Source organism: Ranitomeya imitator, chromosome 2 (assembly GCF_032444005.1).
Source record: "Ranitomeya imitator isolate aRanImi1 chromosome 2, aRanImi1.pri, whole genome shotgun sequence".
Lineage (NCBI taxonomy): Eukaryota > Metazoa > Chordata > Amphibia > Anura > Dendrobatidae > Ranitomeya > Ranitomeya imitator.
In genome coordinates, this window is record NC_091283.1 from 340,482,918 (window position 1) to 340,626,407 (window position 143,490).

The 143,490-nt window shown below is 44.4% G+C and overlaps 1 protein-coding gene across 1 annotated transcript; it reads left to right on the plus strand.

Annotated features, from left to right (window-relative positions):
* Positions 1-41,642: 41,642 nt before the first annotated feature.
* LOC138663673 (oocyte zinc finger protein XlCOF6-like) lies at positions 41,643-112,340 on the plus strand. The gene is made up of 7 exons (XM_069749960.1): positions 41,643-41,692; positions 74,501-74,650; positions 74,780-74,950; positions 75,030-75,156; positions 75,240-75,337; positions 75,536-75,626; positions 106,594-112,340. The coding sequence occupies exons 1-7, from the start codon at positions 41,666-41,668 to the stop codon at positions 108,024-108,026; spliced, it is 2,097 nt and encodes a 698-aa protein (XP_069606061.1). The 5' UTR covers positions 41,643-41,665; the 3' UTR covers positions 108,027-112,340.
* Positions 112,341-143,490: the final 31,150 nt, after the last annotated feature.

The window sequence follows — 143,490 nt, forward strand, 5'->3', positions numbered from 1 at the left end:
TTTAAAAATAAAACATGTAGAAAATGCACAGAATCATTCTATACTTACATCTCTGGACAGCAGATGAAGAAAAGTAGAAGAAGTCTGGTCTGATGTGTTGCCTGTAGATGCTGCAGCAGAAGTGACAAACAATCCAAACATTTTCTTTATATATGGGGGATGTTTTTATCACTGTTTTCACTGTCTAGACACTGTCTAGACACTTTTTTGTTTAATTTTATCTAACGACGCATGCGTCGCACAACGCACGCACGACGCACACACGCGACGCAAGTGCGTTGTCAATTGGTTTCAATGGGAAATTGTAACGCAATGACGACGCACGAGCGACGCAAGTGCGACGCATGCGTTTTTTAGACGCTACAAAAATGCAACATGTAGCGTCTCCGACGCCACCCAGGTGCGGTGAAACGACGCAACGCATGCATCCCCAATGATAAAGCAGCGTCGCATGACGCTAATGTGAACGTAGCCTTAAAGGGATCTTCCTTGCCTCCATGCATGACATCACCCTCCCCGAAAGGAAGGCAACATCACTGTAACAACCGGTTACCTGGGGTGTTACACAGACGTACTATTCCGTCCATGTGACCCGGGCCAATGTGAGCATGGACGCAATAGTACGTGTCAGCGATCGGCCGCGATTCTCACAGCTGAGACCCGGCACTAGATGCAAGGAGAGGTCACAGACGGCTCCCGGCAATTTAACCCCTGAAATACTACGATCGCAGCATTTTGGAAGCCGGTGCAGGGGCTGACAGCCCCTCTGCCTTTGCATCGGACACCCTGTGGCTTGCCAATCACTGCCATGGTAACCTGATGTTGTCATGACGACATCCGTGTTACCAGAGGTATGAAACTTCCTGGTTATGCGCAGTGCATGTCAGGAAGTCTCTCAGTGTCAGTGCACAGAAGCTGCAGTGCTGACAGCTTCTGTAGCATGCAGATCTGTATGCTATAGAAGCGATCAGCCTGAAAAAAATAATTATCCCATAGTGGGACAAAGTGTAAAAGTCAGAATAAAGTAAAAACATTTTTTAAAACAATTGAAAAAATATATAAAGAATAATAATAAAAAAAATCAATATTCTATCACTAAATAAATATTTGAATGAAAAAAATCTTAACAATAAAAGTGAACATATTTGGTATTGCCACATCCGTAATGACCCGACCTATAAATCTGTCCCACTAGTTATCCTCTTTAGTGAATCTTACGAGGGTGGTGCTGTTATGGACAGCAAGGAACACGCTGTCACTTTAAGAGACTGCACCCCCTTGTCTGGTGTGATGGAATGTTCTGCTTCTCCCCTGCAAGAGGCTGTGTGAATGAGCTGGACTGTGCAGAGGGTGGGGGTGGAGCCTGAACAGTATGTATGTGTGTGTGTGTGTGAGCTGAAGCGGCTGCTGAGAGAACTTTGTGTTGTTTTCTGCAAGAGAGGACCCACAGCCTGTAAAAGAGTGGACTTGTGAGATTTGACAGACTTTTCCGGGTGCAGCGAGAGTGGCTGTCCTGTGTGAGTTTGAGAAACCATGAAGATACAGAGAAAGGGATTTACAGTTTCCAGGAGCACCTCCAGGACCCAGAAGCAAGGAGAAGACCTCGTTTCACAGAGCTGGCAGCAAACCGTGTGCACCACAGTACTGGAATGTTGGGGGTCCCCCAGGACTGGATCTGAGTCCCCAACATCACCGTGAGTTTGTTCCTCTTTTGTGCACATGTCAGGGCCTAGTGTAGGCTTCAATAGTCAGAACATGGCAGCCATGAGGCCTGCTTAGCAAAGGCCAGGGAGGTTATATGTAGAGTAGCATCATTATTTGCTTATTGTTTGCATTTACTTGTGTGACGTATGTTGATTCTGTAACAGTTGGAGCACCGTGCTATTTTACGGACAAGCTAAAGAATATAACTCTTGTAAATTATGTTTTGCCACTGCCTACCCCTGTTTGCATCTTCCTCATCCACTTCATTCCTTGCATTCCAATAAATCTACCCTTTGTTGTTTGCACCTCATCTTGTGTACGGTAGTCGTCCTGCACCATGGTGGTCCCCCCGGCCATCGCTTCAAGTGGCGCTGTGAGCAGGGTACTGTCACCAAGATGGAGGCAGCAGACCACAACGGCAAAAATGCTAATGTTAATGGAGATGCTGTGGGCATTGGTGGAACCCCTGCGAGGACACTCCCTATGGGCACTATATTTAGAGTGCTACCAAAGTTTGACAGCAATAATATGCCATTGTCCGACTGGGTGTCCAGGCTGCAAAGCACCCTGAAGATTTATAACATCAGCCCAGACCTTGAAGTGGACATTGCTTTAACTGCCCTAGAGGGAGAAGCCCGTAGAAACGTCTGCCTACAACCAGAACTCACCCGCAGTACCTTGAAGGAGCTAGTGAAGTTCCTGGAAGAGATCTACGGTGAGAATGCTAGCGCCGGACACCTTTGTGACAAATTTTTCTCTAGGCTGCAGCGGGAAGAAGAAGGAATTTTTCAGTATGCAACAGCACTGCAAGAAGTGTTAGCGGAGGTGCAGAGAAAGGAGGCGGATGGATTTGGCGGCATGGGCTCTAAAGACCAGACACTCCGGGAGCAATTCATTCTGGGACTGCACAGGACATCCTTGAGGCGAGCACTGTCAGAACGGGATGGGCAGATCCTTCTCTTACGTTTCGTCAAATCCTGGCAGAAACGGTGGCCTGAAGTAAAGAAGAGAGCTACACATCTGGGGTGATGTGTGCCCAGGGCGCCAATACCAGAGGCGACCCAAACCATCAGGAGGTGCTAGTCCAGGTGGTGCAAGACTTGCAGCGGTCCCTTGTCAACATGCAAGAGAAACTTACCCAGATGGAACAAAGAACGGGGGAACCTTGCTAGAGACTGTCGGAACTATAATCAAAGCCGCCGTTAAACTACCAGGGAGGCGAGGAGAGCGGCCGCTCCATATCATAACGAACACTTGATTGCTGGGTGTCCCATCCTACGTACTGAATTCGAGTGAGTTCTAGTGGATTGCCTGATAGATACCGGGTCACAAGTGAAGACGATGCCAGAAATGTATTTCAAGCAGCATTTCCAGGCCAAGCCAGAAAAAGAAGTTAGAAACACGTGTGCACAACCGTATGAGGTGCACGGGTAGGTTCCCAAACCGTAATCAGCAAATAATACAAAACCCGGCACTCAACTTTGTGGTGTGAAGAAACGAAAGATTTATTATCCCAAATCAGAAAACGTTTCGGTCCCACAGCTGGACCTTCATCAGTAACGTTTACTGGGACAATGTATAGATTCAAGTGGCTATATGGCCTGCCCGGAGGTTGCTACCAATATAGTATTGGATATCCAGAAAGAAAAGTTACAGCCTATATGGGTGCTGTCATCGCGGCGTCCACCGCTGATTAGCGGATATCTGGATATCCAATACTATATTGGTAGCAACCTCCGGGCAGGCCATATAGCCACTTGAATCTATACATTGTCCCAGTAAACGTTACTGATGAAGGTCCAGCTGTGGGACCGAAACGTTTTCTGATTTGGGATAATAAATCTTTCGTATCTTCACACCACAAAGCCAGAAAAAGAGACATTGATCCGGTTGTTTGCTGCCAACCAACAACCGATCCTGGTCACAGGGGTCGTGTGGATGAATATTCGAATCTGTGGGCAAGAAGTGGGGAGAAAAGGGATCCTGCTAGTCCCTGAGCCTATCAAAGAAGATGTGCCTGTAGTACTGGGAATGAATATCCTACGTGAACTCGATCAGATTATGTTTACCAAAAGGGGACCTGGATATTGGAAGAAGGCTACTACACATAACCCTACTCAAGAAACCCTTCAACAACTGATCTGCATCTGTGGGACGCAGAAGAGTGTGCCATCCTATCAGACCGTAGGGGTCACCAGGGCTTCTGGTAAAGAACCTGTAGTCCTGCCTACCGAGCGAGAAACTATAGTATACCTTCCAGTGGGGACGCATTGCAGCCTTGACGGGTTGGAAGTGATTGTTCAGCCTGTGGTAGACGAAGGAGTGGACCAAGAAGTCATGATAGCTTGTACAATAGCCATGGTCCAGAGAGTACACGTCCCCATAAGAGCTTTGAATGTGGGCCCCGGGGAGGTCACCTTGCCACGAGGGACAGATCTGGGTGAAGTGGTGAGCCAGAAGGAGATGTCTTTATCGCCAAAAGGTGTGGGGTGGACCCTAGCGGTTGCTGCGGGGGCCAAAGAGACACCATCCCCAGAGTGGAGTGGATGGGTCACCCTTGATCAAATGGAAGTAAATGTCAAGGCTCTGGGCCCTGAGCATGTGCAAGCAATAGAAGCTATGCTGTGGGAAAATCAGGCCGTATGAAGCCATGAGATACCAACCGGAGAAGCTCGTCCAATTCGAGAACGATACCGGCAGATCCCGCCCAAGATGTATCAAGAGGTGAAAACATTACTGAGGCAAATGCTAGATTCAGGAGTGGTGCAGAGTAGTCAGAGCCCTTGGGCAGCCCCGGTGGTGCTCATCAAGAAAAAGGATGGGACCATCCGGTTTGTGTAGATTACAGGAAACTCAATGGCTGCACTGTTCGAGACTCGTATCCATTGCCCCGCATCGAGGAATCCTTGACAGCGTTAGGGAAAGCCAAGTACTTCTCCACCATGGACCTAGCAAGTGGATACTGGCAAGTAGCCGTGGCAGAGAAAGACAAAGAAAAAACCGCCTTCATCCTCCCTATGGGGCTGTTCGAGTTTAACCGGATGCCGTTCGGGCTCTCCAATGCTCCGGACACGTTTCAATGGCTGATGGAAAAGTGTTTGGGAGACTTAAATTTTGAGGCTACCCTGATCTATCTGGATGACATCATTGTGTTTTCGGCCTCATTCGAAGAACACCTTGCCCGGCTTGAACAGGTACTCGGAAGACTGCGATCATAACCTGAAGGTGAAGCCAAAGAAGTACCACCTTTTCAAGAGAGAGATCGAGTACCTGGGCCACATAGTGTCACAAGATGGAGTTCTACCCTCACCAGAAAAAGTGGCTGCCACCAGAAGTGGCCAGTCTCTCGAACAGTGAGAGAACTCCAGGCCTTTCTGGGGCTCGCCGGGTACTACCACCGGTTTGTTAAAGACTTTGCGAAGGTGGCGGGTCCTCTCAATGAGATGCTGTGGAGGACTGCTAGAGTACCGAAGACCCAGTACATCACTTGGGCCCAGAGACAAGATGAGGCCTTCCAGGCTATAAAGAATGCCCTTACCTCAACCCTGATTTTGGCCTATGCAGACTTCGATCAACCGTTCCTCTTATACACAGATGGTAGCCTTCATGGACTAGGTGCAGTACTTTCTCAGATACAGGATGGATATGAGAGAGTCATCGAGTATGCCAGCAGGTCCCTGCGAGACAGCGAAAGAAACCCTCACAATTACAACTCCTTCCGGTTAGAGCTCCTGGCCCTGGTGTGGGCCATGACAGAGAAGTTTGCAGGCTTCCTGACAGGGACCAAGATTCAAGTTCGAACAGACAATAATCCCCTGGCCCACCTTGAGAATGCTAAATTGGGGGCCTTAACCCCTTCATGACCTTGGGATTTTTCATTTTTCCGTGTTCGTTTTTCACTCCCCTCCTTCCCAGAGCCATAACTTTTTTATTTTTCCGTCAATTTGGCCATGTGAGGGCTTATTTTTTGCGGGACGAGTTGTACTTTTGAACGACATCATTGGTTTTAGCATGTCGTGTACTAGAAAACGGGAAAAAAATTCCAAGTGCGGTGAAATTGCAAAAAAAGTGCAATCCCACACTGGTTTTTTGTTTGGCTTTTTTGCTAGGTTCACTAAATGCTAAAACTGACCTGCCATTATGATTCTCCAGGTCAGTACGAGTTCATAGACACCTAACATGACTCGGTTATTTTTTATCTAAGTGGTGAAAAAAAATTCCAAACTTTGCTAAAAAAATAAATAAAAAATAATTGCGCCATTTTCTGATACTCGTAGCGTCTCCATTTTTCATGATCTGGGGTCGGTTGAGGGCTTATTTTTTGAGTGCCAAGCTGGCATTTTTAATGATAGCATTTTGGTGCAGATACGTTCTTTTGATCGCCCGTTAATGCAATGTCCCGGCGACCTAACAAAACGTAATTCTGGCGTTTCGAATTTTTTTCTCGCTACACCGTTTAGCGATCAGGTTAGTGCTTTTTTTTAATTGATAGATCGGGCGATTCTGATCGCGGCGATACCAAATATGTGTAGATTTGATTTTTTTTTTATTGATTAATTTTGATTGGGGCGAAAGGGGGGTGATTTAAACTTTTATATTTTTTTTATTTTTTTCACATTTTTTTTTACTTTTTTTTTTTTACTTTTGCCATGCTTCAATAGCCTCCATGGGCGGCTAGAAGCAGGCACAACACGATCGGCTCTGCTACATAGCAGCGATCTGCTGATCGCTGCTATGTAGCAGAAATGGAGGTGTGCTGTGAGCACCGACCACAGGGTGGCGCTCACAGCCACCGGTCATCAGTAACCATAGAGGTCTCTAGGACCTCTATGGTTACCATTCAGACGCATCGCCGACCCCCGATCATGTGACGGGGGTCGGCGATGACGTCATTTCCGGCCGCCTGGCCGGAAGCAGTAGTTAAATGCCGCTGTCTGCGTTTGACAGCGGCATTTAACTAGTTAACAAGTGCGGGCAGATCGCGATTCTGCCCGCGCCTATTACGGGCACATGTCAGCTGTTCAAAACAGCTGACATGTCCCGGCTTTGATGCGGGCTCACCGCGGAGCCCTGCATCAAAGCAGGGGATCTGACCTCGGACGTACTATCCCGTCCGAGGTCAGATAGGGGTTAAAACAAGGGTGGGTGGCTCGCCTAGCCAAATTTGACGTTACCATCCATTATCGCTCTGCTACCGAAAACGCAAATGCTGATGGGCTGTCAAGAGTGACTGTAGAGACTCCAATGGGGGATCTCAATGAGCAACTCGAAGAGGAGGAAACACCAGACTTTCGTAAGTTTAAGCCCCCAGTAGTTGCGGCCCAGTCAAGGAGGGAGGCCTGCGCATTACAATTTTTTCAAAGTGCAAAGTGCGATATGGCAGTATTACTTTGGTGCAAAGCAATCCTCATAGCAAATATACATATAGCCCTTAAAGCGACATACCACAAAATCAAACTGAAGTACCACGGGTGGGAGCACGAGAGGAAACTCCCAGGTTAGTGTACACACATAAATCATATACTTGTAATATAATTCATTCTTGACTACCCACACCCAAAAGGAGTGCATGAACCAAAACAAAGATCCATCGAACCAAAAAGAGTGATTAGAATGGAAAGGAATATAAGGGTGCTATCATGGGTTACGAAAAAAAAACACATTACTGGTAAGTAATATCTCTGTTTTTCAGTCACCAATGACGGCACCACAAGAGAATATCAGAGACTTATATTTTTAGAGAGGGACCACAGGTTATAGAACCCTTCTCCTGAATGTGAGGTCAGAGGAGGCAGACAGATCCAGCCTATAGTGTTTAAAGAAGGATGAAGAGGACCAAGTGGCAAATCAGGTCGAGGGAGACATCTGCTTTCTCCATCCAGGACAGCGCCACGGCTCTTTTAGAATGGGCTTTCAGACCATCAGGAATGGCCCTACATGCACTAACCCATCTTGCTATTGTTCGTATAAACACTTTAAGGCCCTTCCAAACCTCTTGAAATGATACAAACTTCAGGGTTCTGTCACCACTAGATATCACAGTAAGCACCTCCTAATAACTAGGGTGTGCAACTTTTCCTCCTTGTGGTTGCTGGGATTAGAACAAAAAGATGGCAATACTATTTCCTGAGCCCTGTGGAATTTTGTAGCCACCTTAGGAGGTAAGCTGGGTCTAACCTTAAAACCACCCTATCTTCTGTGACCTGAGTGTAAGGAGGGTCTGCTGACAAATCCTGTATGTCACTTATTCTGCAGGCTAATGTAAGTGCCACCAGCATTGAAGTATTTAAAGAGATTACTTTCTCTGAGATGAGAGCAATGGCTCAAAGGGTCTCTCCGTTAACACGGTTAATACTAAATTCAGATCCCATGGATGGATTCTACAGGACGGAACCGACCTGGCTCTATCACAGGCCTTACTAAATCAGGAAACCCATCTATTACCCACTAGGTCATAATTTTAAAGAGCCCCTAGGGCTGTAGGTCTTAGTGGTCACCGGCTTCCTGCTACAAAGCAGGGTAGAAACTAACCTAGCCAAGAACCCTTTTCTTCCTAAGACTGACCTCTCAAATTCCAGGCTGTTAAATCTGAGGATATATAAATGGACCCTGGGATAGAAGATCCTGATTCTTCGGAAGGACCGACAGATCTGATAGTGACATCATCCTTAGCCAGCAAAACCAAGGTCTCTTTGGCCAAAATGGGGCTATCAGAATAATTCTGGCTCTGTCTTTGCCGATCTTCCTCAAGACTGCTGAGAAGAGGCACACCGGGGGAAAGGTATAGAGTAGAACGGAGGTCCATACCATTCTGACGGCATCTACCATGTGAGGGTTGTCTGCTGGACTCAGAGAACAGAATTTCCTGACCTTCCTGTTGTCCTTTGAGGTGAAAAGATCTATCTGGGGCAGACCCCACATGTAAACAAACTGATTGAACACTGTATCCTTCAGGGAACATTCTCCCTGACTTAGCTGACCATGGTTTAGGAGGTCAGCCTTGACACGCTCTGACCCTCTGATATGCAGGGCCTATAATGAGAGATGTTGTTCTGCCACTAAAAACACCCACTCTGCAACCAACATTAACCGGGAACTAGTGCCCCCAGGGTGATTTATATAGGCCGCCATGGTCCGGTTGTCGAAGATCATTCTCACATGGTGTCCCTGCAGAAAAGGTAACAGTCCTTTTAATGCTTTTTCCACCGGGAGGAGCTACCCAGTTGTTCAAGAGTAACCTCTCCTGCTGTGACCAGGCCGCTTGTAGCCAGTGGACATCTGGGTGGGCTCCCCACCGCCAGTGACTGGCCTCCGTCGTGACTACTCTGGATATCTCATTCATCCAGGGAACTCCCCTGGGCATTGAATCGATCCCTAGCCACCACTGGAGAGAATGGATTACTGTCTCTGGAAGGATTAACTTGTCTTCCAATCTCCCCCGCAAGATTGCCTCGTTCTGCAATACTGAAGACTTCGCGTGTGGTACTGGGCCCATTTCACTGCTGGTATACAAGCCGTTAGAAATCCCAACAAGGACATTGCTCTTCTGAAGGACATTCTTGGATCTGCTGCAGCTGACGAGCTAAGGCTTTTGATGTTTCTTTCCTTTTCTTCCGGGAGGCGGCATTCCTGTCTTACTGTGTCTATTACTAGACCCAGAAAGACCAGTGACGTTACTGGTTCTAACCTGGATTTTTTCAAGTACAGGCAGGTGCCACCCCAGCCACTCTAACACCTCTCTGACCATTTTGATGCATTCCTGGCACGGGAGAAAGGAATCCCCCACAATCAGAAAATCGTCTAGATACGGTATGACCAATATGTTCTTGTCCCGAAGATGAACTATTGCTTCTGAAATTAGTTTAGTAAATATCCGGGGGGCTTTCGCTAGCCCAAAGTGAAGAGCCCTGTACTGGAAGTGTCTGATTTATGACTGAATCTGTTCTGCAACTGTGAAGAATCTGTGATGTTGTTGGTGAACATGTACATGGTAATAGGCATCCTTGATGTGAAGGACTGCCATGTAACAGCCTGGAAACAGGACCTTCACTGCTGTACTCACCGACTCCATCTTGAATGATGGGACTGCTAAGAACTTGTTTAATGCCTTTAAATTTATAATGAGCCTCATAGATGCATCTTTTTTTAATCAGAAATGGGGGGAGTAGAACGCCTTTTTTCTTTCCCCTAGGAAAATTTCTTCCAGTGCATTCTTCTCTCTAAGAGACAAGACCTCTTTTTCCAGCACTAGTTGTTTGTGTGAAGATGGTTGCTCTGGAGCCTCCAAATATATCTCGTGGGGTGGAGTGTGGAATTTTTATTTCAGGCCTTATCCTATCATGTGAAGGATCCAGGCACTAGAAGAAATTTTCTCCAAGGCCAGGAGGAAGAGAGACAGCCTACCCCCCACCTGGGAAACCAAGTCATTGGGAGGGCTTTTTGGTCTCCCAGGAGGGCTTTCCGAAGAAGAAACCTCTCCCTCCTTTAGGCCATCTCTCTGGTCTGTCCTGGTCCTTGAGTGGTTTCTTCTGGGAATAGCGATTCTTTGGAAAGGACCGCCAAAAGGATGGAAAGGGTGCTCTAGGGAAACCTTTCTTCCTATACCCTGCTTTCTCGAGGATCTCGTCTACGGCTGGACTGAACAGAAATTTTCCTTCAAAGGGAAGAGAAGAAAGCTTAATCTTTGCCTTAATATCTCCTGACCAACATTTTAACCAGACCGCTCTGTGATCTGCATTGGACAGTGCAGCCGAACTAGCTGCTAATCTCGCCGAATCTGCCGAGATGGTTGGGATAGATGCCAGGATGTCTACCTCAGTATTTACTGCTCTAACTGGTCCTCCAAGTTGTCCAGCCTTCAGGGACGTGGTCGTGCATTTGGCTGCGATGGCAGGTCTCATGGGCCTTGCTGAGGACTCCCAGGCTGCCTTAAGGAAGCTGTCAGTCTTCCTGTCCAATGGCTCTTTTAATTATCCCAAGTTCTCAAATGAGAGGTAAAATCTGCAAGAAATCTTGGATACTGCCACGTTCAACTTTGGGGCTTTATCCCACGAGGAGGATGCTTCCTCTTCAAAGGGGTACTTCCTTTTAAGGGAGGCCAAACCTTGGTCCTTTCTATCCGGTCTTTCCCACTCCCTTTTAATGAGATTCTGTACATGCTCGTTCACTGGGAAGATGTCAAAGGGACCAGGGATTCTCAGCCAGTCTCCCATGCAGGCACTTGCCCAGTCCCTGGCCTAGCGAGACTGCTGGGGCGTTTTCCTCCTTCTTTCATGAGGACGTGACGGGTGTCTTTTCTCTGGCTGCTGGGGCAACTCCTGTTGCTAATAATAATAATAATAATCTTTATATAGCGCTAACATATTCCGCAGCGCTTTACAGTTTTGCACACATTGTCCCCAATGGGGCTCACAATCTAGAATCCCTATCTTTGGAATGTGGGAGGAAACCGGAGTGCCCGGAGGAAACCCACGCAAACACAGAGAGAACATACAAACTCTTTGCAGATGTTGTCCTGGGTGGGATTTGAACCCAGGACCCCAGCGCTGCAAGGCTGCAGTGCTAACCACTGCGCCACCGTGCTGCTCCTACTGATGTGGTGGCTGTAGCTGCTCAAGCAATCACTGAGCTTCCATCCTGATGCCATCATCTACCTTCAGGCGGTCCCATATCATACTCACAAGGGACCGCAGATGGAGGAAGCCCTGCAGCCCCTACAGGTTAGACTCTGGTGCTGGCTCCCTGCTTTTATTTACCCAGCACACCGATGAGTCCGAGCAGCATAGCATGGAAGCACCACGCACCAGTACCCAGCACATACCTGCTCAGGGAGGACACCCCATGGGGACTTCCGATGTGCTACCGGTACCTGGTGACAGCCGCAGCAGACCCATGCCTGTCAAATCCTGACCGTCCCAGGCATCCTCTTCTATTGTCACCGCCGATTTTATTGAGGGTTTCCCATCAAGGACAGGAAACCAACTGATGTGGAGAGAGTAGCCTCCCTATTTATCTTGAAGGTTTCCTGTCCATGAAGGGTGGATCCCCTCTCTTGTGGTGCTGTCATGGGTGACTGAAAAATGACAGTACTGTGGGAGCATTATACAGTGCATGGTGGAATGGCGGTACTGTGGGAAGGTTATTCTGTGTGTGGGGGAATAGCAGTATTGTGGGAATATTATATTGTGAGGAGGGAATGACAATACTTTGAGAAGTTTACTGTATACTGTGTGTGGGGGAATGTCGTTGCCATATAAACATTATACTGTGTGTGGTGGGATGGTGGTACTGTGGGAATATTATGTTGAAGGGAGGGAATGGTGTTACTGTAAGAAGATTATACTGTGTGTGGTGGATTTGTGGTACTATGAGAATATTATACTGTTTGGGGGGATGATGGTACTGTGGGAACATTATACTGTGTGTGGGAGAATGGCGTTGCCATGTTAACATTATACTGTGAGTGATGGGATGATAGTACTGTGGGAATATTATACTACAGTATACGGAGGGAATGGTGGTACTGTAAGAAGATTATACTGTGTGTGGTGGATTTGTGGTACTATGAGAACATTATACTGTGTGGGGGGATGTTGGTACCATGGAAATATCATTTGTGTGAGATGTCAGCACTGTTTGAACATTATACTGTGTGAATGGCATCATACATACTGCATAAGGGAATTTAAAAAGGTGTGGCATAGAAAGCAGGAATTCTAAGCAATATGCGGCATTTGTACAAGAAGACTGACACCTGCCATCCAGGCGAGACCCTGAGGAATCAATGGGGAGAGGGAGAGTTTCAGCAAGGAAGAGTCTAGATGGTACCTTGATGATGCAGTTTCTTGATATAAAAGGCCACTACAATGATTGGCTGAGAGGTCATAAGTAGTGATGACCGAATATACTGGTTGCTCGGGTTTTCCCGAGCACGCTCGGAGGTCTCCAAGTATTTGTAACTGCTTGGAGATTTAGTTTTCATCGCCGCAGCTGAATGATTTACAGCTACTAGCCAGCTTGATTACATGTGGGGATTCCATAGCAACCAGGCAACCCCCGGCTCAAAAAAACCTTAAGAACCTATCTACAAACTGGAATCCCACTCAGGGAATTAACGGCCTTCGAAACAATATTAACCCAACATAAAAAGTCAAGAGGTGTCTTGGCTAAACTATACCAGATGCTCTTGACTAGCTCAATTCCTGCTAAACGGGCCTATATATCAATCTGGGAAAAAGAACAGGGTATTAAACTGCAAGATTGGGAGGTGGAACACATTTATAAAAATTCATATGGTTAATCTGGATGTGTGAGAGTTGAAGAAAACTCATAAGATTATTACTAATGGTACACCACCCCAGTGGCTCCACATCTATGGTATCCAACCCCCCCCCCCCCAAACTGTTGGAGGTGTTATAGAGAAATAAGAACGTTCCTACACATGTGGTGGTCATGCTATAAAATTCAGCCATTTTGGAAAAGCGTATTGAAAATTACATCTAAAATATATAAGCTTTCAAATCCTCCGCCACCGAAACTTATCTTTCTAAACTGGTCTAGTGATATCTCGCAGTCCAAATTTGAATCCCTCCTAATGTTCCTAATAGCTGTGGACAAATTACTCATTCCTTTACACTGTATATCCCAAAATTGTCCGACTTTATCAGATTGGATACATAAAGTCGACCAGCTATATTATATAGTGGAAATAATAGCTTACACACATTTCACAGAAGACAAATTCAAGGTAACCTGGGCTCCATGGAAATTATTCAGAGATAATGATGAATGCCTGAAGTTGATAGGTCAACAGTCAAACTCATAAAATAGGCGATGCGATGGTCTAAACTATACACAAAATAAATTAGGTCACTTTTTATCTAAGAATAATGGTCCACTTACACGTCTCATGAAACGGAAGGATTTTATCGCCGAAACCAACATCCCTGCTCCTCATGGAGGATTCCCTTACCCCCTCCTTTCTACCCCCCTTTCCTTTCTACCTTTCTTTATCTATTTTGTCTTCATATTTACATTTATATAAGTTTGATAGAATTGTATGTATAGATATGACGTCCTTCGCATGATGGTTATGTTAAGACATACCGTAGAGTTTCCAGAGAAGAAACCGTAATCCTCACCGAAGCGATGGCAATCACGCAACAGTTCATTCATTGTATTTGTTTAATTTATCCCACCATGGGACATGATTATCTGAAGGATGACTATGAAGGACTCTAATGCTTGGATACATACCTCTGTCTGTAACTTTGTAAAACAAAAGAAAAAGGTCACTAGAATAAAAGGAGTAAATTTGTCAGCAAGCAAAGAACAGGCAGGACTTGTGTCGGGGAGGAAACTGAGGCCAAGTTACCAGGCAATGGTAAAGTGTCCAAGGCAGGAGGTTGTGGCATGCCAGACCAGGAAGCAGAACCCAGGCGGCACCAGATAAGGCCCAGCCCAGGCTACGCCAGCCAAGGCCTGAGAACCAGACCTGTGCCAATCAACACCGGAGTCCATACTACTCAAGGCAACAGCCGACTCCCAGCCCTCACTACTTTAGGTACGAGAGACATCCACTGTTGGTCAAGCACTAAAGATCCGTGAGGAGATTCTGTTCGAGAATCAACGCCTGCAGTGAAGAGCGGGAGGCGCGAGTGATCTGGGCCATTGCTTCCAGCACTGATGTACGGTAAAGGGGATAGTCTGGGATAGTACAACAGTCAGGACAGGAGCAGGTTGAACTGAAGGCAGTTCAGTGAGCCTTAATAGACTTTGTCAGGAGGACATGTGGCCAGCGGGAAGAACCGGAGAGCTCAACTATGGCCTGTGTTCGCAGAAGCGGTAGTGTTGCGGCCTATATGTGTTGGGACCATCACCCTTGTCAGTAGCTAATTTAACATACGGTTAGAGGCTGCTATTACAGTTAGAGTGAGCCGGAGAATTCATTGTATTTATGATATTGTATATTTCACCTCGTAATCACCCTGTTTTGCATTTTACAGCTTTGGCAGTTTGTCTGATTTTTCTCTTTATATAGGTATATTTTGGCGTAAAATGTAAATTGTTCTTTTATTCTATTAACTACTGACAACATGTTTCTGAAGTTCAAGTTATTTATTTTCTGAAAATGAGAATTGGTCAAAACAACAAAAAATGCATTGCTTGCAGACCTCAAATAATGCAAAATACCCCAACAAGTTCATAATCATTTAGAAACAACAATACTAATGTTTTTAAACTCAGGAAGAGTTCAGAAATCAATATTTTGTGTAATAACGATGATTTTTAATCACAGCTTTCATGCGTCTTGGCATGCTTTCCACCAATCTTTCACACTGCTATTGGGTGACCTTATACCACTCCTTGGTCAAAAATGTAAGCAGTTCTTCTGTGTTTGATGGCTTGTGACTATCCATCTTCCTCTTGATTACATTCCAGAGGTTTTCCATGGAGTTCAGGTCTGGAGATTGGGCTGGCCATGACAGGGATTTGATGTGGTGGTCCTTCATCCACACCTTGATTGACCTAGCTTTGTGGCATGGCACATTGTCCTGCTGGAAACACCAGTCCTCAGAGTTGGAGAACATTGCCTGAGCAGAAGGAATCAACTGTTTTTCCAGGATAACCTTGTATGCGGCTTGATTCATACGTCCTTTGCAAAGATTAACCTGCCCAATTCCAGCTGTATATTAAGGGGGACACAGGGTATCTGGAATCCATTGTAATTAAGGCAGGAGGCGGGTGTAAGATTGTATACCTGAGAGGACCACGTGCCACGGTCACGGTAGAACCACGTGTAGGTCCCATACTTGATAAGAGTAAGAGTGGCATAATTTTGGGATAGTCTTGCTCCATTTTGTAAAGCTGGCACTTGGGATCTCTCAGGCTGCATAACTTGTATTCTGTGGATTGTGGCTGTTGTGGCCCATATTGTGTTGAGAAATAGAATCCTGTTATTCTTTGCCCAAGTTATAAAGAAAAGTTGGTTTAGTATTATATTGTGGTCAGAGTCGTTCATAGCAGCGCCATATTCCATTTTCGAACAACGACCGGCGTACCGGTCATTACATCATCATATCGCATATCAACCGGTTAACAGATAGGCCGAAAGATCTCTATACCAACGTAAGTGGAATGTTAGAAGTGAGCACACAATGACAGTGGTTTCTACAGTAGCGCATTCAGGCTTGTACAGTGGCGGAGGAATTGCTGCACCATGAGGTTGAGGATGTGAGCCATGCAAGGCATGTGTGTCAGGTTGCCCCGGTGTAGGACCGCCACCAGGTTTGCACTGTTATTGCACATGGCCTTCCCTGGCTCCAGGTACAGTGGAGATAGCCATTGCTCAAACTTTAAAAAAAAAAAATAGGAGGAAAAAGACAGCACTATAGGGTTTTATCCAAGGGAGGTAAAGCTGTTTAAATAAGGTTATACTAACCTGATTTAGTTGTGAATACACAACATTTCAATCACTTATACATCAAGCTGCTGCAGGTCCAACGGGTCTTCAGACAGGGAAAACACAGATAAGGAGGGTTTGTGGATAATCTGCGCTGCTGGTATCACATATAATAAATCCAAATCCAGACAGAAAGTACATGCGGTTATTCTTTATTTAGTCTACGCGTTTCTTAGTACTACAGACTTCTTCCTTAGGACAAGAAAAGCCGAGCTCACACCACAATGCAGTTACATTTATGGTGATAAAAGCTCAAATTTTGGAGCCAAATAGACACCTGATGGACACCTGATGTGTCAAAGTTCATCAAAGTTCATCAGGTAAAAAAAAAAGAGAGAAAAAAATATTCTTTAACCCCTTTCTGACATCGGATGTACTATCCCGTCGAGGTGGGGTGGGCCCCCATGACCATGGACGGGATAGTACGTCCAGCGCGATCGGCGGCGCTCACAGGGGGAGCGCCGCCGATCGCGGCCGGGTGTCAGCTGCCTATCGCAGCTGACATCCGGCACTATGTGCCAGGAGCGGTCACGGACCGCCCCTGGCACATTAACCCCTGGCACACCGCGATCAAAGATGATCGCGATGTGCCGGCGGTGCAGGGAAGCATCGCGCAGGGAGGGGGCTCCCTGCGGGCTTCCCTGAGCTCCACGCAGCAACGCGATGTAATCGCATTGCTGCGAGGGTCTTACCTCCCTCCCTGCCTGCTCGAGCCCCAGATCCAAGATGGCCGCGGATCCGGGTCCTGCAGGGAGGGAGGTGGCTTCACAGAGCCTGCTCAGAGCAGGCACTGTGAAGCAGCCTGCACTGCTCTCAGATCGGTGATCTGACAGAGTGCTGTGCAAACTGTCAGATCACCGATCTGTGATGTCCCCCCCTGGGACAAAGTAAAAAAGTAAAAAAAAATTATTTCAAATGTGTAAAAAAAAATAAAAAAAAATATTCCAAAATAATGAAAAAAAAAAAATATTATTCCCATAAATATATTTCTTTATCTAAATAAAAAAAACAAACAATAAAAGTACATATATTTAGTATCGCCGCGTCTGTATCGGCCCGACCTATAAAACTGGCCCACTAGTTAACCCCTTCAGTAAACACCGTAAGAAAAAAAAAAAAAAACGAGGCAAAAAACAACGCTTTATTATCATACCGCCGAACAAAAAGTGGAATAACACGCGATCAAAAAGACAGATATAAATAACCATGGTACCGCTGAAAGCGTCATCTTGTCCTGCAAAAAACGAGCCACCATACAGCATCATCAGCGAAAAAATAAAAAAGTTATAGTCCTGAGAATAAAGCGATGCAAAAATAATTATTTTTTCTATAAAATAGTTTTTATCGTATAAAAGCGCCAAAACATAAAAAAATGATATAAATGAGGTGTCGCTGTAATCGTACTGACCCGACGAATAAAACTGCTTTATCAATTTTACCAAACGCGGAACGGTATAAACGCCTCCCCCAAAAGAAATTCATGAATAGCTGGTTTTTGGTCATTCTGCCTCACAAAAATCGGAATAAAAAGCGATCAAAAAATGTCACGTGCCCAAAAATGTTACCAATAGAAACGTCAACTCGTCCCGCAAAAGACAAGACCTCACATGACTCTGTGGACCAAAATATGGAAAAATTATAGCTCTCAAAATGTGGTAACGCAAAAAATATTTTTTGCAATAAAAAGTGTCTTTCAGTGTGTGACGGCTGCCAATCATCAAAATCCGCTAAATAACCCGCTATAAAAGTAAATCAAACCCCCCTTCATCACCCCCTTAGTTAGGGAAAAATTAAAAAAATGTATTTATTTCCATTTTCCCATTAGGGTTAGGGCTAGGGTTAGGGCTAGGGCTAGGATTAGGGTTAGGGCTAGGGTTAGGGCTAGGGTTAGGGCTAGGGTTAGGGCTAGGGCTAGGGTTAGGGCTAGAGTTATGGCTACAGTTTGGGTTGGGGCTAAAGTTAGGGTTCGGGTTGGGGCTAAAGTTACAGTTAGGGTTTAGATTACATTTACAGTTGGGAATAGGGTTGGGATTAGGGTTAGGGGTGTGTCAGGGTTAGAGGTGTGGTTAGGGTTACCGTTGGGATTAGGGTTAGGGGTGTGCTTGGATTAGGGTTTCAGTTATAATTGTGGGGTTTCCACTGTTTAGGCACATCAGGGGCTCTCCAAACGCGACATGGCGTTCGATCTCAATTCCAGCCAATTCTGCGTTGAAAAAGTAAAACAGTGCTTCTTCCCTTCCGAGCTCTCCCGTGTGCCCAAACAGGGGTTTACCCCAACATATGGGGTATCAGCGTACTCAGGACAAATAGGACAACAACTTTTGGGGTCCAATTTCTCCTGTTACCCTTGGGAAAATACAAAACTGGCGGCTAATTATTGTGGGAAAAAAAAGGATTTTTTATTTTCACGGCTCTGCGTTATAAACTTCTGTGAAGCACTTGGTGGGTCAAAGTGCTCACCACACCTCTAGATAAGTTCCTTAGGGGGTCTACTTTCCAAAATGGTGTCACTTGTGGGGAGTTTCAATGTTTAGGCACATCAGTGGCTCTTCAAACGCAACATGGCGTCCCATCTCAATTCCTGTCAATTTTGCATTGAAAAGTCAAACGGCGCTCCTTCCCTTCCGAGCTCTCCCATCCGCCCAAACAGTGGTTTACCCCCACATATGGGCTATCAGCGTACTCAGGACAAATTGTACAACAACTTTTGGGGTCCAATTTCTTCTCTTACCCTTGGAAAAATAAAAAATTGGGGGCGAAAAGATAATTTTTGTGAAAAAATATGATTTTTTATTTTTACGGTTCTACATTATAAACTTCTGTGAAGCACTTGGTGGGTCAAAGTGCTCACCACACCTCTAGATTAGTTCCTTAGGGGGTCTACTTTCCAAAATGGTGTCACTTGTGGGGGGTTTCAATGTTTAGGCACATCAGGTGCTCTCCAAACGAAACATGGCGTCCCATCTCAATTCCAGTCAATTTTGCATTGAAAAGTCAAATGGCGCTCCTTCGCTTCCGAGCTCTGCCATGCGCCCAAACAGTGGTTTACCCCCACATGTGGGGTATTGGCGTACTCAGGACAAATTGTACAACAATGTTTGGGGTCCATTTTCTCCTGTTACCCTTGGTAAAATAAAACAAATTGGAGCTGAATTAAATTTTTTGTGAAAAAAAAGTTAAATGTTCATTTTTATTTAAACATTCAAAAAATTCCTGTGAAGTACCAGAAGGGTTAATAAACTTCTTGAATGTTGTTTTGAGCACCTTGAGGGGTGTAGTTTTTAGAATGGTGTCACACTTGGGTATTTTCTATCATGTAGACCCCTCAAAATGACTTCAAATGAGATGTGGTCCCTAAAAAAATGGTGTTGTAGAAATGAGAAATTGCTGGTCAACTTTTAACCCTTATAACTCCCTAACAAAAAAAAATTTTGGTTCCAAAATTGTGCTGATGTAAAGTAGACATGTGGGAAATGTTACTTATTAAGTATTTTGTGTGACATATCTCTGTGATGTAATTGCATAAAAATTCAAATTTGGAAAATTGCGAAATTTTCATAATTTTCGCCAAATTTCCGTTTTTTTTCACAAATAAACGCAGGTACTATCAAAGAATTTTTACCATTTTCATGAAGTATAATATGTCACGAGAAAACAATGTCAGAATCACTGGGATCCGTTGAAGAGTTCCAGAGTTATAACCTCATAAAGGGACAGTGGTCAGAATTGTAAAAATTAGCCCGGTCATTAACGTGCAAACCACCCTTGGGGGTAAAGGGGTTAAAAGTTGGTAGTACAGACTTATACTCTCATTTGTATTTATTTCTTACCGAAGAAGACACAAAGAAGAAAAAAGAAAAACAAATTTTATATGTATTTAACCACTTAACCCCCAAGGGTGGTTTTCACGTTAATGATCGGGCCAGTTTTTACAATGCTGACCACTGTTCCTTTATGAGGTTATAACTCTGGAACGCTTCAACGGATCCTAATGATTCTGACACTGTTTTCTCGGGACATATTGTACTTCATGATAGTAATAAAATTTCTTTGATATTACCTGTGTTAATTTGTGAAAAAACGGAAATTTGGCAAACATTTCACAATTTTCCAACTTTGAATTTTTATGCCCTTAAATCACAGATATACAGTACAGACCAAAAGTTTGGACACACCTTCTCATTTAAAGATTTTTCTGTATTTTCATGACTATGAAAATTGTAAATTCACACTGAAGGCATCAAAACTATGAATTAACACATGTGGAATTATGTACTTAACAAAAAAGTGTGAAACAACTGAAAATATATCTTATATTCTAGGTTCTTCAAAGTAGCCACCTTTTGCTTTGATGACTGCTTTGCACACTCTTGGCATTCTCTTTTTTTTTAACCATAAAATTTTTATTTTATTAAACATTTTAGAACAAAACAGGGTCTTACAAGCATTTAGTTTCTGTATAGAATGCATGAACAGTAAACGATATAAACAATATAGACGATATAAGGCCATCAATGACCTTAATTCTACAAAGACGTAAATGACAAAGACAAGACAATAAGGGGTAGAGGGAAGGGAGGAAAGAGAGAGGGGGAAAAAAAAAAAAAAGGGAAAAACCTCAGTTACATTGATTAATCAAATCCGAACTCAGTCGCACTACAGGTCGGATCCCGCTGCATAATAATCCCACGGGGACCATATAGCCTGGAAGCGCACCACCGAGTCATTTAGTAAGGCTGTAAGGTGTTCCATCCTTCTGACATCCATGATCCGTCCAAGGAGGATCTGAAGCGCAGGGGGACTCGGCTGTCTCCAAAGACACGCAATCAGGCATCTGGCCGCCGTAAGGATATGTTGCAATAATCTATTGGAAAGTTTGCCCATACCCGGCGCCCCGTGACCCAGGAGAAGCACTAGCGGGTTTAGTTCTATGTCTGCATGCAATACCTTATCTATGAGGGACTTAACCTGACCCCAAAAGGGCACAATTTTTGGGCATGACCAAAATATGTGGACAAGAGACCCAGTGCTTCCCCCACATCTCCAACAGGAGGGAGGGATACAGGGATTCAGTCCATGCAGAAACTCTGGAGTGTGATACCAGTGCATTAGTATCTTATAGATATTTTCTCTATAGAGAGTACACACTGATGATTTTGCGGCATTCCTCCAAATGACAGACCACTCTCGGGGAGAAATACGCCGCTCCAAGGCGGCCTCCCACTTGCGCATATATAGAAAAGATTCACCAGACCCATCCTGTGGATCCGATAAAATGTTGTAAATTTCTGAAATCAGACCCCTGGTGTTCACACCTCTCCTGCAAATTTTCTCGAAATCCGTGGGGATAGAAGCTCCCGCTTTACCATATAGGGAGTTAGCAAAATCTCTAATTTGTAGGTATTGAAAGAATTCCCTGTTGGAAATCGAGAAATGTTGCTTAAGATAATCAAAGGAGTGAATCTCCATGGTCTCCCCGTCTATAATGTCCGCAAATCTAAATAGGCCTGCTTTAAGCCAAGGGTGAACCATAGGAGATTCTAAACTGCCTGGGAGCTGTGGATGATAGATGAAGGACACCAGGGGGGAGCAAGGTGACATGAGGGCGAATCTCCGTGTGCAGGTGTTCCAAATGTCACGAGTGGACTGCATGGGGCCTAGAAGGGGTGGAAAGGACTTACATTGTGCTGGCGACCATAAAAGAGAGTTAGGGTGTATTGGGGCAAGCCATAATTTCTCTATTTCATTCCACCTGCTGTAGGCCCATAGGGACGTCCAGCAGGGGATTCTCCTCAGGTGTGTAGCCCAGTAGTATTTAAGAATATTTGGCACAGAAAGCCCTCCCCTGGTCTTATGAGCTGTGAGAACCTCCTTAGCCACTCTATGGCGCTTTTGTTGCCATATGAACCTAATAATAGCCGCCTGAAGGGACTTCAGTTCCGAGACCGGAACTCCAACTGGGAGGGTCTCAAAGGCGTAGATCAATCTGGGTAAAAGACTCATTTTTACCGCCGCTATCCGACCCATCCACGAGAGAGGAAGTGATTGCCATTTAGTTAGGCGGGCTTTTGATTCTTTAAAGAGGGAGGGGAAATTTAGTTTGTAGAGGGTCTCGTATGAGGACGTAATATTCACCCCCAAATATTTCACAGCATCCTGTTTCCACCTGAATTTAAAATTCAGGCGTAGATGGTCCCATACCTCAGGGGGGATGTTCAGCGGCATAGCCTCCGTTTTGCTGGAATTGATTTTATATCCAGATAGGTCCCCGTATCTCCTCAAAGCCCTCATGAGGTTCGGAAGGGACACGTGGAGATTAGTAAGCGTCAATAGAACATCATCCGCATATAGTGCGATCTTAAAAGATTTACTCCCAACCATCACCCCAGAGATATTGGGGTCCCGTCGTATGGACGCTGCCAGGGGCTCTATGCAAAGGGCAAACAGAAGAGGCGACAAAGGGCACCCCTGCCTGGTGCCATTCGATATAGTGAATGGTTTAGATGTACAGAGAGGAAGTTTTATGGCCGCTGTAGGGTGGTTATATAGGGATCTCAGCGCGGACAAAAATCCCCTAGAAATGCCAAAGACCCGCATCGTACTAAAAAGGAATGGCCAGGAGAGGCGATCGAAAGCCTTCTCGGCGTCGAGGCTCAGTACTAATGTTTGCAATTTCTTTCGGTTCGAGATGTCCACCAAGTCGACAACCCTCCTAGTGTTATCACCCCCCTGACGGCATGGAATAAAGCCCACTTGGTCTTTATGAATAATCGAGGGTAGCCATTTATTAAGTCTGGAGGCCAGCAGCCTGGTGAACACCTTCAAATCCGAATTCAAAAGGGCTATTGGCCTATAGTTTGCACAGTCCAAGGGGTCCCTAGGCGGCTTTGGAAGGAGGATGAGGTGGGAATGTAGCATTGTGGATGGGATTGGGTCGCCTTGCAAGAAGGAGTTAAATATCGAGGTCATGTGAGGAAGAAGTGTTTTGGCGAATGTCTTATAGTAAAAATACGTCAGACCATCAGGGCCAGGTGATTTTCCCATGGGTAGGGACTCCAAAACCTCCTCTACCTCTTCGGGGGATACTGCGCTATTTAAAGATTCAATCGCCTCACTAGGTAGTGAGGGGAGATCTAAGGTAGCAAGATAGTCTCCAATAGCCCCTGAACCCTGGGAACCATCAGCCGATGGGGGACCGAGATTGTACAGTTTTTTGTAGAAATTATAAAAAATGTCAGCTATGGCATCAGGGTGATAGTGCGTCACCCCTGCAGCGTCCCGTAAGGCCTGAGGACATGAAGCCGCGGAGCATTCCTTCAGCTGGCGTGCCAGGAGGGTATGTGCCTTATTGCCCCTTTCATAGAATTTCTGTCTAGAGAAAGTTAGCAGCTTCTCCGCCCCCGCCACCGCCAGATCTTTTAATTTTTCCCTTAGTCTGACCACCGCTTTCAAAGCGGCCAGAGAGGGAGATTCAGCGAGTTTCCTCTCATGAAGCTTTAATAGAGAAGTCAAATGTGCCCTCTGGACCCCTGCGGATCTCTTGGCCCTGGCGCCCTCCCTAATACAATGGCCCCTCATCACCGCCTTATGTGCTTCCCACAGAACTCCCAGGGAGGAGACCGAGCCCGTATTGAGCTGGAAGAATTCCTCCAGTTGCTTATGCAGTGAGGCCCTAACTTCCGGGTCCTTGAGTAGAGATTCATTTAAGCACCAGTGGCCAAATCTAGGTCGTGAGTGGGTTCCCTCAAGTTCCATGATCACAGGAGCATGATCTGACCAAGTAATGGAGCCCAGTTCCACCCCCCCCCCAGCCTCTTAAGAATAGCAGAGTTTACAAAGAAGTAATCGATCCTGGTATGGGTCCGGTGTGGGTGCGAAAAGAAGGTGAAGGACCTCTCTCCAGGGTGTGCCACCCTCCATGCGTCAAAGAGAGCCTCAGATCTTATAATCCTTATGTAATTGTCTATATTTGCCCCGTATTCACATGTAAAGCGCCATGGAAAAAATGGCGCTATAAAAATGTATAATGAAATGTATAATGATAATAATCCTCCGGAAGCCCAAAGACAGCTTCTTTACAGAGTCAGAGGGCTGCAACCCCCCGAGAGAGAGCCCGTCAAATGTTTCAGAGAATGGAAGATTGAAATCCCCACCCACTATCGTTGCCGCGCGGGGAAGCCCCCCCACTAGTGAGAATACCCCCCTCAAAAAGCGAATCTGTCCCTCATTCGGGGCATAAATGTTAGCGAGAATATGAGGAGAGCCCCCCACCTGTGCCTCTAGGATCACGTAATGTCCCTTAGGGTCAGAGTGATTTCCAGTGACTTGTATGGGGCAGTTTTTTGCAATCAGGATTGCAACCCCCCCCTTTTTTAGAATTCGTGCTTGCTAGGTATTGTTGGGGAAATAAGTGGGCGGCAAACTTAAATGAGCCTGTAGAGTCAAAGTGGGTCTCTTGGATAAAGGCCACATCTGCCCTAGTGGAGCGCAGCTCCTGTAACAGCAATTTCCTCTTGCGGGGAGAATTAAGACCCCGCACGTTAATAGATACAATACGTGTCATCTTAGTTGTATTGAGTGGAATGTAGTGCAGGTGTCGGGACCGTTACCTTTGAAGGTGTAGGTTAACATAGTGGTTATCTCAGCGCGGCTGGTCCACCAGATGAAGGCTGTCAAGGATCGAACCGAGGGTGAAAACGAAATTTGGATGGTTGGGTAGGATAAAAACAGCAGGGAAAAGGGAAGACATAGACACTCAGTTAGTAAATTACATATCCAAAAAGTGAAAAAACATAGAAGAACAATTGAGAACAATACCCGGGGTTTAATCCGGAGAGGGATCCCCTGAGGAAACCCACTCTTGGCTCGGAGGGCCAGAGTGGTAGAAATAGTAGGTCTCAATATCAATCCCAGGGAAGCCCTAGGATAGGTGGAAGTCTCCGAATCCGAGAGAGCCAGTCCATCACCAGCCAGCCGCCCCTCCAACGTGAAGAAAGGGGCAACTGAGAAGCAACCGAAGTGGCCCTGGTGGAGCCCCCACCACCCGCCTTCCCGGGTGACCTGCTTCAATTGTTTCAGTAAATGATGCGGCTCCAGACACACAGGGGTAGCACTGTATCCATCCCTCGGCGGGGTTTGGATGTCCCATTTCCAGCGTCGCAGGCCAAAAAGCAGAGGGGCCAATCAGAAAGGGGGACTTAGGGAAAAAGAGAGTACGCGGCCCGTTCTAAACAAGCCTAAACTAAGAGTCAAGTCAACGGGCACGGGGGGAAGACGGGGCGCAGCCACCCCTCCCCCCACCTCCCCCACGCGCCCCGCGCCTTCCTCTCCCCATCTTGGTCCACACCGGCGGAGGGGGAGCCCCAGGGACATGCAGGACCCATGGCGGAATGTCAACTGCGGGTCCTGGCTTTGGACATGATCAATTCTTTAGTAGTAAAGTCGTGAACACAGCATATAATATCTCGGGGTTGAGTAGACATGTTCTTAGGCTGTAGCGCCCTATGTGCTCTGTCCAACTTAGTTATATTGGTTGAAGGTGCACCCAGAATGTTATTAAAGATGTCCTGCAGGATCAGATCAGGAGATTCAGAGTCCTCTACCTCAGGCACTCCTCTCACACGAATGTTGCATCTGCGTCCTCTATTGTCCAAATCCTCTAAGTGGGACTGCATTTCCTCCATCACTTTTTGTTGTGAGGACACTAGCTGGTGAATGTCTGTCATGTGTTTTCTTGTGGAGTCATGTTCCTCTTCCAGGGCTTCTATCCTCCCATTTAAGTGTTGTAAATCTTGTCTTACATTGGCTATTTCTGCCCTGCATATGTCTTTGACCTCACTGATAAGGATCTTAAAGTCCTCTTTAGATGGTAGGGATGCCAGAATAGACTGCCAGTCTTGGGAGGGAGGGGGAGGCCCCCTGAAGCTGCCAACAGACTGTGAGTTAGGAGGATAGTTAACTGAAGAATGTGGATGATGAGAGGAGTAGTGTCCCTGATGGGGTTGGATATAGGCAGTGTCCTGTGTAATATTCCGTCCATGGGCCTCCTGATGTGAAGAGGAGCTGTTTGTTTGTGTGAGCTGATAAGACGGGTGTAGGAAGGGGGGCCCCACATCCCCCCTCCCCCTCACCTCGTGGCTGCTGTCAGCAGCGGTGCTGGTCTGGTCTCCATGAAGTTCAGCTCCTTCTGTGCACGGCTCTTACCCCCCCCCCCCCCCCCCCCCCCCCGATGTAGAGGGGGAGATCTCCTCCTCCTCCCCGCAGCCATCTGCCTCCTGAATGCTGTCCTGATGCAGAGTGTCACGCCGGGAAATCCCCTCCTCACCGACCTGCCTCTGTAAAGATGGTGCCTGAGTATCTCCCTGGACCTGTTCAAGGCCCAGGAAGGTGTCCAGAGCTGTCCGCTGCGCTGGCTGGTCCACCGCTGGTTGCTGTGTGTTTCTAGGTTTCCTGGGCCCCATGCTGACTGTGGAACCCGGTGATGCAGGGTGATATTATGCTATTTATAGCTGGAAGATGGCAGGAGCTCCCTCACCACACGTCTGCTCAGCTCGGCATCCGGACACGCCCCCCCCTTGGCATTCTCTTGATGAGCTTCAAGAGGTAGTCACCAGAAATGGTCTTCCAACAATCTTGAATGAGTTCCCAGAGATGCTTAGCACTTGTTGGCCCTTTTGCCTTCACTCTGTGGTCCAGCTCACCCCAAACCATCTCGATTGGGTTCAGGTCTGGTGACTGTGGAGACCAGGCCATCTGGCATAGCACACCATCACTCTCCTTCTTGGTCAAATAGCCCTTACACAGCCTGGAGGTGTGTTTGGGGTCATTGTACTGTTGAAAAATAAATGATGGTCCAACTAAACGCAAACCGGATGAAATAGCATGCTGCTGCAAGATGTTGTGGTAGCCATGCTGGTTCAGTATGCCTTCAATATTGAATAAATCCCCAACAGTGTCACCAGCAAAGCACCCCCACACCATCAAACCTCCTCCTCCATGCTTCACGGTGGGAACCAGGCATGTAGTCCATCCGTTCACCTTTTCTGCGTCACACAAAGACACGATGGTTGGAACCAAAAATCTCAAATTTGGACTCATCAGAGCAAAGCACAGATTTCCACTGGTCTAATGCCCATTCCTTGTGTTCTTTAGCCCAAACAAGTCTCTTCGGCTTGTTGCCTGTCCTTAGCAGTGGTTTCCTAGCAGCTATTTTACCATGAAGGCCTGCTGCACAATGTCTCATCTTAACAGTTGTTGTAGAGATGTGTCTGCTGCTAGAACTCTGTGTGGCATTGACCTGGTCTCTAACCTGAGCTGCTGTTAACCTGCAATTTCTGAGGCTGGTGACTCGGATAAACTTATCCTCAGAAGCAGAGATGACTCTTGGTCTTCCTTTCCTGCGGCGATCCTCATGTGAGCCAGTTTCTTTGTAGTGCTTGATGGTTTTTGCAACTGCACTTGGGGACACTTTCAAAGTTTTCCCATTTTTTCGGACTGACCGTCCTTAATTTCTTAAAGTAACGATGGCCACTCCTTTTTCTTTACTTAGCTGCTTTTTTCTTGCCATAATACAAATTCTAACAGTCTATTCAGTAGGACTATCAGCTGTGTATCCTCCAGACTTCTGCACAACACAACTGATGGTCCCAACCCCATTTATAAGGCAAGAAATCCCACTCATTAAACCTGACAGGGAACACCTATGAAGTGAAAACCATTTCCGGTGACTACCTCTTGAAGCTCATCAAGAGAATGCCAAGAGTCTGCAAAGCAGTCATCAAAGCAAATAAAGAACCTAGAATATAAGACATATTTTCAGTTGTTTCACTCTTTTTTGTTAAGTACATAATTCCACATGTGTTAATTCATAGTTTTGATGCCTTCAGTGTGAATGTACAATTTTCATAGTCATGAAAATACAGAAATATCTTCAAATGAGAAGGTGTGTCCAAACTTTTGGTCTGTACTGTATTTCACCCAAAATGCTTAATAAGTAACATTTCCCACATGTTTACTTTACATCAGCACAATTTTGGAACCAAATTTTTTTTGTTAGGGAGTTATAAGGGTTAAAAGTTGATCAGCAATTTCTCATTTTTACAACACCATTTTTTTAGGGACTACATCACATTTGAAGTAACTTTGAGGGGTCTATATGATAGAAAATACCCAAGTGTGACACCATTCTAAAAACTGCACCCCTCAAGGTGGTCAAAACCACATTCAAGAAATTTATTAACCCTTCAGGTGTTTCACAGGAATTTTTGGAATGTTTAAATAAAAATGAACATTTAACTTTTTTTTTTAATTTTTTTTATTTCAGTTCCAAATTGTTTTATTTTACCAAAGGTAACAGGAGAAATTGAATGCCAAAAGGTTTTGTACAATTTGTCCTGAGTACGCTGATACCCCATATGTTGGGGTAAACCACTGTTTGGGCGCATGGGAGAGCTCGGAAGGGAAGGAGCGCCGTTTGACTTTTCAATGCAAAATTGACTGGAATTGAGATAGGGCACCATGTCGCGTTTGGAGAGCCACTGATGTGCCTAAACATTGAAATCCCCCACAAGTGACACCATTTTGGAAAGTAGACCTCCTAAGGAACTTATCTAGATGTATGGTGAGCACTCTGACCCACAAAGTGCTTCACAGAAGTTTATAATGTACAGCCGTAAAAATAAAAAATAATATTTTTTCACAAAAATGATCTTTTCGCCCCCAATTTTTTATTTCCCAAGGGTAACAGAAGAAATTGGATATCAAAAGTTGTTGTGCAATTTGTCCTGAGTACACTGATACCCCATATGTGTGGGTAAACTACTGTTTGGGCGCATGGCAGAGCTCGGAAGGGAAGGAGCACTGTTTTACTTTTTCAGCGCAGAATTGGCTGGAATTGAGATCGAACGCCATGTCGCGTTTTGAAAGCCCCTGATGTGCCTAATCAGTGGAAACCCCCCAAAAGTGACACCATTTTGGAAAGTAGACCCCCTAAGGAACTTATCTAGATGTATTGTGAGAACTTTGAACCCCCAAGTGTTTCACTACAGTTTATAACGCAGAGCCATGAAAATAAAAATTATTATTTTTTTTTTACGCAAAAATTATTTTTAGCCCGCTGTTTTGTATTTTCCCAAGGGCAACAGGAGAAATTGGACCCCAAAAGTTGTTGTCCAATTTGTCCTGAGTATGCTGATACCCCTCATGTCGGGGGGGGAACCACCGTTTGGGCACATGGCAGAGCTCAAAAGGGAAAGTGCGCTGTTTGGAATGCAGACTTAGATGGATTGGTCTGTAGGCGTCATGTTGTATTTGCAGAGCCCCTGATGTACCTAAACAGTAGAAACCCCCCACAAGTGACCTCATACTGGAAACTAGACCCCCGAAGGAATTATCTTGATGTGTTGTGTGAACTTTGAACCCCCAAGTGTTTCACTACAGTTTATAACGCATAGCCGTGAAAATAAAAAATCCTTTTTTTTCAGCAAAAAATATTTTTTAGCCCCCAATTTTTTTCCCAAGGGTACCAAGAAAAATTGGACCCCAAAAGTTGTTGTACATTTTGTCCTAAGTACGCTGATACCCCATATGTTGGGGTAAACCCCTGTTTGGGCACACGGGAGAGCTCAGAAGGGAAGGACCACTGTTTTAGTTTTTCAACGCAGAATTGGCTGGAATTGAGATTGGATGCCATGTCACGTTTGAGAGCCCCTGATGTGCCTAAACAGTGGAAACCCCCAAATTCTAACTCCAACCCTAACCCAAACACACCCCTAACCCTAATCCCAACCCTAACCATAACCCTAACCACACCGCTAACCCAAACACGCCCCTAACCCTAATCCCAACCACACCCCTAACCCCAACACACCCCTAACCCCAACACACCCCTAACCCTAATCCCAACCCTAACCACACCCCTAACCTTGACATCCCTAACCCTAATCCCAACCGTAAATGTAATCCAAACCCTAACTTTAACTGTAGCCCCAACAATAACCCTAACTTTAGCCCCAACCCTAACTGTAGCCCTAACCCTAACTTTAGCCCCAACCCTAACCCTAACTTTAACCCTAAACCTAACTTTAGCCCCAACTCCAACCCTAACGCTAACCCTAATGGGAAAATGGAAATAAAAGAATTTTTTTTACTTTATTATTTTATTATTTTTCCCTAACTAAGGGGGTGATGAAGGGGGGTTTGATTTACTAATTATAGTGTTTTTTAGCGGATTTTTATGATTGGCAGCCGTCACACACTAAAAGACGCTTTTTATTGCAAAAAATAGTTTTTGCGTCTCCACATTTTGAGAGCTATAATTTTTCCATATTTTTGTCCACAGCATTATGTGTGGTGTTTGTTTTTGGCGGGACGAGTTGACGTTTGTTCTGCGTTTGGTAAAATTGATAAAGCAGTTTTATTCTTCGGGTTAGTATGATTGCAGACATACCTCATTTATATCATTTTTTTATGTTTTGGCGCTTTTATATAATAAAATCAATTTTGTATAAAAAATAATTATTTTTGCATCGCTTTATTCTGAGGATTATAACTTCTCTATTTTTTTGATAATGACGCTGTATGGCAGCTCGTTTTTTGCGGTACAAGATGCCTTTTTCAGTGGTACCATGTTTATTTAGATCTGTCTTTTTGATCGCGTTATTCCACTTTTTGTTCGGTGGTATGATTATAAAGCGTTGTTTTTTGCCTCGTTTTTTTGTACGGTGTTCACCGAAGGGGTTAACTAGTGGGACCGTTTTATAGGTCGGGTCGTTACGGATGCGGCAATACTAAAAATGTGTACTTTTATTGTTTGTTTTTTTTATTTAGATAAAGAAATGTGTTTATTGGAACATTTTTTTTTCTTTATTTAGGAATTTTTTTTGTTTTTACACATGTAAATATTTTTTTTAACTTTTTTACTTTGTCCCAGGGTGGGATATCATGCTATAGTGTCAGATCGCTGATCTGGCACTTTGCAAAGCACTGTGTCAGATCAGCGATCAGACAGGCAGTGCAGGAGGCTTGCAAGCCACCTCCCTGCAGGATCCAGAAGGAGCTCCACGGCCATTTTGGATCCGGGGCTTACAGGAAGGAGACACTCGGAATAACGCGATCATATTGTGTTGTTCCGAGGTTCTTAGGGAAGCACGCACGGAGCCCCCTCCCTGCACGATGCATCCCTATGCCGCCAAAACGCTGTGATCATGTTTGATCGCAGTGTTTCGGGGGTTAATGTGCCAGGAGCGGTCTGTGACCGCTCCTGGCACATAGTGCCGGATGTCAGCTGTAATAATCAGCCTATGACGTACTATCCCGTCCCTGGGAATTAAGTCGACAGGATAGTACGTCAGATGGCAGAAAGGGGTTAAAGGTAAAAATATATTAATGTGTAGATAAAATGGAGTTGAAGTAAGGACATGAAAACAGTGCTGGCTGTGTAATCACGTAGCAAGGTAATCTTACAGCTGGAAAGTCTCACTCTGCTGAACTCCACTGAACACGGCTTACACTGGAATATCCCCTTGATGTGAGTGAAAAAATATATAATAAAAATAAAAAATCCCTTGGAGAGGAAGAAAAAAACATAAGGAAAGAAAAAAAGAAAAAGTTTTGATATAGCGAAGATGCTTCATATACCAAAGGGCGTCAACAGAGAGACCCATTAACCCCTCTGTGACCTTAGACGTACTATCCCGTTGAGGTGCCCTGGGCCTATCTGACCCTGGACGGGATAGTACGTCATAGCGATCGGCAGCGCTCACGGGGGGAGCGCCGCCGATCGCGGCCGGATGTCAGCTGCTTATCGCAGCTGACATCCGGGACTATGTGCCAGGAGCGGTCACGGACCGCCCCCGGCACATTAACCCCCGGCACACCGCGATCAAAGATGATCGCGATGTGCCGGCGGTACAGGGAAGCACCGCGCAGGAAGGGGGCTCCCTGCGGGCTTCCCTGAGCCCCCCGCAGCAACGCGATGTGATCGCGTTGCTGCGAGGGTCTTACCTCCCTCCCTGCTTGTTCCAGGCCCGGATCCAAGATGGCCGCGGATCCGGGTCCTGCAGGGAGGGAGGTGGCTTCACAGAGTCTGCTCAGAGTGCTGTGCAAACTGTCAGATCACTGATCTGTGATGTCCCCCCCATGGGACAAAGTAAAAAAGTAAAAAAAAATTTTTCCAAATGTGTAAAAAAAAATTAAAAAAAATATTCCTACATAATGAAAAAAAATATATATATATTATTCCCATAAATACATTTCTTCATCTAAATAAAAAAACAAAAACAATAAAAGTGCACGTATTTAGTATCGCCGCGTCCGTAACGACCCGACCTATAAAACTGGCCCACTAGTTAACCCCTTCAGTAAACACCGTAAGAAAAAAAAAAAAAACAAGGCAAAAAACAACGCTTTATTATCATACCGCCGAACAAAAAGTGGAATAACACGCGATCAAAAAGACAGATATAAATAACCATGGAACCGCTGAAAATGTCATCTTGTCCCGCAAAAAACGAACTGCCATACAACAACATCAGCAAAAAAATAAAAAAGTTATAGTCCTGAGAATAAAGCGATGCAAAAAAAATTATTTTTTCTGTAAAATAGTTTTTATCATATAAAAGCGCCAAAACATAAAAAAATGATATAAATGAGGTGTCGCTGTAATCGTACTGAACCGAAGAATAAAACTCCATTATCAATTTTACCAAACGCGGAACGGTATAAACGCCTCCCCCAAAAGAAATTCATGAACAGCTGGTTTTTGGTCATTCTTCCTCACAAAAATCGGAATAAAAAGCGATCAAAAAATGTCACGTGCCCGAAAATGTTACCAATAAAAACGTCAACTCGTCCCGCAAAAAACAAGACCTCACATGACTCTGTGGACCAAAATATGGAAAAATTATAGCTCTCAAAATGTGGTAACGCAAAAAATATTTTTTGCAATAAAAAGCGTCTTTCAGTGTGTGACGGCTGCCAATCATAAAAATCCGCTAAAAAACTCGCTATAAAAGTAAATCAAACCCCCCTTCATCACCCCCTTAGTTAGAGAAAAATAAAAAAAATGTATTTATTTCCATTTTCCCATTAGGGCTAGGGTTAGGGCTAGGGTTAGGGCTAGGGTTAGGGTTAGGGCTAGAGTTAGGGCTAGGATTAAGGCTAGGGTTAGGGCTAGGTTAGGGCTAGGGTTAGGGCTAGGGTTAGGTCTAGGGTTAGGGCTAGGGTTGGGGCTACAGTTAGGGTTGGGGCTAAAGTTATGGTTAGGGTTTAGATTACATTTACAGTTGGGAATAGGGTTGGGATTAGGGTTAGGGGTGTGTCAGGGTTAGAGGTGTGGTTAGGGTTACCGTTGGAATTAGGGTTAGGGGTGTGTTTGGATTAGGGTTTCAGTTATAATTGGGGGGTTTCCACTGTTTAGGCACATCAGGGGCTCTCCAAACACGACATGGCGTCCGATCTCAATTCCAGCCAATTCTGCGTTGAAAAAGTAAAACAGTGCTCCTTCCCTTCCGAGCTCTCCCGTGTGCCCAAACAGGGGTTTACCCCAACATATGGGGTATCAGCGTACTCAGGATAAATGGGACAACAACTTTTGGGGTCCAATTTCTCCTGTTACCCTTGGGAAAATACAAAACTGGGGGCTAAAAAATAATTTTTGTGGGAAAACAAAAAGATTTTTTATTTTCACGGCTCTGCGTTATAAACTGTAGTGAAACACTTGGGGGTTCAAAGTTCTCGCAACACATCTAGATAAGTTTGTGGGGGGGGTCTAGTTTCCAATATGGGGTCACTTGTGGGGGGTTTCTACTGTTTAGGTACATTAGGGGCTCTGCAAACGCAATGTGACGCCTGCAGACCAATCCATCTAAGTCTGCATTCCAAATGATGCTCCTTCCCTTCCGAGCCCTCCCATGCACCCAAACGGTGGTTCCCCCCCACATATCTGGTATCAGCATACTCAGGACAAATTGGACAACAACATTTAGGGTCCAATTTCTCCTGCTACCCTTGGAAAAATACAAAACTGGGGGCTAAAATATAATTTTTGTGGAAAAAAATATTTTTTATTTGCACGGCTCTGCGTTATAAACTGTAGTGAAATACTTGGGGGTTCAAAGCTGTCACAACACATCTAGATGAGTTCCCTAGGGGGTCTACTTTCCAAAATGGTTTCACTTGTGGGGGGTTTCTACTGTTTAGGTACATTAGGGGCTCTGCGAACGCAATGTGACGCCTGCAGACCAATCCATCTAAGTCTGCATTCCAAATGGCGCTCCTTCCCTTCCGAGCCCTCCCATGCGCCCAAACGGTGGTTCCCCCCCACATATGGGGTATCAGCGTACTCAGGACAAATTGGACAACAACTTTTGGGGTCCAATTTCTCCTGTTACCCTAGGGAAAATACAAAACTGGGGGCTAAAAAATAATTTTTGTGGGAAAAAAATTGTTTTATTTTTATGGCTCTGCATTATAAACTTCTGTGAAGCCCTTGGTGGGTCAAAGTGCTCACCACACATCCAGATAAGTTCCTTAGGGGGTCTACTTTCCAAAATGTTGTCACTTGTGGGGGGTTTCAATGTTTAGGCACATCAGTGGCTCTCCAAATGCAACATGGCGTCCCATCTCAATTCCTGTCAATTTTGGCATGAAAAGTCAAACTGTGCTCCTTCCCTTCCGAGCTCTACCATGTGCCCAAACAGTGGTTTACCCCCACATATGGGGTATCAGCGTACTCAGGACAAATTGTACAACAACTTTTGAGGTCCAATTTCTTCTCTTTCCCTTGGAAAAATAAAAAATTGGGGGTAAAAATATAATTTTTGTGAAAAAATATGATTGTTTATTTTTACGGTTCTGCATTATAAACTTCTGTGAAGCACTTGGTGGGTCAAAGTGCTCACCACACCTCTAGATAAGTTCCTTAGGGGGTCTACTTTCCAAAATGGTGTCACTTGTGGGGGGTTTCAATGTTTAGGCACATCAGTGGCTCTCCAAACGCAACATGGAGTCCCATCTCAATTCCTGTCAATTTTGCATTGAAAAGTCAAACGGCGCTCCTTCCCTTCCGAGCTCTCCCATGCGCCCAAACAGTGGTTTACCGCCACATATGGGGTATCAGCGTACTCAGGACAAATTGGACAACAACTTATGGGGTCCAATTTCTTCTCTTACCCTTCGGAAAATAAAAAATTGGGGGCGAAAAGATAATTTTTGTGAAAAAATATGATTTTTTATTTTTACGGTTCTGCATTATAAACTTCTGTGAAGCACTTGGTGGGTCAAAGTGCTCACCACACCTCTAGATAAGTTCCTTAGGGGGTCTACTTTCCAAAATGGTGTCACTTGTGGGGGGTTTCAATGTTTAGGCACATCAGTGGCTCTCCAAACGAAACATGGTGTCCCATCTCAATTCCTGTCAATTTTGCATTGAAAAGTCAAATTGCCCTCCTTCGCTTCCAAGCTCTGTCATGCACCCAAACAGTGGTTTACCCCCACATATGGGGTATCGGCATACTCAGGACAAATTGTACAACAACTTTTGGGGTCCATTTTCTCCTGTTACCCTTGGTAAAATAAAACAAATTGGAGCTGAAGTAAATTGTTTGTGAAAAAAAGTTAAATGTTCATTTTTATTTAAACATTCCAAAAATTCCTATGAAACACCTGAAGGGTTAATAAACTTCTTGAATGTGGTTTTGAGCACCTTGAGGGGTGCAGTTTTTAGAATGGTGTCACACTTGGGTATTTTCTATCATATAGACCCCTCAAAATGACTTCAAATGAGATGTGGTCCCTAAAAAAAAATGGTGTTGTAAAAATGAGAAATTGCTGGTCAACTTTTAACCCTTATAACTCCCTAACAAAAAAAAATTTTGGTTCCAAAATTATGCTGATGTAAAGTAGACATGTGGGAAATGTTACTTATTAAGTATTTTTTGTGACATATCTCTGTGATTTAATTGCATAAAAATTCAAAGTTTGAAAATTGCTAAATTTTCAAAATTTTCGCCAAATTTCCATTTTTTTCACAAATGAACGCAGGTACTATCAAAGAAATTTTACCAATATCATGAACTACAATATGTCACAAGAAAACAATGTCAGAATCACCAGGATCCGTTGAAGCGTTCCAGAGTTATAACCTCATAAAGGGACAGTGGTCAGAATTGTAAAAATTGGCCTGGTCATTGACGTGCAAACCACCCTTGGGGGTAAAGGGGTTAAAGATCTGTGGGAGCAGTGAAGAGACAGGATATCCAGAGGTCTTATTTTGTTGGTATGTTATCATCATATTCTAGGGATATGTGCTAAAAGAGAAAGTGAAGATTAAAAAACAAGCAAACCATGAAACAATATGTTTAAAAGCAGCAAAGGGTATTAGCAGTTGCACATTACAAAGCACAACCAAAACTCATACTTTGAGAGCTGTACATTGTCTATTAGTATCTATTAGAGGTCTATAATATAAACAGTATGTTTAAAATGATTAATGATTTAAAAATTGTGTGGAAAGGAGAAAAAAAGATAAAATTTATCTAAAAATACGATCATTATAAAAACAGTTATAAAATATATGCTATATATATAAATATAAATATATATATATATACTTCTATCCTTCTATAAATAAACTACCAATGAAAAACATATACATATGCAAACACAAATACACACACAAACATATATACTTATATACATACATATATACACATACATACATATACGCATAGATACACATACATCTATTATGAAATATTTCCCATATTTTCTTCTGTTAAAAACAAGGTAATACTGGACTGACATAGGAGAAATGTTATAAACAATTTCCATATGTCCTCATAGGAATACATCTGTGATTTCATTGAGTCCATTAGGTTTAATGTATTTAGCTTGTATATCCAGAATATTTCCTTTCTCTTGAGTTGTTGTACACGATTCTGTGTTCCCACAGAGACGTGCTCAGTGGAACTAATATGCAGGGTCTATTGTCTCCATAAACCGTGAAGGAGAAAGCCTTTTCGTATGTTGGCTCTATGGAAATTAACCTTTTTGAGTAAGGGCTGTGTTGTATGGCCAAAAGACTGCTTGTTACAGGGACACTCAATCATATGAAGGACAAAATTAGTCATGGAGGTCAATGATTGAGAAATGCAAAACGATTCATTGGAGCTGTTGGAAATAACACAGGTACCACCATGACATATAGAATGACAACATAGGCAATCCTTGGTATTACATTTATAGATACCGCATGCTCGATGTTTGGAGTTCATCATGTTCAAATTATTTTTTAATCTACTGGGCGCTAGGATATTTTTAATACTCGGAGCGCTACCGAAGTTCAATGCTGGATTCCTGGGAAGATGTTTCCCTAGGACGGGACCATATTTCTTTATGGTGTATATTGAATGTGGTGACAAAATTGGACTCATATTTGACACATGACGTCTTGTTTTTGGTTATAAGTAAAGATTCCTGATCCCGCACCTTGACATTGATGAAAGCACGTTTTATTAATTTTGTTGGATATTTTTGGTTTTGGAATCTTTCTTTTAGGACATTAGAGTGGACATTGAAATCCAAATCTAATGGACAATTCTTCCTCATTCTCATAAATTGATTCTGAAGAATATCGTCTAACCACTTGGTGTAATGTCCACTCGTATATATTGTATATAACTGTTAGTATCCACTTTCTTAAAAATGTATGAGTACAGATGCGATTATCCAAAATGAAAATTGTATTGTCCAAAAAGTCAATGCTTTCAGTAGCAAAGGATAGTCCCCAATCATTGGTATTAATGTCCTGGATGAAGGACTGAATATCCCCCCTAGAATTATCTCATATAAAAAAAAAGGTCATCGATGAATCTTTTATAAATAACTATAATTTTTAAATTACTAAAATTATTATAAATAAATATTTCTTCACAAATCCCCATAAATAAATTTGCGTATGTGGGTGTGACCTTCCAACCCATTGAGGTCCCAAATCGCTGATGGTAGAATTCTCCTTGGAATGCAAAGAAATTATTATGCAAGTTAAAGGACGGGCGTTCATATAAAAAGTCTCTCTGATGTTCAGAAAGTATTAAATCCATATTCAGATATTTCTTGAAACACATAAGACCAATATCATGTTGTATATTCGAGTACAGTGAGGCCACGTCCAGTGTCATGAAAACATAAGTGGGTTTCCATTCAATATCCTGCAATATTTGAATTAATGAGAGGAATCCCTGAGATGACTTTCAATGTTAAGAACATGGATTTGCATAATTGTATCTGTGTTTTCTGATAGATTACTTGTAAGGGAACCAACACCTGAAATTATTGGTCTCCCAAGGGGATTATTAAAGTTTTTTATGGATATTGGGTAGGTGATAAAAAAGGGGGTTGATGGATTTTGAACGGATAGGAATCTCTTCTCAACTTGACTTAGTACACCCTTCAGAAATGCTTTGGTAATTAGAGCGTTATATTCCGGAATTGCTTTAGTAATGGAGTCAGAGGTTGTTTTAACATAATAATTGTTATCCGAGAGGCTTCGTAGCGCTTGCTTACAATAATTTTCACGGTTCTTTATAACAATACCACCAGCCTTATCAGCAGATCTTATTTCAAGAGTTTTGTTCTCACTTAATGACCGGAGGGCTTCCTTTCTCCTTTAGTCGGGTTATGTGTGTTTTTTATTTTGTTCCTCAGATTTTCCGTGATAGATTTAAATGTATTAAGGACTAGGACATTGAAAGTGTTAAGGTGATGACCTTTATTCTCTGTGGGATAAAAATTGGACTTCCCACATAGAACTATATGGTAACCAGTATTATCCTGTGGTATGGGAAGAGTGGATTTTGATTTTTCACTGTCAATAACAAAGTGTCGTTTCAGTGTTATTTTCCTAACAAATACTTGTAGGTGAAGAAAAAGGTCAAAATCTTTGGGGGGAAAAAAGGAGAGACCTTTAGAAAATGAGGATTCTACAGCTGTTAACTCATATTCTGATATATTATATATATTAGAAGGATGAACTATTTGTGGTTGGAAGAGCGTATAATTTTCCCTTTCTTTTTTTTCTCTTTCTTCCGCCCCTGGATCCCCTTTATGAATGATTTATTTGATCCTTTTTGGAAGAGAGTGCCTGGGGTAAAAAAGGAACCAGAACATTTGTTCCTACAGATGAATGTATATAGTAATCCTGTCATTCCCACCGGTTGAGGCTTGAGTAGAAACTATGTCGGGCGTGGTGTCATAAATGGAAAAAAGTTCATGGGAAAGTCCGTAAAATAAAGAGAAATTATGGTTCATGAAAAAAAATCAAAACACTTATATACATTAATTATATTAAAAAGTACCTAAGAATTAAGTCACATCACCTAAAAGAATGAATAAAATGTATGTGAAGTGAAAGAAAAGGTTTTTGCCATGAAATAAATCATTTATAAAAGGTTTTGTTTAGTTTTGTCAGTAGTTTCCTATATGGGATGTAAACTGGTGATCAGTAAGTTTCTGAAGTCACAGGTATAGTGGTGTAAAGCTGGGCACCACTAGTGAACTTGATGGATCAGCATCGGACTGAAATAATAGGATTATTGGAAAAGAATCAATTGAACCAGAAGATGAATATGTAACCCAATGGTTAATAAGTAATAGGAATGAATGTCAGCCTGGGGAGTTACATAGTGAAAAATGGAAATGCTGACAAAACAAGAATGTGATTGAATCTTGTATGTGACGGCTGTCTATATGAAGAGCGCGTGTTGGTTCCTGATCACGGCTATTCTGGTAACAGGAGACATAAACCCAGTGAGCATGTGTCGGGGTCAGGCTACTATGGTGGAAGCTGATAGATTGTGTAGTGAATGGGAGTGAGGGAAAATGAGGGAGGTGTTGTAGACGTGGTGAATAATGCGATACAAAGAGCGTCGGCTGATCACTCAGGCTACAGAACAGAGAATCCATTGGAGGAGCGCTCTGGATGCCAGAGACAATGAAAAAAACTGGGGAAACGAACTACACACACAGGAATTGGTGGCAGGCGTGTAGTATATTATACAACATATAGGGATATAAAAAGAGTAATTGCCCGATGAGATGTACAAACTATCTGTTATTATAGTAGAAATGTATTAAAACTGTATTATAAATAAGGGTGATAAAAAAATATGACAATGACATTTATGAATGTATTAGTAGTATGTTAAAAATATTAAAATAAGTAAGATCCCCAATGAATAGATCAATAAAATGTATGATGAATATGACAATAAAATGTTATAGTAAATAATACAATTTATTAAATCTAAAAGGTGCTCACAAAAATACATCTGTGATTCCAATGAGTCATTTGGAGTAAGGGTGTTTAGTTTATAAATCCAAAAGATTTTTTTTCGATTTAATTGTTCAATGCGATTCTGAACCTGTGGGGGAATCTCCTCTATGGGGAATATTTTCAGTTGTTTGAAATCTTTACTGTGTTTGATGGCGCAATGGCGTGAAAGCCCATGATTGAGAAAACCCTATAGAATATTGGAACGATGTGAGTTCAGCCTGTTGTGGAGGGGTTGGGTCGTCCTTCCCACATATAAATTCTGGCATTAGCATATAATCACATATATAACATAATTGGTGGAACATGACATGGGACTTTGGATCGGGAAAATGTCACCTGTAGAAATAAGGGTGAATTCAGAGAGACCATGGCAGATCGCGTGACAACATACATTTTTCAGATTTCATTTAATGATTTTATTCGGAGGACACGCCACTTCTAGCGAATCTTCCATCTTCTTTTTTATCTTTCTTGGTTCTAGGACATTTTTTAATGATGGAGCTCTATTCGAAATGTCAAAAAGGGATTGCTAGGTAATGTTTTTCACACTCCAGTTGTCTGACATGCTCATGATGCTCCTGCAGAGAACGTGAGTAACTCATATATCATCCAGGTAAACTACCACAAATCTACCCACCAGTGAGAAAAAAATATAATTTATGAAATTTTCAATGACTGCCGGAGCATTAATTGACCCGAATGGCATCACTAAATTTTCAATGTGACCCTCAGGTGTATTGAATGCGGTCTTCCATTCATCACCATGACGACTGGAGAGGTGGATAGCCGTATATGAGCCTTAGCCGGACTCTGGAAGGGGATAAATAATTAGATTTCGGCATTTTAGCTCCTGGTATGAAGTCGATAGCACAATCATACACCGCCATATAGTAGACGTCCGGTAACTGTTGATAATTCCCTCATGTGTGGGGTATATCTGTCTCCAGAGAAATCACACGTTACATTCCACACATAACACTGTGTAGAAAAGGCGGCGCGGGGTAATTGTGCCAGTAGTGAGGGGAAATAATGGCGGAAATGTGGAGGAGAAGTTTCCATGTAGCGTCTTCACTCCAGATATCATTCACTGAGGCCCCTGATCATGTGACCCCTGACTCCTCCCCTCCTGTGACCTCATCACAGGTCCTGTGCGCACAGAGCAGCCATATATGTGGTGTGCGGCTCTGCAGGTGGAGGTAAGTGGAGATTCCCCATTACTGAGCGCGGGGGACATTAACCCTCTCAGTACTGAGACTCCTTTGGGGTTTTTGTTGCCACTGTATAAGAATCATAAAGTTTTTGTTCTGTTTCCTGTAATAGATACATACAACCCAACTATGGGAGACAGGAAGTGAGGAAACTGATTGATCTTTCTTGGCCCCACACAGTGTAATGCCCCATTATGCCCCTATGCAATATATATATATATATATATATATATATATATATATATATATATATATATATATATATATACAAATCAAGTCCAACTAAAGAAAGAGAAATTACGGGTGGCACAGCTTGTCAACGGCACAAAATTTCAGCCAATGTAGACTGCGTGCTGATCTGACACTAAGAACCACAGCTATCGACCTCCTGACTCGGGTGCACTTCTTAATAGATAACCATATAGTCCACAATCAAGAAGAAATGAGGGCACTCACCACTCTTCACAGGATTCGAAACTTTATTAGCGTGATCTTCACATAAAAATCATAGCCGGAGCCTGCAGCGGCACAGCTCGTGTGAGCAGGGGAGCGCTTGGACCCTGCTCACACGAGCTGTGCCGCTGCAGGCTCCGGCTATGATTTTTATGTGAAGATCACGTTAATAAAGTTTCGAATCCTGTGAAGAGTGGTGAGTGCCCTCATTTCTTCTTGATTGTGGAATATATATATATACTGTATATATATAATATATATATATATATATATATATATATATAATAATGCCCCCCACACAGTATAATGTCCCCATTATCCCCCTGTGAGCAGGTGACCGGATACAACACACAAACGCAAGGCGGAAGTAACCAATATGTTTTTTTATTTCCCTGATAATGGGAATTGTGATCACTATGGCAACAGTGAATAATGCAAAACAGGGTGATTACGAGGTGAAGTATACAATATCCGATATACGATAAATTCTCCGGCAACTCACTGTAATAGCAGCCTCTAACCATATGTTACTTTAGCTACTGAAAAGAATGATTTTCCTGTTACATACTGTATGGTGGACAGCACTGTCTACTCTGCAAACACAGGCCATAGTGGTGTCGCTGCCTCTTCCCGTTAGGCCATAAGTCCTCCTAACAAAGTCTACCAAGGCTCGCTGGGCCGCCTTTACTTCAACCAGCTTTCACCTTGTCTGTTGTACTACCCTGGACCAACACCTGTACTGACGTCAGTGCTGGAAGCAATGGCCCGGCTCACTTGCACCTCCTGCTCTTTACTGCAGGCGTATACTACTGAGCGGAATCTCCTCACAGATTGGCACATTCGTCTCTTGTACCAGAAGTAATAAGAGCTGGGACTCTGCTCTTGCCTGGCGTAGTCTGGACTCTTTACCGGCGCAAGTCAGGTTCCCAGGCCTTGGCTGGCATAGTTTGGGACTCTGGGTTTCATCTGGTGCCGCCTGGGTTCTGCCTCCACAATAAGCTGGCTCTGGTACTTTACCATGGCCTGGTACCTCAGATTCTTCACTGGCACCCGTTTTTTTTGCTTGGCGTCAAATCTGTTCTGGCTTTGGAGCTATGGACTTTATAATAATAAGGCTGGGTTCACATTACATTTATATGGCACTTTAGACGGACTACGTTACACCGCGGCATAACGCGGTGTAACATAGTCCGTTAACTCCGCCATTAAGTCCTATGTCGACTGCAACGCTAGCGCACGCCCACAATGGGTGTTCCCTAGCAATGTGCCGTCATTGAGTGATGGACCCTGGGACGCAGGCTGCAGCGTTTCCAGGTCCGTCACTGCTAGCGCAGATAGAGCATCTGCTAGCTGTATCTGCGCTAGAGATATGATATATTGGCACCTACGTTAACAGAAGCTCATTAATGTATGTGTTGAATGGGCTGCAGTTAACGCAATGTGAACCTAGCCTAACAGTAAACTGTGTCACCAAGGTCACCTGACCTGGTGTACCATCTAGACTCTTTCTTCCTGAAACTCTCCCTCTTCCCATTGATTCCACAGGGTCCCATCTGGATGGCAGATGGCAGTCTTTTTGTACAAATGCCGCAAAGCTCTGAGGATTCGTTCTTATGACACACCATTTTACACTCCTTATGCAGTATATATGATGCCCCTCACACAGTATAACGTTTCTACAGTACTGGCATCTCTCACACAAGATATTTCCACACTATCGTTATACTCCCACACATAGTGTAATCTTCTCACAGTACTAAAGTTCCCTCCACACACAGTATAATCTTCTCACAGTACCAACATCCCAAAACACAGAATTATCTTCTCACAATACTGCCATTTTCTCCACACAGTATAATGTTTCCATAGCACCATCATCCCACCACACACAGTGTAAAGATCCCCCAGTACCACCATCACCCTACATAGTATAATGTTCCCACAATAGCAGCTTGCCATACACACAGGATAATGTTTCCACAGGACTGGCATCAGCCTCACACACAGTATAATGTTTCAACAGTAATGCCCCCCCCCCACTACATGCACAATATGGTACCGTCCACTCCACCAACAACCACACAGCTAATGAACGCCCTCCCCTTAGTAAAATCTTAGGGGGGGCACATGATAACACATCCACCATGTTAACATTATATATATGGGTTTGTATGGACAGTTTTGGTTCCCTTCAAAGGGTTAATTTATTGCCCTGGTAAGCTGTGCCACGCACGAGCAGGTTGTTGCTGGGCAAATATGTGTTTCTGCCAGATGTTCTTCCCGCAATTTTTATGGACTTTGATTGGTGGAAGACCCTGAGCGGGGGGGGGGATTTTTTCCTATATAACAGCTGTTTTGGGTGCGCTCAGCGCAGTTACCTCAAGCAACTTTTGAAGATAAGAAGATCAGAAGAGAACAGCGGATGGATGAGTTGATACAGCAGCTGCTCCAAGGGGCGGAGGATGAGGGCGGAGTAGAGTGGCTACGGAGCTGTTTGGCGAGTAATCCTGCTGTAAAACCTACCTCCGCTCCGGAGGCTTTATCAGCTCCAGCGCCGCAATCTCCGCTCTGTCCTTCAGTCCCGGGTGAGCCGCTACCCCCGCCGCCTCCTTGCCGCAGCTCAACCAGGAGTCGCCGACCCAGGAACTCTTATTCGCCGCCGCCATCATCGAGAGCTCCCGACCGGACGCCGGAGCCACGTAGCGGAAATAGAAGGTCCGCTCACCGGAAGTCCCGCAGCCCATCGCGGGAGCTCGGGGAAGCTCGTCGCATCCGGCCGGCGCCATCGATACCTCCTGCCGGAACCTCCGCTAGGTGTCGCTCTCCATTTCCTGAGGCACCGGTTGCCGATCATCCTGCGCAAGGTCCATCTAGCCACTGCGGCCATAAAAGAGCTGCTGTGGCCCAGGGAGCTCCAGCGACGACCTGCCGACAGTTTAGGAGTTCGCGTCCAAGGGAGGTGAGCGCAGCTGCCGCTGCAGCAGCATCTTGGAGATCGGGGTCACATGCGATGTATTCCCTTTGGGATTTCATCTGAGTCCCTCCGTCAAAGAACAAATTTGGAAAAAGGATTATGTTGACATTTTCTCCTTGTTACCTTCTGTTAAGGAACAGCAGCATAGATATGACAAAAAGGAGGAGTCTGAGGAAAGGAAAAAGGTCGCTAATAGTAAATCATTTAACAATTGGCTCCAAACATTTGCGATCTATGCTGCTGTCTTAGGGGAGAAACATCCCAACGTTTGTTCGGGCCTTTTCCAACACCTAGATGCAATTTTGGAAGCCTATAGAAATTTTGGAGGGATGGCATGGCTTCAGTACGATGAATCTTTTAGGCAGAAATTAGCTATGTATCCTAATTTAGCTTGGGGAAAGAAAGATATTGGTCTGTGGATAAATTTAATGTTGCCTCAGAGATTCACAACATCTCGGCAGAATGTGAATGCCCCTCTCAAGAAAGGTTTCTGCTTTGCTTTTAATGAGGGTAACTGTAAGTGGGCTCTTAATTGCCGCTTTCGGCATGAATGTTCCTTTTGTGGGGGCAGTCACCCAATGTCGAAATGTTACAGGAAACAATTTCAGTCTGGACAACAGGGGGCTATTAAAGAGCCAATGGCAAAAAGCGCAGACTCCAGTGAAGCTCCAAAACATGGTCCCATGGTTAGGGGTTTTTCCAAATCAGGAGATTAGTTCTCTATTATTTCAGGGGTCTAGTGATGGATTTTTTGTTCCTCACTTTAAAGGTGAGGGGTGTCAATTGGTTCGTAATTTGCCCTCTGCAGCGGAATATCCTTTAATTGTCAAAGAGAAACTTTTAAAAGAACTTGAGTTGGGTAGATTGGCTGGGCCATTTGATTCCCCTCCATTTAGAAACTTTAGGATCTCCCCTATTGGGGTGGTGCCTAAGAAAGAGTTGGGCTCATTTTGGTTAATACACCATTTGTCTTATCCGAAGGGAGCTTCCCTGAACGATGAAGTCAGCACAGATGTATGCTCAGTAAAATATTCTTCTTTTGATGAGGCCATTGAAATCCTTCAGAGGTTCGGTAGAAACGCTCTTATGTCAAAATCTGACATAAAGTCCGCTTTCAGACTATTACCGGTTAATCCCCTAGGTTTTAATTCTCTCGGTTTAGTTTTTGATAATAAATTCTTTTTTGACAAATGCCTCCCTATGGGGTTTTCATTGTCATGTTTTTATTTTGAATCATTTTCCTCATTTTTGCATTGGGTTGTCGAATTTTTCGTTGCTAGATGGGGAGTTTTACATTATTTAGATGACTTTTTATTCATTGGCCCTTTGGGATCAGACGCGTGTTCTTCTCTCCTATCTACTTTTTTGAAAATTTGCGATTATTTTGGGGTTCCGATCTCAGAGGAGAAAACGGTTTATCCCTGTTCTTCTTTAGAATTCCTCGGTATTCGCATTGACTCTGTCACAATGACGTGCTCTTTACCGGACGATAAAATTGCTAGGCTGCGTTCTTTAATTCATAGTTTTTTAACTAGGGATAAGGTTACTCTTAAAGAGCTTCAATCGTTGTTAGGAATGTTGAATTTTTGCCCTAAAAGTGATTCCTATGGGCCGGGTTTTCTCTAAGCGACTGTATGATCTTACAGCTGGTCACTCCTCTCCTCACGCTCATCTGCGTCTCAGCAAGGATACGAAGGATGATTTACAAATTTGGTGGCAGTTTCTTTTAGAATTTAATGGTAAGAACCTTTGGCAATCTCCCTTCGTATCCTCTGAGGAGCTGAGCTTATTGTATTTCACTAGCGAAACCCTCGGTATGGCTTTGTCATTTTCTTCCAATTGGGCTTTCGAGTCTTGGCCTCAATTTTGGATTGAAATTAATATTACTAAGAATTTAGCATTTTTGGATCTTTTCTCCATTTTTCTAGCTGTCAATTTTTGGAGTGTGCACTTAGCCAACAAGCGCATTGTTTTCCGGTCAGATAAGCAAGGCCTTGTTTTCATGATAAATACTCTCTCGTCTAAGAACCATTTCTGTGCAATAATTCTAAGGCAACTGATTCTTCTTTGTCTGAAATATAACATTTGGCTCAAGGCTGTTTTTTCTTTAAATGTCGAGAATGATGATGCACGGCTTATTTGTCACCGCCAGGCGTTTCAGTCCTTGGACCGATTGTCAGAATTGAACGAAGGAAGATCAATTTGTCCTATTCAGATATGGGAACTAATCCGAGTGTGATTCATTCGTTTGTGGAGAATTCTTTGGCACATAAAACATGGGCTGATTACTCGGCCGCATGGAATATGTGGGTCAGATTCTGTCATGTTAATAATTATTCTTATCAGGATGTGAATCCAGCTGTTGCCATATGTTTTGCTGAGCATTTAGTTAGAAACGGCCTATCCTTCTCAGCTCTCTCAAAAAGTCTTGCGGGCATTTCATTCTTTCTAAAAATCCTGGGTAGAAAAGGTTTATCAGAAATTTTTGTGGTGAAGCAATTTTTAAAAGGTTTTCGGAAAGCTACCTTTTTTCCTGACAAGCGTCGTCCTATTTCGGTGCCTTTACTAAAGGACATTTGCCTTTCTCTTACCTCGGTTTGTAATGACCTTTTTGAGGCGTCTCTGTTTTCCGCTGCATTTTCGTTCGCGTTTTTTGCAGCTTTCAGAGTGAGTGAAATTGTTTCTTCCAAAAAAGCTGCCCCGGCGGGTTTGTTTATAGAGGATGTTACGTGTGTCGGGAATCATCTGATACTATTTATCAGGAAATCTAAAACTGATCAATTGGGCAGAGGTTCATCGATAAAACTTAATGCCATTTCTGACTCGGTCATCTGTCCTCTTGCCAATGCTAAGAGGTGGTTGTCTGTTCGTCCTAGTTCCAGCGGCCCGTTCTTTTTACATAAGAATTTAGAGCCAGCGACGGTTTTTCAATTTAATTTCATTCTCAAGAAATCATTACATTATTTGGGTTTGGGAAACCTTAAAATCTCATCCCATTCGTTTCGGATTGGGGCAGCTACTGAGGCTGCTAGAATTGGTCTTAGTGAATCCCGCATAAAGAAAATTGGTAGATGGGAGTCGAACCGCTTTAAATTATACATTCGTCCTGAATTATTTGATTAATCTGTTATTCATCTTTTAGGTATTTTCACTATTTGGATCGTTGGACATTCCTTTGTGTATTGGGCTGAGAAGAGGGCATCCGTACGATGCTATACAGAGAATTTGTCCTTTGATAATTCCCTCATCCAGATTTTTTGGCATAGCAAGAGAGGGATGTTATGGCGGAACCTGATTTTTGAGTTTCGTAAGTTAGCTGAGAAGAGGCCTTATCCGAATTTAGTAATTATCCATCTTGGTGGTAACGATCTGGGTAAATTGAAAACTCTCGACCTCCTTTCTTGTATTAAAAGGGATTTGTGTTTGTTGAAAACAGAGTTTGTTAAAACTACATTCGTTTTTTCAGAGATTGTTCCTAGGCTAGTATGGTTCCAGAGGAGTTCCTCGTTCCTCGAGCGTATTAGGAAACGGGTTAATAGGAATGTGCAGAATTTTATGCCGTTAATTCATGGCTTTTCTTTCAGGTATGTTAACCTCGAAGACGAAGTCCCGGGATTGTATAGGCGGGACCTGGTTCATCTGTCTGATATTGGCCTGGACATCTTCAATTTAGATCTCCAGGCCGTTGTTGAGAATTGGCTGGGGCGTTTTGGGGGGGCCTCGCCTCTATGAGGCTTGGCGTTTGGGAATATCGCCCTGTTCTTGGGTGGATTTGGACTTTATATGGTGAAGTTTAGTCTGTATATGGAATTTTTACAAAAGGATGTATTGGTTATTCTTATCAAATTAAATTCTTGTTTGGTTACTCAAAAAATAAACGCCACGGCCAATTCTATTCCAAAGTAAATTCTGTGTTTGTGTCTTATTTTATTGAAAAAGGGTGGGGATTGTGTTACCATGAACGCCCTCCCCTTAGTAAAATCTTAGGGGGGCACATGATAACACAGCCACCATGTTAACATTATATATATGGGTTTGTATGGACAGTTTTGGTTCCCTTCAAAGGGTTAATTTATTGCCCTGGTAAGCTGTGCCACGCACGAGCAGGTTGTTGCTGGGCAAATATGTGTTTCTGCCAGATGTTCTTCCCGCAATTTTTATGGACTTTGATTGGTGGAAGACCCTGAGCGGGGGGGGGGGGATTTTTTCCTATATAACAGCTGTTTTGGGTGCGCTCAGCGCAGTTACCTCAAGCAACTTTTGAAGATCCCACCCGCCCTTCCCCTTTTTTCTGTATTCCCTTGATCTTGTCGTGCGTATATTTTTGTGGGAATATCGCCCTGTTCTTGGGTGGATTTGGACTTTATATGGTGAAGTTTAGTCTGTATATGGAATTTTTACAAAAGGATGTATTGGTTATTCTTATCAAATTAAATTCTTGTTTGGTTACTCAAAAAATAAACGCCACGGCCAATTCTATTCCAAAGTAAATTCTGTGTTTGTGTCTTATTTTATTGAAAAAGGGTGGGGATTGTGTTACCATGAATACTAACTTAGCCTCATTCTTGATGTAGATACTAATGAACCCAGGATCTATGCGATATTTACCATACGATAGTTGGATAGGCAGAAGTGTAGAAGGTAGTCCACTCGGTCGTTATGATGCCCATGAATTGAGAGGGCTCGTGAGGTTTGGTATTGGTCACCCTCTCCTTTCCATCATAACAATTTCAGAGATATCCACATTCCCATGACGGTGAATAGAATAGTGAATCATGGAGTCAAAAGCTCCTGATCCACCATTCATCCTTTGCCTGTGAGTCTGAGACTCCGTGCACTACAGGCACAATGACGTCACTACATCACACCTGTGATATGAAACCTCTACTCAACAGTGCACAGACTGGAGCAGCGCACCTCAGAAACCGGGTTGGGTGAGTAGTGTGTGTTTTTTTTTAAATATCAGGAATTGGGTGGGCTTAATATTAAGAGAAGAACTGTGAGTGTATGGCTGGTTGGGGCCATTATACTGAGTAAGGGGTTGTGGAGGACTGTAAATGTTTCCATACTGACTGGAGGTTCTTATTTTCTGTAGCAGGTTGTGATGGTCATCATACTGTGTGGGGGTCTGTGGAGGCCATCATACTGTATGGTAGACCTCATTCTGAGCTACATGGGCCCACAGGAGAACAAATTCCATGTGATGAATCAGATAGGGATAAATAAGTGAGAAATACAGACCTTTGGTCTATCTGATTGCAGACTTGAATTGATATGGTGTTGTGTCACAGGAGGGAGACATCAGATAGTAAATCCTGAAGGAAAGCAAAAATATAATGGCAGTGAGAATCTGGATTGCAGGCAGAGAGAATAGCGGAAACAAAAAGTAAGGACGAGGTTTTAGCTCCGGTTTGCTGGACTATTTGGCTTATAACAAAAGTCATGTACCGCCACATGTAAGCGGAAAGTTCCTGACTCTGCATAATGCAGAAGAAGCATTTTATAAAGTGATGAGCCTGCTATCTGATGTATATACTTCCCAATAAGTTCTTGTTAAGTAAAGGAAAGTTTATTTTTGAACTTTTGGTTTCCCTCATTCATCTCCATACCATCTGGCCCGGGTCTGCCAAGTGCAACAGCAGCATGCGATCTGCAGAGTCGGGAGATCCGCCAAATATATATATATATATATATATATATATATACAGTGAGTTAGGCAGGGAGGGGGATCATGTGTTCATGGTGACAAAGGAACTGTGCTGTATCACCCCCAGACAGGCTAGTCGAGCACCTCAACAAAGCTCTCAAATCCATGTTGAAGAAAGTAGTTTCTAAGGTTGGAAGGGATTGGGACATGTTGTTGCCCTACTTGATGTTAGCCATTCGGAAGGTACCGCAGGCTTCCACGGGATTTCACCCTTTGATCTACTGTATGACAGGCATTCTAGGGGTGTGCTGGACGTAGCCAAAGAGACGTGGGAGCAGGAACCTACACACCATAAGAGTATCATTGAGCATGTGGCCAACATGCAGGACCGAATTTCAGCGGTCATGCCTATAGTAAAGGAGCATTTGGTGGATGCTCAGGCAGCGTAGAGCCACATATATAACTAAAAGGCCACGGTCTGATCCTTTAACTTGGGAGATTAGCTGTTGGTTATGGTGCCCACTACCAAAAGCAAGCTTATGGGCAAGTGCCAAGGGCCATATGAAGTTCGGGAAAAAGTAGGCGAAGTAAACTACCGAGTTTACCAGCTGAAAAGAAAACCCAAACAGTTGTATCACGTTAATCTGTTGAAAGTGTGGAAGGAATGGTAGTGTATGCTTATGGAGGTGACTCCCGATATATCATTTGGGGGCCCCTGTATGATGACAAGTGTTCAACCTCACAAGTTTGAGGCAGGGAGGGGGATCATATGCGAGGGTTAATATGTATTCCGCAGGATGCAGACGGAGTCCTATTAGACCCGCTGGAGTGCCTTGTGTTGACAGCAGGACGCCTGTGAGTTACAAAGCAAAATAATAGAATTATGGACCTGGTCAAGCTTTGGAAAAGCCAATATGGGCTTTTATTTTTGAAAAGGACTACAGGAAGGTAGCGGGGCGGTTCGTCTCCTCCAGGCCGGGTCTTGCAAGTGGCATATGGCCACAGATTCCAGGTTAAAACCCCTACAGCAAGGGTTTGGGTGTGTCAGTTTTGGAGTTTGCAACTTGCAGAGCAGTTGGCTCTGCAGAAGCTCAGCCTGTGTGAGCTAACACAGAGCCAGCAGAGCAAACTCCTGGCACCCTGTAGCATGATACAGGGAGTGCCGTCGCCCATGGCACCCGGACTTCCACAGACTGTTTTGTTTCCCGGCTGAGGATGCTGTATGCTGTACACTGTGTGAGTGTGGACATTAAAACACATTTGCTGTGAACTTTTCCTATGGTCACTGTCTGTCACACTGAACCAACCCCGTTGCACTACAATATTTTTTTTCCTTTGGGGGGTCTAATTCCAGCTTTTGCTGTCAGACCTGTGATTTCTATCTACAACGCTGTGTATAGGATACTAGGGTATAATAAAGTTGTTATGGATGTAACTTAACTAACATTGTGCAGTGACTCTGTTTGCCATATAGTGACAGATTTTACTTGCTGCTAAAACTGTGATTTTTTTTTCACATGAAACTTCTTTTTCTTTTAATCATCTCTGAATAGTGTGATCATACAACATACAAGCCTCTGCTGGCTCCGGTGATGCACTGTACTACTGTATTTGCCGTGTATCATCACTGCCTGTCAGAGTAATACTAACGGCCCCGTACACATGAGATAAGTGTTGGCTGAACGGTCATTTGGCAGACGGCTATCTCTCCCGACTCCCCCATACACACAAATATTCCGACTTTCTTGTGGTCTGTATGAGAGAGTCGCCTCCAGACTCCTCTAGCGGAGGATTATCTACAGGAAGAACAAATTGATTAAGGTACCGTCACACTCAGCAACTTTACAACGAGAACGACAACGATCCGTGACGTTGCAGCATCCTGGATAGCGATCTCATTGTGTTTGGCACGCAGCAGCGATCTGGATCCCGCTGTGACATAGCTGGTCGGAGCTAGAAGTCCTGAACTTTATTTGGTCGTCAGGTCGGCGTATATTGTCGTATTTGACAGCAAAAGCAACGATGCCAGCAATGTTTTACATGGAGCTAACAACCAGCGAGAACGAGAAGTGAGTCGCCGTTACGTCACAGGATCGATCCTGCATCGTTCTGGTGTTGCCGTGTTTGACGTCTCTACAGCGACCTAAACAGCGACGCTGCAGCGATCGGCTCGTTGTCTATATTGCTGTGACGGTACCTTTAGGGCTCTTTTCCATTTGCGAGAAACACGTCTGTGTCTCGCATGTGAAAACCAAGCTGTGGCGCCGGCACTCAAGAGCGGAGCGTGCGGACGCATAGCGACACATGGAGCCGCACGCTCCGCTCCCAAGTGCCAGCGCCAGAGCTTGGTTTTCACATGCGAGACACGGACGTGTTTCTCGCAAATGGAAAAGAGCCCTTAGCCTCTGAAATTCAGGATGCTAGATCTTTCTCTGCCCTGACATCATCTGTCGGGAGGCCCCCAAATGCATTATATAGTTGACCAAACCCCCTGAAATCAGTGCCTTCATGTAACTTTAGTCTAATGTGTATGGGGCACTAATAGGTAACTTATTGGACACTTCCTCTGGCCCGGCCTAATAGCCCTTCGCACATTGCCACTGAAATAGCTGCGTAGAAAAAAGAATTTAAGTAAAAAGACAAAGAGATAAATACAACTTAATAACACCACATTATTACAACACATATAAAATGAAAACTAGAAAATATTAAAATCCACAATAGAAAAGATAAAAGAATTATAAATCCTATAAGTTAATATTGTAAGATCAGATCCTGTCTGTGGTTCAGACCATGTGGTATTCTTGTTTCGAGAGTGAAGATCCAGAAAGATTCTCTATTTAAAAGTTTTCTTCTGTGATGTCCACCTCTGTATGGCCTGTATACTTTCTCTATACCACAGAACACAAATCCAGATGTGTCACCCTTATGGACATACGAAAAATGTTTAGAGACCGGAGAAGAGGACAGAGCTGCAGGGTTAGCGGCATCAGACAGGTGTTGCCTAATTCTCGTTTTTAGAGGACATTTTGTGCATCCTACAAATTGTAATCTGCAAAGGGAGCATTCAATAAGATATACTACGTATGTAACATTGCAACTAATGAAAGCTTTAATATAATATTCCCTGAGGCAGGGCCGGACTGGTCATTGGGCACTTCTGACAAATGCCAGAAGGCCTGCGGCCAGTAGTGGGCCGCTCAATCCCTGCACGCTCTGCCACTGGGCCGACTCCTCCCCACCCCCCGCCAGCGCCGCCGCATTCAACTATACCGGCGTCTATGAGGCTGGTATAGTTGAATGCAATGATGGAGGAGAGAGCGTCAGCTGATGCTCCCTCTCCCATCATTCTCCGTTCTGCCTCTGAGGCCATGTTCACACCATCCTTTTTTTAATGCGGAATCGCCGCGATTTTCCCGCTGCGGGTCCGCAGCTGTTTTCCATGCAGGGTACATTACAATGTACCCTATGGAAAACAGGAACTGCTGTGCCCACATTGCGGAAAATCCCGAAAAAAGCCGCGCTGAATAGCTGCGGTAAAAAAGAAGTACCATGTCACTTCGTTTTGCGGAACTGCAGCGGTTCTGCACCCATAGACCTCCATTGTGAGGTCAAACTCGCAGTAAAACCCGCAGATGAAAAAAATATCTGCGGGTTTTCTGCGGTTTGTGGTGCAGAACCGCTGCAGTGTGGCTGCTCCCCTGTGCCCCAATCCCACCCCCCCCATGCTCCGATGCCACCCCCCATGCTCCGACGCCCCCCGTGCCCTCATCTCCCCCCCTTATACTTACCCGGCCTCCCGGTGTCCATCCGTCCGTCTTCTCCCTGGGCGCCGCCATCTTCCAAAATGGCGGGCGCATGCGCAGTGCGCCCGCCGAATCTGCCGGCCGGCAGATTCGTTCCAAAGTGCATTTTGATCACTGAGATATAATCTATCTCAGTGATCAAAATAAAAAAAATAGTAAATGACCCCCCCCCTTTGTCACCCCCATAGGTAGGGACAATAAAAAAATAAAGAATTTTTTTTTTTCCACTAAGGTTAGAATAGGGGTAGGGTTAGGGGTAGGGTTAGGGGTAGGTTTAGGGGTAGGGGTAGGGTTAGGGGTAGGGGTAGGGTTAGGGGAAGGGTTAGGGTATTTTCAGCCATTTTAACCCTAAAAACTTCCTAGAAAACACACAGACTCTGCATAGAAAACTGCATTAAAAAACGCACTAAAAAACGCATCAAAAAACGCACCAAAAACGCATAAAAAAAAGGACCTGCGTTTTCTGCCAAGAGCTGCGGTTTTTAGTCCTGAAAAAAAGGAGGGAAATCAGGAACGTGTGAACATAGCCTGACACTGCGGGTGCGCGATGACGTCATGTGACGTCATGTGCCGGACAGACTGCAGCCGCTGAGACCAGAGCCAGGAGCAGCGCGGGGCACGAGGGGAGGATTGTGTGTTTTTTTTTTAATATATCAATGAGTGATAACTGTATTGGGGGCGCTACATTACATTCTATGGGGGGGTGTATTATATTCTATGGGGGTTGTATTATATTCTATGGGGGGCTGTATTACATTCTATGGGGGGCTGTATTACATTCTATGGGGGGGCTGTATTACATTCTATGGGGGGTTGTGTTACGTTCTATGGGGGCTGTATTAAATTCTATGGGGGGCTGTATTACATACTATTGGGGGTTGTATTACATTCTATGGGGGAGCTGTATTACATTCTATGTTGGGCTGTATTACATTCTATGGGGTCTGTATTACATTCTTTGGGGGGCTGTATTACATTCTATGGGGGGTTGTATTATATTTTATGGGTGGCTGTATTATGTATTACATTCTATGGAGGGCTGTATTATATTCTATGGGGGGCTGTATTACATTCTATGGGGGGCTGTATTACATTCTATGGTGGGCTGTATTACATTCTATGACGGAGGATTGCATCATACTCTTTTATGGGGCTACATTATATTCTATGAGGAGGAAGGCTGTATTATATTCTATATTAAATGTATTCTATGTATTAAATTTATTATATTCTATGAGAGGTGATTGCATCATACTCTATGAGTGGGCTACATTATATTCTATGGGGAGTTGCATTATACTATATGAGGAGGGCTGCATTGTATTCTATGGAGGGGCTACATTATATTCTATGGGGGTGGAGCCGCATATTCATTACTGTAATGAGCGTTAACGGTGACCGCTCAGTACAGTGAGAAGCTGCGGCACCGGGAAGCAGGGACTGCACCAGGAGCAGGTGAGTATAACGGGGAGGGGGAGCACTGCGCTGCACGATATTCACCTGCTCCTCGTTCCGGGCGCCGCTCCGTCTTCATCGTCTTGTGCAGTGACGCTCAGGTCAGAGGGCGCGGTGACGTGGTTAGTGCGCACCCTCTGCCCGAACGTCAGTGCAGAAGACACTGAAGACGGAGCGGCACCGGAACGAAGTCAGGTGAATATTGAAGGTGCCTGAGTGACGGAGAGGTGAGTATGTGATTTTTTTTTTTTAATCGCAGCAACAGCAAATGGGGCAAGTGTCTGTATGGAGCAACTTATGAGGCAATAACGTTTGTGCAGCATTATATGCGGCAAGTGTCTGTATGGGGCCATAACGTTTATGCAGCACTATATGGGGCAAGTGTCTGTATGGGGCCATAACGTTTGTGCAGCACTATATGGGGCAAGTGTCTGTATGGGGCCATAACGTTTGTGCAGCACTGTATGGGGCCATAACATTTGTGCAGCACTATATGGGGCAAGTGTCTGCATGGGGCCATAACGTTTGTGCAGCACTATATGGGGCCATAACGTTTGTGCAGCGCTATATGGGGCAAGTGTCTGTATGGGGCAATAACATTTGTGCAGCACTGTATGGGGCAAGTGTCTGTATGGGGCCATAACGTTTGTGCAGCACTGTATGGGGCCATAACATTTGTGCAGCACTATATGAGGCAAATGTCTGTATGGAGCATCTTATGGGGCCATAACGTTTGTGCAGCACTATATGGGGCAAATGTCTGTATGGAGTATGTTAGGCTACGTTCACATTGGCGTTGCGCCGCCGTGCGTCGGCGACGCAACGCGCGACGCACGCTAAAACGCGCGCAAACGCGCGCGTTTTGCGACGCGTGCGTCGTTTTCCGACGAAAATCGGACGCACAGAAAATGCTACATGTAGCGTTTTCTTGCGTCCGACGCTAGCGTCGGAAACGACGCATGTGGCGAAAAACGCCACCAAAACGACGCACGCGTCCCCTATGTTAAACATAGGGGCGTGTCGCCGCTGCGTCGCCGCTGCGTCGCCGGCGCAACAGCGACGCACATTGGCGGAACGCCAATGTGAACGTAGCCTTATGGAGCCATAACGTTTGTGCAGCACTATATGGGGCAAATGTCTGTATGGAGTATGTTATGGAGCCATAACGTTTGTGCAGCACTATATGGGGCAAATATCTTTATGGAGCCTCTTATGGGGCCAAAATCAACATTTGTGCAGCATTATATTGGGCAAATGTGTCTATGGAGCATCTTATGGGGCCATTATTAACCTTTATGCAGGATTATATGGGGCATATTTTAATATGGAGCATCTTATGGGGCCATCATAAACTTTATGGAGCATTATATGGGGCTCCTGATTCAATATGGATATTCAAAAACACTTAACCTACTGATGTCTCAATTAATTTTACTTTTATTGGTATCTATTTTTACTTTTGGCATTTACCAGTAGCTGCTGCATTTCACATCCTAGGCTTATACTCGAGTCATTAAGTTTTCCCTGTTTTTTTGTGGCAAAATTAGAGGGGTCGGCTTATACTCGGGTCGGCTTATATTCGAGTATATACGGTATTAACACCAACCAGATGTCCCAAAAATATTCAATGAGGACAGAGAACTCAAATCAATATCAACACATCAGAACGAAAAAGTGGTTCTCATTTTATTGTAATGTTTGTGTATTTTCTTGTAATAAACGCTTATTTAAGGATTACACTCGTTTGTGGTTTATAGATACCAATTTTCGTTCTGATGTGAGTATATACGGTAGTATGAAATGATAAATCCCTGCGGCTCCAGCAGTGATTCTCCAGGGGACTCTGCTAGTCTTATCCCTGGGCTGCAGGGGTCCTGTGGCTCTGGGGGTCTCAGCACTGGACTGCAGGGGTCTTGTGGCTCCGGGGGTCTCCACCAGTCTTAGCACTGGGCTGCAGGGGTCTTGTGGCTTCAGCTTATATTATTGTTCTGTCCTCACTAGCTGAGGCAGGCTCATACGTAGCTATACAGTCAGCTAAACCGCTATACCGGGGTCCAATAAGGAGACTGTGGTTGATTCTGTGCTTTATTAAACGTAGTGGTATATTGATGCGGTGAAACTGTGAACAATGATATACATAGAATCAGTGCATGGCATAGAACAGATACATAATACACATGATATACATTATGCATAACATTTAGAAGGCTAGTGACTAAACTAGGAGTACGACTGGTTAAACTAAGCTAATATAGAGCAGAAATATCTATAGGAAGCATAAAGACATACCGGCAATGCAATCGCAAGGGGGATGAAGTGAAGCGTCTTTCCTTGAAGGCAAACCGAAGAAAGTGAAAGGAAAAATGGAGGGAAATGGAGGCTGAGCTACCATAATGCATTGCAAAGGAGGAGGAGAATCAGACATGAATAATACAAAAACAAGATTGAACTGCCAACATAACTCTGGCCGCTAGAGGGAGCCAAAGCATCACAGATGAATAAAGGCATGAATATATCAATATTGTATACTGAGGAAACTGCAATTATGCAAGCAAATAATCAGGGTAACAATATTAGATGGCGGAGACAGAACACTCCCCGTCTGGCATCAATGGATGTCACTACTCCTTTCTTCCGAAGGCAACAATAGGACCAGTTCAGATACCGGTCTGGAAAATGTCTTAGGTTCATTCCCTTTGGTCATCCTTAGCTCAACTTTGCGGACGTTGCCGTCCTTGCTCGGGAACGTTGCGGTAACTAGGCCAAGTGGCCACTGGTTCCGGTGAATCTGACAGTCTTTCACAAGAACAAGGTCACCTATGTTCAGATTAGGTTTAGTAGATTGCCACTTCGTCCGTGGCTGCAGGGTAGACAAATATTGTTTGCGCCACCTGTCCCAGAAAGTATTTACAAGACTTTGTACCTGTCTCCGTTGGCGCTTGTAGAGGTCCTTCGCGTCGAATCCTCCTGGAGGGGCACTGGACAGTCCTGTTTTCTGGGTAAGTAAAGTAGCTGGAGTCAATAACAAGGGCTCCTCAGGGTCCTTAGGAACTGGAACCAGGGGTCTTGCATTGATTATAGCTGCAGCTTCAGCCATGAAGGTGATTAGGCTTTCGTGGGTGAGCCTCGCTGCTCCTTCTGTAAATAGTCTTCCTTGGTGCTTGACCAGATTGTGGTAATGTTGTACGATTAGGTAGGCAACATGACATTTTCCAGGAAGTATAAGAGGGAATTTCTCCACAAACTCCATCTCAGCTTCTTTGAGTCGGCCTCCTACCCTCAGCAGGCCGCTGTTGTTGATGAATGGGTCGAGTTTTCTCAATACGCTGCTTGCTGGTATTGGAGCTTTGTTAGTAAGACATTGGATTTCTGCAAAGTAGGTTTCTCTTTGAACAGTGAGGATGATGTGATTTCTAGAGAACTCTAAGTCGGAGGTAACGTAGGTATTTTTACAAAGATGCCAACCTTTACATTTTTCTGTGCCACAAGTTCTGGTAGCCATGAATGAGCGAGCTATATGTGTCAGGCAGGTAATGGCTCGAGTAAGTGACTTCCAACTTGAGAATCTGTTGAACCTGCAAGATCCAAGCTGGATAACAGAGGTCATTGTATGTAGTGTAGACACCTGAGGGCGGATTTCAGCATCTGAGTCCTCTCCTACAAGTTCGAAGGTGTCTGGAAAACATTCCTCAATGTACAATAGTTTTGGTCCAGAGAGCCACGTTGTGCTTCGTAGTCGACTTGCGTCAACTGCTCTAGTTGCATGATCTGCGGGATTCTGGTCTGTGGGTATGTAATGCCACTGCTGTGGGTGAACTGATCTCCTGATTCGTAGCACTCTGTTATTGACATAAACGTAGAATCGCCTGGTTTCGTTGTGGATATATCCCAGGACTACTTTGCTGTCTGAGTAGAACTTGGCTTGTGTCAGGTCAATATCCATTTCGGATGCGATGAACTCCGCTAACTCAACGGCTAAGACTGCGGCACAAAGCTCTAACCTGGGTATAGTGTGCTCTGGTTGTGGTGCGAGTTTGGCCTTTCCCATGACGAAACCAATGTGGCACTGACATTTGGAGTCTACAGTTTTGAGGTAGGCAACAGCGGCAATTGCTTTGACAGAAGCATCTGCAAATACGTACAGTCTTTGGCTCTGTATCTCAGTAGATGGCACAGGGGTGTATGGTCTTGGCATATGCAAGTTGGAGAGTGCCGCTAATGAGTTCTTCCACTCTTCCCACTGGATCCTCTTATCAGGTGGCAGAGGTGCATCCCAGTCAGATGTTTCCCTAGTTAAGTCTCTTTGTAGGGCCTTGCCTTGTATAGTAACAGGAGCTGCGAAACCCAAGGGGTCGTACAGACTGTTGATGGTAGACAGGACGCCTCTACGTGTGAAAGGCCTTTCTTCCTGGCTGACCTGAAAGGTGAAAGTGTCTGATTGTAGATTCCAGAGAAGCCCGAGGCTGCGTTGCATTGGTGCGGGGTCTGACCCCAGGTCCAGGTCTCTGAGACCATTACATAGGTCTTGAGAAGGGAATGCTTCCATGAGTTCTTGGCTGTTTGAGGCTATTTTATGAAGCCTAAGGTTCGAGCAGGCAAGCATGTCCTGAGCTCTCCTGAGAAGACTGATGGCAGTCTCATTTGAAGGCATGGCTTTTAGACAGTCGTCGACATAAAAGTCCTTTTCTATGAATTGTCTGACATCTGCTCCGTATTCTGGTTCTCCTTCCTGAGCTGACCTTTTGAGTCCGTAAATGGCGACTGCAGGTGAAGGACTGTTGCCAAAGATGTGCACTCTCATGCGATACTCTGTGACTTCTTTAGTAGGATCATTGTCTCTGTACCAGAAGAATCTTAGGAAGTTCCTGTCTCTCTCTCTCACAAGGAAACAATGGAACATTTGCTGGATGTCAGCGATGAAGGCAATGGAATCCTTACGGAAGTGCATAAGTACACCCAGTAGTTTGTTATTGAGGTCTGGTCCTGTCAGCAGAACGTCATTCAGGGAGACATCATTAAATTTAGCACTGGAATCAAACACGACTCTGATCTGGCCTGGTTTCTTAGGGTGGTATACTCCGAACATGGGTAGGAACCAGCATTCTTCAGAGTCTTTGAGAGTGGGAGCTAGTTCTGCGTGACGGTTTTCAAAAATCTTTGACATGAAGGAGAAAAAGTGATCTTTCATCTCTGGTTTCTTTTGCAGATTACGAATGAGAGAGGAGAAACGTTGTAATGCCTGATTTCTGTTGTTCGGTAGACGTGGTCTGTGGGTTTTGAAGGGAAGAGGTGCGACCCAGCTGTTGGTCTCATCTTTAACGAGTCCCTTGTCCATTACCTCTAAGAACAACTTGTCCTCTACCGACATTGCCACTTGGTTGTCCTGCTTAGTTCTCTGGAAGACTGTGCCCCCTAACTGATCCTCATAGATTCCCGACACTATACTGCTGTCGTGAGTAAAGTCTATTAAATGGTCAGGTAGTTGGATGCTGTGTTGCAGTTCCCTGACATGGAACTCATTGCTACAAGGTTGAAACAGAGATGGACGTCCTTTCTCCAATGTATTTGTCAGCATGCTTGTCACAGAAGATGGGGCGTGCATGCGTCCCAAGCATACGTTGCCAATTATGACCCATCCTAGGTCTAGCCTTTGGGCATAGGGAGCATTGTGGAGTCCGTTGATATGACGTCTCACTTTATGAACCTGTAGGATATCTCTCCCCAACAGCAGAATTATCTGGGCCTGATGGTCGAGTTCCGGTATGAGGTGTGCTATTTGTTTTAAGTGAGCGTGATGGATTGCTACATCTGGCGTAGGGATTTCAGATCTGTTGTCTGGGATCTGGTTACATTCGATGATCGTAGGTAGTGGTAGGCAGAATTGTCCGTCTAAAGACTCGATCTGGTAGTCAGTAGCTTTCCTGCCTGCTGTTGTCATAGTACCTGCACACGTCTTTAAGGAGTAGGGAGTGCTATCCCTTTGATGTTGAATAGGTCAAAGAACGTTGATCTAGCCAAGGATCGATTACTTTGGTCATCTAAGATAGCATACAGTCTTACAGCTTGGTCTCTATGGCCCTTCGGGTATACTTTGACGAGGCATATTTTTGAACAGGACCTACTGTCTATTGTCCCTTTGCAGACCTCGGTGCATTGTGAAGTGATCTCTGGCGTAGCTGTATCAGTGTTCCTTTCCTCCCCACCATGCTCACTGTCAGCTGGCGTGTTTTGTGTACTCCATGGAGCTGGGCCAGGGTGTAGAGTGGTGTTATGATCTGTGGTGCCACATTCTGTGCATTTTACACTGAACTTGTAATCCTTGGCGAGATGAGCTGTGGACGAGCAGCACTTGTAGCAGATACCATTTTCTTTCAGGAAGCTTCTGCGATCTGGCATAGATTTTCCTCTGAAGGCTCTGCATTTCAGGAGAGGGTGAGGCTTCTGATGAAGTGGGCACTGCTTGTCAGGGTCCTGCACCTTTGTCTCTGATTGGGAGCAGCCAGCAGACCTGTAATTAGAACCTGGAGAAGAAACATAAGTCTTGTGTACTTCCACAGATGTTCTGCGTGGATTTGCAGGTGGTGATGGTGTGGCATATGGTATTGCAAAGTCAAAGCTGGGATCGTTTCTAATTCTTGCTTGTTGGTGTATGAAGTCTACAAAAACGGAGAAGGGAGGGAATGGAACGCTGTGTTTGTATTTGTACGTGGAACCATGTGTGAGCCACCTCTCCTGTAGATTGTAGGGCAACTTCTGGACTATAGGGTTAACACCTCTGGCTGTGTCGAGAAATGCAAGTCCCTGTAGGTCGTCCTCGTATTTGGCAACTTGGACTTCCTTTAGCAAGTCGCTTAGCTCTCTAAGTTTCTGGAGACCTTTGTTAGATATTTTAGGAAAGTCATCGATTCTTTTGAACAAGGCTCTTTCTATTACCTCTGCTGAGCCGTAACACTCATCCAGCCTTTTCCAGATCTCTTTGAGGCCAGTCTCAGGGCGGTTTATATTAATGTCTCTGATCCTTACTGCGTGTTTGACTGACTCTTCTCCCAGGTATTTGACTAACAGGTCTATCTCTTCCCTGTGTTGTAGCCCCAAGTCTCTAATGACATTTTGGAAGGAAGCTTTCCAAGCTCTGTAACCTTCAGCTCGGTCAGTGAATTTCATGAGTCCCTTGGCAACCAGTTCACGTCGTGTGAAGAACTTGGCAAATTCTGTCATGAACCGGTTGTCAGCAGAGTATACTGGTGATGGGTCGCCCTGATAGTGATGTGAAGTGCGTTCGTACCTGTTAGTGTCCTCATGGTGGCGCCAGCCGGTGTCGTATTGCTTCGGCCTGATGTACGGTGCGTCAGCAGGGTGATCCACGTTGGTTACCTGATGAGGGGCAAGGTAGTCATTAGCAGAGTTGTTTTGCCTCACATTTTCGAGTTTGTTTCTGTCCTGAGCCTCGTGACGACTCTCGCTCACTTCGCTGGAGGTGTCATATTCTGGTTTTGGTACTGGTTCAGGGTTATAGTTTGGATCAGGAAGGTCATTAACATACTGAGATGTGCGTTGTGGTGAGTCTTGCAGTGGAAACTCCAGACTCGACGTACTGCTTTGGCTATGCAGCTTGGGATTTTGCGCGGCTTCTAGCGATTCTGCTTCGGCGAGGGCTGCGGCAGCTTCCCTTTTTGCTGCTAGGCTTTCTAAGGCGGCATCCACACGTGCCTTCTCTAACTGCGACCTTCTCTTTTGATCGGCTCTCTCTAAGCGCGACCTTCTCTCTTGATCGGCTCTCTCTTCATCTATGCGTGCTTTTTCTAATTTAAGTTGCATCTATTGGTCAGCAAAGCTCGCTAGTATTTTGGCAGCTTCAGCATTTGCGCGGGCAATGGCGACAGCGCTGCTGATGGATGTTGTCTTTGAGGAGACGGAAGTAACAGATCTTGTCCTATGCGATTTGTGAGACATGGTGTCTTGGGAAAGTGCTTGGCTGTGCAGAGATTGCTGTAGCTGTATTTAGTCTCTGAGTAGCCGGTGACTTGAATCCCACTAGTTGGATGGCTGCCGTTTCACTGTTCTGTCCTCACTAGCTGAGGCAGGCTCATACGTAGCTATACAGTCAGCTAAACCGCTATACCGGGGTCCAATAAGGAGACTGTGGTTGAGTCTGTGCTTTATTAAATGTAGTGGTATATTGATGCGGTGAAACTGTGAACAATGATATACATAGAATCAGTGCATGGCATAGAACGGATACATAATACACATGATATACATTATGCATAACATTTAGAAGGCTAGTGACTAAACTAGGAGTACAACTGGTTAAACTAAGCTAATATAGAGCAGAAATATCTATAGGAAGCATAAAGACATACCGGCAATGCAATCGCAAGGGGGATGAAGTGAAGCGTCTTTCCTTGAAGGCAAACCGAAGAAAGTGAAAGGAAAAATGGAGGGAAATGGAGGCTGAGCTACCATAATGCATTGCAAAGGAGGAGGAGAATCAGACATGAATAATACAAAAACAAGATTGAACTGCCAACATAACTCTGGCCGCTAGAGGGAGCTAAAGCATCACAGATGAATAATGGCATGCATATATCAATACTGTATACTGAGGAAACTGCAATTATGCAAGCAAATAATCAGGGTAACAATATTAGATGGCGGAGACAGAACAATTATAGCTGCAAAGTGAATAATAACCATTAGGGACCCCAATCCATCAGCCACACTGAGCCAGAGGGGATTTAGCAGAGTAGATTGGGGGGGACATGAAGTACTTTTTTTAACCCCTTAGTGACAGAGCCAATTTGGTACTTAATGACCGAGCCAATTTGTACAATTCTGACCACTGTCACTTTATGAGGTTATAACTCTGGAACGCTTTAACGGATGCCGCTTATTCTGAGATCGTTTTTTCGTGACATATTGTACTTCATGTTAGTGGTAACATTTCTTCGATATTACTTGCGATTATTTATGAAAAAAATGGAATATGGCGAAAATTTTTAAAATTTTGCCATTTTCAAACTTTGTATTTTTATGCCCTTAAATCAGAGAGATATGTCACGAAAAATAGTTAATAAATAACATTTCCCACATGTCTACTTTACATCAGCACAATTTTGGAAACAAAATTTTTTTTTGTTAGGGAGTTATAAGGGTTAAAAGTTGACCAGCAATTTCTCATTTTTACACCATTTTTTTTTAGGGACCACATCACATTTGCAGTCATTTTGAGGGGTCTATATGATAGAAAATAATGAAGTGTGACACCATTCTAAAAACTACACCCCTCAAGGTTCTCAAAACCACATTCAAGAAGTTTATTAACCCTTTACGTGCTTCACAGGAACTGAAACAATGTGGAAGGAAAAAATGAACATTTAACTTTTTTTGCAAACATCTTAATTCACAACCATTTTTTTATTTTCACATGTGTAAAAACAGAAATGTAACCATAAATTTTGTTATGCAATTTCTCCTGAATACGCCAATACCCCATATGTGGGGGTAAACCACTGTTTGGGTGCACCGCAGAGCTTGGAAGTGAAGGAGCGCCGTTTGACTTTTTCAATGCAGAATTGGCTGGAATTGAGATCGGACGCCATGTCACTTTTAGAGAGCCCTGATGTACCTAAACAGTGGAAACTCCCCACAAGTGACACCATTTTGGAAACTAGACCCCTTAAGGAACTTATCTAGATGTGTGGTGAGCACTTTGAACCCCCAAGTGCTTCACGAAAGTTTATAACGTAGAGCCGTGAAAATAAAAAAATCGCTTTTGTTTACACAAAAATGATTTTTTTCGCCCACAAATTCTTATTTTCACAAGGGTAACAGGAGAAATTAGACCACAAAAGTTGTTGTGCGATTTCTCCTGAATACATCGATACCCCATATGTGAGGGTAAACCACTGTTTGGGCGCACCGCAGAGCTTGGAAGGGAAGGAGTGCCGTTTTACTTTTTCAATGTAGAATTGTCTGGAATTGAGATCGGACGCCATGTTGCGTTTGCAGAGCACCTGGTGTGCCTAAACAGTGGAAACCCCCCACAAGTGACACCATTTTGGAAACTAGACCCCTTAAGGAACTTATCTAGATGTGTGGTGAGCACTTTGAACCCCCATGTGCTTCACAGAAGTTTATAACGTAGAGCCGTGAAAATAAAAAATCGCATTTTTTCTACAAAAATGATCTTTTTGCCCCCAAATTTTTATTTTCACAAGGGTAACAGGAGAAATTAGACCACAAAAGTTGTTGTGCAATTTCTCCTGAGTACGTTGATACCCAATATGTGGGGGTAAACCACTGTTTGGGCGCACCGCAGAGCTTGGAAGAGAAGGAGTGCCGTTTTACTTTTTCATTGTAAAATTGGCTGGAATTGAGATTGGACGCCATGTCGCGTTTGGAGAGCCCCTGATGTGCCTAAACAGTGGAAACCCCCCACAAGTGACACCATTTTGGAAACTAGACCCCTTAAGGAACTTATCTAGATGTGTGGTGAGCACTTTGAACCCCCATGTGCTTCACAGACGTTTATAACGTAGAGTCGTAAAAAAAAAAATCGCATTTTTTCTACAAAAATGATCTTTTTGCCCCCAAATTTTTATTTTCACAAGGGTAACAGGAGAAATTAGACCACAAAAGTTGTTGTGCGATTTCTCCTGAGTACGTTGAGACCCAATATGTGGGGGTAAACCACTGTTTGGGCGCACGGCAGAGCTCGGAAGGAAGGAGCGCCGTTTTGGAATGCAGACTTTGATAGAATAGTCTGCGGGCGTTATGTTGCGTTTGCAGAGCCCCTGATGTATCTAAACAGTAGAAACACTCCACAAGTGACCCCATTATGGAAACTAGACCCCCCAAGGAACTTATCTAGATGTGTGGTGAGAACTTTGAATGCCCAAGTGCTTCACAGAAGTTTAGAATGCAGAGACGTGAAAATAAAAAATATTTTTTTTTCAACAAAAAAGATATTGTAGCCCCCAAGTTTTTATTTTCACAAGGGTAACAGGAGAAATTGGACCCCAGAAGTTGTTGTCCAATTTATCCCGAGTACGCTGATGCACCATATGTGGGGGTAAACCACTGTTTGGGCGCACGGCAGAGCTCGGAAGGGAAGGAGCGCCGTTTTGGAATGCAGACTTTAATAGAATGGCCTGTGGGCGTTATGTTGCGTTTGCAGAGCCCCTGATGTACCTAAACAGTAGTAACCCCCCACAAGTGACCCCGTTTTGGAAACTAGACCCCCCAAGGAACTTATATAGATGTGTGGTGAGAACTTTGAATGCCCAACAGTGCTTCACAGAAGTTTATAATGCAGAGTCATAAAAATAAAAAATATTTGTTTTTCCACAAAAAAGATATTGTAGCCCCCAAGTTTTTATTTTCACAAGGGTAACAGGAGAAATTGGACCCCAGAAGTTGTTGTCCAATTTATCCCGAGTACGCTGATGCCCCATATGTGGGGGTAACCCACTGTTTGGGCGCACGGCAGAGCTCAGAAGGGAGGGAGCACCATTTGACTTTTTGAGCGCAAAATTGGCTGTCGTGTTTGGAGACCCCCTGATGTACCTAAACAGTGGAAACCCCCCAATTCTAGCTCCAACCCTAACCCAACACACCCCTAACCCTAATCCCAACCCGATCCATAATCCTAATCACTAACCCTGACGATAATCACAACCCTTACCCCAAAACAACCATAATGTCAACCCTAACCATAACCCCAATCAAAACCCTAAATCCAACACACCCCTAATCCTAATCTCAACCCTAACCTCAAACCTAACCCTAATCCCAATACAACCCTAATCACAACCCTAACCTTAACCCTAATCCCAAACCTAACCCTAATCCCAAGCGTAACCCTAATGCCAACCCTAACCCTAATCCAAACCCTAACCCTAATCCCAACTCTAACCCTAACTTTAGCCCCAACCCTAGCCCTAACTTTAGCCCCAACCCTAACCCTAGCCCTAAGGCTACTTTCACACTTGCGTTGTTTGGCATCCGTCGCAATCCGTCGTTTTGGACAAGAAACGGATCCAGCAAATGTACCCGCAGGATGCGTTTTTTGCCCATAGACTTGTATTGCCGACGGATCGTGACGGATGGCCACACGTCGCGTCCGTCGTGCACTGGATCAGTGTTTTGGCGGACCATCAGCACAAAAAAAGTTCAATATAACGTTTTTTTGTACGTCGCATCTGCCATTTCTGACCGCGCATGCGTGGCCGTAACTCCGCCCCCTCCTCCCCAGGACATAGATTGGGTAGCGGATGCGTTGAAAAACTACATCCGCTGCCCACGTTGTGCACAATTTTCACAACGTGCGTCGGTATGTCGGGCCGATGCATTGCGACGGCCCCGTACCGACGTAAGTGTGAAAGAAGCCTAACCCTAAATTTAGCGCCAGCCCTAACCCTAAATTTAGCCCCAACCCTAACCCTAAATTTAGCCCCAACCCTAACCCTAAATTTAGCCCTAACCCTAGCCCTAACCCTAGCCCTAACCCTAACCTTAGCCCTAACCCTAACCCTAGCCCTATCCCTAGCCCTAACCCTAGCCCTAACCCTAGCCCTAGCCCTAACCCTAACACTAACCCTAATTTTAGCCCCAACTGCTCTTCTCCTGCCGGCCGGCAGATGGAGACAGATGGCGGGCACACTGCGCATGCGCCCGCCATTTTCTTTTCCCCGGCGGCCAGGAGGAGCAGCAGGAGGACCCAGGGACATCGGTGAGTATGATAGGGTCCCCGAATCCCCCTATTTCTCTGTCCTTTGATGTGCGATCACATTAGAGGACAGAGAATTACACTTTTTTTTTTTTTGCGGTCGCCGGTAAACAGTTAATTACCGGCGATCGCAAAACAGGGGTCGGTAAAACCGACCCCGATCATGCTCTTTGGGGTCTCGGCTACCCCCGGTAGCTGAGACCCCAAAGATTCTCCCGGGGCCGGCCGGCGGGCGCACTGCGCATGCGCCCGCCATTTTGAAGATGGCGGCGCCCATCGGGAGCCACGAGGAGCACCGGGGGAGACAGGTGAGTATCGGGGGGCGATCGGGGACCCCTTTTCTCTGTCTTCTGATGTGCGATCACATCGGAAGACAGAGAAATTAAAAAGAAATCGTGTTTGTTTGTTTTTTTGCGATCGCCGGTAAACGGTTAATTACCGGCGATCGCAAAACAGGGGTCGGTAAAACCGACCCCGATCATGCTCTTTGGGGTCTCGGCTACCCCCGGTAGCCGAGACCCCAAAGATTCTCCCGGGGCCGGCCGGCGGGCGCACTGCGCATGCGCCCGCCATTTTGAAGATGGCGGCGCCCATCGGGAGCCACGAGGAGCACCGGGGGAGACAGGTGAGTATCGGGGGGCGATCGGGGACCCCTTTTCTCTGTCCTCTGATGTGCGATCACATCGGAGGACAGAGAAATTAAAAAGAAATCGTGTTTTTTTATTTTTTTGCAATCGCCGGTAAACGGTTAATTACCGGCGATCGCAAATGCGTGGTTGGTACAAAACCCCCAGAATCATGTTCTCTGGGGTCTCGGCTACCCCCGGCAGCCGAGACCCCAGAGAAAATCCGACTCTGGGGGGCGCTATTTACTTTTTCCACAGCGCCGTTAATTAACGGCGCTGTGGTTTAAGTACCCTTAGCGGCCGCCGTTAAAAGGCGTATCGGCGGTCGCTAAGGGGTTAAATCACTTTTTATTCTGCTGTTTGTGAGATAGGATGTAGAAAAATATGGCAATTCTGCTCTTTTCTATTATGTGACTATACGGCCCCCTTTACACGACCTATCATGTTTTTCACGGATGTCACGTGTGCCCTATTTGACCTACAGTGCTGCACTCATTTTCGTGTTTTCCCAGCAGACAGATGACAAGGGCCAATACAAGTCTATGATTCCGTGTAAACATGCTGTCCATGTGCCATCCGTGTGCTGTACATGTTTAACATGGAAAGTATATGAGAAGCTTTGTAATTTCATTTCCATTATCCATAACGGAAAAACACGGACGGCACGCTGATTGAAAACATTGGTGACACCGATATGGGTGTAAGATGTACGTGTTTTATATTGACATCGGGGCCCCACTTTGAATTTTGCCTAGTGCCCCAATCTGTCTAAAACCGGCCCTGCCTCTATCACAAACTTTTTTTCTTTCATTATGGAAAACCTCAGGGTCTGAGCAATTGCGTTTATTTCTAGTTAATTCTCCATATGGTATATTATATTTAATATGTGGTGAATGGCAATAGACCTTCGTACATTGCAGGCCCAGACACCATTATTAGGCATGTAAGTTTCGTAGTAACTAGGCCGCCCCATACTATCGAGTACTTGGGGCGGAGGGCATTTAGCTGAACTGTCACACCTTCTTAGATGCCATGTTGGCTTTTCACAGCAGAAAGTGGTTAAACTGACAGGGTTTTTGTTGCAGCCGCCCCTGTGCCATCCCTGCCGTGTACATCTATGTTCTGGGGCCCAAAGAGTTTTTTTTTTTTTAAACAAATGTTAATTTTTAATATTAACAAACAATGTCTTCTGCTTTTTGCATGTTTTTTTACCTTTTTACAAGGATTATTGGTGCCAATTTTCTTTTGAAACATTTTAGCCCCTTCACCTCCAGGACATTTTCCATTTTTGCACTTTTGTTTTTGCTCCCCTTCTTCCCAGAGCCATAACTTTTTTATTTTTCTGTCCATATGCCATGTGAGGGCTTGCTTTTGTGCGTGACGAGTTGTACTTTTGAACGACACCATTGGTTTTACCTTATACTATACTGAAAAACAGGGAAAAAATACAAGTGTGGTGAAACAGCAAAAAAAAGTGCAATTCCACAATTGTTTATTTATTTATTTTTTTACCATGTTCACCAAATGCTAACACTGACCTGCCATTATGATTCTCCAGATGATTATGGGTTTGTAGACACCATACATGAACAGGTTATTTTTTTATTTAAGTGGTGAAAAAAAATCCAACATTTGTTACAAAAAAAAGAATTGTGTCATTTTCCGAGACCGTAGCATCTCCATTTTTCGGGATCTGGGGCTGGGTGACAGCTTATTGTTTGAGTGCCGACCTAACATTTTTATTGATACAATTTTTGTGTAGATACAATGTTTTGATTGCTTGTTATTGCATTTTAATGCAATGTTGCGGAGAGCAAAAAAAAATTGAATTCTGACGTTTTTACTTTATTTCTCGTTATGCCGTTTACAGATCAGATGAATTCTTTTTATATATTGATAGATTAGGCAATAAAGAACGAAGTGATACCAAATATATCTATTTTTTGCTTTTGAATGAGGCGGTAATTTAGAATCATAGAATGATAGATTTGGAAGGGACCTCCTGGGTCATCTGGTCCAACCCCCTGCTCAAAGCAGAATTCACTAAATCATCCCAGACAGATGTAGTCCAGCCTCTGTTTGAAGACTTCCATGGAAGGAGAACTCGCCACCTCTCGTGACCTCTTGTTCCACTCATTGATCACCCTGACTGTCAAAAAGTTTTTTCTAATATCTAATCTGTGTCTCCTCCCATTCAGTTTTATCCCATTGCTTCTAGTCTTTTCTTGTGCAAATGAGAATAAAGATGATCCTTTCTGGCTGATGTTTTGGTCACTTTTGAATATTGGTTGTGCTTTCACACTCGTGGTAGCATAAGACGGACTCTACAACCCACACAAGTGGCTCAGGTAGTGCAGCTCATCCAGGATGGCACATGAATGCGAGCTGTGGCAAGAAGGTCTGCTGTGTCTGTCAGTGTAGTGTCCAGAGGCTGGACGCACTACCAGGAGACAGGCCAGTACAACAGGAGACGTGGAGGGGGCTGTAGGAGGGCAACAACCCAGCAGCAGAACCACTACCTCAGCTTTTGTGCAAGGAGGAACAGAAGGAGCATTGCCAGAGCTCTGCAAAATTACCTCCAGCAGGCCACAAATGTGCATGTGTCTGCACGAACGGTTAGAAACCCAACACCGTGCAGGACGATTGGCATTTGCCACAGAACACCAGGATTGGCAAATTCGCCACTGGGGCCCTGTGCTCTTCACATATGAAAGCAGGTTCGCACTGAGCACATGTGACAGACGTGACAGAGTCTGGAAAAAGTCAACCACCAGCACTCGGATGAAGGATGCACGCTCAAGAGTCCCAGGATCCAATCGGGCCCAAAGTCACAAAATAAAGAAAAAAAGAGCAGCATCCATACCAGGTGAATCGTGTCCAAAAAACGGTCTTTATTCAGCCATATAAAAGATGCAACGTTTCGGCCACAATGGTTGACAAAGGCCATTGTGGCCGAAACGTTGCATCTTTTATATGGCTGAATAATTTTTGGACACGATTCACCTGGTATGGATGCTGCTCTTTTTTTCTTTTTCTTTTCTTTTTTTTCTTTATTTTGTGACAGAGTCTGGAGACGCCGTGGAGAGCGATCTGCTGCCTACAAAATCCTTCAGCATGACTGGTTTGGCAGTGGGTCAGTAATGGTGTGGGTGGCATTTCTTTGGAGGGACTCACAGCTCTCCATGTGCTCGCCAGAGGTGGCCTCACTGCCATTAGGTACCGAGATGAGATCCTCAGACCCCTTGTGAGACCATATGCTGGTGCAGTTGACCCTGGGTTCCTCCTAATGCAGGACAATGCCAGACCTCATGTGGCTGGAGTGTGTCAGCAGTTCCTGCAAGATGAAGGCATTGAAGCTATGGACTGGCCCGCCCATTCCCCAGACTTTAATCCGATTGAACACATCTGGGACATCATGTCTTGCACCATCCACCAATGTCACGTTGCACCACAGACTGTCCAGGAGTTGGCGGATGCTTTAGTCCAGGTCTGGGAGGAGATCCCTCAGGAGACCATCCGCCGCCTCATCAGGAGCATGCCCAGGCATTATAGGGAGGTCATACAGGCACATGGAGGCAACACACACAACTGAACATAATTTCCTTGGCTTGAGGCATTTCCACTAAAGTTGGATCAGCCTGTAATTTGATTTTCCACTTTGATTTTGAGTATCATTCCAAATCCAGACCTCCATGGAATATTCATTTTGATTTACATTGATCATTTTTATGTTTTATTGTTCTCAACACATTCCCCTATGTAATGAATAAAGATTTGCAACTGAAATATTTCATACAGTGATATCTAGGATGTGGTATTTTAGTGTTCCCTTTATTTTTTTGAGCAGTGTATATATTTTTTAAAACATTTTTGTATTTTACGTTACACTTGCTTGAATAGTCTCCATAGGAGATTAGAACCTGCAATCATCTGATCGCTTGTGCTATACAGAGCGGTGCTTCAGTCCTGTTCTGTGTAGCCCGGTGCTCATAGCTATCCACCAATGACAATCACAGGGGTCTCCTGCAGACCCTGAGTTGTCATGCCAACCCATTGGTCACCCGCAATCATGTTAGTGACGTGCTTCTGGCGCGATCGTTTTAAATGCTGCTGTTAGAGATTGACAGCAGCATTTATTATTATTATTTATTGTTATAGCACCATTTATTCCATGGCGCTTTACATGTGAGGAGGGGTATACATAATAAAAACAAGTACAATAATCTTAAACAATACAAGTCACAACTGGTACAGGAGGAGAGAGGACCCTGCCTGCAAAGGCTCACAATCTACAAAGTTTTAAAAGTTTAACAGCCGTGGGTGGATCTCGATTCCACCCACGGCTGTTAGGAGCACAAGTCAGCCATTGAAATCAGCTGACATGTGCCGGAAAAGATGTGGGCTCAGTGCTTGAGCCCACATCAAATGGGGAGACGAGACATGCTCCGCACATGTGCGTGCATGTCGTGAAGGGGTTAATATCTTTTTTTGTTTTCCTTGTAATATAGGAAAGCCTAAGGGGAGTAATAAACCCCATAAAACACTGTACATGGAGGCTTTGGTATCAGATAACTTCTGTCCACGGTGTTTGTGCAAACAAAACAGCTTTTATAAAAGCCTCAAACTTCTGTGTGTGAATCAGGCATGAAATCTAACGTGATAGAAGATTACAGTGCGGGGAAGACGGGAAACCTTCATATAGACGGCCGATGGTGATGGAGTCAGTGACAAACTCTGGACAAATATGTTTCTAGAGCCGTAGTAGAAGATGAAGATGTCGTCCTCATCATGAAGTAGTTATTTCTCCTGTCACGTGTAATGAATGTCTCCTGCAGTATTGCTAATGCCAATTCCAATGTCGGTAAATGAGACGAGAATTAGCGTTATGGAAGATGAGTCTATGAGGAACATATTCAGCTGCCGACTCCGAGGAAGAAACTGCTTGTTGTCTGTGGCTGAAAATATATAGGTTTAATTGGTAGATGTAGAGAAGGAAACTAAATACTGTAAAATAATAAATCTCATATGTTTCCCTTATTATCTCCAGTAATTGTATTATTACACAGGATTTTTATGATGTTACATCGGCTCATCTTCTCATTCAGGTCTCTACAATATCGGATCCTCTCAGTGAAGATCTTCTGTATAAGATAATTTTTCTGAATTACCCATCAAAGATGGATATGGACAGAGACAAGATGGCGGAGAGGATATTACACCTCACAATGGAGATCCTCTTCCGGCTTACTGGAGAGGTGAGAGATTCTGATGACGTCACATTACATCATTCTTATCTATGGGAATAACAGATGGACAGAACTGGAGAGGTGAGGACTCTGGAAATGTCTGTAGTGAGATTTACTAATGTGTCTCTCCATAACCAGGATTACACAGTAGTGAAGAAGACCTCTAGTGAGCGCTGTCAGAATCCTGTGTCTGAGGGTCCCCTGAGCCCAATCATGGGGCCTCCATCTCACCCCCTGATACATGAGGACATCAATGACCAGAAGATCCTAGAACTCACCTACAAGATGATTGAGCTGCTGACTGGAGAGGTGACACTGCTGGGAATGTTGAGACATACAGTAAGGCTATGAAGGGATTGGGGGATGACGGTATCATTGTATGTGTCAGGTTCCTATAAGGTGTCAGGATGTCTCCATCTATTTCTCCATGGAGGAGTGGGAGTATTTAAATGGACACAAAGATCTGTACACGGACATCATGATGATGGAGGTTCCCCAGCTCGTCACATCACAAGGTAATAGACAGGACTAAATACAAACGGCCTATAACTATCTCTATATGAAGAATGAATTCAGTCCCTCTATGTGTTTCCTCCAGATCTAACCAGTACGATGACAACACCAGAGAGATGTCCCCGTCCTCTTCTTCCACAGGACTGTAAACAAGAAGATCTCAATGTTCCTCAGGATCATCAGGTAGATGGAGAGAAGGTGTCATGAGATCTCCCCTATGATGTGTAGACGGCTGTGAAGGTCTTGTGTTCAGTCTTGTTTTATCCACCAGTATTATATGATTTATACTTTTGTGAAGAGAACAGCGGATATTGCAGGATTAGAGTTGATCATAGATGTGACTTCTCCATCTGTCTGTGACTTTTACAATATTTGTTTCAGGGTGAAGATCTGACCCCTATTAATACTACAGAGACATATGTGAGTGGTGATGAGGGCTGTAAGGAGGAGATTGCTAAATATGACTACCCAGGTGAGTTTTAACCAGGGCCGGACTGGGACTAAAATCATCCCTGGCATTTGAAGTTACACAGGCCCACTTGTCACATGGTGACTGTATAATATCTTTGTACACTTGTACTTTACAAGAAATGAGGTGAGTGTAAAACAACTATATAACATATAATCACAGCTGTATCCAGTATTACAGCTCAGTCCTCCTTTACCTACATAACTGGATCTCGTAGATCATGAGAGGATTGAGACACCAAAGGCTATGGAACCTCATTCTGACGCTCCATAAACTTTGCCTACAGCCACTTGCAGTTCCGCACGAGACCCGGTGACTCTGAAGAGCAGTGACATCAGTAACTTAGTAACGTCACCGCTCTTCAGATATTCCGGGTTTGCGCTGCGCTCAGTGACTATGAAGAGCAGTATTGTTACTACCATCACCGCTCTTCAGAGTCGCTGGGTGTTGCCAGGTCTGGGCTAGTAGTGGGGGTGCCTGATAGACACCTCTCCATTACTTACACCATGGATTGATGGCCGCTGACATTAACGCATAAAACCTTTACACATACCAGAATTAAATGCTCTTGCGGCTGGGAAAAGCAGTACAGTTAGCGCTATTCCTAGGCGCCAGGTGCTAACTACAACTGTCATCATCCTTGCCTGGTCTCCCTGCGATCAGCAAGCCCAGGCAACGCTGATGACCGTTGCAGTCAGCCCCCAGTGCCTGGGAACTGCGTGCATTAAATAAATAATAAAATTTAAAAAAACAGCGTGGGGACCCTCCTATATTTTAAAACTAGGGCAGATAAAACAGATGTTGTCTGTGGGTCTCTATTATTAGGCTGGGGGTGGTTCATGGTTATTGTCTCGTCCTGAGCCTAAAAATAGAAGCCCACAGCCTCCACAGAATTGGCACATCACGCATCATTAGATTCTCCTATTCTGGCACGTTACCCAACTCATCCTGATGCCTTGCTGGGTGGCAATCAGGTAAATATATGGTGTTGATGACAGCTGTGATTTGTCAAAAATCACATGTGCCATCAAGCCCTGGGGCTAGTAATGGAGAGGTGTTAGTCAGCCAACCCCCCTTACTAACCCTGTAAGTTAAAATCATTAAAAAACACACAGAAAAATCCTTTATTTTAAAATAAAAACCCACCCTCTTTCACCTATTTATTTTCCCAAAAAACACAGGTCCATTGTAATCCACATTGATGTCCCACAACGATTCCCAACTCTATTGCATCTGGAGGATGTGAGGAGCGGTGATATCAGTAACATTACCGCTCACCACGGCTGCTGGAACACACTGAGAGTAGTGTGAGAACCAGAGGCAGTAACGAGCGGTGACGTCAGTCAGGTTATCACACGTCACAGCTGGCGATTCTCACGGTAACCTCTGTGTGATCCGTAGATGGCAGCATGTGAGCTGCCAGCTGTGAACTGCGGTAAGTTGGTAACCTTACTGATGTCACCACTCATCACAGCCTGTGGATGTAACAGTGTCAAGGATCGATGTGAGACATATGTTGTCTAGGTTTTTATTTTAAAATAAAGGTCTTTTCTGTGTGTGTTTTAATAATTTTTATTTACAGGGTTAGTAATGGGAGTGTCTGACTGACACCTCTCCATGACTAACCCTTGGACTTGATGGCAGATGTGATTTTTTGACAAATCACAGCTGTCATCAAACCCATATATTACCCCGATTGCCACTGCACCAAGACATCGGGATGACTGGGTAAAGCGCCAGAATTGGCGAATCTGATGTGATGTACCAATTCTGGGGTGGCTGCGGGCTTCTATTTTTTGGCTGGGACATTCAGTAACACTGGACTGTCCCTGCCTGATATTAGAATTGCCCAGCTTTATCTGTGCTGGCTTTAAAAAGTAGGGGCAGGGAGTCAAAGATGTGCAGCTGTCAAGGTAAGACAGCCATGCACAGCTCCGAGAAAGATCCCGGACCCGGCATCAACGTGTGCACAGCAGGCCGGCAGCGCACAGCGGCACATTAGTGCATGATGGGGCCCCGGCCCGATGAGCAGAAGCACAAGAGGTGGGGCCCCCCTATATGCCGCTGGTCATTGGGGCCCCTGTCATGAATCACAGGGGAGATATTTTTATCATCCCCACCGCTGACACCAATATGTCATGAATCGGGGTTGTTTGGTTGGCCCAAGTTTTTTTCCGAAGGGGATTTATTTATATCCCACTTTCCAGTTCCGATTTGGAACTCGCAGCTCTCTGGTGCCCCCCTTACCCTCAGGTTAGTCAGGGAACTGCACCTAGGATAATTAGTCACCAGAAAGGCTGCCTGCTATGTACTGGCTGTGGGGCACACATTGCAGTGAGGGTGATATAATTATTTTCAGCCATAGCCGAGCAATACACTATAAAAACTCAGTTCCGTCACTACAAGTGTTACCCACCAGCGCAGGACACTTCCGCTGCCACCAGCTCCTGTTCCTTAATTAATAACGGGTCGGGAGCCAACCCAATTAGTTGTGTAATTTACCTCAGAGGACGTGTACGTTATAGAGCAAGGAGAAACTAAGCTGGTAGTTTTATATATTTTACTCCAAAAGGTGGGCAGTGTTTATAAAAGTGTAAAAGATATTATAAAATGAGACCAGTATCGTATATACAGACAATTACAAACTAAAAAGGATTAAAGGAAGAAAATAGACTTACAGTTCTCTCATATCATGGCTGACAATGTGGCTGGGGGGAGGGGTGTTGTGAATTCTGTTGTCGGGCTCCCTCCTGTGGTCATGAATGGTACTTCGGCTGGTTCTGTCCATGGACTTCCTCTGGTGGGTGTTTCTGAGTTTCACAGGTGACTAGGTTAATTCGTTAGCTGCTGCTCTATTTAACTCCACTTAGATCTTTGCTCTATGCCACCTGTCAATGTTCCAGTATTGGTCTAGTTCACTCCTGGATCGTTCTTGTGACCTGTCTTCCCATCAGAAGCTAAGTTCCAGCTTGTATTTCTTTGGTTTTCTGTTTTTCTGTCCAGCTTGCTATTTAATTTGTTGTCTTGCTTGCTGGAAGCTCTGGGACGCAGAGGGAGCGCCTCCGCACCGTGAGTCGGTGCGGAGGGTCTTTTTGCGCCCTCTGCGTGGTCTTTTTGTAGGTTTTTGTGCTGACCGCAAAGTAACCTTTCCTATCCTCGGTCTGTTCAGTAAGTCGGGCCTCACTTTGCTAAATCTATTTCATCTCTGTGTTTGTATTTTCATCTTTACTCACAGTCATTATATGTGGGGGGCTGCCTTTTCCTTTGGGGAATTTCTCTGAGGCAAGGTAGGCTTTATTTTTCTATCTTCAGGGCTAGCTAGTTTCTTAGGCTGTGCCGAGTTGCATAGGGAGCGTTAGGCGCAATCCACGGCTATTTCTAGTGTGTTTGATAGGTTTAGGGATTGCGGTCAGCAGAGTTCCCACGTCCCAGAGCTCGTCCTTATTATCAGTAACTATCAGGTCATTCCGTGTGCTCTTAGCCACCAGGTCCATTATTGTCCTGACCACCAGGTCATAACAGAGGGGAGCTGTTGTGAATTCTGTTGTCGGGCTCCCTCCTGTGGTCATGAATGGTACTTTGACTGGTTCTGTCCATGGACTTCCTCTGGTGGCTGTGGGTGTTTCTGAGTTTCTTTCCACAGGTGACAAGGCTAAGTCGTTATTGGGCTGCTCTATTTAACTCCACTTGGATCTTTGCCCCATGCCAGCTGTCAATGTTGTACTATTGGTCTAGTTCGCTCCTGGATCGTTCTGGTTACCTGTTTATTCCAGCAGAAGCTAAGTTCCTCTTTGCTATTTTCTTGTTTGCTATTTTTTCTGTCCAGCTTGCTATTGTGAATATTGCCTTGCTTGCTGGAAGCTCTGGGACGCAGATGGGCGCCTCTGCACCGTGAGTCGGTGCGGAAAGTTTTTTTTCCCTGCTCACTCTGCGTGGCTTTTTGTAGGTTTTTGTGCTGACTGCAAAGTTTCCTTTCCTATCCTCTGTCTGTTCAGCAAGTCGGGCCTCTCTTTGCTAAATCTATTTCATCTCTGTGTTTGTGATTTCATCTTATTCACAGTCAGTATATGTGGGGGCTGCCTTTTCCTTTGGGCAATTTCTCTGAGGCAAGGTAGGCTTTATTTTCCTATCTTTAGGGCTAGCTAGTTCTGAGGCTGTGACGAGTTGCATAGGGAGCGTTAGGAGCAATCCACGGTTATGGGCAGCATGGTGGCGCAGTGGTTAGCACTACAGCCTTGCAGCGCTGGGGTCCTGGGTTCTAATCCCACCCAGGACAACATCTGCAAAGAGTTTGTATGTTCTCTCCGTGTTTGCGTGGGTTTCCTCCGGGCACTCCGGTTTCCTCCCACATTCCAAAGACATACTGATAGGAATTCTAGATTGTGAGCCCCATTGGGGACAGCGATGATAATGTGTGCAAACTGTAAAAGCGCTGCGGAATATGTTAGCGCTATATAAAAATAAAGATTATTATTATTATTTCTAGTGTGTGTGATAGGATTAGGGATTGCGGTCAGCAGAGTTTCCACTTCCCAGAGCTTGTCCTGTATTTTTGTAGCTATCAGGTCTTTCCGGGTGCTCTTGACCACCAGGTCCATTATTGTCCTAACAACCAGGTCATAACAGGGAGCATAAGCTGAAGCAAAATGAGGTCTCACTGTCTTATACCCCTGGTCGTGACATCACTGAGTGGGCTGAGTTATGGAATGCACTCCTACTTTCTCAGAGGAACTCAGAGTTACAGAACATTCATATCCGCCGTAGCTTCAGGATGCAACCTCGTATAGCAATGATGGAATTACCATTGATCTTGTTTTGAGATTAGCATTCTATTAAGACCAAACATGACCTTGCTATGCAATGCAGGTAAGCAGTAATTTGTTTCTCGGATACCAATGGTACGGGAAATTAGAAAACGCATTGGGTGATGGCCCGCCCAATGCAGAGGCCAAAAATGTATTTGTCCTGCTTCCACACTTAAGCTGCGCAATTATATGCCAGTTTAAGAGAACAAAGGGAATACCCCCCAACCATGCTCTTTGCACAAAGTTGAGTAGGCCTGCTCACAGCACACTGGTTTCACATTACAGCTGCATGCAGGGGGGACGGAGGGGGGAGCAGTGAAAAGAAGAGCTTTCTAGGCAGTGTAAAGAGGGGGGGGTCAGAAAGCCCACAGCGTGTGTCTGAAAAGCCAGGGAACCTTCTAGGTGTATACTCAAAATATGGCCTATTTATATTATCGTGACAGCCCCATACAGCAGTAATGCCCTGATGGCGGACCTGCACACGCCTGCGCCACTTCACTGCATTCCTCAAGAACAAGATCTGAGAGGCAGTGAAGTAGGTAATAGGATACAAGGGCGGGCTAGACGGGTGAAAGAGGCGTGTTTTTCTGGGCACAGCGCTGTTCTTGCTTTTTCCAGACCCCGGGCATCCCGGACGCCTGCAGTTTGCTTCACTTACAACTTCCCGGTGAGGCGCCCCCTCACCTCATCATCGGGTTCGCTCCCCCCACCATATTTGGCAACCCCAGATTGCTCCACACCTGCCCTATAAGATGATGCCCAGCATATAAGATGACCCCCGTCTTTTGAGATGATTTTGTATTTTAACTGGAAAAGTTGGGGGTCGTCTTATACGCCCAGTCGTCTTATACGCCGGAAAATATGGTACATAAAAAGACATTACACCTGTGCTATGATATATCTCTAAGCTGTGGTTGGCTGATGGCTGTAATATACAATTATTCACACCTGCAGGAGATGTGTTGGCATGGCTCAAGCCCTGGTTTCATGGATTCACTCCACGTCAAATTCCATTCTGTTTTCAATCCTAAGGAATTCAGATTACTGCACAATCTCTTTTGAAATGGAGAGCACTAATACTTTCTCTACTCTGGTCAGGACTCATAGTAACTCCAATGGTTCACTATTAATGAGTGCAACTCTGGTTTGGTGTTCCCCTCATACATATATTGTTGTTGGGGACGTAACTTTTTTTTATTGTATGTCTTTTTTTAACAGGTTCATTCTGTATAACGTTTTAATTGTGGTGGGGTCAACCTGCCTCACTTATGTGAGTCAACTCCCTGGAAGTCTTTAAATAAAGATCTCCATTGCCTCTTCCAAATGACACCTCAGCTCTACACTATTATAAAAAGTTCTCTTTTTAAGTGACTAATATTTCTTCTTGAAACTCATCTGATATTGGCCTAACGATAGTTTTGATTGCCAAGGGCCACATACTATAATTACTCCAGAGAGGTTACTCCACTAGTTACTCATTCTATAATGAAGAAGACTGTTGAGTTTGATAATTTCAGTAGATGTATTATTGCTTATAGTCAGTTTTTGCCAGTTTTTGTCAGCATTAGTCAGTACCCAGAATCCTCTGTTCTAATCTAATCAGTTCCGTTTTCAAATCTGATGTGTGTCACTTTATGTGGTGATAACTTTGAAATTCTTCACAAAGGATAATAGGAAACAAATTGACCTTACAAATTATATTCCACCTTCTCTTGAATCCGACAATACTCTGTATACGGTTGTACATTACTGTCTGGGAATATGGCAGGGTTAAGAAAGGAAGGAGCGCCATTTAGCTTTTTTTTTTTTTTATCAATTAGTGTTTATTGAAGATTTCCAAAACAATACAGTGCAATCAAACAGTAATAACAGTAACAGAGGTCAACTAAAAATGACCAGAAATAAGTAAGGAGAAAAACCAAACCAATCAGAAAGGAAGAAGTGGGGGAGAAAGGGGGGGAGGGATAGGTACAATAGGGGGAATAGGGGGGGGGGAGGAAAGGAGTATAGGCATTCACAAGACATTATCTAGCAATTCAGTTATAGACAAGGGGTCCTGGCAAACTATGGCAGAATAAGAATATTATAAACACAAAAACAGACATGTCAATTATGCTTACTTATTCCCACTCAAGTAAACGATCAAACAAGGTGGTGCGGGTCACCATTTATTATTTTATTATTATTATTATACATTTTTATAGCGCCATTTATTCCATGGCGCTTTACATGTGAATACGGGGCAAATATAGACAAATACATTAAACATGAGCAGATAACAAGGCACACGAGTACATAAGGAGGGAGGACCCTGCCCGCGAGGGCTCACAGTCTGCAGGGGGTGGGTGAGGTGGGTGGGTTTAGCTATTTGAGTGCAGATCTTGCTGGAATAGTTTGCAGGGACACTGTATTGAGAGCACTGTTCATGGTCATGTGGCAGCTCAAAAGATGGCCACCATAAACAATCTTGGCATTATCTACTCTATTTTCCAGATCCCAGGGATTGCCTTGCTCATCATCCTGCCCCATGCACATGGATCTGGACTTGCACAGAGACCCCTAGGTTTGGGCCACGGTGTTACATTATGTTTGGTAGTGTGAGATAGCAAGAAGAATACTCAGGTAGCCGGGTCAGAACCAGGAGGGCAGGGAAAATAGAAAATCAAAATATGCAAGATCAGTCAGTAAACAGGCCAGGGTCACAACAGAAAACAAATACACAAGCTGGGAGATGAGCACAGAGGACTGAACGAGAGGAGAAATAAGGCTGTATCTGGTAGTTTTTTCGGCAATATGCTGCAAGCTTTAGTAGGGTGTGGTGCTTTACAAATGGCTGAAGCAGGGAGCAGATTGCTTCAGCTGGACACCACACACACAAATACTGCCAAACTGGATGATACTACTGGTCCCAGGCACCCTAATCTTAGTGGCTGGACAGAGCTCCTGTTTCCAATGTTGCCTCCATTACCAGAGCCGCCTGTAGAATGAATAAAGCCACGTTTCATAGAAAAATTAAAACCCATAAGAAAATCTCCAGTGAGATGTCCCCCTCCCCTCACAAATTAACATGTGGTGAAGAGGGAGATTTACATATAGCTAGGAAGTAAGCAATACTAATTAAGACATAGGAAGAGCTGACAATTAGTGATGGGCAAGCACTAAAACGTTCGGCTGCTTGTTGCTAGGGTCGAGCATATTGGAATGCTTGGGTGCTCGACCCGAGCAACGAGCCCAATGTAAGTCCATGGGAAAGTCGAACATTTTTGCTACGCCCCTCCCCCCCCGAGGTCTTTAGAGGGTCTATAAACTGCGGAAATCGATGGAAACAGTGCTTAAATAACATGGGAACATCATGGTGAAGACCCCTGGAAGCATTTCTGACTCCAATGTCACTGCTGTGAACAATGTTGTCCGAGTGTTACGCCACTTTTACAGACTCACAAAAATACATACCAAAACGCAACCAAAATGGTTTTTCCTGGGAAAGGAACATCATTTCCAGGATAATGACTTGTAAGGCAAAATAAATGACCAAAAACAAAAATGCTCATCCTCACCTTGGGCTATGTTCACACCTAGCATTTTTGATGCGTTTTTAAACTTGAGCATTGCTTTCAACCAAGACAAATGCATTCACTGGGAAATGTCATTTTAACGTTTGACAACCTTATCTGCCCATGTGGTGTGTGCCACATCATCAGACACATCCTGTTTCATTTGTGAAGGACGGACTCTGAAAGTCACAAAGCATATTTTTATATGGTCGCTCAGGCGGCCTTTGCTATTCATCCATCAGCCGGCTATGCTTTGTTCCCATTATTAAACAGTGTGTCTCCTATCATGTTACTGCATATGCAGTGAGTGATAGGTCTGCCCAAAATTTGGACGCACCCCAATACCCCTTTGACGAGACTTACAGGAGGGCCACCTGAAAGCAATGTTTCCATTATTAGGAAGTCGGTACTCCCATACTGTTTGCTTATGCATTGCATGCAAGGCCTGCCTTGCATCCAATTTAGACGCACCCCAACATCCTTTTGAAGTGACGTCATGGATGGCCACATGAAGCCAAAGTTCCCATTATTCTTTTTTTTTTTTTTTTACTCCCGTACAGTTTGCCCATGAAGTGAATGCAATGCCTGCTCCAAATTTGGACGCACCCCAATAACCCTTTGAACAGACGTCCTGGATGGCCACATGAAACCAAAGTTCCCATTATTAGAAATTTGGTACTCCCATACGGTTTGCCTATGCATTTAATGCAAGGTCTGCCCTGCCTCAAAGTTACAGGCACCACCAATAACCCTTTGAACAGATGTCCTGGATGGCCACATGCAACTAAAGTTCCCATTATTATGATTTTTTTTACTCCCATACAGTTTGCCCATGAAGTGAATGCAATGCAAATTTGGACGCATCCTAATAATCCTTTGAACCAACATACTGGATGGCCAATTGAAAGCATTGTTCTCATTATTTGTAATTTGCTTCTCCCATACTGTTCGGCTATGCAGTGAATTGTTGAGCCAGAAGAACCTGCATTGGAGAATGTCAGTGTGGAGGATGAAGACACTGCATTGGAGCATTGCAGTGTTGAGGCTGAATACCCGGCAGTGTAGCATTTCAGTGTTGAACATGAAGAGCATGCATTGTTGAATTGCAGTGTTGAGGATGAAGACCCGGTAGTGGATAATGTCAGTGTTGAGGCTGGAAAACATGCAGTGTAGATGTGCAGTGTTGAGGCTGAAGAAACTGCATTGGAGAATTGCAGTGTTGAGGCTTAAGAACCAGCAGTGGAGAATTGCAGTGTTGAGGATGAAGACCCGGCAGTGGAGAATTGCAGTGTTGAGGCTGAAGCCCCGGCATTTGCGAATTGCAGTGTTGAGGCTGAAGAACCTGCATTGTTGAATTGCAGTGGGGAGCCAGAAGAACCTGCAGTGGAGAATTGCAGTGTTGAAGCTGAAGAAACTGCAGTGGAGAATTGAGGCTGAAGAAACTGCATTGGAGAATTGCAGTGTTGAGGCTGAAGAACTAGCAGTGGAAAATTGCAGTGTTGAGGATGAAGCCCCGGCAGTGGAACATTGCAGTGTTGAGGCTGAAGAACCTGCATTGTTGAATGGCAGTGGGGAGCCAGAAGAACCTGCAGTGGAGAATTGCAGTGATAAGGCTGAAGAACCTGCAGTGGTGAGATGGAGGACCTGCAGTGGAGAATTGCAGTGTTGAGGCTGAAGAATCTGCAGAATCGAATAGCAGTCTTGAGGATGAAGAAACTGCATTTGAGAATTGTAGTGTTGAGGTTGAGGAACTAGCAATTGATAATTGCAGTTTTGAGGATGAAGACCCGGCAGTGTAGCATTGCAGTTTTGAGGCTGAAGTCCCGGCATTTGCAAATTGCCATGTTGAGGCTGAAGAACCTGCATTGTTGAATTGCAGTGGTGAGCCAGAGAAACCTGCAGTGGAGAATTGCAGTGACAAGGCTGACGAACCTGCATTGGTGAATTTCGGGGGTGAGCATTAAGAACCTGCAGTGGAGCATTGCAATGTTCAGGCTGCAGAACCTGCAGTGGAGAATTGCAGTTTTGAGGCTGAAGAAACTGCAGTGGATAATAGCAGTCTTGAGGTTGAAGAAACTCCATTGGAGAATTGCAGTGTTGATGCTGAAGAACCAGCAGTGGAGAATTGCAGTGCTGAGAATGAAGACCCAGCAGTGGAGCATTGCAGTGTTAAGGCTAAAGCCCCGGCATTTGCAAATTGCAGTGTTGAGGCTGAAGAACCTGCATTGTTGAATGGCAATGGCGAGCCAGAAGAACCTGCAGTGGGGAATTGCAGTGATAAGGCTGAAGAACCTGCAGTGGGGAATTGCAGTGATAAGGCTGAAGAACCTGCATTGGTGAATTGCATTGGTGAGCTTGAAGAACCTGCAGTGGAGAATTGCAGTGTTGAGGCTGAAGAAACTGCAGTGGAGAATAGCAGTCTTGAGGCTGAAGAAACTGCATTGGAGAATTGCAGTGTTGAGGCTGAAGAACTAGCAGTGGAGAATTGCAGTGTTAAGGATGAAGACCCGGCAGTGGAGCATTGCACTGTTGAGGCTGGAGCCCCAGCATTTGCGAATTGCAGTGTTGAGGCTGAAGAACCTGCATTGGTGAATTGCAGTGTTGAAGCTATAGAACCTGCAGTGGAGAATTGCAGTGTTGAGGCTGAAGAAACTGCATTGGAGAATTGCAGTGTTGGGGATGAAGACCCGGCAGTGGAGCATTGCAGTGTTGAGGCTGAAGAACCTTCATTGGTGAATTGCAGTGATGAGCCAGAAGAACCTGCATTGGTGAATTGCAGTGGTGAGCCTGAAGAACCTGCTGTGGAGAATTGCAGTGTTGAGGCTGTAGAACCTGCAGTGGAGATTTGCCGTGTTGAGGCTGTAGAATCTGCAGTGGAGAATTTCAGTGTTGAGGCTGAAGAACCGGTAGTGGAGAATTGCATTGTTGACCAACCCATACAGTTCCCATTATTAGGAAGTGTGTCTCTCATACTGTTTGCCTATGCAGTGAATGCAAGGCTTGGCCCAAGTTTGGACACACAACAATACCTCTTGAAAGAGAATTGTAGGAGGGCCTCCTAAAACTCTGTTCCCATTACAAAGGAGCTGGTTTCCTATACTTGTAATGCCCATGCAGTAAGGGTATGAGCTGACATACATTTCACCCTGGGGGATATACATCACCATAGTGTTTAAAAATGTACTTTATGGGCATCATAAACACCCTTTAAAGCAATAACGTAGGTGTTGCATCACGGACTATGGTCACCATGGTGATCTACTGATGGTGGATGCTGAGGATGAGGAGAAGGAGGAGGATGACAGTAGCAAATAGGCCAAATCACAAAGCATATACCCATGTGTGGGTGTGAAGAGGTGCATGGTAATAGAGTTCCCAAAAAAAGACACTGGATTAGAGTTTATGTTTCGCTGCTATCGTTGAGTGGTGTACAGAGGTCTGTCACAATGCAGAAAAATTTCATTTTTATAAGAGTCAGCCTGTCAGCATTTTCAGTTGACAGGGGATGCACTTATCAGTTATAATTCCACCAGCGGCACTAAACACCCGATCTGACAAAACGCTAGCGACAGGGCATGCCAGGACCTCCAAGGCATACAGAGCCAGTTCATGCCACATGTCCAGCTTGGATAACCAATAATTATAAGGCACAGAGGAAACACGGAGGACATTGATATGGTCAGCAAGGTACTCCCTCAGCATCTTCCAAAACTTTGCACTGCTTGTGAGAATACCCCGCACCTCAGGGCCCGTGCGAAGGGAGGGTCTGAGAAAACTCTCCCACAACTTTACCAGTGTTCCCCTGCCTCTGCTGGATTGGAGTTGGGTCTCTCTCGCCTGTTCTCCTTGGTTGTCCAAAGAACTGTGACTTCTGCTGCCAGCGTTTTCAGATGGGAATTGTTTAATAATTCCGCAACAAGGGCCCTCTGGTACTGCACCATTTTAGTACACCTGTCTGCTTCTGGAATAAGAGATAGAAAGTTCTCCTTGTATCGTGGGTCTAGAAGTGTCACCAACCAGTAATGACTGTCACCGAAAATTTTGAGAACGGGAGGGTCACAGGGAAGGCAGCGCAACATAAACTCAGCCATGCATGCTAGACTGCTAACAGGCAAAACTTCTGTGTCCTCACAAAGATGATGACTGACCATGCTCTCTCTCCTCCTCCTCCTCCTCCATGTTCTCATGCCATCCACGCTGAACAGACGATATGACAGTTGTGCTTGTAGTGCCATCTATATCGCATGAAAGTAGCTCCTGTTCTTCCTCCTCCTCCTCTTCCTCATTGTCACCCAATCCACGTTAGGGTGAGATGAGGCTGTGTGTAATCACCCTGTATGATTCCTTGCTCGGTCTCATCAATCTCCAAAAGCAATGCATCCTCTTTGATTGTGAGCAGAGAGCGTTTCAGAACATAGAGAAGTGGGATGGTGACGCTAATTATGGTGTCATCACCGCTCACCATCTTGGTGTAGTCCTCAAAGTTTTGGAGGATGGTACATATGTCTGACATCCATGTCCACTCCTGAGGTCTTATGTGTGGAGTTTGAACTGAATACCGACGGCCGCGTTGATGGTGGTAGTCAACAACTGCCCTCTTCTGCTCACAAATCCTTTCCAACATATGCATTGTAGAGTTCCAACGTGTGGGGACACCACACAATAGTCAGTGAGCCAGAAGCTGCAAACGCTGCTGAAGCACGGCAAGGGCGGCGGAAGCTGTAGCTTACTTTCTAAAATGGGCACACAGGTGGCGTACTTTGACAAGCTGATCCGGCAGCTCCGGGTAGCTTTTAAGAAACCATTGAGCAATGAGGTTAAGCACATGGGCCAGGCATGGTCCATGTGTGAGGTCGCCTCAGAGCCGCCACTAGATTCTATCCATTGTCACACACGACCGTTCCTGGCTGGAGGTTTAGCATTGTCACCCACAGATGTGCCTTCTCTTTCAGAGCTGTCCACAACTCTTCAGCATTGTTCGGTTTGTCAACTAAGTATTTTAGCTTCAGCACAACCTGTTGTCGCTTGGCTCAGGCAGTGCTGTAGTGCCTCCAGCTCGTGACTGATGTGGTCATTTCAGAAATGGAGGCTTAAGAGGAGAAGGAGGAGGAGGTGCAGGAGCTGTAAACTGTGGGGGCAAACCTGATTAACGTAGGGCCCGCAATCCTTGGCATTGGGGGGACATGTTCCATCCCAAGTTCTGACTGTGTTGCAGCTTCCACTATGTTAACCCAGTGTGCCATCAATGAGATGTACCATCCCTGCCCAGAAGCACTTGTCCACGTATCCATAGTTAGGTGGACTTTCACAGTAACAGCATTGTTGAGGAAACGGCTAATGTTGTGGGACACGTGATTGTGTAATGAGAAATAGTGGCGGCTGGAGACCGAGTCCCTTGGGATAGCCGCCTCCATCAGGTTGTGGAAAGCTTCTGTCTCCATGAGCCTAAAAGGCAACATTTCGAGCGCAAGCAGATGAGAAATGTGTGAGTTTAGTAGTGTGGCCTGTGAGGCGTTGGCAGAGTATTTGCGCTTGCGTTCCAAGGACTGGGATATGGACAAATGAATGCTGCGCTAGGACAAAGACGTGGACATGCTTGATGATGGTGCTTGTTGAGTGTGTGCAACGACAAGTGCAGGGCAGGAGGCATCTTCGCATGCACCATGGACAGGGGATTGGCTTGCATCCGCAATAGTGGAAGAAGCAGTTGTGTCACCCGCAGACACTGTTCCTTGACCCTGAGGTTCAGCCAGCAAAGTCGGGGGCTTTGCTGCCTTGTGCCTGATCGTGCTGCTGGTAGTCAGGCTGGTAGATTTGCTACCCCTGCTGATGCGGGCATGGCAGGTGGTGCAAATGGCCTGTTTGGGGATATCGGCTGAGTCCTTAAAAAACAACCAGACTCAGGAAGAACTAACAGTTGTACTACCAACTTCAGTCATATTGGTGTTACGGGGAACGGTTGCCAGCCTTCTGTCTGCGGCCACCACACTGCTTCTTCCTGCCTGTTGGGGTGCTACGCCTACCTCCCCCTGCGTGCTGCTGTCCTCACTCTGCATGTCCTCCTGCCAGGTTGGGTCAGTTACTATATCATCCACCAACTCCTTTTACACTTCTGCACCCTGGTACTCCTCCTGACTTTCTGGCAATTGTGTCTCATCATCGTCCACCTCTTGCGACACTTTACCACTGTCGCCTTCTTGTAACCATGGCTGCTCAAATATTTGGGCATCGCTACATGCGACCTTCTCTTAACCTGCTTCAAGTGGACCATGAGAGATGCCCAAATCTCTAAGTGGAATAGTGAACAGCTCTTCGGAGTGTCGAAGTGTGGGATCAGTTGTCTCCGAGCACTCGGCATTGTGAGAGGAAGGAGGATCAGGGTGTGGAATATGCGGTCCACACTCATGGCTACTCAGACTTGACTGTGTGGAAGACAGGGTGGTGGTGGCAAAGTGACTGGAAGCATTATCCGCTATCCAACCAACAACCTTTTGACACTGCTCTGGGTTCAATAGTGGTGTGCTGCTGCTGTCCCCTAGTAATTGTGACAGGAAGCTCAAACGAGAACATGTGAGTATTTATTGTGGCCCAATTTCAGCTTGCCTGCGGCCTCGTCCTCACCCTCTGCATGCACCATCATGTCCACTTCCCCGTCCCTTGACACTCTCCTTGCCCATTTTAAATGTACTACAATATTTTCCACGTTCACTACAAATGCCTGAATTTGGAGTAAAATTAGATGTGATCTGTGTGTGTGAAAACCACAGTTTAAAATATCTGGCCTTTAGGTAACAATTTTTTTTTCCTGCAAACTGGTGTCAATAACTAGTCTAAGGGCCCCTTTCCACTTGTGTGAGAAAAAAACGGTCCGATTTACGGACCGAAAAAACGGATGTAACGTGTGCGATTGTCATGCGAGTGTAATGCGATTTTTTAATCGCATCATCCGTTTTTACATCCGTATGCAATCCGTTTTTTTTCTCTGCAACTATTTTTATACAGTCATTTACAGGACTATTTACAGTGTTCTGTGCCACAGAATGGTAAGGTATCCGTAAAAAACGGATGGAATACGGATGGTCCGTATTCCATGCGTTTTTTTTCTCGCACCCATTGACTTGCATTGGCGAGTCTCGTCCGAGAATCTCAGCAATACGCAGCATGCTGCGATTTTTTTCTCAGCCGACACAGATTTTTCTCAGTCCGATTTCGGCTGGGAAAAAAATCGCAAATGGAATGTCACCTATTGAAAAACATTGGTCCGAGTGCAATCCGATTTTTTATTGGATTGCACTCGTCCGTTTTTCTCACAAGTGAAAAGGGGCCCTAAGACACAGCAAAAACAGATCAATGGAGCCCTCAAATGCCACAATGTTTAGCCCACAGATAGGTGAGTCATGTGGCAGAGATAGTGATGCCCCACTTTAAATTATGTGGCCTGTATTTTTTTTTTTAAATCAGCAAAATAGTGTCAATAACTAGGCTAAGACACAGCAAAAACAGTTCAATGGAGCACAAAAAATGCCCAATTTTTTAGCCCACAGATATGTGAGGCATGTGATGGAGATACCCCACTTTATTATCTGGCCTGTATTTTTTTAAAAAAAACAGCAAAATAGTGTCAATAACTAGGCTAAGATACAGCAACAACAGTTCAATGGAGCACAAAAAAGCCCCAATTTTTAGCCCACAGATAGGTGAGGCTGGTGACGGAGATACCCGATTTTAAATTATCTGGGCTGTATTTTTTTTCACAGCAAAATAGTGTCAATGACTAGGCTAAGACACAGCAAAAAAAGTTCAATTTATGCCTGAAATGCTCCAATTTTTAGCCAACGGATAGGTGAGGCGTGTGATGGAGATGCCCCACTTTAAAATATCTGGACTGTATTTTTTTTACAGCAAAATTGTGTCAATAAGTAGGCTAAGACACAGCCAAAAATTTTCAATGGAGGCCTCAAATGGCACAATTTTTAGGCCACGGATAAATGAGGCATGTGACGAAGATACCCCACTTTAAAATATCTGGCCTATATTTTTTTTTCACAGCAAAATAGTGTCAATATCTAGGCTAACACACAGCAAAAACAGTTCAATGTAGGCCTCAAATGCCACAATTTTTAGTCCACAGATAGATGAGGTGTGTAACGAAGATACCCCACTTTAAATGATCTGGCTTGTATTTTTTTTTCACAGCAAATAGTGGCAATAATTAGGCTAAGACACATCAAAAATGGTTCAATGGAGCGCTCAAATGCCCACTGATAGGTGAGGCATATGACGGAGATCCCCCACTTTTAAATATCTGGCCTGTATTTATTTTTGTTTGCCAGCAAATTGGTGTCAATAACTAGGCTAAGACACAGCAAATACAAATTAAACAGGGGGCTGAAATTGTACTATTTTTAGCACACTGATATATGATGCCTGTGACGCAAATACCCCAATTTAAAATATCTGGCCTGTATTTTTGTTTTTTTTTCAGCAAAATTGTGTTAATAACTAGACTAACAGACAACAACAAAAAATTCAATGGATGCCTGAAATGGCACAATTTTGAGCACAATGATAGGCAATCCGTGTCACGGACAAAACACAGTGTAAAATATCTGCCCTGTAGGTAAATATTTTTTAAGCAAACTGGTGTCAAGAACTTGTAAAAGACACTCCAACAAAATTTTACAGTACCACAAAAATGGCAGAACTTTCTGCGCACTCACGTGATCGCTGGGATGGCCAAACCCCTGTTTAAAATACCTGGATTTTAACGCTGTACCATAGAAAGGATCTGGCTGTATTCTGCAGTGCCAACAACAAATGGAGAAAAAAAGCTGTGTGCTCTGGATTGCTTTTAAATAAAATAATCAAGATTAAGATGCAAAAAAAATTATCCTGGCCACTGACCCCTGGGGCTATGTATCTGTAATAGGGAGCAGCAGACAGTAATGGAATGGACCCTCTTGCTGTATGCAATAAAGTATGCCACATACAATGCCTACCTGCCTAGCACTGATATCTACAGTATATACCCACATACACTGCCTGCCTACCTAGCACTGGTATCTATAGTCCTTAGAAGGACTGTTGGTTTAGCTGGATTTGTGTATTCAATAATGGTATACCCACACTAACTGATACACCACCTATTCTGTCCCTATCTCTGCAGCAACTCTCCCTACACTGGTGATTCCGGAGCTGAGTGTGACGAGCAGGGCGGTGCCAGGTCTGACATAGACCTGATGACGCTCTGCGCCCAGCCAATCACTGTAATGCCACAACCAACATGGCTGCAGCATTACAGTGCGTGGCAGACAATCCCTGCATGTTGGTTGGCACTATAAAGAGCACCAAACATGCAGGGCGGTGTCCCGAACGCCAGCCGAGTAACCCCGGAAATGCTCACCGAGCACCGAGCATGCTCACTCATCACAACTGACAATTTAAACTCCTTTTGTAAGTAAGACCTCACAATGAAACATGGGAAAGTGAGAGAGAACGCTTTAACTTTTTTGAAGCAGAGGACCCCTGTAGTGTACAGGCAATTAAACAGGAAATGTCTTCAAGGGTAAAAGAGATACCAAAAGAAGGTGTTTACTTGAGGAGAAGTGTGCTTTCCCAAGCAGAGAACTACTAGTCACACATCACAGATTGTAGCCAGCCCGTCTCCGGAGTTCAGATAGGAATATTAGGTTGGTACCAATCCGATATGTATGAGATACAGATTTTCATAATGAAGAGAATAACTTCAGATAGGAATATTGGGATTGGTATCAATCCGATATGTCTGAGATATTGATTGTCATAATGAAGAGAATAACGTGATGCATTAATTCACATCACCAGGGGGCCATTAGAATCCCTCCATTTGAATAACGTTCTGATAGATGGTGTGAACCTTGTCATATTTGGCTCTATGTATATGTAAAATCATAATAAAGATATGTTGCAATATCTGGCACCTGTGATCTTTAGAGGCTAAGATATCTTGTAAGTTGGGGATACCCTAAAATCCCAAAACTGAAAACATTTCACAAACGACCCCACATGAGGTAATCAGGGTGAAAAATATGGGTGAAACTTAGGAGCTAATAAAAAGCAGATCCTTGGTCTGGGTTATTGTCAGTAACTGGGAAGATGTAGTTCGTTGTGCAGCTTTTGTCCAATTCCCAAACAAAGTGCCTCTCTTCGCTAAACTCTGAGCTATTTCTGTGACTAAATTTAGCAATTTTCTTCCTTTATCCCTTTTATTTTATGTAATTGTATACATCGTATTGTTTTGTTGCCATTTTATATATTTATTATAAACACTGCCTATCTTTCTGGATTAAATATCACATTCTATAGGTCTGTTGACTTTGCTCTGTAAACAGCACCCCAAAGCCATACTGTAACAGCAGTGGCTGTCCAATCAGCCTGTATAAGCGATTGGTGGTGGCAGTGAGTCGTTTCTTTGTTATAGCGAAGTTAGAAGTGGCCGTATGGGGGATATGCATATAATTTATGCTTTGTTTGGAATCGGGGGTGTATATACCACATGCCGCCTGTTAGATACCTAATAATCGACCTAGTAGTGAAAGTGGCTGCGGTCTTCTCCATCAATCATTGGTCAATTTCTTACTGTCCTGACGATTAGGCCGGAGTCACACTACAGCGAGATATGGCCGAGTCTCGCTGGTTAAAAGCAAGCTCTGGCACTCCAGAGCGGAGCGTGCAGCTCCATGTATTGCTGTGCGGCTGCACGCTCCGCTCTGGAGTGCCGGTGCCAGAGCTTGGTTTTAACCAGCGAGACTTGGCCGTATCTCGCTGTATGTGATCCCAGCCTTAGAGGCAGTGGAGTTGCATTCCGTTAATGAAGTGATAACAGCGGGTTGATCTGCGTGACCCCCCAGTTGTGTATCTTTGACACCACGTCTAGTGACAGAAGCAGATGTCGCAGGAGCAGATTCCAGAGAAGATGTTACACACCATTTGCAGAAGCTCTAATATTCCAAAATGGCAGAAAAACAGAGCAGTAGAAATCTCCATAAAGTGACTCCATTTTTGAAAATAATACCCTCAGTGAATTAATCAAAAGGAGCAGTGACTATTTTGACTCCGCAGGTGCTTTCCATAAATTAGCAGTTGATGTTCTGTTTGACGAATCCTGTCATAAATCACACTCTGTGAGTATCTCCAGGCTCTTTATTCACATCATGTCTCAACCTCCATTACATGAATTCCGAGTACAACAACATCATACAAGTTCCAAACAAAGAATATAGAACACACATAAAAGTAGTGAAACCCCTAGAGGCCACATGAACATATAACATATTGCTACATCCTTTCTCTTTTAACTAGAGGAACAATAAAAGATACTAAACTAATGTATACTATGACAAAGTTAGAAATTAACCTAGTACGTCCAGTTAGATATAATCTTTGAGGTGCGCCGGCTTTTTGCTAATTCTGCCAGCTCTGGTAATATAAGATGCGTCACTTTCTACATCTGGTACATCTGGTAGTTCTTCTGATATTGTCTGTCTCTGGCCAGAGTCCTCACCCTGAGGGTCAGCTGTCACTGTTGGTGCCTGACTTGTACTTGCTGCCTCGTTGTCTTGGGTGTCTGGATACTGTTCAAAAGGCCATGAATCATCTCTTTCTTGCGTTTTCCTCAAATATCTTCGATTCCTCCTTAGTCTTCTTCCGTCGTCTGTTAGAATTTCGTAAGACCGAGGTCCCAGTTTCTGGACAACCTTTGCCTTTTGCCAGTGTTTGACAAATGTGGTGCTTGGCTGCAGCCGAATGTTGTCATTTCTCTGGAGCTCAGGCAGATCCTTTGCAGATTTATTGTAATAGAAAGCTTGCCTAGCTTGATTCTTCTGTAATTTAGCTTCGATGTTTCCCAGCAGCTTTGGCTCTAACAGATGAGACGCAGTTGATACTAGTGTCTTTGTACGCCTACTCATGAGCCTCTGTGCCGGACTGCTGTCTAGGCCTTGGGTGGGTGTGTTTCTATGATCCAGTATAGACAGATATACATCAGCACCCGCCTGGTTTGCTTTCTGCATGAGTCTTTTGGCCGTTTTTACTGCTGACTCTGCTTTCCCATTACTCTGAGGATATCTTGGAGAAGACGTCTGGTGTTCAAATTCCCATTTCTTACTGAAAGTTTTGAATTCTTCCGACGTAAACTGTGCCGCATTGTCAGAGAAAACGATATCTGGAATGCCATACCTGGCAAAATGGGCCTTGAGTTTTTTAATCACTGTTCTCGCCCTTGTGTCCTGCACCAAATCAACCTCCCAGAAGTTAGAGAAATAGTCCACTGTAATCAGGTATTCTTTGTCATTCCATGTGAACAAGTCTGTTCCTATTTTTGACCAAGGCCTATGTGGAATTTCATGAGGTTGCAATGTCTCCTTTGGTTGCTTATCATTGCAGGATGCACATATTTCACATTGTGCTATGTAATTTTTTATGTGGTCATTCATTCCTGGCCAATAAACTGATTCTCGTGCACGACGTAGGCATCCTTCCATGCCTAAGTGAGAAGAGTGCAATGTCTTCAATATGCCTCTTCTGAGAACTTCAGGTATAACAGCCCTGTCTCCTTTAAAGATGATTCCTTGCTGCACTGACAATTCATCTCTTATGTGGAAGAATGGTGAGACTTCCCTCGGAGCATGCTGCTTGTATTTTGGCCAGCCCTGCAAGATGACAGTCTTTAAACTCTGGAGACTTTTATCCTTCTCTGTAAAAGTCTGGATTTGCTTGACCTTTTCTTTTGACACTGCAAGGTAGTTACACATATTGATGGTTTCAATGTCTTCCTCCTCATCATTTGTGATAGGAAGGTAAGCTCTGCTTAGCGTATCTGCAATCAGTAAGTCTCTTCCTGGACAGTACCCGATGTCAACATCATATTTCTGAAGTCGCAACAGCATGCGCTGTAGTCTCTTTGGGGCATTTAGTAATGGTTTCTTTGTAATGCTCTCCAATGGTTTGTGATCCGACTGCACTGTTACCCATCGACCATAGGTGTACTGGTGAAACTTCTCCATCCCAAATACCACAGCCAGTAGTTCCTTCTCAATCTGCGCATATCCCTGCTCTGTTGTTGTAAGGGCTCTGCTTGCAAATGTAATTGGCTGTTTGTTCTGCATTAATGTGGCTCCAAGGCCTTTTTCCGAGGCATCACATTGTACCACCAGTTCTCGATCTGGATCGAAATACTTTAGGGTTGCTGTATCTGCAATGGCATTCTTTACTGCTCGGAAAGCTGTCTCCTGGCTTTCTGTCCATTCCCAGCGCACATCTTTGTGGGTTAGCTGTCTCAGTGGCTCACACATGTCTGACAGATGTCTGCAAAATTTTGAGAGATAATTCACCATGCCCAAGAATCGTTGTACTCCAGAAACATCAGTAGGGGTAGGCAAATCTTGTATTGCTCTCACCTTTTCAGGATCCACTTTGACCCCAGTTGAAGTCAGTTGATGACCAATATAGGCCACTTCTGTCATTTTCTTTTTTTTTTTCCAAACTGTATTTATTAAACATTTTCAATTAAACATTTTCAACATTAGCATATCAACATGCAAACATAGGTACACGGAATTACCTCTCCCTTTCCGGTAATACAGAAGCCCACTATTAAAGACGATAACTATTTTAGCGATCCAGTTTGCAAGTTAAAGACAAAGTGCCTCTCAATCAAGGTAAACATAAGGCTAAAGACATAGAATTCAACATGGAAATACAATACGAGTGGACTACCACTCTGTAACTAGATAACCCCAAATGGTGAGAGAGGGGAAGTAATAGCTAAAAAAAAGATGAAGAACAAAAAAGAGGGGGGAGGGGTCAACAAACAGACTAGGGAAAATCAAGGAGAGGGGGGGGGGAACACACGACTCCGCATTACGCCCAGTGTGTTATTTAGGAGACAAGTCCGCTTACAAGGGTGCTCGGTCCGCTACCGTCCGTTCCAGGAACCATGTAGTTGTGCAGAAGCATTGTTTGAGCCTCTGTTGTATATGCGTTGGAAGGATGGGTATAAGTGGCTGCCATAGTTCAAAAAAATTTTGGGTTTTTAGTTCTTTCTGAAGGGAAGCCTCCACCCAATCCATCCTAAATAGGAAAGAAAGTTTGTCCAGAAAGATCCTCAATGTGGGCACACTAGGTGCCAGCCAGGTTTGTAAAATCGTTTTCCGGGCCGAGGCCGAAATCATGTACAAGAATTTTCTACCAGAAGTGGAGATCACAGCCCCTTCATTAGTAATGTATCCAAAAAGAGCCCAGGCTGGGGTGAGAGCCACTCTATATGGTGTATGCGTATGAGTAAATACAAGTATGCGTTGCCAAAATTGTTGGATTTGTGAGCAAGCCCACAAACAATGGAACATGTCTGCCTCGGCCTCTCCACACCTGGAACAGATAGGACTCGGTATATTACCCATAAGAAAGTTGCGCCTTGGCGAGATATAGGATTTATGCATAATCTTCAACGCCATTTCCCAGTAAGATGTAAACGGTGTAAATTTAAGAGTGTTCCTCAACATTTGTAAAATCAGAGTAGGTGTTAATGACGGGTCACAGAGCTGCCACTTCATTATTCCTGTGGAATGTTCTTCCCTCTCGGTCTCAGTTCTTAGGAATGTATAGTAGTCTGACACAAGCCTTTTTGTCAGCCTGCATGCGATAAGTTTGGTTATCAGCTTATCCTGCCAGTCATTATCACTGAAACCTCGAGTAACACTCGTCACATAGCTCTGTAGTTGCATGAAGTGGAAAGGATGTGTACCGATGAAATCAAATAGGAGTGTCGCTTGGTTGAAGGCAAGGACCTTTTTGGAATGTACATCCACTATGTCTCCCACCCTGCCCAGGCCTAGTGTTTGCCAAGCATGAAAAATGTAGTGTGCCTTCCCTGCCTGAAACCTAGAATTAGTACAAAACGTCTGTGCCAGCGACACCTGTGATGATAGCTTTAATCTACGGCGTATGATAGCCCATGACCGCCAGATTGTCATAAACAGAGGATTGGCTCTCAGTTCCTGGGGCACTAATGTGTAGGGCTCGTGTAGTACGTTTACCAGTGACCTGCCTCCCACTAGCGACGTTTCAACCGCCAGGGCTGAGTATATAGAGGTACCCTTCAACCAGTCTCGGAGAATTCGCATGTTTGCTGCCAGATTATATAAGTTAATGTCTGGGAAATTCACTCCGCCACTGGTTCGGGTTTGTGTGAGGGTGTGGAATCCTATTCTGGGCCTCTTCCCTTGCCAAATAAATCTGTGAAACAGACGGTTAATATTATGTTCATCCGCTGGTCTCAGATAAAATGGCAGGACATTGAATAGGTATAATAATCGGGGAAATGAGATCATTTTTATCAGATTTGCCCGTCCTATGAAGGACAAGGTGAACTTTTCCCATGCTGTCAACTCATCCTGTAATGAGGTGATGTATGTCTGCAGATTAGTTTTGTAAAGTTTTGCCGGGTCTCTCGTGATCTGAACCCCCAGGTAAGTCAAGGAGTGAGTCTTCCAACGCAAGGAGTGTTCCTGTGACCAACGTGGTTCGGAAGGCCCAGAGAGCATCATTGCCTCAGATTTACCAACATTTATGGTGAAACCCACCAACGCCCCTTTCTGTTTTATTGTTCTAAGGAGCGGGCCCAGAGACTCCCGCGGGTTTGACAAGAAAATCAATAACTCATCGGCAAAGGCCACAATCTTAAGTTCTGTCGCCCCATATCGTATGCCCTCAAGACCTGTCCAGTCGTGGAGATACTGTAAGAGAGGGTCCAAAGCCAGGTTGAACAATAAGGGCGATATCGGGCATCCCTGTCTGGCTCCTCTTTTCAAATTAATCTGAGGAGACATCAAGTTGTTCACCCACAGTCTAGTAGCCGCGCCACGTTGAATATTCTGTAGGAATCCCAGGAAAGTCTCTCCAAAACCCCTGTATCGTAGTACTGTATTTAAAAATTTCCATGAGATCGAATCAAACGCTTTCTCCGTGTCAAGGCTGAGAAGCATTGTCCGGGGATAATTTTGTTGTTTGGCCATAACCGTAGCCGCCACCGCCAATCGGACCCCCAAGGTCGAGTGTCGTCCCCTCGTAAACCCCAATTGAGAGGGTGTCAATACCTGTGGTAGAAATACCTGCATTCTATTCGCCAGTATCTTAGCTAAAAGTTTGTAATCCACATTCATTAGTGAAATAGGGCGAAAGGAGGCTACATCAAGGGGGTCTTTATTTGGCTTGGGTATAAGAATTGTGTGGGCCTCATGAAAGCCCTCCACCACCTCTCCTTTAAGATAAATATCATTGAGTATATCCACTAGGATAGGGGTAATATACGGTTGTAAAAGCTTATAATATTCTATGGTCAGACCATCAGGTCCCGGAGACTTATTATTGTGGAAAGATTTAATCGTTGATTGCACCTCCTCAATGGTTATCGGGGCAGACAAGAAATCTCTCTGCTCTGCTGTTATCTTTGTGGGCTCCACTGAGGAAATTAAGTCCCATACACCCTGGGAGTCATACGGTCTCTCTTTATAAAGTGTGGTATAATATGTTATAAACGCTTGTTGTATCTCAAGTGGCGAGGTGACCAGTCGGTTACTTTCAGGTTGTTGAATCTGGAGAATTGTGCGCTTGGAGGCATGCGGCTTAGTCAGGCGGGCCAGTAAACTACCCGTCTTCCCCCCCCATCTATGGTAATGATTTTTCGTGAACTCTATATTCCTGGTTGCTTGAGCGATAGTGAAAGCATCTAGCAGTTGTTTAGCGGAAAAGTAATTTTGTTTATTAATGTCTGTAGGGTCTCTCAAGTACGCCTGGTGTGTGGTTAGCAGGTCAGTGTGAAGAAGATTATACCTAGCTCTCCTTTCCTTTTTTTGATGTATCATGTATGAAATGACATGGCCCCTCATGACGGCCTTAGATGTGCGCCACATCAGTGAGGTATCCGAAGATGAGGACATGTTATCGTCCAAAAAGTTGTTCCAGTGGATCTGGAGGAACTGTTTGAAATCCTCTGAGTTAACCAAGTAGGATGGAAACCTCCAGGGCGCCAAAAAGCCCCTCGGAGGCTCCATCCCCAGTTGCATTCTAATTGGCGCGTGATCCGATATCATGATAGTCTCTATTGTGGTTTCTGATATCCTTTCAAATAGAGCTTCTGCTACTAGGAAGTAATCTATCCTAGAATGGGTATCATGGACCCTCGAGTAGAATGTGTAATCCCTTTCCGTGGTATGGAGCACTCGCCACGGGTCACACAACCCAGTGTGTTGCATAATCTTTAAGATGATTGAAGTAGCTTGTTTATCATGGGGAGCCGAGGAAGACCTATCCAGGTGTGGAGCAAGGACAGCATTAAAGTCGCCGCCCACAATTAAATTATCTGTACGCTTTGTCAGAATAAATTGATATAACTCTGAAAAGAAAGTAGTATTGGGGTAGTTTGGAGCATAGATATTCAATAGTGTGTATACTGTGTTTCCAATTTGGATCGCAAGATATAAAAACCATCCCTCCGTGTCTGAGTACTCATCAAGCAAGGTGTAAGGCAGAGAATTCCCCAGCAAAATCGCCACTCCGCGCGACTTGGAAACAAACGGCGCTGTATAGCAATGCTGAATCCAAGGTGCTCTCAAATTGTTATCATCCCCTTGCCTCCAGTGAGTCTCCTGTAAGAAGACCACATCGGGCTTCAGCCTTTTTAGGTGTGTGAGGACCCGTTTGCGTTTAATCGGGGAATTCAGGCCCGCCACATTCCAAGACACAAAAATGTATGGCTGTGTATTAAGTGTTATGTTACTCATCCTACCCCAGTCCTGGGCGTCTCAAAATGCTGAAAATCCTGCCTCTGGATCCTGTGCTCCCTGTCCCAGCGAGCAGGACCCTCCAGGAAGTCGGTAAGGCACACGGAGTCGCGTGTTGGCGGGGGGGGAAAGGGGAGTCCACACAAGGGTAAAAACAACATAAGAACAAACCTATGATAGAAAAACATCAGTTATAACATATTAAAACATTAATTTGAAGTCGTGAGCATACAGGGCAGAATATTGCAATAATCTCAAGCTAGATGCTTAACACCCTATAATTTCTCCTAGCCAGTGTCCTCTTGGCGAATAAGCCAGATAGGAGCACACAGGCGTAAATAATTTTCTCTTGTCCGAGACCTGTTTTGAAAAGTCCTGAAAAATTAAGATCTTGAGACCTCGGACTGAGACATTGCGTTTTTGTCGATATGCTCTAAGGATTGCTTCCTTAGACACGTAGTGCAAGAATTTGGCTATTGCAGGTCTCGGTTTTTTGTTGTCTGCTGGCATGGTGTCCCCTATACGGTGAGCCCTTTCAAGCAGTGGGGGGTATTGTGGGAAGGAGAGTTCCAGAGCTGCAGGCAAATCTTTGGTCAGGAAAAGAGTAAGGTCCTCTCCTCTGATGGTTTCTGGGATACCCACAAATCGTAGATTATTTCTTCGGCTGCGGTTTTCCAAATCATCATTGTGCTCCCTCAGTTGCTTGATTTCCTCCTGTTGTTGTGCAAGCATCCGATGGAGCTCTGCGGTTGATGTTTCACATGTCTGAGTGCGAGCCTCCAGGTTCCCCACTGTATGTGATAGAGTCGTGACCTGCGCCAGCACTGCTGTGATTGAGTCCCGTAATTCATCGAATTTCTTGTCAAACATGGGCATTAGAATACGTGAAACATCCAGAGCCAGAGTGTCGGCTTTGGTCTGCCCTGAGTTGTTCTGGGGGTATACTTTGGCAGATTGCCCAGATGAGGGCGAGCCTGTATCTGCATGTTTAGGAGGTGATGGAGTAGGCTAAGCCATTGTCTTGTCCTTGCTGGTAAGGTCTGTGGTCTTTTTTGGTGGTTTGGGTGCCATATTATACACAGGTACTGTAAGAAACTTTTCCATTAGATTAGCAATATCAAAAAGATGAGACTTATGTGGCGGCTTCGGAGAACTGTACGACCTTCTACCCCATGTCTCTGCTCACGGAACTTCAAATCATCTAACAAAGGGTTACAAAACTTTCCATTGCGTGGATTATTACTGAACTCGGAAGCACTTTCAGTTCATTCTGGTGAATCACATGCGGCCCTGTAACAGTCTCTGAACAGTGCAAAAAAGGTTGTGCAGCAACCGGTACCACAAGGGTTAACAGATCCTCTGTCAGACAGTGATCAGGCAACAGTCATGCAAGCAGCACGCCCTCATCAATAACTCCTGCAGGGATTAAGTTTATAATCACTTTTCTACACACAGCCCCCACCCCAGCGAATCTGCTCCACAGTGAGTCCTGTGCGTGTGATGATCTTATCCCCCCCCAGCCACAGACTGATAGCTGATGCGTTAGGTGACTTTCAGGCAGAGGGGATTAGCACAGTCTTCACTGTCCTGCACCGGGTAGCTCTCCCGTGAGAGGAGGGGGGAAGGGTCCAGTCTGTCCGTACACACTACCCCCGTCCAAACCTCCAAGTGACTCTCTCCTTTGTGCCTCCTTCAGGATTAAGTCCTTGTTGGGGGGAGGAGGCGCTGCAGTCTCTCCGTCGTGTAAGTCTGGGAACCCCGCAGAACAGTCTCTGCCTCACTGCAGTGACGGACGATGTAGGAGGGGGAGGGGGACAATGTGCTCACAGTTGTTGCAGGTTGTACAGTCCTCGGCAGGCACACAGCTCCAGGGAAAGGGCACTGTCAGGCTCCACTCCTACCTGCTTCCAGCAGCTGCCGGGTAGTGCAGCAGTTCACCCCGATGGTCGGGTCTTCCAGGCCCCTAAGATGGCGGCCATCTGCACCCACGATGTCTGTCTGCTGGTACTTCTGTCATTTTCAATTTGAATTTGTCCAAATTCAGCTTTATGTTTTTTTCTCTGCATCTGTCCAAAAATTGTATCATCTTCTGATCGTGATCCTTGATTGCAGATTCCATATTTTCACCTTCTCCCACTACTAGGATATCATCCGCTATTGTCTTCACTCCAGTAAGTCCTTCCAAAGCCTGCATCAATTTCTGCTGGAATATCTCTGGAGCAGGTTTTAGTCCCATGGGCATTTTCAGCTATTTAAAGCGTCCAAATGGTGAAGAAAATGTTGTCAATAAACTTGAATCTTCAGTCAGGGCCACATGCCAGAATCCATTTTTTACATCACATACAGAAAATATTTTAGCCTTTGATAAATCTGGTAGAACATCATCTAATGTTGGCATTGGGTAATGATTTCGTTTCAGCGCCTTGTTGAGTGGCTTAGGATCAATACATATTCTTAACTTGCCCGATGGTTTCTGCACTATGACCAAACTGCTGATCCAATCTGTGCTCTTATGGACTGGTGCTATCATGCCTCTTCTCTGTAGATCTTGCAGTTCTACTTTCAGCGGTTGCATTAAAGCTACAGTCACTCTTCTTGTAGGTAATCTGGTGGGCTGCACTGTGTTGTCAATTTCTAGCCTATATTTACCTTCAAAGCATCCATCACCTTCAAATACATCAGCATACTCTGCTTTTATTTTCTGCATGTCCAAGTTGTGCTCTGCATTTAGTTTTGGATTTTGTATATCCTGGGCAACTTCAACAGACATAATGTTCTGAGACTGTACTTTTATTAAGTCCATTGCCTGAACTGCTTTTACTCCCAGTAATGGTACATGGTTGCCACCCCGTAACACGGTAAATTCAACTCTATAACTCTTTCTGTTACATGGGTTTCGTATTTTTAGCTTACATGTCCCCATTGGTTTCAGAACACTTTTGTTGTACATCACCAGTACCTTGTCAGTTGGCTCAATAGAAACCTGTTTGTTTAGCAGATCAAATGAAATTACATTGCAGCTTGCTCCACAATCCAGCTGAAATCTAATGGGCTTCTCATCCAACAAGAATGTTGCATAAAGCTGCTTGGCATCCTTCACTACTGACTGCCCGACTACATTGACTTTCTCTGTTGTAGACTGCATTTGTAGCCATGTAATGTCCTCTGCACTGTCAGTGTCTGGTGTCACAGTGTGGAGCTGTCTGTACTGTTTGCCTCTTCCTTGCCTGCAGACAGCAGAGGAATGATTCTTCTTGCCACATGACCTGCAGGTTTCCCCATATGCTGGACACTTGGTTTTGTCTCTCTTATGTCTTTTCCCACAATACTTGCAGTGGACAGTGTTTATAGGGTAGTCTGGTCCTGTCTTTCCTTTCATAGATACTGCATGTACCTTGTCATCATCATTCTCACTGGTGCCTGCCATCATCTTCAGGCTGTGCTTTGTGAGCTCAGCAGCCCTGCAGATTTGCATACATTTCTCTAAAGTCATGTCTTCCTCTCTCAGTAATCTTTCTTTGAGATGACTGTCCTTTATGCCACACACCATTCTGTCCTTGATTAGACTGTCCCTGATCTCTCCAAAGCCACATGTTTCTGCACGTCTCCTCAGCTCTGTCAGATATCTGTCCACATTTTCACCATCCTCCTGATGTCTTGTGAAAAACTTATATCTTTCCACTGTCTCATTCTTCTTTGGGTCACAGTGTTTATCAAATGCCTGCACAATGTCTGCTAGGAGGAGGTTGTCTGTGTCTGGGAGCAAGGTGTGCGCTAATTCTCTGCCATTTTCCCCAATTAGGTAATAAAGCAGCTTTACTTTCCGTTTGTCATCAGTGGGGCCCACAGTCAGATCCACATACAGTGTAAACTCTTCCTTCCAATGTCTCCAAGTCTGGGACAGATTACATGAAGTGACATCCAGTCTCTGAGGGGGCTTCAGACCAGTCTCCATTTTTCTGTACTGTCAGGGAATCTGTACTTACAGTTGCAGTGATCTGTGCAGTTCCAGCCTCATATAAGCTCTAAGAATTTGCAGGTTCTGTGCCCGGCTGCCACCATGTTCTGTTTGATGAATCCTGTCATAAATCACACTCTGTGAGTATCTCCAGGCTCTTCATTCACATCATGTCTCAACCTCCATTACATGAATTCCGAGTACAACAACATCATACAAGTTCCAAACAAAGAATATAGAACACACATAAAAGTAGGGAGACCCCTAGAGGCCACATGAACATATAACATATTGCTACAGTTGAAGTGTGAAAATTGCACATTTGCTATTTTATTCCAAATACATGGATGCTAAATGTGGTTTGGGCACACTGCAAGGCTCAGAAGCGAGGGGGAGATTTTACTATGGGAGAGCAGATATTGCTGAATTGGGTTATGGAAGCCTTTTTGCTTTTCAAGAGCCTTTGAGCCACTATTAATATGGAAACTTCTGTTTTTCCATTGACAAATGATGGACCTGAGTGGGGACTTGTTTTTTGTGAGAGTAGAAGTTTTTATTGGTATTATTTTCACCTACATAACATTGTTTAGTGGCTTTTTATTCCATATTTGTGAGGCAGAATGAACAATGAACAAACAGTTGAGCACCACACTCTACTGGTTCATGCTATGAGGTTTTTTTTATTAGACTGTGAACTGCCATTGTCTTGTGAATGCAATATTTTTTTTACATAACTTGCCATTTTTACAGACAATTTAAGTAGACATGGTAAAAAAAAAAAAAAAATTCAAGGATATTTTACTCATAAATAATAATTGGTTTTATTCTTGGCAGATGACTGTACCAGGAGATCAGAAGGACAGCTGACATCTTCAATTTTTGAATCAGATGATTTTGAGATCAAACAGGATTCTATTGAAGAGAATGCCATTACTCCAGATATACCATCATCCCTTCATAGCAAAGATCAATCATCTGATCCTTTGAAACAGGTCATGTCTTCTGATTCATTACCGACTGCTAAGGAAAATCAAACTCACAAAATAAGCATTAAAAAAATAAGAAGAAAGAAGCCATTTTCACATTCAGAACATGGAAACAGTTTTCCCTTCAAAAAGTGTTTTCTTAAACATCAAAAAATTCACACAGCGGATAATAGATTTTCTTGTTCCATTTGTAGGAAATTTTTTAACCGGAAATCAAGTCTTGTTAGTCACAAGAGAACTCACACAGGGAAGAAGCCTTTTTCATGTTCAGAATGTGGGAAATGTTTTAACCAGAAAGCTCATCTTGATAGACACAAGAGAACCCACACAGGGGAGAAGCCATTCTCATGTTCAGAATGTGGGAAATGTTATACAGACCAATCAGGTTTTAACAGACATCAGAAAATTCACACAGGGGAGAAGCTTTTCTCATGTTCAGAATGTCTGAAATGTTTTAGCCGGAAAGCGCATCTTGATAGCCACCAGAGAACCCACACAGGGGAGAAGCCTTTTTCATGTTCAGAATGTGGGAAATGTTTTAAAAGTAAATCAGATGTTATTATACACCAAAGAACCCACACCGGTGAGAAGCCTTTTTCATGTTCAGAATGTAAGAAATGTTTTATCCGGAAAAAGCTTCTTGATGGTCACCTGAGAACCCACACAGGGGAGAAGCCTTTTTCATGTTCAGAATGTGGGAAATGTTTTATCTGGAAATCATCTGTTATTATACACCAAAGAACCCACACCGGGGAGAAGCCTTTTTCATGTTCAGAATGTGGGAAATGTTTTAACCTGAAAGCGTATCTTGATGGCCACCAGAGAACCCACACAGGGAAGAAGCCCTTTTTATGTTCAGAATGTGGCAAATGTTTTAACCGGAAAGCTCATCTTGATAGACACCAGAGAGCCCATACAGGGGAGAAGCCATTCTCATGCTCAGAATGTGGGAAATGTTTTAACGAGAAATCAGATTTTGTTAAGCACCAGAGAACCCACACAGGGGAGAAGCCTTTTTTCTGTTCAGAATGTGGGAAATGTTTTACCCGGAAATCGTATCTTGATGGCCACCAGAGATCCCACACAGGTGAGAAGCCTTTTACCTGTTCAGAATGTGGAAAATGTTTTACCCGGAAAGCGTATCTTGATGGCCACCAGAGAACCCACTCAGGGGAAAAGCCTTTTTTCTGTTCAGAATGTGGAAAATATTTTGTGAAGAAATCATCTCTTCTTCGTCACCAGAGCAGTCACACAGGGGAAAAGTCTTTTTCATGTTCTTAATGTGGGAAATGTTTTGCTTGGAAATCAACTCTTAAAAGGGAACCTGTCACCAGCAAAATGCTATTAACCTGCAGATAGGGGTGCAATCTGCAGGCTAATTGCATTACTACTTGATTAGTGCCTATAGATAGCCGAGCGCTGCGGGAGGAAATGAACGTTATTCCTAATAGCATTCAGTTTTAGTGAAAGGGGCGTCGCTGGTGCGGTTTCATTCACCACTCTGAGGCTTTAACCGTGCCCCCGGCCAGACTGACACTGGTTCTGCATTGGGACCGGTGGCCAGTCAGTGTCGGGGTGCAGTTATAGCCACTGCTCTGTGTACTCAGAGCGGTGACTGAATCAGTGCTAGCACCGCCCCTCTGACTGAAGCCGAATGCTGCCAGTGATAATAATGTAAATTTTTCCCAGAAGTGTTCAGCTGCATGCAGCCACTGGGCAAGTTAGTAATAAGGCTTGAGAAAGGGAAAGGCCCCCAAAATCTCGCCGCAGGTGTATATCCCTCACCATCGGTCAGTATCTCTGCTTTCGTGCTCAAACTATGGAAGTGCAAGTCTGCAAAGAGATCACCCACACCCAGGATCTATCTGCAAGTGGGTAGCTTACTTAATTTTTGCAGAAAAGCACCCCTAATGTATAATATTTACCCCACCATGCTTAAAGGGAAACTGTCACCCCCAAAATCAAGGGTGAGCTAAGCCCACCAGCATCAGGGGCTTATCTACAGCATTCTACATATTTTTTTGCCTCTAAGAGACACTTTTAGCAAGAAAAAATCTTGCTCATAATTGAGTATGTAATGACCAGGCCGAACGTTCCCTGCTATCCACCCCCACACGGGGCCTGCAGCCGAAGGCATAATGACACACACCGGTCTCGGGGATAGCAGTTGCTTTTACTTCAGCAGGAACAGGAATTATAACTTAGGACAAATAAGGAACAGTCTCTCAGGGGTAGTCCATAGCAATTACATTGTAGATTGTAAGCTCTCACGAGCAGGGTCGTCTTATTTTGCTTTAATTATTGTATTGTTAACGTTGTTACTTATGACTTTTGTGTTCGAAACTGTTAAACTGTAAAGCGCTGCGGAATATGTTTGGAGTACTGTGTCCAGTTTTGGGCACCGGTGCTCAGGAAGGATATAATGGAACTAGAGAGAGTACAAAGGAGGGCAACAAAATTAATAAAGGGGATGGGAGAACTACAATACCCAGATAGATTAGCGAAATTAGGATTATTTAGTCTAGAAAAAAGACGACTGAGGGGCGATCTAATAACCATGTATAAGTATATGAGGGACAATACAAATATCTCGCTGAGGATCTGTTTATACCAAGGAAGGTGACGGGCACAAGGGGGCATTCTTTGCGTCTGGAGGAGAGAAGGTTTTTCCACCAACATAGAAGAGGATTCTTTACTGTTAGGGCAGTGAGAATCTGGAATTGCTTGCCTGAGGAGGTGGTGATGGCGAACTCAGTCGAGGGGTTCAAGAGAGGCCTGGATGTCTTCCTGGAGCAGAACAATATTGTATCATACAATTAGGTTCTGTAGAAGGACGTAGATCTGGGGATTTATTATGATGGAATAATAGGCTGAACTGGATGGACAAATGTCTTTTTTCGGCCTTACTAACTATGTTACTATGTTACTTACTAACTATGTTGGCGCTATATAAATAAAGATTATTATTAATTACAGTTCACATTTAGAGATGTGATTGGGGTCTGGAGCTTTCAGGACAGTGTCTTTTGGTAGTATACAGAAGGAGGTAGACGCAGCAATTAGAGGTTACAGACCTGTACTCGGGGTACACTCCACAGTGTGTCACGGCACGTGCACAAGTACTTATAGGGGAATGTAAAACAAATGTGGTAAATCCAGTCAGAAATACTTTAGAATGATGTCTGTATAGGTTAGAGAGGGAACCCATGCTCTTAGGCCTGCAGGAGATCTTGTAGTGAAAATCCTCCACGTGTGTTCTGCTCTCTCTGAAGGCATCCCTCAGACTAAAGAACATTCTAGACTTGCCTGGAAAACAGCTCCTCCTATTGACCATGTGACTAGGAGCTGGCCAATAGGACACTGAATTCCCGTCTCAGATCCTTACTAAACAATAATTATGAGTCATTGTACACTTTCACCATTAGATGGCCCCAGAACACAGCAAATGAGAAATGCATTGCATCTAAAATGGAGGTGACTAGAAATGGAGAATTACAGCTCACAAACGCAGGGGATAATATAGAGGGGCACTTAGAGAGTGAGCTGCAGTGTACAGAAGCTACTCACTATCCAGGATTACTTAAAGGGAAGGACACACTCTGGACTGCACGAGTGGAGGTCTACTAAAGAAGGAAATATACAGGTAATGTAAAGCAACACCAAGGCAAGCATACTCAGGTATATGGGAGAGCAATATGCAATAAACAACTGCAAAACATGAAGGTGGAAGAGCCTGTGTGGAATAGAGTCTCTTTCTGTTTCCGCAATATACTATAGTCCATATGAAAAGCTCTGGTAAGGCAATTTAGTGGCAACAAACAGTCCATAATAAGTCCATGGCTGCATATGAAAATAATGCAAATAATAAGCAAAGTGCATGGTATTATTCAGGTGCAGAGGAGGAAACGTTACTAAACTAACTAAATATACACATGAAAATGGATATGTTTTTTTAGTCTCTGTAGCGGGCTGGAAATGTGTCTATTGTGCTTCGCTCTGAACGCCTCAACCTTTGATCTTCCTCTTGAGCAGGAATGAAACAGTCTGCTGGTTCAGGTGGGATTAGCAAAGGAGCAACAATGAGCAGGAATTGAGATGGGGACATATTGATAGCAGGGGAGGATAAATTGATAGGTGAAAGGTGACTCTTCCTCTTTGGGTTGTCAGTGTGGGGGCTCCAAGGTAGGAATTGGTGTGTAGACCGGCATGACTTGTGGAGGAGGTGAGGACATCACCAGTAGATCCTCTTTGGTACATAATTTCATGCGGCTTCTGTGCACCGTCTTTGGCGCCATTCCGGGTCTCTTCACCTCATATACATCGGACTCTGGATATATGAGAGCTGTAATTGTGTAGGGCTCTGTTTCGCAGAGTGAATCGAGTTTCCCTGTATGGTGGCACTTCTTTAGCCATACTTTGTCTCCAAGGTGAAGTGGGGAAGCATTAGCTCTTTGATTGTAGCTCTCTTCCTGTCGATGGTGAGCTTCACCCATGCGGTGATCGACGATCTACTGGGCTTCATATTTCACAAGTTTGTGGCAGAGAAATCCAAAAATAACTGTGTAGAAATAGTGTCAAATGATACTTCTGATGTTACCAGGACTGACTAATGTGGAGATTGAACAAGATGTGAGACACGTGTCTGTAACAGCTACTGAAGGTGACCTTGTGTCTGATGACATAAAAAAATGGAGGAAACATGGGAGGAGATATAAAAACTGACTTACAAAGGCCACTAAAACTATTAGACAACTTAGAAGTCTCAGAGGCCCAATCCAAATTAAAGTTAGGAAAATCTGTTAAAATTATGCAAAAATGAAAGATAATTGTCCAGATGTTGATGTTCTTCAAAAATTAAGGATTGCTCGGAAAAACTGAACATTTACATTCATGTCCATATCTCAATGGTTGTACAGGTTGTACAGAACTCTCATTAAAAATGTCAAATCTATGAAATACGTAGAAAATTACACATTTGTTATAAGCCTATCAAATGATTCAAAAGTCCACAGAATTTCATAGAAAGGGTTAAAAATTCAAAGATCAGATCTCTCTGTAAAAAGACATATAACAGGAATTGACAGACAGAAACAGGTGATTTCTGAGAGACATCATGGGGGTAATAAACTGAAGACTCAATTATCTGAGCTCTTCAAAGAATCCACTAGTTTAAAAATGGGAATGATAAATAGAGCTTTTGAGGACATTTTTGGCCGAGAAATAAGATTTGGTTTAGGAAATGGCTAAAACTGTAATTATATGTTATATCAAAGTGTTATACCAAGTATTATTTAGTTATTTGTAATTATATTTATAGAGTATAATACTGTAGTTCCATAGTTTTTGAAGATATACAGTATATATACAGTGGGTACGGAAAGTATTCAGACCCCATTACATTTTTCACTTTTTATTTTATTGCTGCCATTTGGTAAATTCAAAAAAGTTATTTTTTCTCATTAATGTACACTCTGCACCCCATCTTGACTGAAAAAAAATAGAAATGTAGAAAGTTTTGCATATATATTAACCCCTTAATCCCATATGACGTACTATCCCGTCGAGGTGACCTGTGACTTAATTCCCAGTGATGGGATAGTACGTCATATGCGATCGGCCGCACTCACGGGGGGAGCGCGGCCGATTGTGGCCGGGTGTCAGCTGACTATCGCAGCTGACATCCGGCACTATGTGCCAGGAGCAGTCACGGACTGCTCCTGGCACATTAACCCCCAGCACACTGCGATCAAACATGATCGCAGTGTTCGGCGGCATAGGGAAGCATCGCACAGGGAGGGGCCTCCCTGCATGCTTCCCTGAGACCCTCGGAGCAATGCGATGTGATTGCATTGCTCCGAGGGTCTCCTACCTCCTCCTCCCTGCAGGCCCCGGATCCAATTTGGCCGCAGGGCTGCTTTCGGGTCCTGCAGGAAGGAGGCTTGCAAGTGCCTGCTCAGAGCAAGCACTTGCAAGCATCCCTGCAATGCCTGTCAGATCGCTGATCTGACACAGTGCTCTGCAAAGTGTCAGATCAGCGATCTGACCCCATAACATGATGCCCACCCCCCGGGGCAATGTTATAAAGTAAAAAAAAAAAATACTCACATATGTGAAAAAAAAAAATCCTAAATAAAGAAAAAAAAATAAATATTGTTCCCATAAATACATTTCTTTATCTAAAAAAAAACCGATAAAAGTACACATATTTAGTATCGTCGCGTCCGTAACGACCCGACCTATAACACTGTCCCACTTGTTAACCCCTTCAGTGATCACCGTAAAAAAAAGAGGCAAAAAACAACACTTTATTATCATACCGCCGAACAAAAAGTGGAGTAACACGCGATCAAAAATATAAATAACCATGGTACCGCTGAAAACGTCATCTTGTCCCACAAAAAACGACCCGTCAACGAAAAAATTAAAAAGTTATAGTCCTCAGAATAAAGCGATGCAAAAATAATTATTTTTTTCTATAAAATAGTTTTTATCGTATAAAGGCGCCAAAACAGAAAAAATTATACAAATGAGGTATCGCTGTAATCGTACTATCCCGAAGAATAAAGCTGCTTTATCAATTTTACCAAACGTGGAATGGTATAAACGCCTCCCTCCCCCACAAAAAAAAGAAATTCATGAATAGCTGGTTTTTGGTCATTCTGCCTCACAAAAATCGGAATAAAAAGCGATAAAAAAAGTCACATGCCCGAAAATGGTACCAATAAAAACGTCAACTCGTCCTGCAAAAAACAAGACCTCACATGACTCTGTGGACCAAAATATGGAAAAATTATAGCTCTCAAAATGTGGAGATGCAAAAACTATTTTTTGCAATAAAAATTGTCTTTTAGTGTGTGACAGCTGCCATTCACAATAATCCGCTAAAAACCCGCTATAAAAGTAAATCAAACCCCCCTTTATCACCCCCTTAGTTAGGGAAAAATAATAAAATTAAAAAAAAAATTATTTATTTCCATTTTCCCATTAGGATTAGGGTTGGGGCTAGGGTTAGGTTTGGGGCTAGGGTTAGGGTTGGGGCTAGGGTTAGGGTCAGTGTTGGGGCAAGGGTTAGGGTTGGGGCTAGGATGAGGGTTGGGGTTAGGGCTACAGTTAGGGTTGGGGCTAAAGTTAGGGTTAAGGTTGGGGCTAAAGTTAGGGTTGGTGTTTGGATTACATTTATGGTTGGGATTAGGGTTAGGGGTGTGGTTAGGGTTATGGGTAGAGTTGGGATTAGGGTTAGGGGTGTGTTTGGGTTAGGGTTTCAGTTAGAATTAGGGGCTTCCACTGTTTAGGCAGATCAAGGGCTCTCCAAACGCGACATGGCGTCCGATCTCAGTTCCAGCCAATTCTGCGGTTCAGCTCTCTTTTGCACCCAATCAGGGGTTTACCCTAACATATGGGGTATCAGCGTACTCAGGACAAATTGGACAACAACTTTTGGGGTCCAATTTCTCTTGTTACCCTTGGGAAAATAAAAATTTGGGGGGCTAAAAAAATTTTTTATGGGACAAAAATTATTTTCTATTTTCACGGCTCTGCGTTATAATAAGAGTGATCATCATACTTTGAAAAGATTTGTGACTGAAACAGAACACAGACAGAGCTCATGCAGATAAAGGCATAATGAAGAATGTTTCTGCCAGACAAATTCATTGGATTAAGAGAAGTAATGAGAAAGCACTAAAATGCTCGGGTGCTCGAGCAGATTGGAATACTCGGGTACTCGACCAGAGCAACGAGCCCAATGCAAGTCTATGGGAGACCCGAGTATTTTTACCGCGATCCCCCGAGGGTCCTTTTAAGGTCTAAAAACGTCTGAAAATGATGGAAACACTGCTTAAATGACACAGGGACATCATGTGGATCACCCCTGGAAGCATTCCTGACTCCTAGTTCACAGCTTTAATCATTTTTTTCCGAGATTCATGCACTTTTTCCTGCTGCTACAAAAAAACACATTAAAACGAAACCAAAGCGGGTTTTGCTGGGAAATATGTCAAGGTACATCCTTTGCAGGTTAATGACTTGCCTGTAAGGCCAAATATTTAACCCCTTCACGCCTCAGCCCTTTTTCATTTTTTGCGTTTTTGTTTTTCGCTCTCCTTCCCAGAGCCATAACTTTTTTATTTTCCCATTAATATGGCCATGTTAGGGTTTATTTTTTGTGGGACGAGTTTTACTTTTGAACGACACCATTGGTTTTACCATGTCTTGTACTAGAAAACGGGGAAAAATTTCCAATTGTGGTGAAATTGCAAAAAAAGTGCAATCCCACACTTGTTTTTGTTTGGCTTTTTTGCTAGGTTCACTAAATGCTAAAACTGACCTGCCATTATGATTCTCCAGGTCATTACGAGTTAATAGACACAAAACATGTCTAGGTTATTTTTTATCTAAGTGGTGAAAAAAATTCAAAACTTTGCTAAAAAAAAAAAAAATTGTGCCAATTTCTGATACCTGTAGCGTCTCCATTTTTCGCGATCTCGGGTCAGTTGAGGGCTTATTTTTTTGCGTGCCGAGCTGACGTTTTTAACCCCTTCCCGACCTGTGACGCCACGTAGGCGTCATGAAAGTCGGTGCCAATCCGACCTGTGACGCCTATGTGGCGTCATGGAGGGATCGCGTCCCTGCAGATCGAGTGAAAGGGTTAACTCCAATTTCACCCGACCTGCAGAGACAGGGGGAGTGGTACATCAGCCCAGGGGTGGTGGCTTCACCCCCCATGGCTACGATCGCTCTGATTGGCTGTTGAAAGTGAAACTGCCAATCAGAGCGATTTGTAATATTTCACCTATGAAAACTGGTGAAATATTACAATCCAGCCATGGCCGATGCTGCAATATCGTCGGCCATGGCTGGAAACCCTGATCTGCCCCCACCACCACCGATCTCCTCCCCAGTCCTCCGTCCTGTGCTCCGCTCCCCTCCGTCGTCCTGTCTGCTCCCCCGTCCTGTCCGCTCCCCCCGTGCTCCGATCCCACCCCCGTGCTCCGATCCCACCCCCGTGCTCCGATCCCCTCATGCTCCGATCTCCCCTTTCATACTTACCGAGCCTCCCGGTGTCCGTCCGTCTTCTCCATGGGCGCCACCATCTTCCAAAATGGCGGTCGCATGCGCAGTGCGCCCGCCGAATCTGCCAGCCGGCAGATTCGTTCCAGGTACATTTTGATCACTGTGATAGAACTTATCACAGTGATCAAAATAAAAAAAAAATAGTAAATGAACCCCCCCTTTATTACCCCCATAGCTAGGGACAATAATAAAATAAAGAAAATATATATATTTTTTTTCCACTAGGGTTAGGGTTAGAACTAGGGTTAGGGTTAGAACTAGGGTTAGGGCTAGGGTTAGAACTAAGGTTAGGGTTAGAATTAGGCTATGTGCACACGGTGTGGATTTGGCTGCGGATCCACAGCGGATTGGCCATAGCAGTTTTCCATCAGGTTTACAGTACCATGTAAACCTATGGAAAACCAAATCCACTGTGCCCATGGTGTGGAAAATACTGCGCGGAAACGCTGCATTGTATTTTCCGCAGCATGTCAATTTTTTGCGGATTCCGCAGCGTTTTACACCTGTTCCTCAATAGGAATCCGCAGGTTAAATCCGCACAAAAAAACACTGGAAATCCGCTGTAAATCCGCAGGTAAAATGCAGTGCCTTTTACCTGCAGATTTTTCAAAAATCGTGCGGAAAAATCTCACACGAATCCGCAATGTGGGTACATAGCCTTAGGGTTAGGGTTGGAATTAGAGATAGGGTTGGAATTAGGGCTAGGGTTGGAAATAGGGTTAAGATTAGGCTTGTGGTTAGGGTTATGGTTAGGGGTGTGTTGGGGTTAAAGTTGTGGTTAGGGTTGGGATTGGGGTTACGGGTGTGTTGGTGTTGTGGTTAGGGGTGTATTGGGGTTGGGGTTGAAGTTAGAATTGAGGGGTTTTCACTGTTCAGGCACATCAGGGGTCTCCAAACGCAACATGGCGCAACCATTGATTCCAGCCAATCTTGCGTTCAAAAAGTCAAATGGTGCTCCCTCCCTTCCAAGCCCTGACGTGCACCCAAACAGTGGTTTACCCCCACACATGGGGTACCAGCGTACTCAGGACAAAATGGGCAACAACTATTGGGGTCCAATTTCTCCTGTTACCCTTGCGAAAATAAAAATTGCTTGCTAAAACATAATTTTTGAGGAAAGAAAAATGATTTTTTTATTTTCACGGCTCTGCTTTATAAACTTCTGTGAAGCACTTGGGGGTTCAAAGTGCTCACCACACATCTAGTTAAGTTCCTTGGGGGGTCTAGTTTCCAAAATGGGGTCACTTGTGGGGTGTTTGCACTGTTTAGGCACCTCAGGGGCTCTGCAAATGCAACGTGACGCCCGCAGAACCTTCCATCAAAGTCTGCATTTCAAAACATCACTACTTCCCTTCTGAGAGCCGACGTGTGCCCAAACAGTGGTTTACCCCCACATTTGGGGTACCAGCATACTCAGAACAAACTGTGCAGCAACTATTGGGGTCCAATTTCTCCTGTTACCCTTGTGAAAATAAAAAATTGCTTGCTAAAACATAATTTTTGAGGAAAGAAAAATGTTTTTTTTATTTTCACGGCTCTGCGTTATAAACTTCTGTGAAGCACTTGGGGGTTCAAAGTGCTCACCACACATCTAGATTAGTTCCATGGGAGGTCTAGTTTCCAAAATGGGGTCATATGTGGGGGAGCTCCAATATTTAGGCACACAGGGGCTCTCCAAACGCGACATGGTGTCCGCTAACGATTGGAGCTAATTTTTTCATTCAAAAAGTCAAAAGGCACTCCTTCCCTTCCGAGCCCTGCCGTGTGCCCAAACAATGGTTTACTCCCACATGTGAGGTATCAGTGTACTCAGGAGAAATTGCACAATAAATTTTAGGATCCATTTTATCCTGCTGCCCATGTGGAAATGAACAAATTGTGGCTAAAAGAAATTTTTTGTGAAAAATGTACTTTTTCATTTTTACGGATCAATTTGTGAAGCACTTGGGGGTTCAAAGTGCTCACTATGCATCTAGATAAGTTCCTTGGGGGGTCTAGTTTCTAAAATGGGGTGACATGTGGAGGAGCTCCAATCTTTAGGTACACAGGGGCCCTCCAAACGCAACATGGTGTCCGCTAACGATTGGAGCTAATTTTTCATTCAAAAGTCAAATGGCGCTCCTTCCCTTCCGAGCCTTGCAGTGTGCACAAACAGTGGTTTGTGACCACATATGAGGTATCGGTGTACTCAGGGGAAATTGCCCAACACATTTTAGGATCCATTTTATCCTGTTGCCCATATGAAAAAGAAAAAATTGAGGCTAAAAGAAATTTTTTGTGAAAAAAAAGTACTTTTTCATTTGTGAAGCACCTGGGGGTTCAAAGTGCTCACTATGCATCTAGATAAGCTCCTTGGAGGGTCTAGTTTCCAAAATGGGGTCACTTGGGGAGCTCCAATCTTTAGGCACACAGGGGCTCTCCAAACGCGACATGGTGTCCGCGAAAGATTGGAGTCAATTTTTCATTGAAAAAGTCAAATGGAGCTCATTCCCTTCCGAGCCCTGTCGTGCGCCCAAACAGTGGTCCCCTCCCCACATATGGGGTATCGGCGTACTCAGGACAAATTGTACAATAACTTTTGGGGTCCAGTTTCTGTTTTTACCCTTGGGAAAATAAAAAATTGTTGCTAAAAGATCATTTTTGTGACTAAAAAGTTAATTGTTCATTTTTTCCTTTCATGTGCTTCTGCTGCTGTGAAGCACCTGAAGGGTTAATAAACTTTTTGAATGTGGTTTTGAGCACCTTGAGGGGTGCAGTTTTTAGAATGGTGTCACTTTTGGGTATTTTCAGCCATATAGACCCCTCAAACTGACTTCAAATGTGAGGTTGTGCCTAAAAAAAGTGGTTTTGCAAATTTCGTTGTAAAAATGAGAAATCGCTGGTCAAATTTTAACCCTTATAACTTCCTAGCAAAAAAAATTTGGTTTCCAAAATTGTGCTGATGTAAAGTAGACATGTGGGTAATGTTATTTATTAACTATTTTATGTCACATAACTTTCTCGTTTAACAGAATAAAAATTCAAAATTTTAAAATTGCGAAATTTTCAAAATTTTCTCCAAATTTCCATTTTTTTCACAAATAACGCAAAAATTATCGACCTAAATTTACCACTAACATGAAGCCAAATATGTCACGAAAAAACAATCTCAGAACCGGTAAGATCCGTTGAAGCGTTCCTGAGTTATTACCTCATAAAGGGACACTGGTCAGAATTGCAAAAAACGGCCAGGTCACTAAGGTCAAAATAGGCTGGGTCATGAAGGGGTTAATGATGCCACCTTTGTGCAGATACGTTCTTTTGAGCGCCCGTTATTGCATTTTAATGCAATGTCGCAGCGACCAAAAAAAGGTAATTCTGGCGTTTTTAATTTTTTTATCGCTACACTGTTTAGCTGTTTTTATCGCTACGCTGTTTTTTATTGATAGATCGGGCAATTCTGAATATGTGTATGTTTGATTTTTTTATTGTTTTATTTTGGATGGAGCGAAAGGGGGGTGATTTAAACTTTTATATATATTTTTTTTTTCATATTTTTTAAAACATTTTTTTTAACTTATGCCATGCTTCAATAGCCTCCATGGGAGGCTAGAAGCTGGCATAGCCTGATCGGGTCTGCTACATAGCAGCGATCATCAGAACCCATTACGCTTTTGAACCCACATACTGGATGGGCCCCTGAAAATCCACTTCAAAATATGCATTTTGTACTCCCGTACGCCTTTGTTTTACCCATTGGCAGCAAGGCGAGCCCTGCTGCATAGTCAGTCATATGCACCCCATTAGGCCTTGGAACCCACATACTGGATGGGCCCATGAAAATCCACTTCACAATATGCATTTTGTACTCCTGTACTCCTTTGTTTTACACATTGGCAGCAAGGCCAGCCCTGCTGCATAGTCAATCATATGCACCCCATTAGGCATTGGAACCCACATACTGGTGGATGGGCCCATGAAAATCCACTTCACAATATTCCTTTTTGTACTCCTGTACTCCTTTGTTTTACACATTGGCAGGAAGGCCAGCTCTGCTTCATAGTCATATGCACCCCCTTACACCTTTGAACCCACATACTGGATGGGCCCCTGAAAATCCACTTCACAGTATGCATTTTGTACTCCCGTACTCCTTTGTTTTACATATTGGCAGCAAGGCCCGCCCTGCTGCATAGTCAGTCATATGCACTCCATTAGGCCTTGGAACCCACATACTGGATGGGCCCCTGAAAATCCACTTCACAATATGCATTTTGTACTTCCGTACTCCTTTGCTTTACACATTGGCAGCATGGCCAGCCCTGCTGCATAGTCAGTCATATGTACCCCATTATGCCTTGGAACCCATATACTGGATGGGCCCATGAAAATTCACTCATTTTTTAATGGTATGATGGTTCCCTCTTTGCACAATTATTTACAGGAGAATTTGTCAATTTTAATTGACATGCTTTTAACACTAAGGTTCAGATACAGCTTTAAAAAAGGCTAATACTTGCAATACAAGGCAATTTTATTGCCAACTGCAAAATTCAAGGAATAGTATGATTAAATAGTGTTAGTATGGTTTTGTATATGTTAATATACACAGGTTAATAACTACATATAAGGATTAAATAAATATAGTGATTACGTATATATGAAGATTAACTACATAAAGTATACTTAGATCATCACCAAGAGGCTTTTAAACATCATCCGTCTAGAATATCAGAGAAGCAACACCAAGACAGAGAACCCCTGGGAGATTACCTACACTGCATGGGCGTCCTCAATTATACAGGTATGAGCACACTGTATATGTACAGGTACCCCAGTTTTGGCATCTGTCTTAGTCATGTTTCATTGGTCTTATATAGTGATCTACACTATGTAGTAACTCTAGTTTCATCCACACCTTCAAGTGGCCACTTTTCAAGGTTGGATGAAACTGAGATATCATGGACTCATCAGACGAGGGGCCATGAACCCCTAGAAAATAAAAGCCACAAGGATTTAGATCAAACCACCACCGGCATAGTTTCAGTAAATCTTAATGTTTTAAAATGACAAACAGCAAACATATAGAGGCTTAGAACTGTTTGTGAAGTGAATAAACAAACATTTATCAAGATTGTGTCGCTATGAGCATTGTCTGTCACATCTGTAAATGTTTTACAAGAAATGCAGCTATGTGATTGTCTGAATACATTCGGTATTCAGTGTTTTAATCTTGGTTACAAATCGCCATTTGTATATTCGCCATTTGTTAATTTGAGGCAGCCAAAGTTATGGCTCTCAAGGAGAGAAACTAATATGGTGGACAAAGCTCTATTTTTAATGAACTACTGAGCCAAACTAACAGCATTGCTTTATCAAATTTATATGAAGTGTATTGTGTCCAATGTGAGCAACCAGGCAACACAAATAGGAGCTTTTTAAGGGAGCTCTTTAAGGTACACAAATGTTATCAAGTCTTTGCCAACAAGGATGTGGTTTTACTAATGTGGGGTACCATTTTTAAAAATAGACTAGTGCCATCGCAGGCCCCTTGCCCAAAATTCACCGGCCTATAACAGTACAAAGCAAAGGATTCGGATTCCTGGACCACGGTGTGAATTATTTGTACGATGGACTCCTCGCCAGAGATGGACTACACCTCAACAAACCTGGGAAACACACATTCGCCAGAAGACTCGCTACACTCATCAGGAGGGCGTTAAACTAGAAGAAGAGGGGACAGGAAGAAAAACATTAGACTTGAACAAAGAAGACCCAGGAAAACATACTCAGATGGGAGGTAAGAACATTTCTAAAGCAATCCACAGCGAGGAGATTGGAACAAAACAAAATCCTCTAAACTGCATGCTCGCAAACGCCAGAAGCCTGACAAACAAGATGGAAGAACTAGAAGCAGAAATATCTACAGGTAACTTTGACATAGTGGGAATAACCGAGACATGGTTAGATGAAAGCTATGACTGGGCAGTTAACTTACAGGGTTACAGTCTGTTTAGAAAGGATCGTAAAAATCGGAGAGGAGGAGGGGTTTGTCTCTATGTAAAGTCTTGTCTAAAGTCCACTTTAAGGGAGGATATTAGCGAAGGAAATGAGGATGTCGAGTCCATATGGGTCGAAATTCATGGAGGGAAAAATGGTAACAAAATTCTCATTGGGGTCTGTTACAAACCCCCAAATATAACAGAAACCATGGAAAGTCTACTTCTAAAGCAGATAGATGAAGCTGCAACCCATAATGAGGTCCTGGTTATGGGGGACTTTAACTACCCGGATATTAACTGGGAAAGTGAAACCTGTGAAACCCATAAAGGCAACAGGTTTCTGCTAATAACCAAGAAAAATTATCTTTCACAATTGGTGCAGAATCCAACCAGAGGAGCAGCACTTTTAGACCTAATACTATCTAATAGACCTGACAGAATAACAAATCTGCAGGTGGTCGGGCATCTAGGAAATAGCGACCACAATATTGTACAGTTTCACCTGTCTTTCACTAGGGGGACTTGTCAGGGAGTCACAAAAACACTGAACTTTAGGAAGGCAAAGTTTGACCAGCTTAGAGATGCCCTTAATCTGGTAGACTGGGACAATATCCTCAGAAATAAGAATACAGATAATAAATGGGAAATGTTTAAGAACATCCTAAATAGGCAGTGTAAGCGGTTTATACCTTGTGGGAATAAAAGGACTAGAAATAGGAAAAACCCAATGTGGCTAAACAAAGAAGTAAGACAGGCAATTAACAGTAAAAAGAAAGCATTTGCTCTACTAAAGCAGGATGGCACCATTGAAGCTCTAAAAAACTATAGGGAGAAAAATACTTTATCTAAAAAACTAATTAAAGCTGCCAAAAAGGAAACAGAGAAGCACATTGCTAAGGAGAGTAAAACTAATCCCAAACTGTTCTTCAACTATATCAATAGTAAAAGAATAAAAACTGAAAATGTAGGCCCCTTAAAAAATAGTGAGGAAAGAATGGTTGTAGATGACGAGGAAAAAGCTAACATATTAAACACCTTCTTCTCCACGGTATTCACGGTGGAAAATGAAATGCTAGGTGAAATCCCAAGAAACAATGAAAACCCTATATTAAGGGTCACCAATCTAACCCAAGAAGAGGTGCGAAATCGGCTAAATAAGATTAAAATAGATAAATCTCCGGGTCCGGATGGCATACACCCACGAGTACTAAGGGAACTAAGTAATGTAATAGATAAACCATTATTTCTTATTTTTAGGGACTCTATAGCGACAGGATCTGTTCCGCAGGACTGGCGCATAGCAAATGTGGTGCCAATATTCAAAAAGGGCTCTAAAAGTGAACCTGGAAATTATAGGCCAGTAAGTCTAACCTCTATTGTTGGTAAAATATTTGAAGGGTTTCTGAGGGATGTTATTCTGGATTATCTCAATGAGAATAACTGTTTAACTCCATATCAGCATGGGTTTATGAGAAATCGCTCCTGTCAAACCAATCTAATCAGTTTTTATGAAGAGGTAAGCTATAGGCTGGACCACGGTGAGTCATTGGACGTGGTATATCTCGATTTTAGCAAAGCGTTTGATACCGTGCCGCACAAGAGGTTGGTACACAAAATGAGAATGCTTGGCCTGGGGGAAAATGTGTGTAAATGGGTTAGTAACTGGCTTAGTGATAGAAAGCAGAGGGTGGTTATAAATGGTATAGTCTCTAACTGGGTCGCTGTGACCAGTGGGGTACCGCAGGGGTCAGTATTGGGACCTGTTCTCTTCAACATATTCATTAATGATCTGGTAGAAGGTTTACACAGTAAAATATCGATATTTGCAGATGATACAAAACTATGTAAAGCAGTTAATACAAGAGAAGATAGTATTCTGCTACAGATGGATCTGGATAAGTTGGAAACTTGGGCTGAAAGGTGGCAGATGAGGTTTAACAATGATAAATGTAAGGTTATACACATGGGAAGAAGGAATCAATATCACCATTACACACTGAATGGGAAACCACTGGGTAAATCTGACAGGGAGAAGGACTTGGGGATCCTAGTTAATGATAAACTTACCTGGAGCAGCCAGTGCCAGGCAGCAGCTGCCAAGGCAAACAGGATCATGGGGTGCATTAAAAGAGGTCTGGATACACATGATGAGAGCATTATACTGCCTCTGTACAAATCCCTAGTTAGACCGCACATGGAGTACTGTGTCCAGTTTTGGGCACCGGTGCTCAGGAAGGATATAATGGAACTAGAGAGAGTACAAAGGAGGGCAACAAAATTAATAAAGGGGATGGGAGAACTACAATACCCAGATAGATTAGCGAAATTAGGATTATTTAGTCTAGAAAAAAGACGACTGAGGGGCGATCTAATAACCATGTATAAGTATATAAGGGGACAATACAAATATCTCGCTGAGGATCTGTTTATACCAAGGAAGGTGACGGGCACAAGGGGGCATTCTTTGCGTCTGGAGGAGAGAAGGTTTTTCCACCAACATAGAAGAGGATTCTTTACTGTTAGGGCAGTGAGAATCTGGAATTGCTTGCCTGAGGAGGTGGTGATGGCGAACTCAGTCGAGGGGTTCAAGAGAGGCCTGGATGTCTTCCTGGAGCAGAACAATATTGTATCATACAATTATTAGGTTCTGTAGAAGGACGTAGATCTGGGGATTTATTATGATGGAATATAGGCTGAACTGGATGGACAAATGTCTTTTTTCGGCCTTACTAACTATGTTACTATGTTACTATGTAAAGCACGTTCACCCTGGTGATCTAGTGGCAGTTAAACAAGAGACATTGCAGGAGACAGAGTTAAGAAGTAAGCCCAATATATTGGTGTGTGTCTCTGAGACTTGTAATGCAGTGCATGAGCTGCCAAACAATTCCCCATTGGGAGTACCTTTTTTAAATATAGATTAGTGCCATCAGAGCCCCCTTGCCCAAAATGCATAGTACAGAGCACATTCACCCTGGTGATCTAGTGGCAGTTAAAGGACACATTGCAGGAGACAGAATGAAGAAGTAGGCCCAATGTAATGTCATGCCCAATTCCCCAATGGGGGTACCTTTTCTAAAAAATAGACTAGTGCCATCACAGCCCTTTTGCCCAACATGCACCGTACAGAGCACGTTCACCCTGGTGATCTAGTGGCAGTTAAAGGAAACATTGCAGGAGACAGAATGAATAAGTAGGCCCAATGTAATGCCATGCCCAATTCCCCAATGGGGGTACCTTTTTTAAAAATAGACTAGTGCCATCACAGCCCCCTTGCCCAAAATGCACCGCACAAAGCACGTTCATCCTGGTGATCTAGTGGCAGTTAAAGGACACATTGCAGGAGACAGAATGAAGAAGTCGGCCCAATGTACTGTCATGCCCAATTCCCCAATGGGAGTACCTTTTCTAAAAATAGACTAGTGCCATCACAGCCCTTTTGCCCAACATGCACCGTACAGAGCACGTTCACCCTAGTGATCTAGTGGCAGTTAAAGGAAACATTGCAGGAGACAGAATGAAGAAGTAGGCCCAATGTAATGCCATGCCCAATTCCCCAATGGGGGTACCTTTTTTAAAAATAGACTAGTGCCATCACAGCCCCCTTGCCCAAAATGCACCGTACAAAGCACATTCATCCTGGTGATCTAGTGGCAGTTAAAGGACACATTGCAGGAGACAGAATGAAGAAGTAGGCCCAATGTAATGTCATGCCCAATTCCCCAATGTGGGGTCCATTTTTAAAAAAATGAAAGAGTGCCATCACAGCCCCCGTGCCCAAAAATTCAACCTCCTGTAACAGTACAGAGCATGTTCACCCCTGTAATCTAGTGGTTGTGAATGATGAGGATGACGATAAGGAGGATAACAACCAACAGACCAAAATTGGAAGTGTATACCCATGTGTGTTTGTGAAGAGGTGCATGAGAATACACCTTCCCTAATAGAGAGAATGTATTTGAGGTTATGTTTTGCTGGTTTCACTTGGTGGTGTACAGAAGTCTTTCCCAATCCAGCCCTTGTTCATTTTTATAAGAGTCAACCTGTCAGCATTTTCAGTTGACAGCCGAATGCGCTTATCTGTGATAATTCCACCAGGGGCTCTCAAAACCCGCTCTGACAGATCGCTAGCAGCAGGGCAGGCCAGGACCTCCAAGGCGTAGAGAGCCAGTTCATGCCACATGTCCAGCTTGGATACCCAATAATTAAAAGGCACAGAGGAATCATGGAGGACGTTTGTACGATCTACAAAGTACTTCCTCACCATCTTCACAAACATTGCACTTCTTGTGACAGCACCCCTTGCCTCTGTGGCGTCACGATGGGAGGGTCTGAGAAGACTGTCCCAGAACTTTGCCATTGTTCCCTGTTATGGCTGGCAATCAGGCAACACAGCGTGCAGTAATCAGCGCACATACAGAGATCTGGCAAAAACCCAAAACAATAGGACAAGCTCTGAGACGTGGAATCTCTGTAGACTGCAGTACCTGAACTATCCTCACACAACTGTAAGCAGCAGTGGATTGCGCCTATCAACTACCTATGCAACTCGGCACTGCCTGAGGAGCTGACTAGCCTGAAGATAGAAATACAAGCCTGACTTACCTCAGAGAAATACCCCAAAGGAATAGGCAGCCCCCACATATAATGACTGTTAGCAAGATGAAAAGACAAACGTAGGAATGAAATAGATTCAGCAAAGTGAGGCCCGATATTCTAGACAGAGCGAGGATAGCAAAGAGAACTATGCAGTCTACAAAAAACCCTAAAACGAAAACCACGCAAAGGGGCAAAAAGACCCACCGTGCCGAACTAACAGCACGGCGGTGCACCCCTTTGCTTCTCAGAGCTTCCAGCAAAAGTTAATAGCAAGCTGGACAGAAAAAACAGAAAACAAACTAGAAGCACTTATCTAGCAGAGCAGCAGGCCCAAGGAAAGATGCAGTAGCTCAGATCCAACACTGGAACATTGACAAGGAGCAAGGAAGACAGACTCAGGTGGAGCTAAATAGCAAGGCAGCCAACGAGCTCACCAAAACACCTGAGGGAGGAAGCCCAGAGACTGCAATACCACTTGTGACCACAGAAGTGAACTCAGCCACAGAATTCACAACAGTACCCCCCCCTTGAGGAGGGGTCACCGAACCCTCACCAGAACCCCCAGGCCGACCAGGATGAGCCACATGAAAGGCACGAACAAGATCTGGGGCATGGACATCAGAGGCAAAAACCCAGGAATTATCTTCCTGAGCATAACCCTTCCATTTGACCAGATACTGGAGTTTCCGTCTAGAGACACGAGAATCCAAAATCTTCTCCACAATATACTCCAATTCCCCCTCCACCAAAACAGGGGCAGGAGGCTCCACAGATGGAACCATAGGTGCCACGTATCTCCTCAACAACGACCTGTGGAATACATTATGTATGGAAAAGGAGTCTGGGAGGGTCAGACGAAAAGACACCGGATTGAGAATCTCAGAAATCCTATACGGACCAATAAAACGAGGTTTAAATTTAGGAGAGGAAACCTTCATAGGTATATGACGAGAAGATAACCAAACCAGATCCCCAACACGAAGTCGGGGTCCCACACGGCGTCTGCGATTAGCGAAAAGCTGAGCCTTCTCCTGGGACAAGGTCAAATTGTCCACTACCTGAGTCCAGATCTGCTGCAACCTGTCCACCACATAATCCACACCAGGACAGTCCGAAGACTCAACCTGTCCTGAAGAGAAACGAGGATGGAACCCAGAATTGCAGAAAAATGGAGAGACCAAGGTAGCCGAGCTGGCCCGATTATTAAGGGCGAACTCAGCCAACGGCAAAAATGACACCCAATCATCCTGGTCAGCGGAAACAAAACATCTCAGATATGTTTCCAAGGTCTGATTGGTTCGTTCGGTCTGGCCATTAGTCTGAGGATGGAAGGCCGAGGAAAAAGATAGGTCAATGCCCATCCTACCACAAAAGGCTCGCCAGAACCTCGAGACAAACTGGGAACCTCTGTCAGAAACAATATTCTCAGGAATGCCATGTAAACGAACCACATGCTGGAAGAACAAAGGCACCAAATCAGAGGAGGAAGGCAATTTAACCAAGGGCACCAGATGGACCATTTTAGAAAAGCGATCACAGACCACCCAAATGACAGACATTTTTTGAGAAACGGGAAGGTCAGAAATGAAATCCATCGAAATATGTGTCCAAGGCCTCTTCGGGACCGGCAAGGGCAAAAGCAACCCACTGGCACGTGAACAGCAGGGCTTAGCCCTAGCACAAATTCCACAGGACTGCACAAAAGCACGCACATCCCGTGACAGAGATGGCCACCAGAAGGATCTAGCAACCAACTCCCTGGTACCAAAGATTCCTGGATGACCGGCCAGCACCGAACAATGAAGTTCAGAGATAACTTTACTAGTCCACCTATCAGGGACGAACAGTTTCTCGGCCGGACAACGATCAGGTTTATTAGCCTGAAATTTCTGCAACACTCTCCGCAAATCAGGGGAGATGGCAGACACAATGACTCCTTCCTTGAGGATACTCGCCGGCTCAGATAACCCCGGAGAGTCGGGCACAAAACTCCTAGACAGAGCATCCGCCTTCACATTTTTAGAGCCCGGAAGGTATGAAATCACAAAATCAAAACGAGCAAAAAATAACGACCAACGGGCCTGTCTAGGATTCAAGCGCTTGGCAGACTCAAGATAAGTAAGGTTCTTATGATCAGTCAAAACCACCACGCGATGCTTAGCACCCTCAAGCCAATGACGCCACTCCTCGAATGCCCACTTCATGGCCAGCAACTCTCGGTTGCCCACATCATAATTACGCTCAGCAGCAGAAAATTTCCTGGAAAAGAAAGCACATGGTTTGAACACTGAGCAACCAGAACCTCTCTGTGACAAAACCGCCCCTGCACCAATCTCAGAAGCATCAACCTCGACCTGGAACGGAAGAGAAACATCAGGTTGACACAACACAGGGGCACAGCAAAAACGACGCTTCAACTCCTGAAAAGCTTCCACGGCAGCAGAAGACCAATGAACCAAATCAGCACCCTTCTTGGTCAAATCGGTCAATGGTCTGGCAATGCTAGAAAAATTACAGATGAAGCGACGATAAAAATTAGCAAAGCCCAGGAATTTCTGCAAACTTTTTAGAGATGTCGGCTGAGTCCAATCCTGGATGGCCTGAACCTTAACCGGATCCATCTCGATAGTAGAAGGGGAAAAGATGAACCCCAAAAATGAAACTTTCTGCACAGCGAAGAGACACTTTGATCCCTTCACGAACAAGGAATTAGCACGCAGTACCTGGAAAACCATTCTGACTTGCTTCACATGAGACTCCCAATCATCTGAGAAGATCAAAATGTCATCCAAGTAAACAATCAAGAATTTATCCAGATACTCACGGAAAATGTCATGCATAAACGACTGAAAAACAGATGGAGCATTGGCAAGTCCGAACGGCATCACCAGATACTCAAAATGACCCTCGGGCGTATTAAATGCCGTTTTCCATTCATCTCCCTGCCTGATTCTCACCAGATTATACGCACCACGAAGATCAATCTTAGTAAACCAACTAGCCCCCTTAATCCGAGCAAACAAGTCAGATATCAATGGCAAGGGATACTGAAACTTAACAGTGATCTTATTAAGAAGGCGGTAATCAATACACGGTCTTAGCGAACCATCCTTCTTGGCTACAAAAAAGAACCCTGCTCCCAATGGTGACGACGATGGGCGAATATGTCCCTTCTCCAGGGACTCCTTCACATAACTGCGCATAGCGGTGTGTTCAGGTACGGACAAATTAAATAAACGACCCTTAGGGAATTTACTACCAGGAATCAAATCGATAGCACAATCACAATTCCTATGCGGAGGTAGGGCATCAGACTTGGACTCTTCAAATACATCCTGAAAGTCCGACAAGAACTCTGGGATGTCAGAAGGAATGGATGACGAAATAGACAAAAATGGAACATCACCATGTACTCCCTGACAACCCCAGCTGGTTACCGACATAGAGTTCCAATCCAATACTGGATTATGGGTTTGTAGCCATGGCAACCCCAACACGACCACATCATGCAAATTATGCAGTACCAAAAAGCGAATAACTTCCTGATGTGCAGGAGCCATGCACATGGTCAGCTGGGCCCAGTACTGAGGCTTATTCTTGGCCAAAGGTGTAGCATCAATTCCTCTCAACGGAATAGGACACCGCAAAGGCTCCAAGAAAAATCCACAACGTTTAGCATAATCCAAATCCATCAGATTCAGGGCAGCGCCTGAATCCACAAACGCCATGACAGAATATGATGACAAAGAGCACATTAAGGTAATGGACAAAAGGAATTTGGACTGTACAGTACCAATAACGGCAGAGCTATCGAACCGCCTAGTGCGTTTAGGACAATTAGAAATAGCATGAGTAGAATCACCACAATAGAAACACAGTCTGTTCAGACGTCTGTGTTCGTGCCGTTCTACTTTAGTCATAGTCCTGTCGCACTGCATAGGCTCAGGCTTACTCTCAGACAATACCGCCAGATGGTGCACAGATTTACGCTCGCGCAAGCGACGACCGATCTGAATGGCCAAAGACATAGACTCATTCAAACCAGCAGGCATAGGAAATCCCACCATTACATCCTTAAGAGCTTCAGAGAGACCCTTTCTGAACAAAGCCGCTAGTGCAGATTCATTCCACAGAGTGAGTACTGACCATTTTCTAAATTTCTGACAATATACTTCTACATCATCCTGACCCTGGCATAAAGCCAGCAGATTTTTCTCAGCTTGATCCACTGAATTAGGCTCATCGTAAAGCAATCCCAGCGCCTGGAAAAATGCATCAACATTACTCAATGCAGAATCTCCTGGTGCAAGAGAAAACGCCCAGTCCTGTGGGTCGCCGCGCAAAAAAGAAATAATAATCAAAACCTGTTGAATAGGATTACCAGAAGAATGAGGTTTCAAGGCCAAAAATAGCTTACAATTATTTCTGAAGCTCAGGAACTTAGTTCTGTCACCAAAAAACAAATCAGGAATCGGAATTCTTGGTTCTAACATCGATTTCTGATCAATAGTATCTTGAATCTTTTGTACATTTACAACGAGATTATCCATTGAGGAGCACAGAGCCTGAATATCCATGTCCACAGCTGTGTCCTGAAGCACTCTAATGTCTAGGGGAAAAAAAAGACTGAAGACAGAGCTAAGAAAAAAAAATGATGTCAGGATTTCTTTTTTCCCTCTATTGGAAATCATTGAGGGGCTCCTTGTACTGTTATGGCTGGCAATCAGGCAACACAGCGTGCAGTAATCAGCGCACATACAGAGATCTGGCAAAAACCCAAAACAATAGGACGAGCTCTGAGACGTGGAATCTCTGTAGACTGCAGTACCTGAACTATCCTCACACAACTGTAAGCAGCAGTGGATTGCGCCTATCAACTACCTATGCAACTCGGCACTGCCTGAGGAGCTGACTAGCCTGAAGATAGAAATACAAGCCTGACTTACCTCAGAGAAATACCCCAAAGGAATAGGCAGCCCCCACATATAATGACTGTTAGCAAGATGAAAAGACAAACGTAGGAATGAAATAGATTCAGCAAAGTGAGGCCCGATATTCTAGACAGAGCGAGGATAGCAAAGAGAACTATGCAGTCTACAAAAAACCCTAAAACGAAAACCACGCAAAGGGGCAAAAAGACCCACCGTGCCGAACTAACAGCACGGCGGTGCACCCCTTTGCTTCTCAGAGCTTCCAGCAAAAGTTAATAGCAAGCTGGACAGAAAAAACAGAAAACAAACTAGAAGCACTTATCTAGCAGAGCAGCAGGCCCAAGGAAAGATGCAGTAGCTCAGATCCAACACTGGAACATTGACAAGGAGCAAGGAAGACAGACTCAGGTGGAGCTAAATAGCAAGGCAGCCAACGAGCTCACCAAAACACCTGAGGGAGGAAGCCCAGAGACTGCAATACCACTTGTGACCACAGAAGTGAACTCAGCCACAGAATTCACAACAGTTCCTATGCCTGAGCTGAGTTGTACTTCTCTCTCTCTTGCTTGGACTCCTTGGTTGTACAACAAACTCTGACGTCTGCTGCCAGCGTTCTCACATGGGAATTTTCTAAGTAATTCTGCTACAAGGGCCCTCTGGTACTGCAACATTTTAGTACACCTCTCTGCCTCTGGTAGAAGAGGTTGAAAGTTCTCCTTGTAGCATGGGTCTAGAAGTGGCACCAACCAGTAATGAATGTCACCCAAAATTTATATAATGCGAGGGTCACGTGAAACGCAGCGCAACATAAAGTCAGCTATGTGTGCCAGACTGCTAACAGGCAAGACTTCCAAGTCCTTACCAACAGGATGACTGACCATGCTGCCCTCCTCCTCCTCATCCTCCTCCTCCCTGTCCTCAGGCCATCCTCGCTGAACAGATGGTATGACAGCTATGTTTGTTGTACCGTCTATAGCGCATGAAAGTAGCTCCTGTTGTTCCTCCTCCTCCTCCTAATTATTATTTATTTATATAGCACCATTAATTCCATGGTGCTTTACATGAGAAAAGGGTTACATACAGAGTTATAGATATCGTTTACAGTAAACAAATTTACAGTGACAGACTGGTACAGAGGGGAGAGGACCCTGTCGTTGCAGACTTACATTCTATGGGATAGTGGGGAAGAGGCAGAAGGTAGGGGTGAGGCAGCGTCTCTGGCGATGGCAAGGCGGTGGCTCTGGCGATGGCCAGGCGGCAGAATGGTTATTGTAGGCTGTAGGCTTTCTTGAAGAGATGGGTTTTCAGGTTCCGTCTGAAGGAGCCGAGGGTGGTCGATAATCGGACGTGTTGAGGCATGGAATTCCAGAGGATGGGGGATATTCGGGAGAAATCTTGGAGGCGGTTGTGTGAGGAACGAATAAGTGTGGAGGAGAGTAGGAGGTCTTGGAAGGATCAGAGATTACGTGAGGGAAGATATTGGGAGATTAGTTCAGAGATATAGGGAGGGGACAGGTGGTGGATGGCTTTGTAGATCAGTGTTAGTAGTTTGAACTGGATTCATTGTGGAATTGAGAGCCAGTGGAGGGATTTGCAGAGGGGAGAAGCATGGGAGTAGTGAGGAGAGAGGTGGATTAGCTGGGCAGCAGAGTTGAGGACTGACTGGAGTGGTGCAAGAGAGTTAGCGGGGAGGCCACAGAGTAGGGTGTTGCAATAGTCAAGGCGGGAGATGATGAGGGCATGCACAAGAGTTTTGGTAGATTGTGGGCTGAGGAAGGAACGGATTCTGGCAATATTTTTGAGTTGGAGGCGACAGGAGGTGGCAAGAGTTTGGACATGTGGTTTGAAGGACAGGGCAGAGTCAAGAGTTACCCCGAGGCAGCGGATTTCAGGTGTTGGAGAGAGCGTGATGCCGTTTACCATAATTGATAGGTCAGGTAGGGGGGATACGTGAGATGAGGGAAAGATGATGAGTTCGGTTTTGTCTACATTGAGTTTTAGGAAGCGAGAGGTGAAGAAGGAGGATATGGCTGACAGACACTTCGGGATTCTGGACAGCAGAGAGGTGACATCTGAGCCAGAGAAGTAGATCTGAGTGTCGTCCGCATACAGGTAGTACTGGAAGCCGTGGGACTTTGAGTCTAAATGAGTTTAATTGACTACCAATCCACGATAAGAAGACATGAGGCTGGGCTGAGTGTAATCCCCCTGTATGGTTCCTTGCTCCATGTCCTCATGCCCGGCCTGCAATGCATCATCTTTAATTGTAAGCAGAGAGATTTTCAGAATGCTGAGAAGCGGGATGGCGTCATCGCCGCTCACCATCTTGGTGCATTCCTCAAAGTTTTGGGAGGATGGTACATATGTCGGACATCCATGTCCACTCCTGAGGCCGTATGTGTGGAGTCTGAACTGAATATCGACGGCCTTGTTGATGTTGGTAGTCAACAACTGCCCCCTTCTGCTCACAAAGCCTTTCCAACATAAACAGCGTATAGTTCCATCGTGTGGGGACATCACACACCAGCCGGTGAGCTGGAAGCTGCAAACGCTGCTGAAGCACGGCAAGGTTGGCTGAAGCTGTACCTTTCTTTCTAAAATGGGCAGACAGATGGTGTACTTTCACTAGCAGATCCGGCAGCTCCGTGTAGCTTTTGAGAAAACGTTGAACCACGAAGTTAAGCACATGGGCCAAGCAAGGTACGTGTGTGAGCTCACCAGGTTATGGCCATTATCACACACGACCATGCCTGGCTGTAGGTTCAGCGGTCTCATTCAAACATCTGACTGCTTTTTCAGCTCTGTCCACAACTGTTCTGCATTTTGCAGTTTGTCACATGCAGATTAGCTTCAGCACAGCCTGTTGCAGGTTGGCTGAGGCAGTGCTGCAGTCCAGACTGTGGGGGCAACCCTGATTGACATAGGGCCAGCAAACCTCGGCATGGGGAGGATGGGTTCCATCCCAAGGTCCGACTGGGTCCCAGCTTCCACTATGTTAACCCAGTGTGTCGTCAGTGAGATGTACCATTCCTGCCCACAAGCACTTGTCCACGTGTCTGTGGTTAGGTGGACTTTCCCAGTAACAGCATTGTTGAGGGCACGGGTAACGTTGTGGGACATATGCTGGTGTAATGCCGGTATGGCACACCAGGAGAAATAGAGGTGACTGGGGACCGAGTACCTTGGGACAGCCACCGCCATCAGGTTGGGGAAAGCTTCCATCTCAACAAGCCTATAAGGAAGCATTTCTAGCACAAGCTGAAGAGAAATATTAGAATTGAGGACTTTGGCCTGTGGGGCATTGGCTGGGTATTTCTGCTTGTGTTCCAATGACTGGGTTATAGACAACTGAACGCTGTGCTGGGAAAAGGACGTGGACGGGCTTGCTGATGGTGGTGGATGATCGCCGCATACTTAATTTGGTGAAGAAGAACCCGTTCACAACATCAACTGAAGTCCAGAACACTCTCAGTGAAGTAGGTGTATCTGTCTCTAAGTCAACAGTAAAGAGAAGACTCCATGACAGTAAATACAAAGGGTTCACATCTAGATGCAAACCATTCATCAATACCAAAAATAGACAGGCCAGAGTTAAATTTGCAGAAAAACACCTCAAGAAGCCAGCTCAGTTCTGGAAAAGTATTCTATGGACAGATGAGACAAAGATCAACCTGTACCAGAATGATGGGAAGAAAAAAGTTTGGAGAAGAAAGGGAACGGCACATGATCCAAGGCACACCACATCCTCTGTAAAACATGGTGGAGGCAACGTGATGGCATGGGCATGCATGGCTTTCAATGGCACTGGGTCACTTGTGTTTATTGATGACATAAGAGCAGACAAGAGTAGCCGGATGAATTCTGAAGTGTACCGGGATATACTTTCAGCCCAGATTCAGCCAAATGCTGCAAAGTTGATTGGACGGCGCGTCATAGTACAGATGGACAATGACCCCAAGCATACATCCAAAGCTACCCAGGAGTTCATGAGTGCCAAAAAGTGGAACATTCTGCAATGGCCAAGTCAATCTCCAGATCTAAACCCAATTGAGCATGCATTTCACTTGCTCAAATCCAGACTTAAGACGGAAAGACCCACAAACAAGCAAGACCTGAAGGCTGCGGCTGTAAAGGCCTGGCAAAGCATTAAGAAGGAGGAAACCCAGCGTTTGGTGATGTCCATGGGTTCCAGACTTAAGGCAGTGATTGCCTCCAAAGGATTTGCAACAAAATATTGAAAATAAAAATATTTTGTTTGGGTTATGTTTATTTGTCCAATTACTTTTGACCTCCTAAAATGTGGAGTGTTTGTAAAGAAATGTGTACAATTCCTACATTTTCTATCAGATATTTTTGTTCAACCCTTCAAATTAAACGTTACAATCTGCACTTGAATTCTGTTGTAGAGGTTTCATTTCAAATCCAATGTGGTGGCATGCAGAGCCCAACTCGCGAAAATTGTGTCACTGTCCAAATATTTCTGGCCCTAACTGTATACCTATTCTATATGTACACATTTATTCTACCTATTCTACTGGAAGCTGTCAGTGTGATTTTACTGTACACCGCACTGAATTACCGGCTTTTCTCTCTAACAGCGCTGCATATTCCTCGCAAGTCACACTGCTGGTCCGTGTGTAATCCGTATTTTTGGGGCTTCCATAGACTTTCATTGACGTTTTATTTGCGCAATACGGTGACAAACGCAGCATGCTGCGATTTTCTACGGCCGTAGAAAGCCGTATAATACTGATCAGTTTAATATGGCAGATAGGAGCAAGGGCATAGAGAATAATTGTGCCGAATTTTTTGCGAGTTTTACGGACGTAGTTTCTGCGCTCTTACGTCCGTAAAACTCGCAAGTGTGACGCCAGCCTTAGACAGCAAAAAAAAGAGGCACACCGGCCTACAATGACCAAACTTGGTGCACAGAGATATATGAGGACTCTCACGGAAATAATACACTGGCAAATATGTGCCCTTTTTATATTTTTTTATGCTAAATAGTGCTGTATATAATTTCAGTAACAGAGAGCAAAGAAAGGGGTCCACCGGCCTACAATGCCCAAAGTTGCAACACGCAGATATATGAGTCCTTTTTTGGTGAATTTAAAACATAAAAAAAATGTGGCACAAGGCTAGCACCCAAAACTATGCTACGTATGCCTGACAAACTATGATTTTTCAACAGGCCTCAGTGTGACAGAACAGACTGTATTTTTTTTTTTTTTTTTTTTTGGGGGGGGTGTAAATTATTGAAAAAAAAAAATCCAACTAGGTATATAGTAAAGAAGCTCCAGCAGCAGACAGTTATGCAGCTTTGGGAGGGATGTAGAGGGAACAATGGACGCACATACAGTGCCTGCAGGCCTTGCACTGATGTGAATATGCTGTGCCCAGCCTACCCAGCGCTGCAATATCGCGACCCACGAATTAGCCCTAAAAAGGACTTTGGTTTCTCAGGAGTTGTGGATGTAAGAGTTGCAGACCTACATGAACTCTAAAAACCACAATTCTGACCCTATTTCGGCACCAGCTCTACTTACTCTCGCTGAAACAGGAACAGAATGCGGTGAGCAGGGCGGCGCCAGGTCTCTTATACTCGGGATGATGCTGTACAGCTAAGCCAATCACTGTACGACCACAACAAAGATGGCTGTGGCATTTCATGGCCTGGCAGACAATCACTGCACCGTGATTGGGTCTCTAAAGTCCGCCAAAAACGCTGGATGGAGACACCAGTTACCGCCGAATAATCCCAGAAATGCTCGCTGCTCGCCGAGTACACCGAGCATAGTGATACTCGGGCGAGTAACGAGCAGCGGCGACCACGTTCGCTCATCACTAATTAAGAGAGCAGCTGCCAAAATATCATTACAAAGCAGCAAACCGTTATTTGAAGCTGCTGGTGCCTCTGGAGTCCCTCGAACCTCAAGGTGTAGGATCCTTCAAAAGCTTGCTGTGGTGCATAAGCCTACTATTCGGCCACCCCTAAACAGTGTTCACAAGCAGAAATGGTTCAAGTGGGCCCAGACATACATGAAGATTCATTTTCAAACAGTCTTGTTTACTGATGAGTAACCCTGGATGGTCCAGATGGATGGAGTAGTGGATGGATGGTGGATGGCCACCATGTCCCAACAAGGCTGCGACATCAGCAAGGAGGTGGAGGAGTCATGTTTTGGGTCGGAATCATGGGGAAACAGCTGATAGGGCCCCTTAAGGTTCCTGAAAGTGTGAAAATGACCTCTGCAAAGTAAATAGAGTTTCTGACTGACAACTTTCTTCCATGGTATAAAAAGCAGAAACGTGCCTTCAGGAGCAAAATCATCTTCATGCATGACAATGTACCATCTCATGCTACAAAGAATACCTCTGACTCATTAGCTGCTATGTGCATAAAAGGAGATAAACTCATGGTGTGGTGTTATGACCTGGTGGTCAGGACAATAATGGACCTGGTGGTTAAGAGCACACGGAATGACCTGATAGTTACTGATAATAAGGACGAGCTCTGGGACGTGGGAACTCTGCTGACCGCAATCCCTAAACCTATCAAACACACTAAAAATAGCCGTGGATTGCGCCTAACGCTCCCTATGCAACTCGGCACAGCCTAAGAAACTAGCTAGCCCTGAAGATAGAAAAATAAAGCCTACCTTGCCTCAGAGAAATTCCCCAAAGGAAAAGGCAGCCCCCCACATATAATGACTGTGAGTAAAGATGAAAATACAAACACAGAGATGAAATAGATTTAGCAAAGTGAGGCCCGACTTACTGAACAGACCGAGGATAGGAAAGGTTACTTTGCGGTCAGCACAAAAACCTACAAAAAGACCACGCAGAGGGCGCAAAAAGACCCTCCGCACCGACTCACGGTGCGGAGGCGCTCCCTCTGCGTCCCAGAGCTTCCAGCAAGCAAGACAACAAATTAAATAGCAAGCTGGACAGAAAAATAGAAAACCAAAGAAATACAAGCTGGAACTTAGCTTCTGATGGGAAGACAGGTCACAAGAACGATCCAGGAGTGAACTAGACCAATACTGGAACATTGACAGGTGGCATAGAGCAAAGATCTAAGTGGAGTTAAATAGAGCAGCAGCTAACGAATTAACCTAGTCACCTGTGAAACTCAGAAACACTCACCAGAGGAAGTCCATGGACAGAACCAGCCAAAGTACCATTCATGACCACAGGAGGGAGCCCGACAACAGAATTCACAACAGTGTGGCCACCATCTTCCCCTGACCTCAACCCTATAGAGAACCTTTGGAGTATCAATAAGCAAAAGATCTATGAGGGTGGGAGGCAGTTCACATCAAAACAGCAACTCTGGGAGGCTATTCTGACTTCATGCAAAGAAATGCAAGCAGAAACTCTCCAAAAACTCACAAGTTCAATGGATGCAAGAATTGTTAAGGTGATATCAAAGAAGGGGTCCTATGTTAACATGTAACTTGGCCTGTTAGGATGTTTTGGAGTTAAATAGCTTTTTTGTTCAGTGAATGTGACCTCCTAATGCTGCAAATTCCACATTTTCAGTTCTTTAAAACATATCAAGTGTATAGAAATTCTACTGTGCCTAATAATTTGGAACAGTACATTTTGAGTTTGTATTCATTTTGGAGATTATACTGTTATCATTGGGAGGTTTCTTCAGTAAAATTCGATGTATACTCTAATGGGTGATGACTTTTACTAGACTGACTGTCGTTTGCACCGACCATTTAGGAAAATCCGAGAAAAATGTCATTTGCATAATAATTTGGAACATGGTGTATAGCGCCGGGGTCTGTTCCACAAGACTGGCGCATAGCAAATGAGGTACAAATATTCAAAAAGGGTTCTAAAAGTGAACTTGGAAATTATAGGCCAGTAAGTCTAACCTCTACTGTTGGTAAAATATTTGAAGGGTTTCAGAGGGATGTTATGCTGGATTATCTCAATAAGAATAGCTGTTTAACTCCATATCAGCATGGGTTTATGAGGAATTGCTCCTGTCCAGAGGCGTCGCAAGGGTTTTGGTTCGGGGGGGGCAAAACTTTTGAGTGGGCCCCTAACCAGGTAACCTTCATTACAATTCGGTGACGTGCCCTAATAGTGGAACCTGGGCAGATGACCGTGCTGTTACTGAAAATAGTCTCTATATAAAGACCAACATAGATATTACTGCCATATGGTCAGTGGTAAATACCAGTCCTGCAGAACTTATAAGAGATCACGGCACAGTTACAGATAGTGACTTACCGTTGACGTCCTTTCTGATGAAATCGTTCACTTTTCCCGTCTTTTCCATCTGGCCCTGATGGACATGACAACTTCTTCCAGCTACAACTCATCTGCAGAGAATACAACAAAGACACATTTCACTTCTCACATTCCAGCCATCACCATCTGTTCCCAACCTGCACAAACTCCTCATCCTGCTGATACTCCAATACTGAGCCGCTGCTGCCGTATGTGACCCTATTACTGCCCCTGACACCCCAATACTGAGCCGCTGCTGCCGTATGTGTCCCTATTACTGCACCTGATACCCCAATACTGAGCCACTGCTGCAGTATGTGTCCCTATTACTGCCCCTGATACCCCAATACTGAGCTGCTGCTGCCGTATGTGTCCCTATTACTGCACCTGATACCCCAATACTGAGCCACTGCTGCAGTATTTGTCCCTATTACTGCCCCTGATACCCCAATACTGAGCCGCTGCTGACGTATGTGTCCCTATTACTGCACCTCATACCCCAATACTGAGCCGCTGCTGCATGTGTCCCTATTACTGCACCTGATACCCCAATACTGAGTCGCTGCTGGCGTATGTGTCCCTATTACTACTCCTGATACCCAATACTGAGTAGCTGCTGCCGTATGTGTCCCTATTACTGCACCTGATACCCCAATACTGAGCCGCTGCTGCCATATGTGACCCTATTAATGCACCTCATACCCCAATACTGAGCCGCTGCTGCCATATGTGTCCCTATTACTGCACCTGACACCCCAATACTGAGCCGCTGCTGCCATATGTGTCCCTATTACTGCACCTGACACCCCAATAATGAGCCGCTGCTGCCGTATGTGTCCCTATTACTGCCCCTGATACCCCAATACTGAGCTGCTGCTGCCGTATGTGTCCCTATTACTGCACCTGATACCCCAATACTGAGCCACTACTGCAGTATTTGTCCCTATTACTGCCCCTGATACCCCAATACTGAGCCACTGCTGCCGTATGTGTCCCTATTACTGCACCTCATACCCCAATACTGAGCCGCTGCTACACGTGTCCCTATTACTGCACCTGATACCCCAATACTGAGCCGCTGCTGCCGTATGTGTCCCTATTACTACTCCTGATACCCCAATACTGAGCCGCTGCTGCCATATGTGACCCTATTACTGCACCTGATACCCCAATACTGAGCCGCTGCTGCCATATGTGTCCCTATTACTGCACCTGATACCCCAATACTGAGCCGCTGCTGCTGTATGTGTCCATATTACTGCACCTGATACACCAATACTGAGCCGATGCTGCAGCATGTGTCCCTATTACTACACCTGATACCCAATACTGAGTAGCTGCTGCCATATGTGTCCCTATTACTGCACCTGATACCCCAATACTGAGCCACTGCTGCCATATGTGTCCCTATTACTGCACCTGATACCCCAATACTCAGCCGCTGCTGCCATATGTGACCCTATTACTGCACCTGATACCCCAATACTGAGCCACTGCTGCCATATGTGTCCCAATTACTCCAACTTCTGTGTGGTTCCCTGTGCCCTCTAAATTCTAAAGCAACCCTCTATAATATAGTAATGCCGGGTGCAAGTGCCCTAGAAAACAGTGCCCATATTTTGACGAGAAAGTCATATTGCCCTGTGTGCCCCTTTGATAGCCACAGTAGCCTGAGTTCCCCTATAACAATAAGTGCCCACTTTACATTTAATAATGTCCTGAGTCTCCCCCTTGTACAGCTCCCCTATGCAGTATAATGCCCCCTGTTGTGAATTCTGTTGTCGAACTCCCTCCTGTGGTTGTGAATGGTACTTCGGCGAGTTCTGTCTATGGGCTCCCTCTGGTGGCTGTGAGTGAAGCTGCTGCTTCTGAGGTTCCTTACACAGGTGACGTGGTTTATCCTTTGGTTGACTGCTCTATTTAACTCCTCTCAGATCGTTACTCCATGCCAGCTGTCAATGTTTTTGCATTGGTTCAGTTCGCTCCTGGATCTCTCTGGTGACCTGCCTTCTCCTGCAGAAGCTAAGTTCCCGATAGTCATTATTTTTTCATTGTTTTCTTGGACTAGGAGAGTTATCTCGGAGATTTATTCTTCAGTATTGGCTGGTCATCCTGGAATCTTTGGTACCAGAGATTTGGTGGCTAGATCCTTTTGGTGGCCTTCTTTGTCACGGGATGTGCGTTCTTTTGTGCAGTCCTGTGGGATTTGTGCTCGGGCTAAGCCCTGCTGTTCTCGTGCCAGTGGGTTGCTTTTGCCCTTGCCGATCCCGAAGGGGCCCTGGACGCATATTTCCATGGATTTTATTTCTGATCTCCCTGTTTCTCAAAAGATGTCGGTCATTTGGGTGGTTTGTGATCGCTTCTCTAAGATGGTCCATTTGGTACCCTTATCTAAACTGCCTTCCTCCTCTGATTTGGTGCCATTGTTTTTCCAGCATGTGGTTCGTTTGCATGGCATTCCAGAGGACATCGTCTCGGACAGAGGTTCCCAGTTTGTTTCGAGGTTTTGGTGGTCCTTTTGCGCTAAGATGGGCATTGATTTGTCTTTTTCTTCGGCTTTCCATCCTCAGACTAATGGCCAAACCGAACGAACTAATCAGACTTTGGAGACATATCTGAGATGCTTTGTTTCTGCTGATCAGGATGATTGGGTGTCTTTCTTGCCTTTGGCTGAGTTCGCCCTTAATAATCGGGCCAGCTCGGCTACTTTAGTTTCTCCTTTTTTTTGTAATTCTGGTTTCCATCCTCGTTTCTCTTCAGGGCAGGTTGAGCCTTCGGACTGTCCTGGTGTGGATACGGTGGTGGACAGGTTGCAGCAGATTTGGACTCATGTGGTGGACAATTTGACATTGTCCCAGGAGAAGGCTCAACGTTTCGCTAACCGCCGGCGTTGGTCCCCGACTTTGTGTTGGGGATTTGGTTTGGTTGTCATCTCGTCACGTTCCTATGAAGGTTTCCTCTCCTAAGTTTAAGCCTCGTTTCATTGGACCATATAAGATTTCTGAAGTTCTTAATCCTGTGTCATTTCGTTTGGATCTTCCAGCTTCTTTTGCCATCCATAATGTGTTCCATAGGTCGTTGTTGCGGAGATACGTAGCGCCTATGGTTCCCTCCGTTGATCTTCCTGCCCCGGTGTTGGTCGAGGGGGAGTTGGAGTATGTGGTGGAGAAGATTTTGGATTCTCGTGTTTCGAGACGGAAACTCCAGTACCTGGTCAAGTGGAAGGGTTATGGTCAGGAAGATAATTCCTGGGTTTTTGCCTCTGATGTTCATGCTGCCGATCTTGTTCGTGCCTTTCATTTGGCTCATCCTAATCGGCCTGGGGGCTCTGGTGAGGGTTCGGTGACCCCTCCTCAAGGGGGGAGGGTACTGTTGTGAATTCTGTTGTCGAACTCCCTCCTGTGGTCGTGAATGGTACTTCGGCGAGTTCTGTCTATGGGCTCCCTCTGGTGGCTGTGAGTGAAGCTGCTGCTTCTGAGGTTCCTTACACAGGTGACGTGGTTTATCCTTTGGTTGACTGCTCTATTTAACTCCTCTCAGATCGTTACTCCATGCCAGCTGTCAATGTTTTTGCATTGGTTCAGTTCGCTCCTGGATCTCTCTGGTGACCTGCCTTCTCCTGCAGAAGCTAAGTTCCTGATAGTCATTATTTGCTCATTGTTTTCTTGTCCAGCTGGTTTTCATGATTTTGTCTTGCTAGCTGGAAGCTCTGGGATGCAGAGTGGCCCCTCCGCACCGTGAGTCGGTGCGGAGGTCTTTTTTGCACACTCTGCATGGTCTTTTGTAGGTTTTTGTGCTGATCGCAAAGTTACCTTTCCTATCCTCTGTCTATTTAGTAAGTCTGGCCTCCCTTTGCTGAAACCTGTTTCATTTCTGCGTTTGTGACTTTCATCTTTACTCACAGTCAATATATGT

Coding starts and splice junctions, on each gene's coding strand:
- LOC138663673 (XM_069749960.1), top strand. CDS start 41,666: ATGTGGTGTGCGGCTCTGCAGGTGGAG. Junction 41,693..74,500: donor GTGCGGCTCTGCAGGTGGAG/GTAAGTGGAGAT, acceptor CTTCTCATTCAG/GTCTCTACAATATCGGATCC. Junction 75,627..106,593: donor TGCTAAATATGACTACCCAG/GTGAGTTTTAAC, acceptor TATTCTTGGCAG/ATGACTGTACCAGGAGATCA.